General features: G+C 40.2%; 9 protein-coding genes across 18 annotated transcripts; 4 read left to right on the plus strand and 5 right to left on the minus strand.

Moving 5' to 3' along the window:
- Nucleotides 1-1,025: 1,025 nt before the first annotated feature.
- Nucleotides 1,026-8,321, minus strand: slc35b2 (solute carrier family 35 member B2). Its single transcript, XM_074684557.1, has 4 exons — nt 8,051-8,321; nt 4,077-4,264; nt 3,795-3,955; nt 1,026-3,023 (listed from the first exon to the last, which is right to left on the minus strand). Exons 1-4 carry the CDS (start codon nt 8,068-8,070, stop codon nt 2,097-2,099), a joined length of 1,296 nt encoding a protein of 431 aa, XP_074540658.1. The 5' UTR covers nt 8,071-8,321; the 3' UTR covers nt 1,026-2,096.
- Nucleotides 8,322-9,708: 1,387 nt separating this feature from the next.
- Nucleotides 9,709-19,830, minus strand: nfkbie (nuclear factor of kappa light polypeptide gene enhancer in B-cells inhibitor, epsilon). The gene is made up of 6 exons (XM_074684687.1): nt 18,985-19,830; nt 14,222-14,324; nt 13,218-13,428; nt 12,873-12,961; nt 12,016-12,264; nt 9,709-10,662 (listed from the first exon to the last, which is right to left on the minus strand). Exons 1-6 carry the CDS (start codon nt 19,299-19,301, stop codon nt 10,594-10,596), a joined length of 1,038 nt encoding a protein of 345 aa, XP_074540788.1. The 5' UTR covers nt 19,302-19,830; the 3' UTR covers nt 9,709-10,593.
- Nucleotides 19,831-23,431: 3,601 nt separating this feature from the next.
- On the plus strand, nt 23,432-30,637 carry tmem151ba (transmembrane protein 151Ba). 2 transcript variants are annotated; one of them, XM_074684684.1, is made up of 2 exons: nt 23,432-23,990; nt 26,559-30,637. In XM_074684684.1, exons 1-2 carry the CDS (start codon nt 23,904-23,906, stop codon nt 27,996-27,998), a joined length of 1,527 nt encoding a protein of 508 aa, XP_074540785.1. In that variant the 5' UTR covers nt 23,432-23,903; the 3' UTR covers nt 27,999-30,637. The 2 variants fall into 2 exon arrangements, with proteins under 2 accessions (XP_074540785.1, XP_074540784.1); XM_074684683.1 differs by having other exon boundaries at nt 23,433-23,990; nt 26,556-30,637.
- On the minus strand, nt 30,636-39,562 carry drc5 (dynein regulatory complex subunit 5). Of its 2 annotated transcripts, XM_074684686.1 has the most exons (8): nt 39,188-39,562; nt 38,902-38,988; nt 37,476-37,720; nt 35,449-35,580; nt 34,996-35,157; nt 34,355-34,923; nt 33,297-33,746; nt 30,636-32,213 (listed from the first exon to the last, which is right to left on the minus strand). In XM_074684686.1, exons 5-8 carry the CDS (start codon nt 35,090-35,092, stop codon nt 32,043-32,045), a joined length of 1,287 nt encoding a protein of 428 aa, XP_074540787.1. In that variant the 5' UTR covers nt 35,093-35,157; nt 35,449-35,580; nt 37,476-37,720; nt 38,902-38,988; nt 39,188-39,562; the 3' UTR covers nt 30,636-32,042. The 2 variants fall into 2 exon arrangements, with proteins under 2 accessions (XP_074540787.1, XP_074540786.1); XM_074684685.1 differs by lacking the exon at nt 38,902-38,988.
- A 445-nt stretch (nt 39,563-40,007) lies between these two features.
- Nucleotides 40,008-47,172, minus strand: rnf8 (ring finger protein 8, E3 ubiquitin protein ligase). Of its 4 annotated transcripts, none has more exons than XM_074684680.1 (9): nt 46,944-47,172; nt 46,594-46,722; nt 46,038-46,483; nt 45,762-45,969; nt 43,150-43,212; nt 42,971-43,060; nt 42,776-42,883; nt 42,407-42,611; nt 40,008-40,455 (listed from the first exon to the last, which is right to left on the minus strand). In XM_074684680.1, exons 1-9 carry the CDS (start codon nt 47,064-47,066, stop codon nt 40,238-40,240), a joined length of 1,590 nt encoding a protein of 529 aa, XP_074540781.1. In that variant the 5' UTR covers nt 47,067-47,172; the 3' UTR covers nt 40,008-40,237. The 4 variants fall into 4 exon arrangements, with proteins under 4 accessions (XP_074540781.1, XP_074540780.1, XP_074540783.1 ...); XM_074684679.1 differs by having other exon boundaries at nt 40,008-40,458; XM_074684682.1 differs by having other exon boundaries at nt 40,272-40,455; nt 42,400-42,611.
- Nucleotides 47,173-48,204: 1,032 nt separating this feature from the next.
- aida (axin interactor, dorsalization associated) lies at nt 48,205-55,838 on the plus strand. Its single transcript, XM_074685924.1, has 10 exons — nt 48,205-48,519; nt 49,208-49,274; nt 49,370-49,423; nt 49,855-49,909; nt 49,996-50,059; nt 50,248-50,351; nt 51,395-51,517; nt 51,634-51,756; nt 53,485-53,602; nt 53,692-55,838. The coding sequence occupies exons 1-10, from the start codon at nt 48,413-48,415 to the stop codon at nt 53,789-53,791; spliced, it is 915 nt and encodes a 304-aa protein (XP_074542025.1). The 5' UTR covers nt 48,205-48,412; the 3' UTR covers nt 53,792-55,838.
- Nucleotides 55,839-56,306: 468 nt separating this feature from the next.
- On the minus strand, nt 56,307-72,386 carry mia3 (MIA SH3 domain ER export factor 3). 2 transcript variants are annotated; one of them, XM_074685922.1, is made up of 28 exons: nt 72,144-72,386; nt 70,779-70,912; nt 70,600-70,686; nt 67,658-70,490; nt 66,604-66,933; nt 66,248-66,378; nt 62,998-63,129; nt 62,839-62,860; nt 62,669-62,757; nt 62,507-62,584; nt 62,247-62,357; nt 62,104-62,175; nt 61,915-62,019; nt 61,690-61,812; nt 61,505-61,592; nt 61,302-61,354; nt 61,127-61,217; nt 60,884-61,022; nt 60,591-60,753; nt 60,469-60,504; nt 60,295-60,362; nt 60,109-60,194; nt 59,730-59,843; nt 59,098-59,160; nt 58,964-59,010; nt 58,776-58,844; nt 57,903-58,323; nt 56,307-57,796 (listed from the first exon to the last, which is right to left on the minus strand). In XM_074685922.1, the coding sequence occupies exons 1-28, from the start codon at nt 72,262-72,264 to the stop codon at nt 57,537-57,539; spliced, it is 6,066 nt and encodes a 2,021-aa protein (XP_074542023.1). In that variant the 5' UTR covers nt 72,265-72,386; the 3' UTR covers nt 56,307-57,536. The 2 variants fall into 2 exon arrangements, with proteins under 2 accessions (XP_074542023.1, XP_074542024.1); XM_074685923.1 differs by lacking the exon at nt 58,776-58,844.
- Nucleotides 72,387-73,157: 771 nt separating this feature from the next.
- Nucleotides 73,158-78,200, plus strand: taf1a (TATA box binding protein (TBP)-associated factor, RNA polymerase I, A). 3 transcript variants are annotated; one of them, XM_074685263.1, is made up of 11 exons: nt 73,158-73,315; nt 73,961-74,119; nt 74,496-74,659; nt 74,950-75,063; nt 75,170-75,368; nt 75,642-75,763; nt 76,074-76,232; nt 76,371-76,437; nt 76,660-76,783; nt 76,913-77,070; nt 78,025-78,200. In XM_074685263.1, exons 2-11 carry the CDS (start codon nt 73,999-74,001, stop codon nt 78,087-78,089), a joined length of 1,293 nt encoding a protein of 430 aa, XP_074541364.1. In that variant the 5' UTR covers nt 73,158-73,315; nt 73,961-73,998; the 3' UTR covers nt 78,090-78,200. The 3 variants fall into 3 exon arrangements, with proteins under 3 accessions (XP_074541364.1, XP_074541366.1, XP_074541365.1); XM_074685265.1 differs by having other exon boundaries at nt 76,916-77,070; XM_074685264.1 differs by lacking the exon at nt 73,158-73,315 and adding an exon at nt 73,322-73,489.
- Nucleotides 78,201-104,304: 26,104 nt separating this feature from the next.
- Nucleotides 104,305-117,603, plus strand: dusp10 (dual specificity phosphatase 10). 2 transcript variants are annotated; one of them, XM_074685617.1, is made up of 4 exons: nt 104,305-104,564; nt 105,685-106,508; nt 111,895-112,263; nt 114,102-117,603. In XM_074685617.1, exons 2-4 carry the CDS (start codon nt 105,731-105,733, stop codon nt 114,365-114,367), a joined length of 1,413 nt encoding a protein of 470 aa, XP_074541718.1. In that variant the 5' UTR covers nt 104,305-104,564; nt 105,685-105,730; the 3' UTR covers nt 114,368-117,603. The 2 variants fall into 2 exon arrangements, with proteins under 2 accessions (XP_074541718.1, XP_074541717.1); XM_074685616.1 differs by having other exon boundaries at nt 104,307-104,547.
- The last annotated feature ends 24,471 nt before the right edge of the window (nt 117,604-142,074 follow it).

Below are 142,074 nucleotides of genomic sequence, written 5' to 3' on the forward strand. Positions count from 1 at the left end.
AATTAATATTGACTTCAGTAACTCCATATACTAATATTTTGCCTTTAACCTAAAACATTACCAGTCTTATACCACAGTAGAGCATACAGGTTGTTATTAAACACTGGTAGGTATTGGTAGATACCCAAAGCCCATGTATCGCAGTAGTAGTAGTTAATATTGCTTCTTAGAAGAGGCTACAGAAATCTTTGTGATTTTAGATTAATAAAGCTCTGCAATTAGGGACCTGTACATTCAGTCAGGCATTATTACAGTCCAATCAGATCATCCACAGTAAAAAAAAAAAAAAAAAAGGGGTGACCACAGCATCAGACACATGGTTTTCTAATGGTTTGCAGTGTTAAACAGGTAACTGTACAAACTTGATCAGTCCTGAGTTATTTATCACACATTACTTCAGATGAACTCATAAGGGTTGTACGTTTTATACATACCATGGGACTACAGGGTGATGCAGAGGTTAGCGCTTTAGCCTCATGGGAAGCTTTCCTGGTTAATTCTCTTCTTTTATGTCAGTGTACACATCCTAAAACAGAAAGTCAAGAGCTTAAAAAGAAAGTTACACTGCTCTTAAATCACTTGTATTTCCAGCAGAGCCATCTTATACACACAGCCTGAGTTTACCAAACATACATTGTGGTCCAACCTGTCAGGCCTAGATTCTTTAAATGTTTGAATAGGGTAGCACCGTACAATGAATTCATTCTAAAGGTGTGGCTGATCATTTCAATCTGTTATTATAATGTTCCTGCAACAGGTAGGAACTGCTTTGTTTTGAGACAACTCCACCCACACTCCCCACAGATGAAAAACTATGCAGGAAGTTGGAATCAGTGCTCAAGTTCAAAGGAGGAGAATTGTAGTATTTCTACTAGAGCGTGAATGACAAGAAAAACAGGAGTTAGCGAGGAGGTTTGGAAAGGGTGAGTAAGGTGAGGAGCTGCCAGTAGGATGCAGATCATTGGTTGGTGTAAAAGTGTATCCTCACAGCACAAAGAAATATAAACCTCCTCACGCTGTTGTGCTCAGTTAATTTAATATGTTTTATTATTAATCCAGTTACCAGAGGAAATATTAGGATAGCAAAAACAAGATATCAGTAACATTGCATTTCCCTTGATTGCATTCTGTTCTGCAAACCCCCCTTCTCATCCCAGTGACGGTGATAAGTATCATCGTTATCATTATAGTCCATTCAGTATTCTAGCAGACATTCAAATGTAACAGTGAAACACATGGAGCAGTCCTTTTTATAAAAGTACACAACAGACACATTTGTTGAAAATAAACAATGACTTTGAGAGATATTTACAAGACTTTTTCAGCCCCAGTTTAAAACAATTAAAATCTGTTTGGACTTAAAAGAACACGGTGCAAAAAGAACCAACAGCAGCGTCTGCTTCAGTTACATCAGGACAAAATTGTTTCATTTCTAAGTAGTGCTTTCTTGTTCTTACCATCAGTACCCTCTGGCCTTTGGAGCACGTTAACATATCTTAAATTAAAAAGAAAGGTGTGCACTGTGTGGTCCAGGCTATTTATACAGCTTCACAAGATATAAACCCACATTAAGACACATAAAGGCCCCTGATCTCCAACATGGAGGACTGTGAGGTGAGCATGATAGTGGGTGAGAAGTGTTGTCAATACAGACAGTGACAGTCACATATTCTGGGTCATGTTAAGTGAGGGCAATGACGTAAAATAAAAATGTACTTCGTTCAGCTTGCATACACTTTAAAGGTAACAGTACCCTCTGACTGGCTGCACAAGCCACATACGGTGGTCAAAGAAAGAAAATAAATTCAAAGATTAAATTATGTAAGAGGTGAAGAGGCAATTTGCACATTTCATGGTATGAGACCTGTGTCGTGAACAATCCTACAGGCACTCGAAGCTTCTGTGACTGCTTGGACCACTTGGACCCCCTCAGAGGATCTTAGTGTCAGTCAAAACTGCAGATTCCCTTTCTGTACCTTAGCTAACATAACAAAAGGAAAAGAAAGATTAAAAACAAACAAACAGATGGACACAAAAACACAATAAGCACCACAGAAAACGTGGCATCAGTTCCCAGTTTGGTGCAACTTGCAGTACTACACCCTCTGCGATTGCGCAGGCCGTCTGCCTGCCTTCATACGGCTGCGCGCATAAACCCGCAGAAAAAGTGCCAAGAAAACTACAGCGACGCCGAATCCTCCCACTACAGTGACAGCATGACCGTAGAGAAAACACGAGAGAAGGATGGCGATGGCCTGACGCAGCGTCATGATGATGGTGAAGACTGCAGCTCCAAACTGGCTAATGGTGTAGAAGATGAAGAGCTGGCCGCATGCAGAGCACACAGACAGCAACACGGCATGGAAGGCAAACTCAGAGTGGCGCGTCATGAAGGACAGCGAGTCAAAGAAGGCACCCTGCTCCAGCAGCGAGCCGACCGTGAAGAGGCAGGAGAACAGGTTGACCCCGAACATCATCTGAACTGATGACATCTTGTACTTAAACAGGTTGTCCTGCCAGTTGGAGGTGAAGCTGTCAAAGACGATGTAGCCAATGAGGATGATGATCCCACTGAAGGTGGTGACTGTGGACGGGTGCTTGCTGTGTGTACTGGACAGCAGGAACATGCTGACACCCACAGAGATAAGCACAGCAGTGAAGTACTCCCAGTATTCGTAGCTCTTGTGGGAGACGATCTTTCCCATAAGCATGACAGGGATGACTTTGGAGGCCTTGGCCAGGACTTGAGTGGGGAAGCTGATGTACTTGAGGGCCTCATACTGACACCAGCTGCTCATGATGTTGGAGAGTGAGGCAAAAGAGTACTTGTACATGGGTGCTCCGTGGCTGGGCTGCTTAAACATGAAGCACCACAGGCCTGACACAGTCAGAGCCAGGATACGGTTCATAAAGACCAAGAACTGAGAGTCCTTGAATTTCTCTCCCTCGTCCTCTGGAGTCTGGGCTCCATACGATCGCGTCATCACCCGCTCCTGGAGAACTCCCCATGTAAGGTACGAAGCCTGGGAATGAGGAAAACAACCTCAGCTTCAGGATGGTTGATGGCATTACATTTGTGCATCAACACTGAAATGTATTTTCAGTGGTAGCTCAGAACATTTTGGAAGTAAATAAGTAAAATTCTCAGTGAAAAAGAGTTGGTTTATCAGTCATATGAAGCTCTGTTTAAAACTTTTATCTTGCCTTTTATGAATTTTTTTAAAATGCCAGTGCCCACAACCCCTATTTCCAGAGTGCTTTACAGTTTCTTGACTACAAAAATTGTCCTTCAGAACTTCCACTCCCCTTTATGTTGACCGTTTGCATTTATGGAATCATAAAAAAAACAAAAACAACAAATAATAGCATGTCACAGTATTTGCAGCAACTCCAGATCAAAACAATGCAATACTAAAACGCCACTGGTGAGTGTTAATAATGCTGAACTAAATGTTATTTAGTTTTTTTTCCACTGGAGAATAGGTGAAGAGTATATTAATAGACACAGGACCTTGATATGACCGCTAAATGCTGAAACACTTCACAGTGGAAATCAATTTTTAAAAGGTTTGTAACTGAAACATTTAAAACACTCGACATGCACAATGTATTAACTCCAGGACAGCATTAGTGTTTCTGCACATTCACCTCCCTTTGTACACATTTCAAATTGGACAAAAGAGGAACTCAAACAAGACAAACAAAATACAGCTTGTACTAAAGCTACTCAAGCATCGTAAGGTATTATTATTACAACTTAATGTTCCCATAGTGTTCTCTGGAAGGAGCCTCACCTGAAGTCCAGCAGCACAGAAGATTAATTTAAAAACCTGTTTGACTGATGAGCCTGAGTTACCCTCGTTCCTGGGTGCAATTGACACGTCATCCAACAGACCAGATTTGGCCTCACTGCCAAAAACACAGGACTTGATCACAGGGAAGCAAATCCCATTACCTGAGAGGGAAGGGTAAAGGTAAACATGATTAATGACATGAGGCTGGTTATGAAGGAGAAAAGACTTGAACCAGCAACTTTTAACCGCCAAATGAAGCGTCAGCATCTCACAAGCACAAACCTGTGTCTAGGTAATTGGTGCGTTTGAAGTAGCTAATGAGGAGGTAGCCGGGGATGATGATGGTGGAGTATCCCAGCACGTTGACGAGGAAACGAAAGACCCAGACATCGCGCCAGCCTTCCAGCAGCGACGACTCTTGGGCAGCCACAGTGGAAGGAAAGAGAAGCAACACAAGCGCGAGCCAGACCCTACAGTGACATACAATAAAGAAACACAACCGATACCACTCAATATTACAGTTATATCCATTTGACAAAGATGATTGCAGTGAGCTCAGTGTCAGGTTAAATCACTTATATATATATATATAATAACACCAAGACTCTCCCAACAGCCACATTTCACTGTATGACTCTTTTCTCCATTAATGTCATCACAAAAAAACTCCTCTGGCTTCTTTCAGCGTACAGGTGTAAATCAATCAATCAATCAATCAACTTTATTTCAGAATCTAAAAGGTCCATAGTAGCGACAGACAACAAGAAATCACAAGGTAAAAAAAACAGTTAAAAAACATATTAACATTTCCTCCAGTGTGCCCAGAAGCAGGAGGTACAGCGTGTGTCACTCGGAGTGATATCAGTTACGGCCATAACCAGCGCATTGTCCGACTTCATCAGTCTACACATGAATTTATACATGAAGTTCCTTAACACAGCATGAAATGTGGGCACATTATTTGTTACAAACATCTCACTTGCACTGGTCCATCGAGGATGTTTAAGAAAAATGTGAAAAGCATCATTATACGCCACCTGAAGCTTTCTCATTTTTTCCTTGCTGTAATGACACCACAGGTGAGATGTATAAAGGGATGTGCAATAAGCTTTAAAGAGAGCAATTTTAACGTTGTCAGTGCACATGTGGAATTTACGTGCCAGCATATTAGCTTGCCCATAAAGCATACGACACTGGCGTTGAACATCATCATCATCGTCACACAGATCATCCCTTATTATATGACTAGAGGTAGACCGATATATCAGCCGGCCGATATTTGGACATTTGTCTCTATCGGCCATCGGCCGTATTATCTTTTAAAAAGCCGATTTTTGATCCGTTGTATAAAATGGCGCAATTTTTGATCAGGCACAAAAAAGATGAGCAACTCAAACTTGTGGAACCACTTGGATACATTACATACTTTTGTTCAAATTATATTAATAAGTTTAAATTTCTTTTTTGACATTTTAAGAAGAGTGTGAATGTTTACTACTGCTTGTTACATTGTGTGTTTACTCAGACAAAATATTTCATTGTTTTGAAAGCTGAATAAATGTTCAGAGGACTGGACACGACTTGTTGTAATAGATTTCTTTTAGTTGCTCAGAAATTGCTGCGTTTCACAAAAATGTGATAAATATATGTTTATTTAACAATCGGCCTGAATATCAAATTGGAAAAATCAGCTATGCATACCGGCATCAGCTGCCCAAATTTGGAAAGCATCGGCATCGGCATCGGACCCCAAAAAACCCATATCGGTCGACCTCTATATATGATCGAGGTATCTAAACTTATTAATAACAGTTAAGACATCTCCTGCCAAGACGAAGGAGGGAAATATGAGCTTCCGATCATCTTTTGCTCTGGAAATCATGACCACACTCTTTTTAGAGTTAAAATTTATATCAAATGACTTTCCATATTCAGAGCAGACTCTAAGTAACTGCTGAAGGCCAGCGCTGTACGGAGACAGTACCACTAAATCATTTGCATAGATCATGTGATTAATAAGTTTGTCTCCCACCAGGCAGCCAGTTCTAATTTTGTTTAACTGTCTAGACAGATCATCCATGTATAAGTTGAACAATAAAGGCGAGAGAATTCCTCCTTGATGAACTCCATTCGAAACTCGAAAAGGAGTGGACAAACTTGAATCTCACCTTACTTGCATAGTTTGGCGAGAGTACCAGAACTGCAGGATTCTTATTAGAAACAAGGGTACGCCTCTGTCCTTTAACTGAGAAAACAATTTGCCATGACTAATGCGATCAAACGCACGGGACGCATCCAGAAAATTTGATCTTTTGTATTGACTGACAATATCCTTACGTAAATAAATACACAGGTCTGTGCTATGTTTTTTCTTGAAACCAAATTGATTGTCAGTAGTTCGGATGTACTCGCTCAATCTTTCTAGGAGAATGCATTCAAAGACCTTAGACACAATGCTAGCCAAGGCAATTGGTCTATAGTTGTCAATGCTAGATAGCTTTCCTGTTTTATTTTGACTACAGGCACTAAAATAACAGCCATCATGGATTCGGGCAGGATGCCATGCATCAGCAGCCCTGAAAAACAAAATGCAAGTGAAGATCCGACTACAATAACAAAAATCACTTTCTACAGATCACTGCGTCTCCTTGTCCTAATAACTGATGATGTGAAAAAAAAAGCAGCTTTTGGACAGGTGATGGTCACTTGTTGAAAATGAATACTGCAATATCTCATGCGGTCATAACACAGCTGATTTTCTTAGTTTTCACAAGCTCATTAATAATACCCAAATGAATCTCCATGCAGTTAATATGCTGACAGCAATGGTATGGAAGTATGAAGGATGGACTACTGTTGGAAATCACACACACAAATTAGCCACAAAGAAACTGGAAGAGCATTGTTGCCACACCTCTTCAAACAAAGAATATGACAAAAGCAAATATGTAATGAAACCTCAGTTGCACTACAAATGAGAACCTTGCTGTCGTGGCAGTTTCTATCCCTTTTGGAGTGAGGTTGGGCAGTTTCCCAGGGGGGCTGACTCACATAGAGCCTCTTTGTGAGGGACTCTGACTTTGCCTGGTCAGTGTAGCCCACTGCAGAGACCTGGGTTTTGAACAGGCAGTGTATTGCATTCAGGAATGCACTGCACTGGCAATGTAGACGACCCACACTTTGCTTCACCAGGCACTGAGACAGAGCAGCATTTACCTGAGCGTAGAAAGAGTGTTTTATATCCCGTATTTATGATAAAATACACCAAAATCTAGCAGATTATTCTATCTACAGTTCGGGTTATTTGCTCATTTTAGTGTCCGGCAAATCAACTTAATATACATACAAACGCAGCGTAGGCCAAAATTATTACAACATTTGGTGTTTAAGTGGTTTGAGATGTTCTTGTTAAATTAGCTATTAAAATACCCATGAAACAAATGAAATATCTACTAAATCATCGTTACACTCTATGTACCACAGAATACAGCCGCCATAAGGAGATTTAGATCATTTCTGTCATACAAAGGAACATTGATGGACTGACCCCTTCAAGGATTCAGCAAATGTGGGCAAGATGGAAAACAACTGTTGAAATAACTTAGGAAATATTAAAGTTAAAAGTAGTTCGAAGCAGTGGGACTCACTTCATGTGATACTTGTTGTGATCAGAGCCGTCTGCATGATTCACAACCATGTTTTTAGATGTAAAGTAGTAATTTTCTCCAGATATGTCAAGTGTTCTAGTAAATTTGGAGGGATGAGATACGACGGATGTATGGAAATGAATGGCATACCACAACAAAGCATGTCTCCTTCGTGTCACACACGATTAAAGCTCAACAATTATAGAGACGTTAGCGCTATCCTGACACGTAAATCAAATGCAGCCTCTCCATCAGTGTTTGAATTACAAAAACTTATTTTTCCATTCTCTTTCTGTTTTTATAACGAATTACTAATAAATGGGGATAAAACATTCCCTGGAAACCGGAAGCTAACGTACACTTGCTGAAATTTTGAGATTTTTGTTGTCACATCGGTTTAAGTAAACTGTTACTTGAATTAGCAGGTTGTTAGCAGACTTCGAAAAATTAACCAACAGCTACTGTAACTTTAAATAACAGGTATTGACCGTCAGCTTGCAAGAAGGACAGTTTACCTTATAATCGTCAAACTAAGACTGAAAATGTCACTTATTCATATTTTAGTGTTAGTATATTTTACAATTAGCTCCTCTTGGTTGAAAACGTTACCTCCATGAAAAAGATGTCATTTTCCCTCACTCCGTGGCCCGACAACTTGCGCAGCACACACGCCTCAACAATCAAACGTCGTCGCTGTCAGCGAACATAAGGACACGCAGATGTAGGCAGGCAGCGATGTTTTATTTACAAGGGAGTGTCTCCTTTTGTACTAGCCGCCTTTAGCATTGATATCTCCAACTTATCCTCAATGGCCGATGTGTTCACTTGGGCAGGAAAGGCTCCCTCCTCTTTGCTCAGCTCCGAGAGATGCCGGAGACATTACAGCGCCCATCCCGCGGCACTGTCCCCTGTCGGTGTGGAGGAGTAACTACAGCGCACATGCAAGAAATGCAACTCAAATTGTTGCATGTGATGATATCCTAGAATGTAAAATTAACGGCCTTCTAATACTGTTTAGTTAGGTTATTTTTTTTTAAAACGTAACGATTGAATCCATAGAGAATCAAATAAACAGAGAGATTCACTTCCTTATTCTGAACTTACTTACAAAACTAATTAATTGATTAATTGGATAATTTATTAACAAACATATATTTAATAAAAGGAAAATTTATAAATAAATAAATTTGTTAACAAAAGAAACTTATTGCAAACTCTGGCGCTTGACAATCCAGAAGACATTTAAAAAGTATATGAATGAATGAATGAAAGATCTTTATTTCATTCATGTAGATTACAGCTTAAACAGTGAAAAATACAAATGAATGATTACAAGGAAAAAGACTATGATTTTTTAAGGTTCCCAGTTTCCACGTGTAAAAAAGAGCAGGAAGAAGTGTTAACATATCTAATCCTACCCCTTTGAATTTTGCTGTACTAAAATAATAACACTGACTTTGATTTACCAAATTTTTTCAAAGATGTACAGTCAATAATAACGTATCATTTATACAAAAATACAATTATACCCATGCCTTTTTCACAGGTGTCTTTACCATACCCTGTAAATTTAAAGACAACTTTTTAATATCGTACGCACACTCCTGAACTTTAGGGTTGCATTTTCCCTTCAATTATAACCCCCCTCTCTATCGTGAAATATTTTCTGAATGTTTTTTTTTTTTGGCATAAAATAATTCCTTGCTTTATACAGTAGTGGAGCTGTTTTGTGCTCCACCAAGTCAAATTATTGTAGAGCTTTGGATTTAAAAAAAAAAGTTATTTGTGTGTGCCTAAAAAGCAGCGTTATGAATTAATCAAATTGCTCTTTTTTGCAGAATGAAAAGTGATTGTATCACTTGTTGAGGAAAGTAAATGTTTGGTAGAAATTTTTAGTAGTGTACTTCCTGGTCTGTGAAATAGAATATCTGACTGTTTCACAATACCTCGATGTTGTAGGAACACCACTATGACCTACAGTGTATTGATCAATAATCGTCCCTTGCGATGGACCCAGTGGGAGGTCTGCAAGTCTTTTCTGACCGTTGACCATTAAACTTGTATGTCAAGGAGCTTCTAAAACACATGATCATATAATGTGATGACTTGTATCCCCGGTCATAATTCAATCTGTGTCACTGTTGGTATGTGCTTACAAACAAAAAACAACTGAGCGGAATTTCCAGCTGCTTTGTTTTATTGAAGCCACAAGGAAGTAACCACTTACAGGAAATGAAAGATGCCCAAAAGCAGCCAGAACTTACTGTCACACTTGTTGTCATTTATTTCTGTAATAGCTGTCACAGTCGTGTGTCTTTGATGTAACTGCTTGAATGTGATTTCAAATAGGGACAAAAAAGGGGACAAAAAAATGCAAAATACAATGAGTTTTTCTTCATTTTATTACAAAATAAACTGCTTACAATAACTAGAAAGGGCAGAGTAATTTCACACCAAGAATGGTCAGATTTTTCTGCAGATTAATGATGAGATAAATAGAAAAAAATCTTATTTCATTGAGTGGCCAAAAAAATCAAAAAATAAGAAGCTGCATATATTGAACTATATATTACATCTCTATCCAGGAAACACATTTCGATAAATTGTTAGTTTATTTGAAAAGTTGCAGGTCTCTTTGGGACATGATTTGTTAATTATATAATGTAAATTAATCTGTAACTCTGTTTAGCCTTTGGTGCACCCCTAAGAACAGTCTCTGTGGCTACAAAGAAAGGCCATTTACAGAAAATATAAGCATCTTGCAACACAAATGCAATCATTTGCTGATAAAGTTTGAGTAACACAGATTTTGAATGTTTCATTTATAGCCATGAAAACAAGGTTCCTGTATGAAGAGGTAGAATTTTTGATAGACCTTGTTAGAAAGTTTGGCACTCACATTGAGGTGGACTTTCTACAACACCTCCTGAAGCATGAGAAGAAAAAAAACTGACTCAAAGTTCTTTTACAGTTTTAAGCTAAAAGTCTGTTTGTCAGAGGGGCAGAAGATTTTCATTGTGCACATCAAATCAGATCCACTACAAGTTGAGGCACTAACAAAACTTCAGCCCACATAAGCTTTTTGTTAAGATCAGAAGTTCCTGCTGCTGTGAGATCCCAGACTAATTCCAGATGTTTCTCTGAGACTCGGCTCAAAACTTCACACCGATTACAGACCGCCCAGAGATCTGGATGTCATCGAAAGGAAAGAGAGCCAGGATCTAAAAGACAAAGGTGACATTCAGTTAGTTTCCAACCTGAGAAACTCATTTGAGTATTGTGGCAGAAGTTTTCATCAATATAACTCAAACTACTTTAACAGAATATTTTGAAAAACATTTCTAGATGATCAATAATTTCTGGGTCCTCTGTGCTCATTTTTGTTGATCATAATTTTAGTAAAGTATCGACTAAGACTATAGCCTCAAGCAAGAAGAAAAAATGTTGTTCTTTTAACAAAACCCCATAACGACAACACTAAAAAAAGTTTTTCTTTTTTGAGTTTGCAAACGTATTAAAAATAGAAACTATGAGATCTTGTGAACAGAAGTATTTACAGTCTGCTCAAAACTCTGTTGATGCACCTTCGGAAGCAACTTTATCCTTTAATCTTTTTGATCATGATGCCACAAGCTTGGCACACCTGTCTATAGGCAGTTTGACCCTTTCCTCTTTGCAGCACGTCTCTGGCTCCATCAGGTTGGATGGGGAGTGCACAGCCCTTTTCAGCTCTCTCAAGAGATCTTTGATCAGATTTCAGACTGGGCTCTGGCTGGGCCATTCAAGGACACTCACAGAGTTGTCCTGAAGCCACTCCTTTGATGTCTTGACTGTGGGCTTAGAGTTGTTGTCTTGGTAAAAGATGAACTGTTGCCCCCGACTGAGGTCAAAAGTTTTCAGCTGCAGGAAAATCAGCGTGATGCTGCCACCTCCATACTTCCCTGTGGGGCTTGTATTGGTCAGGTAGTGGAGCCTGTTTTCCTCCAAACATGACGCCTGGCATTCAGGCCAAGGAGTTCAACTTTTGTCTCATCAGACCAGAGATTTTTATCCTCATAGCCTGAGAGTCCTTTTGGCAAACTCCAGGCATACTGCCGTGTACCTTTTACTAAGAAGTGGCTTCTGTCTGGCCACTCAACCATACAGGCCTGAATAGTGCATCACTGCAGGGATGGTTGTCCTTCTAGGAGGTTCTCCTCTCTAATTTCTCCAATAGGTTTTCTAATTCCTTTGGCTTCATGCTTGGTTTATGCTCTGACATGCACTGTCACCTGTAAGACCTTATATCGACAGGATAGTCTATACACGGAAAGCTGCATGGCCAAAGCTGTGAATACTTGTGTACATGTGACATCTTAGTTTTTTAATTTTAATAAATTTGCAAAAAAATATATCAAAAAAACTTTTTTCACATTGCCATTATAGGGTGTTAGTAAAATTTTGAGGGAAAAAAACGAATTAATTCCACTTCATAATGAAGCTGTAACATAAAATGTGGAAAGTGAAGCGCTGTGACTACTTTCAGATGCGCTGGTTTTTATTTATGGAATTAAAACTATCTCTGGATAACTTACATCATCATTGCCATCAGCCAGATCCAGCGCCGTTTCATCCTCCATGTTCCTCAGCATCGTGTCAGCACCTGATTGACAGAGGAGGTTGGCGATCGTCGCATCCTGTCTCCCAACAGCAAGATGCAGAGCCGTACATCCGTTGAACATGGCTGCGTCTACGTTGGCTCCCCTGCTGAGAAGCAGCCTTACCGCCGTACTGTCGTGCAGTTCAACTGCGAGATGAAGAGCTGTTTTGCCACTGGTTCCTTCCTGTTGGTGGTGAACATGGACAAATATAAGCAGGAAAGACGGGACAAAAAATATCTGCAGTTGAACTCTATCTGACATCTGCTTTCTTGAGAGAATGTGCACTTTTCTTTGAATCTGGCTCTGCACGAGCTCATAATACTACTAAGGATCAAATGGATATGAGGCAGAGCTGTATGTCTGGCAACTGATTTAAACTAAGAGGAATGTCTGGGGTAGTTTGGGGACTCACTGCAATGTTCTCTTCCATTAGAAAGTTAAGAGCGTCGAGCTCGGCCTAATCATATCTCATATCCAGTTATGTCACCATGCAGGAAGCCTCAAGCTTGGCTCATATCACTATCAGCTTTGCACAGGTGCAGCAGATTTATAGTGAGGAACACAGCATAAGGTCAGGGGCTGTAGATGCAACTTGAAAGGGACAAGTGTGATAATAAACAGAGAAAGAATATGATTGGCCTTTCTTATAAACAGAAGATGTTTTTTTAATCCTCTTCTTTAAAAATAATCTTGGAAGGAAGAGATAATGTTTATTGTGCAGCTTAAATCTGAGCAGCAGCTGGAAGTCAAACATGATGATGCAGAATCAGGGTTTTATTTCAGAGACTGACCTGTATGTTTAGGTCCACTTCCTTTTTCGTCAGGAGCTTCATGATGTGATGCTGCCTGTTGAGTGCAGCCAGGTGAAGACAGGTGAGACCTGCAAGGACACATCTTGAGTGAACTGTGCATAATGTGGCTCGTTTTCAGTACAATTAGAGAAGTATTTTGCAAGAAGGGTTTTTCAAAGTAACATCTCAGAGAAACTAAAATAGGTCTTGCAAAGATGCACAAGAACATGTTTTAACACCTGTAACATGATCACACAGATGATGTAGACATACAGTAATACTCTGTAAAAACAAACAAACATCATGCCTAGAACAGCCTAGCAGCAGTTAGTCTTTCATCCTCACCTCTCCAGTTTTGTGTCTCGAGGACCGGTGCCAGCTTACTCGGGGAAACCTCTTTTATCATCTCGGTGACACACTCCGTCTGCCCGTGCTGGCAGGCCACGTGAAGCGCTGTGTTCCCGTCTTGGTCCTGCAGCTCCAGACTGGCTCCTTTGTCCAGCAAAGCTTTCACAACCTCGGACAAGTTCAGGTATGTGGCAAGATGCAGAGGGCTCTGTGGAGCACCAGAGAAGAAGAAGACTGAGAAATCATCCAGGCCGCATAATACCAAACAGTTTACATCCATTAAACCAGCTCCAAAGACTGTTGCATTTATCTTTTGGTTCCATGTGTGAATTAAAAAGTCTTCACAGAAAACCAGTGCAGAGTGAGTGTGAGTTCCCCCTTGATTCAAAACAAGTGTTGTGGTTGCATTGCATTCTGGTCTATTGAGGCTACTGTGGGTGCAGAATATGATGCTGGTTGTTTAATTTGAGTTTTTTGAACCCACCTACGTATTTTTTTAACCAACCTAAAAGGTTAAAAGAGACATTTTCTTGGCATTTTATCCATACATGAGGTCTCAGAATGACTACTTAGAGGAAACACAGTGAACCTGAGGCTGACTCAATCAGCGCAAGAAGTGCTGAATCTTAACTTTACAGTTTCCTTTTGACAGATGTGTGTCTTTTTTACTCTGGACTTAAATTCTTGGAGCACCAGAAGCTGCCTCCACTTAGATTCACACAAGGATCAGCTCCACACAGCTCCCAGCGGCTCTATTTCTACATGATGTAGAGGAGGGGAGTTTCCATTCAAAGTCCCTTATGAGCTAACACTAGAACCACCCACAGTGACGTCCCTGAGAGAGGACGGACTGCAAATAAAGAGGAACAACACTTCTCTGGAAGTACCAAGATAAAAATAATACAGCCGTTTCCACAATCAAGATAGCGATGAAGAGGAAGTCAGTTAGGATTGAAAAATTCCTGTACAAGCTGCAGTATGTTTGTTTGCATCACACTCACCTGGTATAAGTTGTTTTGGATGTCCAAGACGTCTTTTGGGAAGATCTGTATCAACTGTTGAGCAATGAACTTCTCTTCATGGATGATTGCTAAGTGCAGGATTCTGCAGGAGTGGCAAAGAGGAATAAAAAATGTTATAATTGTGTTGCTTGCAAAAACTTGCAGGCTTGTTTTCTGTCATTGAGCAATCAACACTGCATTAGAAAAAAAACACGTTTCAGTCACAGAAAGAAAATATTGCATCACAGTTTTCCTCTGTATTCATCTCCAGAGAGGTTATTGAGCAATTTGAACATTTCCCGAGAGGCTAGCTTCATGAGCTGCTAGAGTTACGTATAAGCAGCTTTTCACTCGGTGCATCTTGGTAGGCTTCAGTTCAACACCTAACAACGATAAACAAAAACACACCAACCTCAAAGCCTGAGAGGGGGAGATATAACAAACATGTTCAAAAAGCAGGAAATGGAAGCAAGCATTTGTGCTTATTTAGAGAAAGCTCAAGCAACACAGACCAGTCTTTATCCGACAAAAGATATGAACAGATTGAAATACTTAAGCTCCAAATATCTCAGATGTTCTTTTTTTTCCTTAAAGCATACAGTGCTTGGTGAAATGTTTGTTTCCTTGGTCGCTGTGCTCCCCTCAAGGCCGATCTGTTCTTGTTCTTTCAGAGTAAAGGTCATTTAACCATTCAGAGACAGACAGAGTGGGATCAAAAGTTCCCACAAAATCTCCCTGCACAGACGTCTCATTCAGCTTTGTGAATTCAGTGAGTCAACGACCAGTCTCAGACGGGTCAAACACTGTATGCGGGGGCTTTATCTATTCTCAAAAAAACACTCAAAGACTTTATCCATTGTTGTTTTTGTAAACATTCATTCAGGTCTGCAATTAAATTCATCGTATTATTATTATTTTTACATGAATAATGATCAACCTCACTGTTACAGTGCAATGGATGACATATTACTTCAAAGGTTGAGTGATAAATTCTACTGGGAAAAGTTTTCTGGCGTCAAATGGATTTCTTTCATCCGCATTTTTTTTACTATGTGTCATAAGCAAAACATGTCACAAAAAATTATGATACCATCAGGATGATTCAATTCTTGTCTTGTAAGTGTTGAGTGCAGGCTAAAGGAAACATTGCTTTTAAATGGTGTGTGTATGTGTGTGTGTGTGTGTGTGTGTGTGTGTGTATGTGTGTGTGTGTGTGTGTGTGTGTGTGTGTGTGTGTGTGGGGGGGGGGGGGGGGGGGGGGGTTTGTTACTTGGTTTATTATTTGATTTTTATAGACAACCCTAATCTACAGACCATATCAAATAAGCCTGCAAACTCTATGATGTCACCCATTTGTTTCTGATACAGAGTTTTGACTGCTATAGTTGAAATGCTCAATGTTGTGAACATAGAGAAATGAGGTGCTTGGACCAACACTGTTTTTTTCAAGTACACTGTAAACGTGTTTATTTTTGCTGTTAAAAGAAGGAAAGAAAAATAAAAAAAGTTTTTTTGGCTTGGTGTGTAAGTGGTTTCTGGTGTTTCTGGAGCCAGCCTCAAGTGGACTCTCAAAGAACTGCAGTTTTTAGCATTTCCTTATAGGCTTCATATTTTTAGTCCCTTGCTTTAGTCACTATTAACGTCCACATTATTTATGCATCGTATATGAAGGGAGCTGTATGGTACCTTTTTATCCAATGAAAGGCTGTCTTAAATTTTTAAGTGCCCCAAATGCAGAAGAGTGTAAAATGCAGCAATGCAGAAGTGCTGAACTCTGCAGTTCACTTAGTGTCCACTTGAGGCTGGCTCCTGAAGTACCAGAAAGCACAAACACACCACACTAAAAAAGACATTTTCTCAGCGGAGATGAACATGTTTATGACCTGATACAAAAAAAATGGTCTACCTTCAGAATCGCTCATGTCTCTAACGGCACCCACTGTACAGGGGGTGTGCTTTTTTTTTTTTTTTTTAACTCTGCAGTTTAGAGGATATTAAGAACACAAGCCCAACCCCATTCCAATATGACTTCCACTGATGATTTACTTCAGTACTCTGTTTCAGAAACAGACGGGTGACATCAAGGAGACGACTCCCATTTATTATACAGACTATGGTGTAGACAAATGGAGGCAATGAAAAAGTTAAACACACCGCAGTTCCACTTATGACCACTTGGGGGTGGTTCAAAAGAACATCTTTGTCAGTTTCTACGTTGCTCAAAAGTTAATGGAGTCAACAGTTTGTTGACACCGAAGACTTAATTTTGGACGCCATCATGCCTGGCTCGAAAGTGAGTTCGCCACAGACACTGATCCCCTGGTGACTGGCTGCAGTATAGGTCAAAACCCCTGTCTTCTAGTTCATTTGAATGGTGCTGTGGTCAAACTTTAAAAGATAAATTCACCCAGAGAAAAGTTTCTCAAATCTGTATGCTGTGGTGATACGGAGATATTATTGGGCTGCCTTGTGTTTAAGACCTCTTTTCTCTGAAAAGTTTCTTTTTCATTGGTTTTTAGGGGTTAAAAAAACAGGGGTTGATGTCATGTTTTAAAATAATTTACAGCTGCCACTCTTGTGTAGATCTTTCAGGAATAGTAAGATGTGTTGGGAAAGAGAGCCAAATAGAGATTAGACTTTGGAAAAAAAGACAGGAAGAACGAAATTATTATTTTTTTCTTTTTGGTTACCCGGTTCTGCACAGATTCTCGACCGCAAATTTACAAGATGGCGGACGGGGGTATTTTGGCTTCAAAACCATAAGATGGTAAAATTCAGAGCCAAGCTGTCTATTGGATTTACAGTCTAACACCACCAATAGGGACTCATTATGCTTTGTAAGAAACCTCAGGGTTATGTCACTGTTTTGATGCAACTTAGTCTTTTACAGTCTGTTGTCTGACATCAAAGCAGCATAATAATTGATAAATTACAGACAATCATTCAACAATCATGATATCTGATTAAAAAAACTGAAAGGTTAAGGGCATGATTACTGTCAGTGGCAGCACTTTGAAGAGTCATGAAGCAAAGAGGTCGTGAGAAGGATGTGTTTTCAAAGTTAAAGTGTAGATATTTGATAACAGACGGGACTTGCTATGAGCTAGCTAGCAGTTTCAGGTAATCTAGGATGGGCACCTGGAAACCTATTGTGAATCCATGGTGATCAGAGCTGTAATAAGGACATGCACTTTTGTGAAATATTCTGAGATCAAATAAAAGGATTCTTGATCATTAAAAATAGATTTAGAAATCATCCAGTTAACACATTAAAATTAAAAAAGAGATTTACTCGTACCCATAATGCCACCTCTAACTTAACTAAGTGCCTGCTTATTAATAGCTCTGCCCCTGAAACAAGCCAAGCCTTTGAGGGAACACTTCGGTGTGAAAGGGACTTCCTGGTTTTAGTAAGACTTGAATGAATAAGAACCCCAAAAAAAATCCCACAGGGTGGAAAAAGTGTTTGCATGATTCTCTCTCATATTTCAGGTGTTTTTTCTTCCTCCAAGGTATCTATAGTTAGGGTGTGAGAATGAAACCGTGTAGCCCCAACAACCAGCAAGAGGAAATGAAAAGAGGTCAGAGACACAGCAACACCTCCTAAAAGCGTGTGACTAGATCAATGGCAGCAGTCATTAAAAGGCCTTTTTCACGTCAAAACAGTTTTGATGACGGAGCAAGACTTGCTGAGTGGGTCCTGAGAAGGCCTGCATGGGCTGATGGTGATGATAACGTGTGTGGAGGTTTGTGCTGTTTGGTTGTGTGCAAAAAGCAGCAGTTTCATTGAGTCAGACTGAGAGCTGAAGTGCAGCAGAAAAGCTACTGATAAGGCAAGGAAATTGACATTTCTACCGCAGATGTCTGCTAAGAAGGAAAGAGAACAGCAATGCATGAATAAGCGGAATCCATGCACACACACACACACACACACACACACACACACACACATAGACTGTCCCATCCTGATCAACAAGTTTCTTGGATCAAAAGGCATTCACAGTGCCTTACAGCATGTGCTTTGTGTGTGCTTCATGGGGAAGTCCGAGCCTATCTGTTTCACTTCTGTTTTCTGACTGAGACGACGCACAGGAGTCAGTGCACATTCATGGCAAGGACAAAGTTCATTTAAAAAAAGGGCTGCAGTATCATTGCGCTTTGAAATCCCCTTCAAAACCAGCACCATGAGGAAATCTGGACCTGGAAATACAGCACAATTTAAAGACTCCATACACTGCCTTTTATGGATGTTCTGGGTTCAGGATCTCTCTTGGAATTTAAAGTACATTCTTCAGTTTAATGCAGAAGTTTTAGAGCTAAAATAAGTCAATGAATCCATGATTCCTGATACATCAGCAGGATAGAAAAGCAACTACCATTACTGTTTTTATAATTTTCACCACATTTGAAAGCTATTCTGTTGTCATAGGTTGCAAAACACAAGATTAGACTTGGTTTCTCTTTTAACATCTTGTAAGCGTAGCACTTGAGGTTACAAATGCCTGGATGGACAAAAACCACATTTTTGGCGATTGTCTTTTATGTAACAATTGAAGAAGCTACAATATAAGCGTATATGCGTTTGTGATGTAATAAGATCGAAGAATGTTTTTCAGAGCTTACTGTCAAACTTCTTGTTATGAAACTTGCATTTTGGATTGGATAAAAGTGTGAAAACAACTTAATGTACCTTTTTTCCTCAATTCATGCTTGAAATTATGCAAACAAGAAAGGAAAAAAAACAAACAAACAAAAACACATACGTGTCTCCATCTTCAGTGATAGTTGTAAGCAGGTTTTCCTCCTGCTCAGAGAGTTCAGAGATCTGTGCTTGTTCCCCAGTGCTGGAAAGCGTGCAGTCCCCCACTATCTCTGTCAAACTCTCCACCGTGATGGACGAGGAGCCATATGCCGAGTCCAGGCGCTCCTCTCCAACGGAAAACTTGTCCCTCAGTCCGCCAAAGTCGCCGCTCGGCTCCCTGGGCTCCTCTACTTTCGGCAGGGAGCGGCACGATTCTATGCCCGAGTCTATGCGGTTCTCCTCCAGCGTCTCGTCCTTCCGACAGTCGCTGCTCGACATAGTGGTTGCGGTGGTGGTGGACTCGCAGAGCTTCCCCCTTCCGCCTTCCCCAAGGCTTTAACGGCTGCTAACGGTCGTCGCCGCCGTGGTGCTCCGTGATGTGACCGGCTGGCAAACGGACACCTGAGGAAACCACCGCTCCTTTGTGAAACCAGAGGAATGAGCTACCGCGTTTCATGCCACTAACCGACGAAACGTTTCCTCACAGCAAGAGGCTCGGGGTCTAAACTCAACTTTCACAAAACTCTAAAAGGTGGTCTGAGCATTCATAAATTCACCAAGGAGTGAGAGCCGAAGCGTCGTCGTCTACATATCCGGTCACGACATGAGCTCCAGGCACAGAGAATATGAGCAATGAAAGGCGATAAGGCCGGGGGAAGAGCTGAAATATGAAAGACGAAGCTGTTGTTGTCACGAGGGGAATCCCCCATGCGCGTGAACGAACTCACAAACATGCATACACATGTGCGCGCGCACACATACTTAAACTTCAGCTACGGGAAGAACGTTGTCACAGTGACAGCGGAAGTGATGACTGTCAAAATAAAACACAACCTCCTCAGACTGGATGGTTTCTTTTATGACCCGTGTTATGCACCTTTTAGGCTTTCATAAAAACGACGTTTTTTTTACTCTAGCCTATTTTAAAAGTTACACGGCCATACATAAAATCTTTGTGATTACAAATTTTGACCCGCAGAAAGGGTTTTCTGACTGCAATATATGTCCCAGCCATGCTAGTTATATCTGCCGCTCTTGCGAGACATCATACTTTTATTTATTCATCTTAAATAAAAGATTGAAATAAGGACAAACAGATATCAGGTATGAAAACACATCATTATTAATCATTAGAAAATACATTATCCATTAGAAATCTCTGCCAGAATTTACTTGGAGCAAAAAGGCCTTCTTTTAAGAAAGATTCACCAGAAGAAAAAAAATAGTATATTGTAAAGTAGCAGTCCTTCCAAGTTCTTATTTAAGCAACTTAAATTTCGGCTTCATGTACTAAGTCTTCATTGTCTGTATATCCAAATAAAACAAATAGATCCTCTTTAAACTTCCCTCTAGTAAACATTATTGGTGTCAACACACACGCCTTATTTGTTGAAAACACAACAAGAAATCCAAATACTTTGTGATAGGTTTGTCCAACAGGAAATTACTACCACTTCATAATTCAAGGAACTGGGACCTTTCTTTTTAAAGCAGCCAAACCTGAACTAGGTTTACAAGAATTGTGTTTATTTTAATTTGACAGGGACATGGCATAATCATTAGGAAGGGTGCGATGTTTGGAATGTTCTCATATCAAGAACCAGCTGCAGTGTCAGTCAGTATGAGCATTATATAACAAAGTGAATGGGTTTTTTTTTTGCAAACTACTGAGGGAACAATGTTAATTTACCATTCTTGCACTTAAAAAAATGACCAAATTCATCTTTATTGATTGCAGGAGCTTGCTTAGAAGGGTGGCCAAAGGTGGCATGGGCCCTCCAGCAAACTCCTGCACAGTTAAAAAATGTATTTAGACAGAATTTAGACAGAAGATGAAAGACAGAAATGTCAAATAAGTTTCAATGGTGCACACATATTTTGTTCCCCAGCTAAATGATATAGAGCTCCCCCTGCTGACTGGCTGCATTATAGGTCATTATAGGTCATTTGATTCTACCATATGGGAAAAAAAGGCCAAACTAAAACACAGAAATTGATTTCTCTAAATGTGGTTTCTCGTAGAATTAGTTCTCATCATGGTGAGTAATGTGCAAGTTCTTTTTTTTTTTTTTTTTTTTTTGAGAAGTTTGATTTTTGATTAACTGACACAATTTGTTATGAGGGTCTGTAATGTCAAATATCTCTGTAGTTAAATGCAGGATCTTGCAGTGTTTTATATCAAATTGACAACCTAAAGAAAAGTGATGGGCTTAAATGTGACGGGCACTATCACAACACAAGATCCACTGAACTTTTCATACCAATGAGTATCAGCTGAGACCAGCACATGTTGGTTTCAGCAGACACGGTTCCACGGGTTGTATCAACCCAAGGGATCTTTGACATTTTATCAGTAAGTGCAATGCAAGCCAACAGTGAGGGTGGATTGACAGTCCCAGGAAGCACTCTTTTGGCTTTAGATCTTACAGTGGGTGAAAATGAAGACGGGTTGTGGATTTTATTCATAGTTCAGGCAAGCCCCTTGGCTCTGAGAAAAAAAAAAACATAATACAAGTCCACTTTAAATTTTGATGATGATGTTTTAATCCTAAGGATTTTTTGGCTCTTTAGACCTCTCAGAAGAGGACAAAAAAACTTAATATCATTGTTGTTGATGCTTGTCATAGTATAGTCATCAGAGGGCTCGCTGAAACTGCAGCTGTTCTACAAGAAACAGCCAGAGTCACCATGAATGTATTCTTAAATATAAAAGGGGCAGTCAAAGTTAAAAAATTTTTTTTAGAGATGCCAAGAGCCACCATCTGTGTTTTCATGTCATCTTCTGTTATGCTCACTTACACAATTTTAATCCAGCAGTCCAGTCTGATGTCCATACAGTGGGACAGGATGAATAAGGGCCTGAATACCACATGGAAGAGGCTTCTTTCTGATTACAGAGAAACAAATAAAATAACTACATGAAATGCATTCTTCACCATCTTACAATGTAATTCTTGGGTTTTATATGCGAATGCTCTGATTTACTAACCTTAATCATCCTCCTTTTTGCATGGTAATAAAAAGAAAATGTAGTCCATTGTCTGTTAGCAGGTTTCACTACCAAGACCCGGGGCAGCAGACAGCGCTCAGTGAGTTGTCTTATGTGAAAAAAGGTTTGAATCCTTTTGTAAATTCAATATGATTTGGTAAGATCTAACGAACAATTGTAAGATGGAGCCCTACAGATATTAGCTTAGAAAAAAAGAGTCTGGCTAGTAAACTCAAACTATTGTGGGCTTCTTAGTTGAACAGAACTAAGGGCTAAAAAAGTTAAAGTCTATATGAGCTATTTTGTGGCATAGTATCAACCAAAACATGAACGTCACAAAATTATAAAACATAGTTGGTTTAGTGCTTAGAGCAGCTGTGATGAGTATTAAATTTGCTACAGACTGAAATCAGTTTTGATGCCACTATATTATAACCTTGCAGAGCAGACGGACCGGCCTGATTCAGTTTCTGAACTCCTGCAGGTCCATCTTGCCAGGCTCCAATGACCAACAATTTCACTAAATTCTAACCGGCCCAATCAGGGAAGAGAGGCGGGAGCTGTGGGAGCAGACGTGACGTCAGCAGACTTTTGTACTTGTCAGTGTTCCTTTGATTCTTAAGTTAAATTTATAAAAACAGAAGCTGTCGTCTATCGCCTTTTTCACAGCTGTTTCTCGTGATTCAGTAGTCGTTCATCTATTGTTTCTTAGGAGCATCGGCTCACATAAGCTAAGTCATACCGTGGCTTGATGTGGATTGGTCCGTGGTGAGTGTGTTAATCAGAACAGTGCAGATTTTTTTTAAAGTCCCGCCTCTGAAAACAAATCAGAAGAGCTGCTACCCAGATGGACTGGGGAAATAGGGTTAGGGTTAGGGTTAGGGTTAGAAATATTTCTGTGGCGGATATATAAAACTGTCCGTCTGGCGTGTCAGGTTAACTATATTACCCCCCAAAGCAAACAAGGACAAACCTGATTATCTAAATAAGGTAATTTTTAATGAATAAAACCACTGTCAGGGGTAGGTGTCAGATAAAGTGATTAAAACCAAGGGGCCAGAATGTGCCCTTTGCCACATGACACATTTGTTTAAGGAAGGCAGATGAGATTGTTTGTTGAACCCACTGGTACAAAAACAGGAAAAAGCAAGCACAAAATTAGGTAATGCACTGTCCACGGGGGGTGCCAAAGTCAACATGAGCTGGAAGTTCTGTACGGGAGCTTTAAATAACTGAAACTTAAAAAAAAAAAAAAACCTTTTGACACCACATGAGAAAACACGTTTTTATTATCATTATCATAACTGGCCCATGAAGACAAAGTCAATGAGATGCAAAAGGATGGGTCTCTCTCGCACTTCCTCTGTGTCCTGCAGGGATTTATTTGTACAGGAGTGTGTGCGTTGCAAGGTGGGTGTGTGTGGGTGGGTGTGAGTTATTTACTTGGTGGTGTTGGTGCTGGTTGCTCACACGTGCCGCTGCCTGTTGTCTTTGTCCTGATCCACAGCTTCACTGGCTGCCATGAGCGCTGCCCACTGGGAGAGGAGCTGACTGACTGACGCCTTTGCTTTTTACTCATCCATAGCTCCCTTGCAGCCATCATCATCATCATCATCATCATCACTATCATCTATCCGTTGTACCGCAGGAGGAGACTCAGCCTGTTTTGTGCTATTGACCGGATTACCGTAGGCGATCTGCTCAGCGACGTCTGTTCACCTGGGGAAGCCGGGATGAAGCATCTTTTCAGGGCTTCCATTTGGGCTCCGGCCGGGCTGCTTTGTTTTGGATGACGCACAGAGGGTTCCTCGTTGTCTTTATGCTGCACCCTCATTTGGAAAACCCCCATCCCATCCGGAGATCCATGCCCCGGTTCCTGTGCCGTTATCATCATGTCCCCAGCATCGGCTGCCACCGCTAGTGAAAGCAGCACCACCACCGTGCCCGAAGAAGAGGAGCCGGAGAGCCCCAGAGAGGAGGTGAGGACGCATTGTTTGCAGTTTTCTGGCTAATTTCCTGCAGTCACCCTGTAATTGGTGTGCCATATTTCAGTGATATCAATCCCTATAATCTTTTTGTTGCAAACAGATTTCAGAGATTAGAGCGCCACGGGGGCAATGTGCACCAAGAGGTTGGGAATTAAACCTGTTTAGTATGCGATTAAAACTGAATTTATTACAATAATATGCGGAATAAATGTGAAAAAGTGAGCGTTCGAGCGCGCACCCGAGAGTGTGAACGGGCATGAGTCTACTTCTGTTTGTCTCCTCTAAAGACAAGTGGTTTCCAAAATGGGGTTCAGGGACATCTTTTGGGTCCAGAAAAGCAGCCATATACATCTTAAGGGAATGAAAAAGTCTTTTTGGTTATTTTTAATTATTTTCCACTAAATTTTTCAAAAGAAAGTCTGCATTTTTTTTTTTTTTACCTTTCATAAAAATAACCTTTGCTGAAACTGAATTAGTCATCCCTCTGAGTGAAATATGAGAGCTCATCAGAAGGATTTTTGTCCTCTTCTTTACCACTAATATGCCAGACAAGCTGCATATCCATTATACAAGAGGGTTTTTATATAACCTGGTCTTATTATGTCAAGAGAAAGTGTTCATGAGTGTGAGAGGCACTTAGCTCAAGGCGCCTCATGAATTGTGAAGCTTCTCCAGCATTGGGATATCTTACTAAAACCCTTGCTCCCTGTAATACTGTTTTCAACTCACCTGTACTGTATACATCATGAGGAAAAAAACAACAACTATTTATTCATTTTAGCATCAGTCAGACTTTTATAGCCTGCAAATGATTTTTCAACCATGGTTGTTAAATGCAGATAAGAAAGCTTCAGTGAAGAAGCAGCTGGTTGTCGTCATTTGATGACATGATAAAGCAGCAATGAACACTTGGGAAAAAAAGAAGTAAAAAAATAACTATTGTAAAAATCTACATGATGTAAATCAAGTAGAAATCATGTGAGTAGGCAGTTGTATATAAATTGTGTTTGACTTGTTTTTATTTAACTACTTGTACTTCATTTAATACTACTGGAAAAGCTGACACATTTACAGTTTTCCAACTTCTTGTTTATACCTTTTTTAGTTTTCCCAAATGACAAGTAATCTGAATTTACTTCATTACTCAATTCAGGTTCAAATCGATGCGCAAATTAGCATTGTATAAGATATAATGTTGGAGTTTTAGGTGCTGTGTCTTCAATTTCACACAGTTTTTCCTTATATCAAAATGCCCTGCTTCAATTTTCTTTTTCCAATTTAAACTTAGCAGTAAAACCTAACCTGAGCCACAAAAGTATGTCATGCTGTATTGATTATAGTGGTAGAGCATTTACATGATGCAGTTTAGTAAATCTGCACTTGGTTCATTTCAATGAGGGATTTCAATGCTAATCCCTACGCCCTGCAGGGTGTAGCCTTGAGTTGATGAGGGACTTGGGGACCCTGTGACCAAGGTGCTGCAGATAATTATGGAGCGTGAACATCTATTATTTATGCTCATGTGTCAGTCAAACAGCACACATGAGCTGACACACTGAATTTAATACATGTATGCAGGGATCCTGTCGTTTTAATGTTGTGGCCAGTCGTGTGCAGAGCCTGTCGTAAAAAAACAAAAAGGATTGCTTTTTGTCATGAAGGGAGTCTGTGCTGCTATACTACAGTCTCAAATGGTTTATGCATGTGTACTGTAAACCCTACCCTGGTGCAATGTCTCTTATGCTAATTTTCTGAATGAATTTTCTTATAATAAATCCTTTCGGGTGCTTCTGGATATGTGCCAGGTGTATGTGGCAGCTCTCCTAAAAGGCGTGACTAGCTCTTCATGCAGTAGCTCAGGCTCTCTGTGCCCTGCGGTGACAAAGGATGGCACCAGCTTTAAGCTGCCAGAGTCAAATGACTACTTTTTTCTGGCTGGCTTGACATTAAATGTGAAAGAAACCCCTCAGCTTATATCTGTTCTTGTACTGTTCTTATCCTGGTTGTCACATTTATATAAAAACCTGCACTAAAGCCACGTGAACACCTACACACTCAGATAATAATGCTCCTTACTGAAAACAGGTATTATACTTCCTGCACTCTTTGTGCTGATCACAGATTTTATTGAATTTGAGTCATAAGAGTTGAGTCTTTTGATTATAACAAGAACAGACCAGGACATGAGAAATTGGCTCACAGCTCATGCATAAACTACACAGAAGCACTTACAACGTAGAATATTTCCCTCAATATTTTATATGCATGAGCCAGGGCATTTTAAGTTTTTAACTTTAAACCTAACAGAGATTTAGGTCACACTTATGTTTATCAGTAAAACTCAAGCTTTAAATTTGGTCATGTAACAGTTAATATTACAGACTACCTTAGGTTTAGGGCAGTTATCGCGTGAGAACTTTATGCCAGGATACAGTATAGTGTCCTGTCCAAAGATGGAATGTGACATGTATAGTAAATGTTTGAAGACTTTCTTGTAGAAGAACATGCACATCGTGGTTTGGCTGACTTATAACTTTAATCTCATTGTCTTTGCAGCAGCAACCCCAGAAACAATCCTTATCCAAATCCTTGTGTCAGGAGACTCACTGGAAATGCCTGCTGCTGTCCCTGCTGATGTACGGCTGCGTCGGGGTGATGGCCTGGTGCCAGGTAACCAAGGTCACTCGCCTCTCATTCGACAGTGCTTACAAGGGAAAGTCAATGATGTACCACGACAGCCCCTGCTCCAACGGCTACATCTACATCCCCTTGGCCTTCCTGGTCATGCTCTACGTGGTCTACCTGGTGGAGTGTTGGCACTGCTACACAAGGAACGAGCTGCAGTACAAGGTAGACGTGGAAAGTGTGGCAGAGCGCATCCAAAGAATGCAGCAGGCTACACCCTGCATCTGGTGGAAGGCCATCAGCTACCATTATGTCAGGAGGACGCGGCAGGTGACACGGTACCGCAACGGGGATGCTTACACCACCACACAGGTGTACCATGAGCGGGTCAACACCCATGTGGCGGAGGCAGAGTTTGACTACGGGAACTGTGGGGTCAAAGACATCTCGAAGAACCTGCAGGGTCTGGAGGGGTTCCCCATAACTAGGCTGAGGTTCACCAAGTGCTTTAGCTTTGCTAACGTGGAGTCAGAGAACTCCTACCTGACCCAGCGAGCACGCTTCTTCACAGAGAATGAGGGCTTGGATGACTACATGGAGGCTCGAGAGGGGATGCACCTGAAGAATGTAGACTTTAAGGAGTACATGATTGCCTTTTCTGACCCCGATCACCTCCCCTGGTATGCACTGAACTCCACTTTCTGGTCGGCTGCAGCTTTTACCCTCTCCTGGCCTTTGCGGGTACTGGCAGAGTATCGCACAGCCTGTGTACACTACCATGTAGAAAAGCTGTTTGGCTTTGATTATGTGCCAGCAACACCTTCTGAGGAGCGGCCATATTGCAGACACATCCCCAGAGTCAACACGATTGACAGCACAGAGCTGGAGTGGCACATCCGCTCCAACCAGCAGCTGGTGCCCAGTTACTCTGAGGCGGTGCTCATGGACCTGGCCCAGCTCTCTGGGAGCTGCAACAGCTACTCTGTATGTGGAGGCTATGGCAGCTACAGGCAGAACTGTGACCGCTGCCACAGAACCATCAGCAGCTCTTCCATCTTCTCTCGGAGTGCTCTAAGCATCTGCAACACAGGGAGTCCTCGCATCCCCTTCAGTGCCAGCCGCTTCTCGCTGGGTCGGCTGTACGGCTCCAGGCGGAGCTGCATGTGGAGGAGCAGCGGGAGTTTGAATGAGCGGTCCTGCCCCACAGAGAGCACGCGCTGTCTGTCAGGAAATCAGAGCAACGAGGAGAACCCTCCAGCCTACCAAGATGCGCTGTACTTCCCTGTTCTCATTGTACACCGCAATGAAGGCTGTCTAAACCACGACCACCGCGCCCTGCACAGAAACGGCTCCTGTGTGGAGACGTCTCTATGACCCACAGCTGCCAGACTTCACTGAGCAAGGAATACAATGATTGGGTTGGGCTCACACTGACTTCTGCTTTTTCCTTCCACACGCAAGGAGTTGTTAAAGTTTTAAAAGATGCTGTCGCCTCGAACCAACAGGAACAAAGTAAATCTGGGAAATTCCTTACAGTACGATCAGGAAAAAAATGACGCTACTGATAAAACTATTTAAGATCAAATGCAGCCTTCGAAGGACAAATGGTCAAAAATCAATGTACAGTCTGCAAAATTAATGTGGACATGGGTAAAATAACCAAAAGGATCACATCCTACTGTAAATGCCACATTTGTAGATCTTAGTCACAGACCATTTACAAGGATGTGAGCGATGCATAATAGTGTTTGATGCCAGATAAGAGTCTTGACTCAGCGGTAGCCTCAAAGGAGAATGATTCATGGAAATGACTGGGGACAGCCTCCTTTTCGAAGCAGCTAAATGGTTTTATCCGGTCTCATGGTTCTCATAAAGCAAAGTAGATTCCAAAAACTAAAATCTGAAATATCTGCATGGAAAAAGTTTTTGATATCACCTTACTTAAATCTGCTAAAGCTCCTGGAATTCATACAAAAAGAAATACATTTCCATGAAATGGAAATAAATGTCTGCTGCAGCTGCTGAAATATCAAGTTAACAGAAATCAGCTTGGTTGCGGTGACATTATACTTCCTGGCTTACTAAATATAGCAACACAGTCAATGAATAATTTAGTACCTGGTGGGCTAAAGGACACGAGAGCTTCAAACTGGATCAACAACACTTCCTAATCTGTTTCTTAATCACTATAGACCCTTAATACTGTGCAACCAGCAATTAAAAATCATTAACATCTCAATAAATGGCAAATTTATCTGGTTTAAAACTCAAAGACGGATCTAATTTCACATTTGGCAATAGCTGTATTCAGCCTACCTCCTTTTTTAAGTGCCTAGCATTCAGCTCTAACTGACAAGCATAAGCTACTTATAAAGTCATCTCATCCCAACATGTTTCCATTACAGCAATCTTAGTAAACACAGAAGCATATGGTTTACATAGGAGTATCATGCCACATTACCTGTTCTCATCACTGTAAAAAAAAATCATGTTTTAGACTCTGACCTCTTTCTGTTTCTCCCCCATATTATAACACAGCTTATAAGTATAGCCGACTGAAGCTGCTGCTGATGCATATCAGAGAGACAGCCAGAGCTCGCCTTCCTCCATGCTACAAATAGGCAGAGGCCTGGAATAACTACTGATAGTGTCACATTAAATAATATGTTAGGGTTACTTTAAAGAACTAAAAAAAGAAAAAACACTTTCTCTCAAATGAGTGCATGCAGTATCTAAGTCATGGTGAATTTTATATGATTGGAACAAGTGATTGAAATCAGGCATACCAAAAGTTTTTGGAATGATGTAAAAATTAACTTTGAGGATGTCACAATTTAGCTAATTCCAGCTCACTTACATCACATCCTGTCCCTGAATGTGTGTTTCTGAATAGTCCACAATAAATCTCAAAGGGGCAGAGGAGGCACTGATTCAATTTTGGAATATTCAATTAGGCAGAAATTAGTCTTCATCTAATGTGTCCAGCAGCAGAATATCAACCGGCTCTGAATATGAAAACCACTCAAATGTCTGAGAGTAGAAATGTTATATGTTTTTTTGTTGTTAACTTGTCTCCACAATAATGAGCCTGTACAGTAAAATTGGACCAGATAGCCATACTCATACATTCCACATGTGGTGTGAAGTTTGGAGTAATCAGTATAGCAATACAGACAAATGTCAAAGAGAATGACCATGAAAACAACACAGTTTAAGTCAAATTTCATTTTAACTGATTTCACATGTAGCTCAACTATGCAAGCCCCCAGAACTCAGGATGGTATTCAGGAAAGATTCTACCTAAAATAACATCAGAAACATCCGAGTCATCATGTAGACAGTTTATTTCTTAATGCCCCAGTGGTACAAGTTTTACTCATGCATCATTGATTCTTTTTAGATAAAATCAGCTGTCCAACCTAAGTGACACAACATAAATGATCGTCCTAATCCATAGTAGAGAAATAACACAAATAAGAGAGACTGTTTTACTTTACATCTGTTGAAGATGACTAATCCCTACTTGGGGATAGTTTGCACCATGCTACCTATTTCAGTGAAGCAATTTTAAAATCTCTGGGATCTGTTTTGGTCATCGTAATTGTCAAAGAAATGGTTAAGTGATAACACCAAATATAAACTTAAGTGTTAAAAATAATTTAAAGCCGTTCAGCTGTAACTTACTGATTTACTGGCATTATAAGCAACAGCAAGCTAACAGCTGCTGCATATATTAGCCCAGTGTTATTGTAATAGATAAAAGCTTGGCATCAAGCTTCACAACTCTCTTGGGCAAGAACTTTAATGTGTTTTCTGTTAACGTCAAATTAAATGGTTTTACCAGGTAAGTTTTAGTGAAACATGAAGCAGCTCTTTTGTTTTGACTAGACACTGAATAAAACATGGGGAAATGTATTCTTCATTCCAAACTTTTATTAATTTTTTAACAAAGTATGTCTGGTTCTGAATCATGAAGGGCTGGATCATTTCCCAGAATGCAATAGTGGGGGGGGGGGGGGGGGGATCGTGACCTGTTGATGATCCTTGGGCAAACAGCAAAACCATTCTGAATCTTTAAGAAAGAGCCACAAACTGAGGCCTAAAATAGACAATGAAATACACTATCAAGTATACACTTGTTTGATTTTGATCACTTTTTTATGTGAAGTCATCACCATTTCTCATCCATTGTTTGCCAAAAAGCCTCTGAAATGGCCTCACTGTGATATTCATAAATAATCATGTGTAAGAATAGAAAATGTGTTTACCAGTGCCATGTTTACGTAGCAGCAGTGGCAAATTAGGATACAAATGTTGGGTGATCTAAACAGTTCTGAATCTGACTGGAAGAGTCTTAGACATAGAGGACTGTTAGCGTAGAGGCTTTTGTCATACAAAGCACTGAACCCTTTATTATGTGTATGAGGTAGACTAGGCTGTTGTCTTATGTTCTTTTTCACCCATGAATGCTCTGGGCTTTCTCTTTTTCTACTTTGATGATTAACAGACTGTAGGGCAGAAAGGATTTGTACTGTACATAAAAAATAGAGGAAAGGTTAGGATGACTAAAGCAGGGACTTCTTGAACATGAAGATGTTACACAGTGAGTGTGAAAGTTGGAAATGGCAATGCAGTCTGTTTAAAAACGAAGCAAGCAGCAAACGTGCTGCTTTTTATTTACTGCATTGAGTGACTTGCTTCTCTTCAAAGCCATTTTTACATTTTCAAAAAATTTGATACACCCTTTGTTCAACTGAAACCATTTGTGAGATGATGCGACTGATTTAGAATGATGAGCACACACATTCACAACTTGTAAGAAGATTAATGATGAATATTTAAGAGCCTGTGTGTTTTTTAAAAAGCAGATTGCTCTGCATCACACCATCTACACACGAAACTGCTTTGCTGATCTACATATGGCCGATAAGAGCGCTGATCTTGCAAGCTGAATTAATTGAAAATACGACATTGATTACACAAAAATGCTTCTTACCTACTAGTAAAAGTATTACTATATTGTACAACTAAAGTTTTGTGTAAAAGTAAAAAAAAACAAGTCTGTATGTACGCAAACACCAACACAAAGTTGCCTTGATGTAACATGTAGACTGAATACCAAATCTGTGTATGAAAATGGGAAAGGCTCCTCAATAAACTGAAATGCTCACTTAAAAGCTTCTTCATTGTGATTGTTCTTCATTCTTGATTGTTCTTGCTGTAAATAGCCTTATGACTAATATCCTGGGAACTTTTTTATAGTTAAAGTTAAAAAAAAATGTTGCTTTATGACATAACTTACAGTTTGCCAGTTTTTCTCTGAGATCAACTCTACTTATGTCTGAGTGTTAGCACTGCCAAATTAACAAAGGATGCAGGATGAGGATGAGATTTGTTACAAGAAGATGGGGTTGAGGCCTACATGCTTTTACTGGAATTACCACAAAGCTTTTTTTCTGAACTTTTGTTGGTCCAAGCCACCTGGTTGATGAAAGAAATGCTCTGCTCATCCATCTCTGTCAGACGGACATCGCACTCTGTTATGCTGGTGTTGAGAGACATGGCCTCCTGCAGAGCTTTACCCGCATCCTGCAAACACAGGCACACACAAACATGGACACAAGAAGACAAAGAGAGGCAGAGTGAGAGAACAGTCACACACATTCAGCGCTGATGCATACTCCCATATCTAAGACTTCACAGTCATGACAACCTTGAAAAATCAACCCTCTGCAACGACTTCTGCCCACACTTTGCAAAACGCTCTCTCTGAGTTACACCACTATTTCACAGTCGTGTCTGAGTCGAGCATTTTTCCGTTCTGTCTGCACCCGCCAAGGTCGCAGATATTGACTGTACAGCACGGTGCATTTTTCGCTATGTGGGTGAATTTTGATCCTCCACTGTTTATTTCAGTCAGACATACATTGTGCAACAAGAGAGATAAAAACAGATCCTCCTCTCATGGGGGGTGGGGGGCAACAGCCACTTACTCAGCTTTCCATTATTGCATGTTTTCCACACGCATCTATGAATAATTGAAAACATGCATACTTTCAGGCTTTTCTGTCTGCTACTTTCACTGTACCATGTGTTCACAGCGAGCAGCAGCATGCTTTGGGGTAATGAAAGTGCAGTCTTTGACAATGGTCCTTTGGTTTGCTGTGACTTCCTTAATACCACTTTTGACAGAAAACCCCTTGTAGTCTCAAGAATGTTATGAACAACACGTCAGATACGGTGTTGCAATGTTTTTGTTTTTCTGATTTTAAAACAGACGTTATATTCATTGTTGGAGTGTTTTGCTTTGGTTGTTTGGTTTTCATCCTGTTGGGCCTGTCATTCTTCAAGTTTTTGAGTTTGGATCATTTTCTAGGGAGCATATCTTTCATGGCAGTGTTTGATCTGTGACATCAAAGGTGACATGAATTTCAAAATCTGTGTTTTGTCTTCATGAGCTACAAAAGTCAATCAATCAATCGACCATTAATTCTCCAGTTAGTTGCAGCAGATCTGAAATTCACAAACCTTTGATGCTTTTTCTCGCTCTTGAAAGGGTCAGTCTGGATCAGCAGTGTTGATGTTGATGTTGTTTTTATGTTTACCACTACCTCAAGTAAAAGGTGATATTAACAGATCGTCATCATGATTAAAGATAAGCCCTTGACTCACCTGGCCCAGGTTGTTGCAGGACAGATTGATGCAGGTCAGTGTGTTATTTTGAGCTATCACTTTAGCCAGTGCAGTTGCAGTCGGCCCCTCCAACACGTTACCTCCCAGGTGGAGATGGCGAAGGGTGTTGTTGATCAGCAAAGCTTTACCAATAGCCTGACCCCCCTCATCTCCCACACGGTTCAGACGCAGGTTGAGAGATAGAAGAGTAGAGTTCTTGGATAATGCGTGAGCTATAGCTTTAGCTCCGTGGTCTCTGATGTTGTTGACACGCATGTTCAAAGTCTCCAGTTCACTCTGGTTGAGCAGTTTAGCCAATGCCCGGGCTCCTCTGTCCCCGATCTGGTTGTAGGAAAAGTCAAGCTCTCTTAGGGATGGGTGGTTCAAAAGGTGTTTGACCAGGAGGCGGCACTTTTTATCATCAATGTGGCTTTTATGTAGCCTCAGGAGCTGTTAAAGAAGTGTATTGTAAAGATGGGAAAAAGAGAATATGCTGAGAAACACAAATAAAATCTGAATCTATAATACCAAAGAAAAGTAAATAACATTTTTTTACTCTTCATGAACCACTACTTAAATATTTTCTCTGTCTAATATGATACAGTAAACATATTTGGGTTTTATAAGTTGTAAATAGCACTTGGGAAAGCTAACTAAGCATATTTTATTCATTTCAGATGGAATACAAATCTGACCAACTGAAAATTTATTGAGCCTAAATCTAAAACCTCCAAATCTTGCAGAGTTTTCCATATCATGCTGGCACAGACTGGCAGATACATTCTCTGTTCTCATGCAGTGATAAAACAATATGACAAAAATGTTGTGTCATATAGTGACTTATTTAGGCTGCAGCCGAGGGCCCTGTTGTCATTTCTTTGATGTAAATGGAATATGAATGTAATACTTGGATGATGCCTACAAGAGTTTCCTTGTAGTATGACACGGAGGACAGTTAAATAACTGTAAATGATGCTTTATGGAAAGGAAGTCAAACAGGCTGATTTATAGCAAACCAAATTCTTCAGCCACTCAGGCTTCAAAGTGTCAGTATTTACCTTCAGATTCTTGCAGGATGCTAAGGCCTTGGCAAGGGACTCGCAATCTCTGTCAGTCATCTCAAACATCTGCCATTCAAAGTTCATGCCACATTGTTTAACCCTGTATACCAAATGGAGCTCTTCCAGGTTTGTCAGCTTATTAAGTAGGATGTTAAAGTCAAAATGGTCCACAGACAGTCCATCATCCTCGCTTTTGCCCGGGGGGTCTAGAACAAGTTCCTCTTCCTCTGTCTTCGGCTCTCTGATAGGAGGCAAGAGTTGGGAGATGTCGAGCCTCTTGATGTAGTTTTTACACAGTGGTACTACCTGCAAAACTGTATTCTGCTCAGTCATACCAGGGATAAAAAGCTCTATAATATTCTCCAAGTGCCTTTCAAAAAACATTCGCTTCCAGCTGTGGTCGTAACGAGAGATGTCACAAAGGTTCCACCGCTCTTCACAGCATCGTTTCCAGTAGACCCCATCACTGATCAGATTGGCTGTCAGTTCAAGGGGCAGAGCAGTTGACAGACCCTTCTGCACAAAGTCCCTCTGGATGGGTGTCAGCTCTTTGAATATGGGGTTCTCTGTAATAGGTTTAAGTTTTGCATTAAGCTTTAGTTTAAAACAGTGTGCAAATGATGGTTAAAAAAGCATACCTTTAAAGTTTTTTATGATGCTTTGAAGACATAAGTTTGATAAACAAGGCACTATAGCCAGGGTCCAGTCTGGGTCTTCAGCAATGATTCTCCTCATTGTTTTTCTGTCTTCAGCTGGATTGAGCTTTGTCTCGGAAGAAAGGGAAGACGCAGAGGGTATATCTGGAAGATAAATAATAATATTAATTTTTAATGGAGTGTATTAATATGAAAAACGAACGAACAAAAAATCAAACAAACAAACGAACATTTACATAACTCAAAGCTGCGATGTTATCGCCTGTCGACTGTAAAAGTATCAGAAAAAAACTCTCTGCTGGTGTTAGCTTAACTGGCTAAAACTGCTCACAACTTTCTTTGTCATTTTCCTCGGTAACGACGTTGAAAGTTCGTTCGTGTTTCAGCTATATTTAGAGCCCCACTTTCAAAGGTTGATAGTCCATAAATGCCTACCTTCACAGAGCTGGTCTGGCCTTCATTGGTCTCCATGGTAGCAAAAAGCGGCCGCTGAGCTTATACCGAAGCCTGGGAAATCCGAAAACGTAACGCTGCCTCACGGTGTGGCATACTTCCATGATTAAGATGCTGTAGAGAGCCGATATTTCCAGTAGTTATAATTATTACTACTATATTGTGGTTATATCACATAAGTATGTAAGTATGAGTATTTTTGAAAATACAGCTTTAAGAAATCGTAATTTTTGATGTCAAAAAAGTGAGTCGGCAGTACTAAGAGCTAGAATTTCCGACCTTCATGGAATGCAACATAGAACAGGGGAAATTTCCTGACCCAAATTCTTTACATTAGGCAAACGCAGAATTTACCGTACAGTTCAATATTCAAACAGTTTCTGCGTTTTCTAAACAGTAATGAAAATAAATGATTAGAAAATATATTTACACAATACATACATATGCACATGACTATATTTTGACAAATAGCACCGAAACTTATCATGCATATACTTGTTGTATTACCAGGGCAGTTATTCATAAAAATGCACAAGTTTAAAGAAAATGTATAATATAGCAACGTGGATGTTCACATAAACAAAGTTAATCAAAACAAAAAATAGCAATACAATAGAATAAAAGATAAATAAAAAACAAAGATGTAGATCATAAATGGGCTAATAATTAATGGGTATTGCAGCAATAATGAAACCAAAGGAGATAATAAAAGTACATAGATGGGCCTACACATATAAGGAATAAGAAAATACTCCCAATGATATTATTAATTGAAAAGTGACCATTGGTATGAAATTAATAAAGTGATGCTGTTGAAAGAAATATACATAGAACCTTAAGCACCACCACCACAACAAAACAACAATATAACTATAAAAACATATGCAATAAACACATGTGAGTTGAATATCCATTAACTGTTTCCTACTTGTGGAATAAATGAAGTGATAAAACCCACCCAAGAGTGGTGCGGGGAGGCAACAATAGGCCCCAAATTTAGATCTAGACTGGAAACTATTCAATTCCTTAATTATTTTGACAGTTGGACATAAAATGAAACTGCAGCTATGGATACTGAGTATGTTTTTTAGGTCTGTGTGGCATCGGTGTTGCAGCAGGTTGTATGCTGGATCTGCTGCAGAGTTTGGCATGATCATGCTGGGTGCACATATTTGGACTCTAATGCTGACAGATGGACTAGGAATATGGACCATGAGCCTTTTGGATGAAAGCAAGCTGGAGGGAATCCATCCTTCTTGCAAACAACAACACAATGCAGGTACACAGCTATGCAAGCTGTGGGTAGAAATCAGATGGGAAAAATTATGGATGTTGTCAAATAAGATGCCAAAGATGTAAATTCCGGTTATTTTCCCATCCAACAAACAAATCTGCAGAAAATCAAAAGTGAGATCAATTTTGACAACATTTCTTGATTGTTTAGCTTAAACACTGTGCTATTTTTACAAGAATGTTTTGTAATTAATTCACATTATATCTGATTTCTGACCAATCTATATCCTTAGAGCTAAATATAAGCATGTCAGTAGCTGTGCCATCCAAAGAGAGATGCTCTTTTAAAGGGATGGAGATTCAGGCTTTTTCCTGAACTCTTTTTCTCTTTGCATGCAGTGTCACTATACTGCTCTGTGTGGTGAGAGAGTCTCTTAGTCTGACACGGTGAGAGGCGAAACTATCTAAAAAGAATTTATTGTACATGTAAGAGCCGATTAAAGAGGGAGGAGATGACATTTTAATCTGACAATTTAAACTTCTTTGATGTTAGGATCAGAGTAAATTTTCCTTCTACATTTATCTAGCTTACAAACCAAGATTACCAACCCTAAATTGTATGTTTTTGTCCTTTCATCAACTATGAAACATTCTGAACTCTGCAACTTAAGGCAAATATGTAATCATCTAAACAGAAGCATGAACAAACTGTATCAATGTGGAAAACAAAAGAGGGGGAAAGAGCATTAGGGAGACAGAGAGGGTGCTGGGTTTACCGGCATCATAAGGTTGCTCCTAGACTGGAAGAGGGGCAGAGGAATGAGAGGCTCCAACTGTAGCCCTGAGGACAGTCCATCAGTGTCGTCCTCACGTAATATGGCCTGACAGACACACGCTTCCCTCGTACTGCGGCTTTAATGGACTGGCGTGACATTAGCTCAGGAGGCAAACTCGTTGCTGTTCCAGTGCACTCTGGGTAGACTCAGAGTGGGATGAATCACAGGGTTGGGGGTCCCTTAATCTGCAACACACAAGAACTGTTGACATTCGCTGCTCAGCACTGTAAGTCATTGTCTTGTCATGAGGAAGTGTGGCTCAGTTGTCTGAAAGTATTCAGGGCTGATACCTGGATGTGAAGATAAGTTCAGAGGAAGGCTCCGGAAAATACATTCTCCTACAAAAAGCCTTTACTCTCTCGTTTGATTTAAAAAAAAAAATTAATTCAACATGAAACTCAGTGCATAGGTTGACATAAAAAAATCAAACGCTAACTTGGCTTGATTAATTGTAGAATGAGGCTAGAGGTCAAATCTACATTTTGCAAGTTTTAGCAAAAAGTAACTTTCCCAGGCAACCAGAAGCAAATACTCAGTATATGGGCGTTGTATCTTTAAACTGTGCCACTCATTTTGTACAGATAAATATCCCTCAGTTTAAACAGAAATGTAATCAATGTTACAATAACAGCATTTTTTGCAAATATTGCTTCACATACTTTAACATCACTTAAAGAAAATTTCCAATGATAATGTAAAAACTGTTGGTTTACATATCTTAGTTCTTGTAACACATGAAGTTTGAGATGAGATTTAACTTCACAAGAAACTTCAGTGAAACATCACAACATTAACAGTGGCTTAGCCAAATGAGGTGCAACTCTGGTAGCTTACTGCTCAATGAAATTCAGCCATGAAACATCTAACTGTATTTCTGCTGCTACAGGACAAACAGGCAGACTCTTAATACTGGTGATTCTCAGGGTCCCAGGGTGACAGTAAGATGTGAATTAAAGTTGTTTTTCTGTCCTTTTAACATAAAAACATCTCCAATTCTGAAAAATGGCCTATTTTTTTATTTGAAGAAAAAAAATTATAATAGATTTTAGCTGTTTTTGTGTTGCTCTCTAAAGTTTAAGTTGTTTGTCTTAATGAATCTTTTAACTGTGATTCCACCACAGTATCTGTATAGTTATCCAAGGCATTTGAGGAAACTATGAAAGTCTGAATCTTTTAAAGCAACTTCGTTAAACCAGGAATTTAAAGCAGTTTCTCTAAGAACAGGCTAAAACGACTGCAGGATTTAATGTCCGTGCTGCATTACTGAATACCTGCTGGGATTATTATGGTGCATTTGAACTTTCCCTCAGTCCTCGAATGCAGCACAAACAACATCTATTTACAGCAGCAGAACTGTGGACTTCACCTTCTGCCTCAGTGTTGGGGCCACTTCAGTCACTGCTTGAGGAGCTGTTGCATTAGTTGCTAGGTTACACAGTGTGTGTGTTTTCACCTTAAGAAAGGAAACATCAGTTTTACATTTCTGCTGTGAAAATCTAGGTAAGTGAGATTAAATCCAGTAGCTTTCTTTCTTTTGATTCTCTATATAGAATCTTTCCTTGTAGCTTTTCATGACGGTATTTGAAGGGAGACCAAAATGGCATAAGGGACAATAAAGGGTTCAAACCAAAATTACACAAACGGGTTATTACCTAATCATCATGAAGCTGTGTCTTTACATCAGTCAGGAGGACTAAAATGCATTCTTAATTCTGAAGTGTTGCCTGTGGGAGTGATGCTCCTCCTTTTCCTCAGCAGAGCTCCGTGCAGCATGTGTGCAGGGAGAGGCAGCTCCCAGGTGGGCTGGAGGCTGAGGAGAAAACAGGGCATCGCTAAAGGGAACACAAACGGCAACAACATGTTTCAGGAAGAACAGTTTGGTATCATTGTGTTTCAATTTGACTGCTTTGATGAGACTTGATTGGCAGCTTCTAGATTTGTAAATTGAGAGAAATTTACATGAATCAACGATAAAGCATTTTAGGCAAGTCAGCATAATTTTAGTTCCTTAACCACAGCCATCTATCCATCCATCCATCCATCCATCCATCCAGCCATCCATCCATCCATCCATCCATCCATCCATCCATCCATCCATCCATCCATCCATCCATCCATCCATCCATCCATCCATCCATCCGTCCATCCGTCTTTACTGCTTATCCGATTCAAGCTGGAAGGGAACTGGAGCCTATTCCAGCTGTCAATTGGCAGGGCTAGCATGTAGAGGCTGACAACCAACCAAGACATTTCTCTTTTTCAGATTGTGTTTTAACAAAACAATGAGAAAATAAACCTAAAATAAAAAACTTGATCTTGTTTTAAATAAAATTTGATGCATTAGGAGCCAACAGTAGTTTGCAGTTTTACCTCACAGATGAAGTACAGAACTGTTGAAATAAATGTTATTCTCGCTGTCGTTCATGATGACACCACAAGGTGTATTATTATCAACAGTCGTATGTCATTGAGTGTGCAGAGGAAGAAACTTTATTCCTTTCATTGAAAATAATGACAAAAAGACAACTTATATTTTTACAAAAAAAAAAAAAAAAGTACAAACCTCCTCTAAGTCTAGCCACTGGACTCCTGATGAGCCCAAACATTGCTTACCACCTTAAAAGTCCCTGGAATAACAAAAGGAAACCCAAACATTTATGTCTGAAAGTTCCGTTCACATCGCCTCCTCAAGGCCCAAAGAGCTAATCCTCAAACCCGTCGCCGCTTTCATCAGAGTAGCCACTGAACGGCGAACTGGAGCCCAAGGGGAGGCTGTCCAGTGAGACCACTGAGCTGAGGATGCTGTCTATGGACACCAGGCTGCTTTCAGAATCGCTAGTGCTGCTAGTGCTGCTAGTGCTGCTAGTGCTGCTGCTGCTGTCATCATCATGGATCACCTCGATCACCTGAGCCGAGGCAGCTGCTGGAAACACAACACACACACACCCAAAGACAAGGTTAAAAGTGGGTCTTAACACAACACGTTTAGCCTTTAAACATGAAAAGGAAAACGATCTATTCAAGATGTTTTTGAGTGGTCAACAATCCCCAAGATGGGATGAATTACTTGGTTTGTCCTTTGCAAACTTCCTTCATTTGGCAAATGTACGAGTCTTATCTCATCAAGGGTAGGGAATGTTCTTGTCTGTTTAGACAGTAAAGTTCCTGAGGCAAATTTTGGATTTGCAATAATAGGATCTAAATCAATGAAAGTGATTTTACTTGACTTTGTTAAACATGATTGATCTTGCTCTGCTGTGCCTTTTTCCAGGGTTTGCTGTCTCAAAAACAGAAAAACACACAGACTGACATCAGGAAGCTTTTACCAATTTTGAACTTAAGAAAAAACATCATTAAATTATAATTCCCTGCAGATACAAAATCAAGAACATGCACACACACAATGGATCACTGCACAGTGCTTCATACTCTCAGCTGGAAATCATTTTGAAGCAAAGACAAGTCAATGTGTTTCTCCCCCTGAAGTGTCTAAACCTCACAGGTCTCAGAACTCAGAGGGTCACGCTTTTACTGCCTTAGCTACAAAAAACCCTACTGCACTGCAAAAACCGAAATCTAGTCAAAGATTTACGTCTTAATTTTAAAGAAATGATAAAATAAGACTTCATATGAGCCTGATTCACCTGATCTGACTAGAAAAATGTCTTGCATTAATATATCAAAGACAAGTATGACACCTGGATTGCTTGTAAAGAGTAAAAAACACTGCTTATAGGGAAAGAAAGTTTACTTTATTGAATCAAGACATTATTCTTATTTCAAGGAACTTGAAAATAGATTTGTCTTGTCCCACTGGCAGAATTTTTACACATTGTCAGGTGGACTCGTCAGGTGAATGTGGATTATATTAAGTCTTATATGACGATTTTTACTGAAAAAAAAAAGAAAAAGTAGAAGCATAAATTTCAGTTTTTACAGGGTGGACTCACTCTGATGTAGAGGCCACATTTTAAAATCTTCTGTCATGGACGTTGGGATATAGCCAGAGATTTGGGGTTTTCTCCCATTGACAGGCTTGTGCACGAACCTGTCAAGGCTTACATATGGCTTGTATGTTTTTCTCCAACCCCGTGAGCACGTTTTGGATTGTATTTAATGTTTTATGTGGATGTGAAGCTTTCCAGAGTGAGAAAAAAACTCTCTTTTGTGCGAGGCTTGCTCACTCTGTCAGGGCCCTGACCTAATGGAACTCAATGCGCAGGAGTTGTAAATTCAGCTCCACTGTGCTGCCACCTAGTGTTTGAAATGTTCACCGTCTTTCACCAACAGTGTGGTGGTGGAAGCTGTGAGTGTAAAGACTCATGAAAACACCTTTTGAAGAAAGAGTTGTTTCCCTGCCTGAGAGCCTCTGAGCAGCTGCACCACGCCAGCTATCCCAGTCATAAGACAAGCTGTAGTCACCAAGCTCAACCCAACATGTCAGTAATTCCTCTGATCAATGTGAAGTGCATCACTGCTGGTAAGAGCTCTGTCAGACAGATATAAACGCTGTTTGGGTCATCCAAGCTAAATCTTGTGCCTGAGTCTGATCTGAACTGAATCAGCTGTCACATAGTGGAGTTTGATGTGTGGCAATACAGCGTGGAAGGCAGGGAAAGTCCCGAGAGCATAAATCTGGAATAAAACACAGCCATGTGATCTGTCTTTCAAAATTAACAACTCACCACCCCAGATAAATGCTCCTTCTGTTTTCCGATGTTTGTTTTACGTTATTATACTCTACTGATTTTGCCAATTATCTTCATGTCACATTAATGAAGTTTCTCAGGAAAAACAGGAAGTTGTAAATAAAATTCTGCTTTTTTTTGACTGAAGGATTTGACTGACACTTCTGATGACGCACCTCTCACCTTTCCTCTCAGAGATGAGGGTCTGCCGCCTGTTCTTCATGTCCAGGCTCAGGTTTTCTACCATACTGTTGATGCAGTTGTCCAGGGCCAGACAGCGAGTCTGGGACTGGATGGCCTGTCTGCAGATTGGACACTCGTCTTTCTTTTTGCGCCACTGCCTGATGCAGAAGCAACAGAAACTGTGTGCGCAGTTCAGGATGACTGCCTGTGAAAGCAAGAAGAAAGAAGAGTTCTTGTTTGATGCTGAGGCGAATCACCTCAAAGAAAAAAATGTAGAAGAAAAGTGTTGTAATACATATTTGTAACAACAAAAGCAGGTGAAAACTAAAATCACTTTCTGGACCAGCTGAAAGTGACTCACTCCCCTACCTCGATGAAGAGCTCAGAGCAGATGATACACTGAAGCTCGTTCTCCAGAACTTCAGTCACTTGTGTCACCACTTCCTCTTTCTGGGCCCGAGCCTTTTCTTTCTCCTCCTGCAAAATACATGTAAAAAGAGCAAACTTTATCTGGCGCTATGCTAAGCCTTATAACAAACTTCGATGCAGAAAATGTAGTGTTACCTTGGTCACTTCCAGTTCTTTGTTTTTAGCTAAGAGAATCTCCTCAAAGCCTTGCCGAGAAAGTGCAAGTTCATCCATGACCTTCTTTTGCTGAGGATGTTGAAAACAGTGTGATGAATTAATAAAATACACATGAGCCTATCAGCTAAATAAATAAACAACAGCTTTATGCTGCTTACCTCCTGTATGGCCTCGTCCAGCTGCTTTTTCATGGCCTCCTCTTGTTGCTGAGTTTTCTGGGCCTGAGCACATAGAAAAACTAATCCATCATAATGGGCAGTTAAAATGTGTTTATAATGATCATATACACTATGACAGAATGACACAAGGAAAAACTAATATGCAACAAAATTCTTGAATAAGATGCAATTTAAAGCAGTTGTGCATGTGCAATGTGCATTAGGAGAAGATGGGATAGACTAGGGTTTTTATTGGGATAAATGCTGAGGTCCATTTGTACTCAGAAGTCAGAATTTCCGAGTTCCGAGTGGGAACACCCAGCTGGAATGCCCCCCGAGGCCGGACTTGTAAGTCGGAGCACTAGCACCACCCCTGAGTTCCCGGTAGGAAATTCTGAGTTTGGGGGTAAACAATACTTAAGCTCCTGTTATATTCTTTTTATTTTAGAGTTTCTGACGAGTGTTTGTTGCAGTATATCAGTCGTATATATGTATATCGTATATGTAGTATTATTAGGCCTGTCACGATAATCAATAAATCCATCAACTAAAAACGTCCTCGGTAAGTTTTCCAGCCTCGATAAACTGACACATGCATGTTTGTTTTCCTCCTCTCTTTCGACCAAAGAGGCTGAATGAGAAGATGGCTCACTACGTCTATCTTTCCTAACATCGGGGTGCATAGGTTCTATAGCAAATTTAGCAGATTTATAGCGGAGTGAGCATCTGTCAAAAATGCGATCTTTGGGGTGAAGACGGGGCTGCTCGCGCGTTCACACGGAGAGAGCTGAAGCGAGCGTCCTGAGGGGTAAGAAGGAAACACATGCTAATATGAGTGATGGCACGAGAGATACGGTTCTTATAATATTTTGTTTTTTACAAGCTATGTCGCATTTGTTGAAAATAGTGGCGACGAAGAAGAAGAGGGAGGTGCAGCAGAGCCTTGTTCTTTGATAATCCGCTCTTACTGAGGCTTTTGGTCTGCAAAGTACATAGAAATAAAAGCACCAAATGGTGGGCACTCAAAGACAGCTACATTACCAAAGAAATGCAGCCCTTCAATATGGTTGAAAGACAGAAATGTTAAAAATGTTTGACAGACAGTACGGATTGACTGGGAAAAAGTACATGTTACAAACAATTCAGGAACTGTATAAACTCCCTTTTATTTAGGCTATAGATTTTATTGTTGCTTTTTGGGGGGGAGTTTCGTTTCTTCTTTAGAGACAGGGTCTATGTTTTATTGTTTTTGGTTAGTATTAATTATTTTCATTGACATGTATGTTTTTCTAAAAGAGAGTCTGTTCATTTTCATTGTATTTTTTTCTCTTTCTTGTTTGTTAAATGTATTATATTTTTTGTTTAATTTATTTCATTTAAAAGATCCTGACCTTTTTAATTTCAGTTAAATACTCTTAAGAAATTAAAGTTTCTTGCTTTTGATATGGTGTACTCACTTTATTATCTCATTTATCATAATTACATCAATGAAAAAATGGGAAAAAAATCAAAATAATATTGACAATATTATTGTTTATTGGCAATAATATTTTGGAAAATTATCGTTTAGCAAAATTTGTTATCGTGACAGGCCTAAGTATTATTCAATGTTTATATACAGAAATACTACTGTTAAAACAGGTTTTTTCGACTTGGCAACTGGAAAGATGACCTCGGAGATAACATCACTTCCACTCCTGACTTCCCAGTCCCGAGTACAAATGGAACGCAGCAATAGACTGCGTTTCCCATAAGCACTAGCACCCACTGTCACGAGGACGTGACTCTTAACAAGGTGTGCATTTGTTCAGCTCAAGTGTCTGCCATCACCATAAAATAAATCCAAGAAAATTTTTTTCAGAGACAAACACAGATGTTTCTTCTGACTGCTGAACTCTGTCGGCTGGCTTGGTGTTGTCATAGGGACTTTGAGGTGCCATAAATCAATCTCGTCTCCTCTGACTCGAACCAGAACCTATTTTGGCGCTGATAATCTAATTTAAATTTTTAATTATGATCTGGCATGTATATACATTGAAGTGAGACTTCTTTAAGATCATGAAAAAAGTCCTCACAGGGACCTCAACAGCAGATGTTTTTTTTTATTTTTTTCACCCAGGTGATAATTCACTGAAATAAAAATCTTATAGATCAGAAGGGTAAAAGCTTGTTTGGTCTTGATTTTCAGTATGAATACAGACCCTGAATACAGGGCCTCATGATTCTCCTGAGGTGTCAGAAAAGTTACCACAGGGATGGCGCTCAAGCATTCATAATGTCACTTTTGAATCCTTAGATGTCAGCTCTTCCTATCAAGCAGTGGATTGTTTACACACTGATAAAGACTTTGAGCTGGGTTCGGACCATCGTTAGAGAGGTTAGTGTTGGGTTTAAACCCCTACAGTGATTTCACTGTGTGGGAAACACCAAGTGTGTCTTCCTGCTAAGAAAGCCATAGCATAACCTCTTCAAATTGAGCATATTTAAACACTTCTTAATTCTTTGCAATGTTTTGTATTATGAAGGACTTTTATAAACTGGCTTGAAAAGCTAATGCTGGTTGCATTTTTCAAATCAAAATGGGAACCATCCGATGTGAGTAATCCTCTTACCTCCAGCTGTCTCCTCGTCTCACTGAAAGACTTCTCTAATGTCTCCATTCGGTGCATCTTGGCTCGGAGTGTCTCCAGCTGACCCTGCAGCCCCCTCACCTGCTCCTCTCTGAGTGGGTCGGCCTGCTGCGGCTCACAACCAAGAGAAGCCACCTGCCTCTCTGTGTCGTCCACCTGCTCCCTCAGCATCAGGATGTTCTGGCTGTACCTACAGAAAAGAAGACGTCATGGTTTCATGGAATAAGAAGGAGACAAGGAGCACAAACTGCTGCTTACATTTGTAGGTTGTCTTGGTCAAAGACGGAGCAGGAGCTATCTGAAGGCCTGTCTGCGTCCCGGACTTGTGTACTGGTTCCTGTGTCTGGATGGGTGTGGCTGAGCCTCTGCTGGGGCTTCACTGACGACAAGGGACAAGGCTTTGCAAAGGACTTGTCTGAAGAAGAGCAGCGGTACAGCTTTGGCTTTGAGGTAGATGGCTCAACTTCCTCCCCAGTCAGTTTTCTCTTGGACTTCTTGGGAACATGAGCGGCTTTTGCACCCTCTTTTCGTCCCTTTGCCAGGTAGAGTTTAATGTCTCCGAGGGGCCGCTGGACCAGGATGTAGTCAAACTCCACTTTGTTTCCAATTACAGGAACCCCAAGTTGTATTGAGTCCCCCAACTTCAGCTGATGAGTTTCTTCAGCTGGGATGCGGTTTCCATTCACCCAAACTCCATTGAGACTCTGTGGGAAAACCAACAAAGTCTTTGTTGAGTGATGCTGAATACAATAACCAATGTCCTATTCAGTTAAAAACAGATATTCATAATTTGCAACATGAAAAAGCTGGTTACCTTCTTGTCTGTCACTGTCCATTGTCCATCATCCCTTTGTTTGAAGGTACAGTGAAGCCTGGAGATCATCAGGGGACAACTAGGAGACAGCAGCTGGTAGGTAACATCCACACCCCGTCCAATGGTGGTCTGAAGGAACGACAACAAGCACGACAAACTGACGGTTAGCTTGGTAACCGTGCAGCTTCTTCACACATGCATACATTATACAAAGTATGAGAGGTGAATAATAACTTTAGCCCCGGTTGAATGGTGTAATTACGTAGAAACTCTGACTTCATCGTGAACTCTTTAAAGTTAATGGCTTTAAAGGGAAACTTAGCTAGTTAGTTAGCATTAGCAAGCTGCACCTCAGTGTTTTCCAACAAGCGAAGCCAGTCTGCGTGTCTTCCCACTCTCATTAAACAGAAAACCTCTGAGTCTGAACATTCATCCTCCTCAGCTGCAGAAGACTCTATCGTTACGGTTTCCATTTTAGCTCATTCTGGTGAAGGCAGTGCGCCTGGAAGACAGCTCTAGCTGTACTGCTGTTACGTACACAGCCGAAGTTACTGCTAAAAACAGGACAGTGACGCTAGAGTGTGGCAGCACAAAACCGGAAAAACAGGCTCTTCTTTTTTCAAAATAAATGCGCCTTATAACTATAGACAAAGAATGGCCACAGAATAACAATATTAACGATAATTAACCCCTGCCCCAATTTTTTAAAATAAAATATTTTAAAATATATTGACTTTATATGAAGGCCAATAGAAGCACGTTTCCTCTAGGTGAAAAAAAAGTTGCTAAAAAAAAGGGGTAAGGTCTGAATAAATAAATAAATTAATTAATTAATCAATTTATTTATTGGGGGAAGTTTTCCTGTATTTTTTTTTTACTTGCTGCTCATGATTATTTATAGTTTTATCAATAACCATTGCAAGGAAATGCACTGCAATCCACACTCCTTACTGGTCACAAAAAAAGACAAAAAAAGACAAAAAAAAAAAAAAATCAAAAATAATGATACAAATATACCGTGGATAGTAATAAATAATAATAATAATAATAATAATAATAATAATAATAATAATAATAATAATAATAATAATAATATAATCATGACATATCAGCCTTTAAATGATACGATGTCAGACAAAATTACAGGGTCTTTCTTTTGAGATTGTTCAAATGAATGAATAAAAAGGCAGCCAAACAAGAGAGACAAAAAAGCTTTAGCCCAGCATATGGTAAAATTCCAAGTTTCTTTTGTGCTGTTTTTATTTGTTAAAAAAATATATATCCAAAGCAATAATAAAAAAAAAACATCCTAGCCAGAATCAAAGTCAGACAAATTATTGTGTGGGATATGGGTAGAGAGAGGGGGCACATTGACACAACACATTGCACTGCATTAGATAATATAATTTTGAACACGATGTAGGTACGAAAATGTAAGAAAAAATATATTTATATATAAAATGAAATAAAATAAAATAAAAGAGGCTTAAAGGTTTATTTTACCACGAGACAAAATACCACTTGGGTTCTCCAAAAAGTTGACGTCAAGACATCCGGTCTCCGCTCAGTCGCGCTACTCCTCACCTGAAATCGTGCGCACCCCATGCGCTAGGCGGGACTTCCTCTGTTATGCGGATGCAATATTCATGGTGAGCAGGCAGAAAGGGCTTGGTCGGGGTGTCACTGGTGTATGTGTGCGGCTCTGGACAACAGAAAACCGGGCGAACGACGCCGCTGCCGCTGCTGCTAAAGCCCCGTAGATGAATCTCTCCCTCGGCTATGCTGCCCTGAAAGCACCGCGTGTACCCGCCCTGCCAACATGTCCGATGTCAACAAGACTATCCAGAAATGGCACGCCAGTTTTAGGAAAGGCACGGACTTTGACTCGTGGGGACAATTAGTGGAGGCTATAGATGAGTACCAAATGTAAGTTGCGTTCAACATGTGTATCCTGACTCTTTTTTTCCTTTTCACAGCTGCTGGCATGTTTTTAGTCTTTCATGATAACCCTTCTCTCCTGGAAGTCTGCAGGGAGCGTGAAGCACACAGGGGCTGCACGGGTCTTCATGAGAAGTTATAGCCTCCTGAGCTGTCAGTCAGCTCCCACAGCAGTAAACAAACCCTACCCATCCATGACGTGATGTGGCAGTGGTTGCAGAGGGAGCAGAGTCGCCGTTATGTGCATGTTGCATCCCGCCTTCATCCGCAGACACTGTTGAGTTCAGGGAGAGTCTCTACATGTATCACTGAAAATCAGCCGGAAATACGCGCATTTTGTTTCATTATGTGTCATGCAGTGCTGAAATGGGCCAATATTCCTGGGAGTATTGAGAAATAGCCAGCCACACCCTCTTATTGTTATGATTGGGTTTTCATCTGTATAGAGAGGAATGTTTCCGGCTTTCATAAGAAAAAAACAACCTTTAATTTTTTACGATCCGCCTTCCAGGTCATTTAATGCTGATTTTTTCTGATTGTAGTTGTAATGATAAATTAATACCTGGAAACTATGTTTTTGCCGCAAGGGGGCGCATGAATCGAGCCCCCCCACCCCCATGTATTACAAGTTTTACTGCAGAGCTGTAACGCAGTTTGTGTTATTGTTGTTGTTTAGTTTGGCGAGGCAGCTTCAAAAAGAAGTCCAATCAACCAATTCATCAGATTTCTCAGAAGAGCAGAAGGTAATCATTACATCTCCGTTTAACCTCTGGACCTAATATATTTGGATGTTCTGTATTAACCAACAAGTGTTTTTTCCCCTCTTTTTTCGTTACAGAAAACTTTGGGAAAGATTGCATCATGCCTGGAGATGAGGAGTGCCAGTTTGCAGGTTTTTGTGATTCTATTTTCAAACCTGCATGAAATGTGACACAGTATTCACAAACATACATCAAATAGGACTATAGACGATACACACAATGGGCTATTCTCTATTTTTTAATTACTTAAAAGAGTGTTTTCAGTTCCATTTTTCCCCAGGTAGACGCTTTTAACAAATTTGGATTTTTTCCCCTCTCTGCTGGTTTGACTATTTATTTTCAACCTTCTCAACACAGTCTAGTATTAAGTCCTCATACTCTTTTGAGATACTTATATATCTTTTTTGCTTTATAAAAACTAATTTAGTATCAAATATATCACAGTAACCCTAAATAAACCTTGTGGAACACACACTCTTCCTAAGATTATGTGATGCACTGGATATTGGCTATTTTATCATATAAATATTCTTTCACTTAAAAAAAAAATGTGTTTCTGTAGTGCACACAGTCAGCAGAGGACTTCAAGTTAGAAGAACTGAAGAAACTGGAAACCAGTAGGTGCAACGACTGAGAGTGGAGTGCAATTCTGCTATTGTGACTAGATGTTCAAATTGAAACCAGTTCCTTTTTTTGTCACTAGTAATTCAGAATATTCTGACCTACAACAAAGAATTCCCCTTCGATGTCCAGCCAGTGCCATTAAGGTAAATGTTGTATTTAAAATATCCTACATCAGGATTGTTGAAGTCTACCTACCTACCTACGACTCACCTTTGAATTAATTCATGTGTGTGTGACAAAATTATCTCAATTTAAAGTCTTCTTACAAGCTGACTACTGTAGAATTTGTCCTGTTCAAGGAATATTAAAAGTCTGGATTCCTCTCTGTCAGGAAAATCCTTGCCCCAGGTGAAGAGGAGAACCTGGAGCTTGAGGAGGAGGAGGATACAGGAGCAGGAGCAGGTTCTGCAGAAGCTTTCCCCCCACGAGCCCCTGGTAATGTTTTCAATTAAATTCAAGTCACTCAGCATCAATGTTTGAATTGTTGTCTCCTGTTGTCACTCTTGTCGGTTGTCTTGAAGGGCTGTTTGACTGTATGTCATTTTTGTTCTCTCTGTCGGTGCTGTGCATGGCTTCATCGCTCATTACTACCTGCTTCATTTGCAGCTTCGCAAGGTATGGCTTCACCATCCAACTGTATTTCAATGCGTTCTCTTCTCTCCATGTTTTAGCCTTTCAGTAGAAACAAAACTTGTTGCTGAAATACAAAATTAGAAGTTGAGTTTATGATGATTGTTTTTTATCCATATGGTACAAATCTCAAGATTTAAATATCTTTAGCTTTCTGTTTTTTATCTGCAGAGACTTGAGGTCTCTTCTCTTTACTAATTCAGCCCCCACCTTGCAAGTTTTGACCAGGACATATTGCCAAAGCTTTTTTTCTTTGAATTGAAGTGAAATAAATTGATATCTTTTCATATCAAAGTAAGACTTGAATTAAAATATTTGCAGAATTTTTTTTTAAAAAAGCTACTTTTTACAGTTTTGATAGTTTGTAAATATTAAATCAAATTTTAATAGTGACTCTTCAGACAACAACCAATAACTGCAGTGATTTTTTTTACAGCTGTGGTGAGGTTCCTTAGTTCTTAAATCTTAAGCATTTTGTCTTAAGATGTTTACTATCATGACATGTGTAAATGCTTCATCCTGGTAAAGTATTTAGCAAGTGCATTTAATCTAAGACCAAAACAGAGTTAAACTGAGAGTGCATTGGACTTAATTAATCACATGCACAGAGGGCTGTCTCTGGATTAATGCTTATGTCACAACACGTCAGCTAAATGTGTAAACTGTTAGCTAACAACTTTGATGCACTACCCTCAATTCTTTAACTTTAATCCTTTTATCTTTCATTCAAATGATTGAACACCTGTGGTGTGATTGGGAGACACATCCCTACTTCTGGTGGATTTTTGGTCTGAGATGCTGTCGCCGCCCATCGCTATGGTAACCAAAAAAAACTTTGTTCCCTACAGGAACTTTGTTGCCACGGTTGCCCTCAGAGCCTGGGATGACACTGCTTACAATAAAAATAGAAAAGATTGGGTTGAAGGATGCTGGGCAGTGCATCGATCCCTACATGACCATCAGTGTCAAAGGTAACTATCTAATGCTGTACTTCTCACCATGAGGTGTATTCCAGGTTACAGTAACAACATCAAAACAGTGACCCACCCTGCTCAGTGCTCTTTGACTGTCTGTGTTTGACCTGTAGATGTGAACGGTGTAGATTTGAACCCGATGCAGGACACCCCAGTGGCGTCCAGGAAGGAAGATACTTACATTCACTTCTCTGTGGATGTGGAGATCCAGAGACATGTGGAGAAACTACCAAAAGGTAATACTTACAAGCTTAAGCTTTCTGCTATTGTGTCCCATTTTCTGCATCAGGGTAGACAGAACACCGGTCAGTGTTGTGCCTGAGCCTGCTAATATGATACACATTTTGGTGAATGGTAAACTTAGCGCCTAACATAGCAACTCATGAATGAATTACATTAATAAAGCCAGATTTACAGCACCTGGAAGTCATTCAGCATGGTTTGTGTCTCTAGCAACTCAGATGTAGTTAGCGGTATCTGTGAAGCCAGCTGTAGCTTACATTTGATGGAGTTTCATGAACGAATCTGGACAGTTTTTGTTTTTCTTAGTTCCAATGTTTCTTCACGTTTAGCCAATCTATTTTTAGGATGTTTCCCCTCTGTGTTTGGGTGTTAAAGTTGGGACCTTTAGTCAAACATTCAGCCGGCAGGTTGTTGAGTAAGATGCATGCTTTTTAGAATTAAAGGTCCCATATTCTGCTCCTTTTCTGCAGTTTAATATGGATCATTTATGTCTCCATGAAATGGTACTTACATGTTTTGGTTCAAAAAGTCAATACATCAAGCACAGCAGCGTTGTTTCCAGGCTCTCATAGCCCCTCTGTTCAGAACGCTATGATTTAGTGGGCGTGACCTTCATATGTAAATGAGCCACTGCTGATACCGCCCCGCTCTTCTGCATCAATGAGAGCGGTGCAACAAGCTCCAAGTGCACAATGTTTAGAAAACAGCGAAGCTTGTTTACCGTAACATTACAAGCTAAAACAACAGGAAAACTGCAGCTAAAGTTAGCATCCTGAAGCTCACACAGAGTCAGGGGGGACACTGAGGAAAAGCTCTTACATCTGCTCCACAGCACACAGCATTTAAAATACTCACATTTCCAGGGTCCAAGGTTTGTTGGTGGATGGTTGGTAATGCACCTGGATCTGCTCCAGTGGAGCAGTCAGGTCAGACTTGCTCCTGATTGGTCACAAAAGGGAATCGCTGACGTTGGCAAATCCCCAAAATCCAAACAGCTTGTTTTAGGTCAGGATTTTACATTCACAAGAAATACTAAGTACAGGTTTGGTCATTAAATGTCAAATTTTGTGGGCTGGGAGGAAAGCCAAAGACCCACTAATTTCACTTAAAGACTTAATAAAGTGATTTTTGCATAATATGGGACCTATAAAAGCTGCAGATTTCTTCCTTTAGTCAGTTGTGACTTTCTTGGCTTCTAAACAAGCAGCAACCCCCTGGAAGGCGATACAAAACTGCTTAAAACTGCAGTTCTCTAAGAGTTCACTTTAGGATGGCTGCAGAAACACCAGAAACCACATACACGCTCAAGCCGAAACAGCTGATTTTTACATCAAAAATGAACATGTTTCTAGCTTGGTTTAAAAAACAGTTTGGGTCTGAATAGTGTGTCTCTCTCTTGGGGCACACCGTACGGGGGGTGAATCTTTTCATATCTCATTATTTTCAAAGTTATTACACTCCCAAGTTTTGCCCATGTAAGGGCATGGCTGACTTAAATGACAGGAAGCTGAAAAGTTGTGAGAGATGACCTAACACATTTTTGTTGGATTTGTTGAGGGTAAGAAAATATACAACAGTCCTATCTTATCCTTTAAGGCTGCTGGGATTTTAACACCCAGCTGTGCAGATTGCTTTCCCAGCAGTGAAAACAGACTGTAGCTTTAAAATGATAGCACCACTGGTAATATTAACCCTTCTTTTTATGCTATACATTCCTCCAGGAGCAGCTATCTTCTTTGAATTCAAGCACTACAAACCTAAAAAGAGGTTTACCAGCACTAAATGTTTCGCCTTCATGGAAATGGATGAGATCAAACCGGGTCCCATCGTAATTGAACTGTGAGTAAACGGAAATGTCCCTTTTCTTTGAGATGTATCATGAGTTTGTTTCTGTCTTTTGACATACGGGTTTCATTTTTGAATTTTAGGTACAAGAAACCAACAGACTTCAAGAGGAAGAAACTGCAGCTCTTAACAAAGAAACAACTCTATCTTCATCTTCATCAGACATTACTCAAGGACAGCTAAGTCCCAGCATGCCTTGAGGTTTTTTTTACAAACTCTGTTAATCTTTGTCTCACATCCACATGGTGCAAAATGTGGTAACCACCTCATAACATCCAGCAATACTAAGTCAACCTCATGCTCTTTTTTTCCTGAGTGTATGAAGAAAGCAAAGGGAACTGAGCTGAACATTTTCAACTGCTATAGTTTTTTTTTAATGTTTTTTTTTTGGTCATCTTGACACTGTTGCAGGAAACCCTTCAAACAAGCTGGTTTGATACTGTGTTAAAACGATCATCCCACCTCATCTTTAGTCTTCCTGAGCACACATTTTAAGAAATGGGCCAAAACATGAGTTGTTCGCTGGTGCTTAATTTGAGTCTGTATTCAGTTTGGCTCGCCACTGTTTGTTGGTGCTGTTGGACTTTGAGTTTAAAGTTAAATCTCTAAAGTTAAACATTAAAGGAAACAAAGATGCCAAAATGTGTAGGCTTGAAGGGGATTTCCTAGCGGGGTTTATTTTCATGATAAAATCAGCACTGAGAGACCTGTAGACCCTGCTAAACGTGACAAAAATTACAATCTAAGCAATGTCTTATTTCAAACATTAAAAGAGAAAAATGACACGTCAAAAATCTGCCAATGAGATTTTAGACATTATTCTTATTTCAAGAAGCTTGACAAGTAAATTTCACTTACCCTTTAAATACTTTTTTCACTATTCACAAGCAATTTGGGCATCATTTTTGTCTTTTAACATCTTAAAATTGGATATTTTCTGGAAATGCCTGGTGAGTATTCTGGCTTAGAAGTTGGTATTAAAGACTTGTTTTTTTTATTCAAATAATCTGATGACAACAAACTGGTTGATTAAAACTAACCCAAAAATATAAGTTGAAGTAATAGCTTTTGTTGGCAAATTGTAAATTCAGATTTAAAATGACATTCAATGATTTAAATCAACATCATTTAACAAAAAACAGTTGAAAAGTCTTTTAAACTTAATACTGGACTAACCCATCTACCACTGTTAAGTAAAACAAGTTAAAATCTCAGATATCTAGTTTGTGCTTTCTGTCATAAAACTCCAACATTAACTCATTTTTTGACCTCTGTGGGGCAGCAGACGTAAGCTTAAAACAAAGTTGACCCATCACCACGTTAGGATGATACTGAAGGACTTATGTACACGCGCAGTAGACGTAATGTGACGTTCTTCAGTCACTTTTCTGAACAGTTCTCACCATTAAAGCTTTTAAGTTTTGTCTGTACCAATTTTTGAAGATGTCATGTGATATGTTTGCTGCCTCTGTAACATACAGCTGGTCTTAAAAACATTAATTCTAACCATATACAATAATTAAATTGCACATTAATCAAGTCAAAATAGTCCTGTTCAACTGTCACTTGATTATTTCCTATGATTTATAATTTTTTTTGGTTAAATCAAAGACAGTATTTCATCCAATATCAGCATTCTTACTGTCAAACGGTGCAAAGCAATGTTATGTTAGCCACGTTAGCTTTGTTAGCTTACCTGACGGAAAAAAAAAGAAAAATAAAATTCAGGCCAGATTGACACGTTCAGTGAATATTTAGTTCAGTTAAGGTCAGAACTGGAACATTTTTAAAATTTGCCCAAATAATTCTGATTGACCTGATAAAGCTGTGCTTTGTTAAATATTGGATTTATAGTGACTGAGGTCTGTACCAGCTGTCTGTAGATGGTTAAAGAGACTTGGGTGCAGTAAAGCTTGCATGAAGTGGATGTGTATCCTGTTTCCAAGGATGATTTATTTGTAGATTTTTTCTGAATGAGCAGAATTGCATTGATCCAGTTGGATTTTTTTTTGTAAGATGTTTTGTCCTTATCTTAATTAGCAGATGAGTTTTTACACGAGTTACCTTGTGTTTAACTAGCTCGTTTTTACTGGCTTCAAAGGATAGGAAATGGTCTGATGTTTATGAACCATTTTACTCTTAAGTTGCAATTCAGGAAACAGAAAAAAAAGAAAAATCTGGAATCATGTTTATGAAATTTCTCTTCACCCTTTTATAAAGGGCTTTTTTTTTTTCTTTTTTTTTTTTAAAAAAAACCAACCTGCATGTTACTTTCTTTTCCCATTCTGACTTTACTAATGTGCTCTTTCATTTCAGCATCTGCATTGTAATATTTGTTTTTCCAGATTTTATTTTTGTAATGACACACTATTCAGGACTGTAAATCAACTGTAAGATACACTAACTGATGAATATATACAGTAACTTTGTGTTTGTATGAAGTGCTATGACGTGATCGGACTGAGACCTGTGGATGTTGAAGTTTTGTTGACACTGAGGGGAAAAAAAACATTTACAATGCTTTATTTCAAATAAACTACAAACGACGCAGTTTGGGTTCTTCCTTTCATTTAGAAACATAAGAGCCTTTTTAAAAAGACAGCAGTTTGAATAAACGTTGTGTCTTCTAAAAATGAGAGAACAAACATGCTATATACCTGAATCAGATTACAGCAAAACTGGAAAGATCTTGGAAGGTTGGGCGAGTGAAAGTGAGTAAAAGTCTTCATTTTTTAAACTATTTTAGAAAATTTAACGCAAAATTTGGTGAAATTCAAAAGGCATAAAAGGAGGTGTCCTAAACTTCAGAGAGTAATTCAAATAACCAAGAGAGCTGGATTTAATTGAAGGCAATTATGAGTGTTTTGATCAAAGGTATGGGGGCCTAAAGCAGCCAAAATTCACAAATTTATAAATGCACCATTAAATGAGCCAGCTATTTTTTTTAATAAATTGAAGCCTAATTTTAAGTGATAGTTTTTCACTCTCCTTGGAGTCTGTTCACTAACACTTTTTAAAGATTTTTTTTTTTTGCATTAGCAGCACTCACAGCCTTCGTTTTGGAGCGTTTCTCATCGCATGTTAAAAAGTTTTAGAGGTTATTTCACAGAATTACCCTCGATAGTGATGTTTCAGTTTGTCTTAAGATTCCTCGTTTCATATAAACTTCTGTTTCCAATTGTGGGAGGAAAATGTAAAACTCAATAGCAAAGAATCTTTTTGCAGCATCAGCAGAAGTTCCTGACCTGAAAATTGTACCCACACATATAAAGGATCTTCTTGGTTTCTCCTTTATCGTTAACAAATATACCACTAAGATAATGACACAGGCCCTTACCATATGTTGAGAGTGAGGCTTGTATAAAATACATCCATTGTAAGTGAACTGTAACAGCTGATATCATAACACTGACAGCTTTTACATTCTTTATTATTAAAAGTTCTACCAACATAGTAAAATAAGTTATACATCTGGCCATCATATTACACATTTGCTTTAACACTTGGTTCTAAAGCATCAGCTTTGGGAAAATGATGGTATTCCTGAAATGCTAAAAGCTAAACCTTCCTCCTTTCTTTTTTTAAAATAATTTCCACAGGAAATGACATTAAAAAATTTGCCCCTTAAAAATCATTGCTATATATTTTTTAAAGATCAACAAAGATGAAGTTCCTCTGGCGTATAATGAATTATTATTGCACAATAAGCGGTTTAAAAAAGTGGCAACCTTTACGCTTGTGGATTTCAGACACACAGTTATTCATGATGCTTTAATTTAAGGACCATGTTTTTCTCTTCACAAACATCATAGCAGTTTTAATCTTCTGACTGGAGTTTGAAAATAATCATGACCTTTGTTTGGACTGGATCTGGGTTATTAATGAGTTCAGGGTAAGTTCAAGTCCTCTGCCACAGCTGCTGGCATCTTTAAGGCTTGGCCATTGCTGGCCTCCCTGAGTCCTGAGGGGCCTCCTGCTTCACATGTGGGCCCTGTCCAGGGCCACCGTGAGCAACTGCTGAGCTCTGGAGGGCATCGGGGGGCGCTTGACCGTAAGCATCTCCAGGATGTGCAGGGTGGGGAGGGACACCTGGAGGCAGGTTCATCGGTGGGCCATTGGGGTCACGAGGGCCTGGGAAGCGCATGTCTGGAAAGTTGGATGGACGTGGTCCCATGGGGCCCCGAATACCTAAACAGTTAAAAAAAAAACATGAGTGCGTGCATAGAGCAAAGAACATCTGAATCATCAAAAAATCAAAGATGTGTTGAAAACGTGACCTAAGAACTCAACGCACCGTGTGGCGGAGGCATCGGTCCAAAGTGATGAGGCGGAGGAGGACGGAAATGTGGTGGTGGGGGGCCACGAGGATCTACGATATGTCCTGGGCCTGGCCTGGGAAGAAACGTATGTCCATTGGTAGGCCGAGGTCCAAACTCTCCTCCAATTGGCCCAGGCAAAGGCATGCCAGGATGCCCATTGGCTGGTAGTGGGGGTCCATGCAGAGGAGGAGGTACATTTGGAGGAAGAGGACCATGAGGTCCTGGTGGGAGGTGGTATGGCCCTGGTCGTGGAGGTCTATATGGACCGGGAGGAGGCAGACGGCCGTGGGGTCCAAGAGGGAGGCTCTGGTCATGGGGTCCTGGGCCAGGTGGGGCTCCCTGGACAATGGGGCCTGGCGAGTCCCTGATTGGAGATGCAAGGAAGGATCCAGGTCCCTGAAAAACAAACAGCTGCTCATAACAAGTCCTGTGCTGTTTACAATGAGGCGACGGTTTGAGTCCGTCCTGTGAGTGAGCAGAGGAATTCAAATTTTAATCATGCAAAAAAAAAAAAAAAAAATGTACACACAAATTTCACTCCCAACACGAAGTGCATTTAGTGCTCAATCAAGTGACCAGGAACCACACACCATGATTGTTTGGATAAAACAAAATCATCTCTTTCATAACAAACTGGCCCTCGTGACACAACCCATCATTTTCCAAGGCATACTCTGAGTTTAGATTCCACAGCTGCTGCATCCACCGTGCTGTGAGAGGAAGTGAAACCACACACCTGGCCCACACGGTTAAGTCAGCCCCTATGAATCAAAAAGCCTCAACTTTCTCCCCTAATCCTAATGTTGGCACACACCGTCAGACCTGGACTGAGCCACCTCTATACTCACAGGCTCTGGACTGTCTGTGGAGGGCTCAGCCTGAGCCTCTGCTTTTATCTGAGGATCTACTTCTTGTGTCTGTTTCAGAGCAAGAACAGACACAGTGGGAATGAAGGTTGGAGTTTTATACCTTCAGATGAGGGATGGAGGGATGGTAGTTCAAAAAAAATACTTGATTTGATTTGAAAAAGACTTACAGATACATCCATGTTGGCAGGTGAGGAGCTGCGAGGGCCCATCATGTCTGAAAAGAGGAGAAACGGCACAGTGTGAACAAATGTTCCAAAGTAGACAGAAACTCACTGAAAGGTGGAGACTGAAGAAGACGTACCCATCCCAGACATGTGTTTGTTTTCAGCGTAACGGCCATGTGGGTCTGACGGAGGTCGTGGACCTAAGAGAAGATGAAAATTGACACAATGAGGAAGAAGACTTTTAGAGACTCTGCCTTCTGCATAGGAAACAAAGAGGAGTGAACTCACAACGAGGGCAAAGACTGGTCATCTTAGTCCATGAGGACACGAGTAGGAGGAAAGAAAGTTTTCTGGCTCACTTCAAGTCCCCTAAATACTTTAACTAAAGCTGAATTGTTCTCTTCTTTGACTCATGAATTTGTGTGATCATTCATAAAAACAGTTGAATAAACTGATCTGGTTTGATTTGTTGTACAAAACTTAGTGACAAAATGTGCTTTTAGGGACTTGAAGGGACAGATGTAAAGAAAACTCAAGGAACACAACAAATTCTTCACAATAAGGACACATCTTACAATAAAACAAACAAAAAAAACATAAAAAGAGAGATGAAGACAGGGGGACCAAGAATCTACAGGGAAGGAAAGTGAAGGAAAGGAAATAAAAGTGCTGAAAGGAAAAGTGAAGTCAGGAAGAAAATGATTTTAAGAGAAGTAGCGGAGGGATGATGTCCGACTGTAAAAGTGGACAGGAATCCACCAGGACTCACCATACGGGTCAATTCTTCGCCCAACTGGGGCAGAGGGAGGGCGCCTGGGGCCCTCTATCATTATTGGAGGGGAGGGTGCGCCCCCACTCACAGGTGAAGGCCCGTATGAATCACCTGTTATAATCAAACCATCCATTTACCAGAGGAAAAGAAAGAGACGTAAAACCCGACATCTACGCAAAGATAAAGTCCTCTTCCAGGCTTAGAGAGAAAGTCAACATCAACAACGACAAAAAAACAAAACAACTTCCCGTACAGTAACACAACACAACAAATACTTCATGCAAGACTTCATCAGAGAAGAGCCTCCTTTTCTCAAAGCTGTGTCAGGTCAACCCATTGGAGGGAAAACGACAGTCAAGCTGCGAGGCCTGCTTACCTTGGCGAGGACCGGTGGGTTGTCCCGAGTTTGGTCTGAAGAGAGGAGCACGGCGCTCGTTCAGCTGCGAGGTCAGCACAGCCAGTCTGTAAATGGATGAATGGACGTAAACATGTTACTTTCCTGCTGTTATTGAACCAATAAATCTGATCATTCACAAATCACTCTGAAATTTCCAACTCTTACTTTTCTCTGAGCTTTGATGCTTCAAGTTTCTCCTGATTCAGCGCTCGCTCTGCATTACGAGCATTTACCTGCAATCAAATGCATGACAAACTCAATAGATTACCTTCTTATGAATTTTCAACAGGCTTGGATATTTTTTAGAGCAGGTTCTCATGTGGATAAACTGCTACATACCCAGTTGGAGTGAGTTTTGTTTTCCTGTTCTTTTATCTTGAAAAATAAAGAAAGGCAGAGAGGTTACGTCAGGGTTTCATTTTCTCTCTTTTCTGTACTGGCTCATGTCGCTGATCGTCTACCTGTTCCTTATAGACCTCCTCCGTCTTCTTCATCTGCTCCTCCATTTCATTAATGCGTTGTCTTAAGACTTTGACCTGTTCCTCTGCCTCCACAGCTTTCCCTCCCACCTCAGACAGCATGCTCTCTTTGCTGCGACGCTCCAGCTCCTCCTTGGTTAGCCTCCTGGAAACCGCAGAAACACTTTTCTTCCAATAACAGTAACACAACTTTCCCAGTTTGTAAACATGTGAGGTCATTTTTGACTGCATGATGCTGAAAAGAGTTTTTTCCACAGTCATAGAAAGTCACTTACTGCTGCAGAGCGTTCTCTTTCTGCTGATACATCTCCACCATGATTTCATTTTTCTGCTGGAGGACCTGGAACTGGCTTTCCACTTGGCTCTTCTCACTTTTTAGGGCTAAGATTGCATGCTCCAGCTCTCTGTGTTGATCTGTTGGCAAAAATATGTTTGTTTAGAGGAAGACAGGAAAAACTTCAGATCCAAAGTTTGCACTATCACTCCAGTCCAACTTTTTAAACTCATGACCGACATACCTTCCAGAGCCTTCCTAGTTTTTTCTTCATTCAGTAGTTTAGTCATGAAGCGATCGCGCTCTTCTTCGACCACAGCGAGAGTTGTCTGGACCTTGATGGATGAGATTACCTGAATTCAGTATTTGTATTTTTGGCATTAATGTGCCGACCTTTGATTGCTATCCTGACATCTTACCCGAGAAACGTCCATCATCTGTTTGATCCTGTTCTTGATTGCTGTTCTCTTGTCTGAAAAAGTTCATAAACCATTTGTCATGAAGCTATTCACCACATTGTTTTCTCTGTGACTGACTGAGGAAAGTGTAGTAGCACTTAAAGAGCTATAAAATCTATTCATTATGAATTGTGTCTCTACATTAAAGAAAAAGTTGAACACACCAGGTGCGACTTCACCGTTGGCTAAAACTTTAGAGTCGCCTTTCTGTGAATCACAAGCGTCCAGGTCTGCCAGGAGATCAGACAGCACCTGCAGGGAGGAGTTCATATTTTCATGTAAGTCAAGTAGTGATAAGTAAAGCTGCTTGTTGTGAAAGCTCTACAAGCAATGCAGACAAAATCCCGACCTCTACGTTGTGATCTTTCAGCACCACTGAGTCCTCCAGCTCTTTCTGGGACTTCTGATAAACTTTAATCTGCTCGTTCAGCTGCTTGTGTTTGTCCTCCCAGCCCTTTATGTTCGCTTTAAGCTGCGAGAATAGAAGAATGCTTGAAGAACACGGCATCTATTCAGAAACTCAGACATGTGAGTGATTGACAAAATCAACAAACCACAGTGAATGTCTTCTTACCGTTTTGTTTTCCTCTTTCAGTGCTGCAAAGTCTTTCTCCAGAGATTTCTGATGAACACTTCGAGCGTCTTCGCGGATCTTGGCCTCATCTAATAGCACATTGGTCTGTAGAAAAGATGATACAGGAGGGTGATACAACAGGCTTCATGCAATTGTGTGGTTTGTACAGGGTCATGTGAGGACCGGTACCTTAGCGAGAGTATCCTGAATCTTTTTCCTGCTGAGCTGCAGTTTCTCATTCAACTTCTCTAACTTCTCAATCTGTAGGAAAAATAGTTTAGTACCCTGGGACAAATTTTTGATAAGAGAGGGGAAAAGTTTTAACCACTCACCCTTGATTCATTCTGTTGAGAATTGACTTGTTCATCTTGGAGGAGTTGAACATATTTGTTTTTTTCTTCAGCTATTTGTTCATTCCGCGTTTCGGCTTCTGAAACCTTACTCTGCGAACAAAGAAAATGAGAGAAGCTTTAAAAGCAGATCACAGACAAATTCCTCTAACTTTTGAAATTGATGTATAAAAGAGAAATAATGCACCTGATACAGGACAATCAAACAAACATGCAGAAACAAAAGATTCCTTGGTTCTTACCTCCAGATCTTGAAGTTTTCTCACTGTGCTACTAACTTCTTCCTTGGATTGTTTCTGTTTTTCTTTCAGCTGTTCAGTCTTAGAAAGCAAAAAAAAAAAAACATTAGAGAACATTATAAAAGCAGCTTGTCTGTTCCTGTTGATGTTTTATTTGTTGCTGACCTGTTTCTGGAGTTCAGACATTCTAGTGAGGGCATCTTCTTTCTCCTTTTTGAGGGCCTTCATTTGCTCCGACAGACTTTTCTCATCCACTGTGAAGAGGTGTCATGTGATGAGTACAACTTTTCTGTTTCATTCGGCAATCTGCTAGAACTTCATGAATTAACACTCACCAAGGTACTGTTTCTTCTTTACCTGGAAAGTTTAAAAAAGTGAGAGGTGAAGGTCACATTGAGGGATTTAATCTGAGCATTCAAAAGAACTTTTTTTTATCTTCATCACTTGAAAACCTGACTCATAGTTTAAGCTGTGAGGAGAGAAAATGCACTCACAGCCAACACGGTCCGCCAGAAGAAGAGGGTGAAGGTTACCACTCCGACCAAAGCGGTGATGACGACAGCCTGCCAAGGACAGCCGTACAAGGTTTCCCCTGGCTTCCACTCCTCTGGTAGTAGTGAAATCATCTAAAGCCATAAAAACACAGACAGGGAATTACATGATAGAATCAAATCAGCTTAATACATTTCTGTAAGAAACCTTTTTGTCACAAGACACAAAGTGAATAAATAAGGGGGAGAGGCACTGCTGTTATTCGGTAACTGTGAAAAAAACAGTTAAAGAACAGAGTGACCAAACAGAGACAAAAGTCTGGGAGATATTTGTTGAAGCAGGGTGAGACAACAAGGAGATTAGTCCTTGTGGAAACTTCCAAAAACTACATGTGCTCCTGTATTTATTTATAGATAACTTAGAAAGAAGAAGGGTTTATCTGTTACTGTTCACACCACTGAGACATAAGCTTATCAACAAATTACCACATAATAGTAGCCTTTTACCACCAAACACACCGTTTAAACATCCTACGTTTGCAAAACTGATCAGGTCTTTCACATGCTTCCTGCCGTGAACTCATATCCACAGCACAGTGCAGTAGATGCCACCGGAAAAGAAATTACTTAATGCTGCAGGGGTGAGTGAAATCTCTTATCAACATTTAAACTGAACCATAATTCAGCCCCTTCATTATTGTCCAGTCATACCAAGAAAGTAACCTTTGAACTGACCATGAGGCAGGAGCACTCTCACACACTTCGGTCTCTAGATCTCTGAATGAAATGTTAGGGTTTAAAATGATAAACAGACCACTTTGTCTGAGAGGGTTAATGTGCTCTTTCCAGCCAGCAGCTTTCTAAAAGCTGCTTTATCTGACAGCATTACACAAAAGCAGGGTTGTAACCCAGGAAAATAATATCTAATATACAGAAGACATGATACAGATGAACGCTAATGTTTCTAGTCAGCATATTAGAAAACTACATCATTTGTAATTGTTAGTTTTGGGGCGGAAATGAGGAGTTTACGTCGGAGTAGGGGCCATAAGATACGGTTAATAACACGTCAGCAGGCCGTGACAGCATAATATAATACATGACACCGGCAGCATTCAGCGCCGGACAAAATATTTCACTTACATGTTGAAGCTGCTTTAGAAAAAGCACGTAAACATGATCAGGTTCCATTACAGGTCGGGGTAAAGTATCAGTCTCCATACCAGTCTTTGAGGCAAGAGCGGAACTACTCTGTGAAATGCTAGTTTGACAGATATTAGCCTGTTAGCACGTCACCGTTAGCTTCCCTATCAGTTACTGTGCCGCTGTGCTAACGTTAGCCGCACACAGTATTCGCCAATAAAATAAAACTGTAGACTTTCACTGCTACTACTTTATCATAGAGCAGAGACAGGTGCCAAGCTTTGTAACGTTTGGACGTGGCCAAGTCGGTTAACAGTAAGTACAAATAATCCGTCGAGTCGCTTTCACTATTACAGTTGAACGGAGAAGTCGGAGATTTTAGCTGACCTGGAGGTTAAAATGCGGAAAAATATCAGTGAACAGATATTCCAGGCTCAAAGCGTACTTGGCAGAAGACAGTCCATGTTACGTTTAGCGTTATACGATATTTATCCGCCTCTCCATGTCAACATAAGGCCCAGCAGTTAAGCGAGTAGCCAGCCCTACACTGACCGGCTGTGTTGAACTTCAGTCTACACCGCGACAGTCAACAAGGCAGGGGGAGGAGGGCCGCTGCGCGTTCAGGGAACATGGGAAATTTGAAACTTGACCTGATGCAGAGTTCACCTGTAAAAGCTGGCAATTCCTATTCTAGCTGGGCTGCGAACTGAATTAAAAATGTTAAGGAGTACTAACAATCAAAGGTGATGGAATATCATTGTTGGGTGTAAATACTACACTTCAACATCAGACCTAAAGTGCTGATTTTGAGTATTTATCTTAAACCTTGCTAAATTCAACTCCAAAGAAACCGATGACATGAAACTTATCAAAATGTATAGCACTAGGGATGATCTTACAGGATAAGTTCGGTTTATAAAGCTTTTACATTGTTTATAGAATGAAGTAGAACATAATACTCACCCAGAAGGCTTTCCTGATCCAAGCAGTGCTTTGGAAGATATTTAGATCCAAAATCGTGCAGCGGACGTCCGTATAATGGGATCCATCGGGGCATAGACAGCGCCGCTCCTAAAACTGCATTAATCGTCCAAAAACTCATGTCTTCACCCATATTCCATCACGGTCCGCTCCAGGTTAGTCCTCTGCTGCAGTCTGTGTCACTCCAGACAGCGCTGTGTGGCTGTACTGACCTCTGAACTGACGGAGACTTTGTTTACGATTGTCCCTCCGCGCATGCGCAGTACTCTCTGGAGAGCTAACTCCACTTCCTCCTTTCTTTGAGAGGCAAACGTAAACAAAGTCTTCGTGAGTTCAGAGGTCATTACAGCCACACAGCGCTGTCTGGAGTGACACAGACTGCAGCAGAGGACTAACCCGGAGCGAACCATGATGGAATATTGGTGAAAAACATGAGTTTTTGGACAATTAATGCAGTTTTGGGAGCAGAGCTGTCTATGCCCCGAAGGATCCCATTATATTGCAAGATTTTGGATCTAAATATCTCCCGAAGCACTGCTTGGATCAGGAAAGCCTTCTGGGCGAGTATTTTCTTCTACTTCATTCTATAAACAATGCAAAAGCTGTATAAACCGAACTTATCCTTTAAAGGCAATCAAGTCTATCATAACTTGAGCAAATGATGCATTGAATATGTTCAACTCTAGAATACCTGTAGTTTCTCCTGTATAAAATATCTATCTTGTATTCATTAAGTCCAGGGCCTGACAAAAAACCCTAGAGTAAAGCTGGGTTATGAATGGCTGCAATTTGTGCCAAAAAAAACTGAGTTCGATTCATAATATTGCATTTAAGAGGCATGATCTGCAATAAAATTTAATACCTGCTTGAAAATTTAGCCCCCTTTATGCCTTAAATTAAAAAATACAAAATCGAATTTCAGTTCAGGGTGGCACAACCATTTTGTCATCTACGTCTGCAAGGAAGAGTACTTGAGCACAGATTCATCGAAATCCTCTTCAGGTGTGCTTCTAATGTTAACAAATTCAGTTTTTTTTGATATGATTGTTTTCATGTTACAAGACTTCAATACAGGACTTAATAACTGAGAGAATAACTGTGTATGGTAGCTCTGAATCTGTAGACTTACCACTGTTGTCCACTCTGTCAATTTTGTCTCCATCATTGAAAGAATGCAACCCATGTAAATAATTCCAGTTGAGACGAGTCCCACTTCTTCTTCGTGCACTTTAGAAACTGGATCCATAGTGTCTAAAGATCCTGGTAGAACAAAAAAGAAACAGTTATTTTGTTTTGGTGTCAGATGCACTTAGCTAAGACAGAAGGAAACAACTTGTCTTTGACTCTACATGCAGGGGACTGCAGACTGTTCAAAAGAAATGTTACATTTAGGGCTTTGTAAAAATGAGTATATGATGCAGTTTAATATGGGTACTAATCATCAATCTACACAATAGAAAAATATTTGTTGAATAGGTAAACTACCTGAGGAGCCAGAGGCTGAATGCTCAACCTCGACACCAAGGCCCATGTCGAGAGGATTTTCCAGGGTGTCTTGAGGGACTCTCTGCATGTCTTCCGATCCACTGAAGCTTGGCTGGTTGTCTTTGTTTTTATTAAAGTGTCCACTGTCTTCTTGCATGTTGACATCTGGTCCACCATGCATCTCATCCCAAACTGCCTGGCGGTCCGTTGACTCCAGAGGCGCTTTTGATTCGTCTGTTGCGGTGAGGTTGTCCTTGCTCTCAGCCACTGAAATGCTGCTCTTGCTGTCCTCTTCAGTAGTGTGGGGTGTGTCGTGTTTTGTAAGTTCAGCTACAACCAAAAAACAGAAATCAAATAAGCTCATTCTTAAGATCAATGTTTAAATCTTCCCATTGAAAGATTCAATGCCTTACATACAATGCTATTTGCCCAGTGAAATGTGTGGTCCAAGATGGAAAAGCCAAAAATTTTTCCTCAAAGCAAATGTTTGGTTCTCGTTGTTTTACTGCATAATGACACATGGTCTGCATGATATATTTACCTTATTGTGAAACAATGTGTCAGCTGCTACATGGCAAGACTAAGCTAACTTTCTGAAGTCAAAGCAACACATGCACTTACACAAGGATTGTGCTTCACTCTGAGTTAGTTCACACGAGCTAAATTACATGATAGAGCTGACCTGTCTGCAGCAGTAGACAGACTAGTTTCCATTTGAGTTTTCTAGTTAGTTGCTGAACAAAGGGGCAGAGCTGACCGACATCCCCTAAACATCCCACTAAAATATTTTTACGACTAAAAGTACCTTATTCAACCCCACTTAAAATAATATTTCATTTAATCCCTGGCAGGAGTCTCAATCTGTATCAAAATGATTTTCATTGGATCCTCCCCGATGCCAGGTGTAAAGCAGCACAATCAAATCAAATTTGAACATCAAAATCAAATTCTGCATCAGTTGACATGGCCAAGTCTCAGTGGATAAACTCAGATAAGAAATTGGGCCCACCAATGCTTCAACTTTTATCAAAGAGGTCATAAAATGAGAACCCACCTTGGTCCTTATCTGGCACTTTTTCCTCTGCCAACGGTGTGCTATCACTGGCTGTTGAATACTTTTGTCGTAAACTGAATGCAAGCTCCTGGAAGTCATCCAATATTTCCGTCTCTTCATCTGAACTACTTGGGTCCATATTTTCATAGTTGTATTTTGAGTACCGGCTATCCAGCATTTTCTCGATCTCATCCAGGATCGTGTTTTCAGAGGCTTCCAGGATGCCCTCAAGTGAACTCTCTATGTCTTGCATAGTACCACGGTATGAAAGACGAGTAGCCCTCATTTCTGTGTCCAAGTCGGAGAACATAGCCTCCACTTTGAAGAGATTCTTCAGACCCAGAAGCTTCAGGACCTTCTCCATTTTCTCCTCTGTGAAATGATCCCTGAGAAGAGTTAGTCTCATGATGCTATCGCTGTACTGTGGCTCTGGAGTTGACACATTGGGATCAACTTCTTCTGTTGCAGGTTTGTCTGTGTTTGATTCTGAGAAAGAAAGTGCATTTTCATCTTCAAGTAGTTCCTCTGCTACCTCTAAATCTTTCTCTGCTACCTCTAAATCTTTCTCTTCTTCAAATTCTTCTGTCAAAGTTTCCTCCTGAATCTCTGGTTTCTCTGCTGATAATTCTGGTTGGATGTTATCCTCAGGATCTGTCATCACTTGTTTATACGTCTGATTGGATAGGCTTTCAAATATGGTCTTTCCATCATCTTCAACTTCTGAATTCTTCGATTGCTTTTCTTGATTGGACGAGTGCTGATTTCTTTCAGTTTCGGGGCCGGCAAATCCTTGATTGACATTTTTGACACTAAGTTTGTCTTCTTCTTTTTCTACAGGTTCATCTTCTGTTTCTATGTTCAATTTCTGAGCCTCAGGGATAGCAGAACTGTCATCTTCAGGCACCAGATCCTCTGATGTTAAGTCATTTGTTTGATGTTTAATCTCCTCCTCTGTTGGTTCAAGGGCTTTCTCCCAGGCTTTTCCAGGCCGGACCACTTCTCCATCATCATCATCATCATCTGTTGGTTTATCACTGGTATTTGACTCATGAGAAACTTCATCTATGTCATTGTCTTTTGAGGATTCAACTGGTATGGGTTGTTCAACATTTTCTGTTACAGTTTCCAAACTGTGGGGAGTTGCTGAAGCAGCTTCTTCTCTCTCTTCATCATCATCATCATCATCATCATCATCATCATCTTCATCGTCTTCCTCTGAAGCGAAATCTTGTGCCGTCCTCTCGCCTCCAGTGACAACAGAAAACACAGCATCTCCAAAAGTTGTCCAAATTCCCTTCTCTGACCCTGGTTTATCACCATGAATGGCTAAAGGACTTTCCCGTTGCTGGTGGGAATCTGATGAGGACTCATCAGAGAAGGACAAAAGTGGAGTCCCATCTTCAGCATCTGTCTTTTCTGAAACAGGACGAGCTACATTTTCACTGTCTTCCACCTCATTTGGGGTAGTTTTCTTGGTTATTTCCCCATCAGACACAACAGCATCAAATGTTGAACCTAGGTCTGTTTTTAATTTGGGGATCTGCGTCCCTGCAGAGATTTTGTCTGAGTAAGATCCTGAGATGTCTTCTGTACCTTCAGAAGACGACAGCAAAGGAGTTTCATTTTTAACCCTTAAGTCCTCTTCAGGAGGACTCTGAGTATCTTCCTTATCCTCCTCTTCATATGGGGTTACTTTTGTGGTGATTTCCTCATTGGAGACAACAGCATCAAAAGTCGCTCCATGGGTAGTTCTTAACTTTGGGATCTGCACCCCTTCAGATATTTTGTCAGAATAAGTGTCTTCTTGAGAGACTGAAAGCAGTGGAGTTTCTTCTTTCACATGGATGTCATTACCAGGGGCATTCTCTATCGTTTGGAGTTCATCTTCTTCATGTGGGGTAACTTTCTGAGTGTTTTCTCCTTCAGACACAACGGCATCAAATGTTGTTCCAAATGTAGTGTCCAGTTTAGGTATTTGAACCACTTCAGATGTTTTTGCTGACTCATCAGTTGGAGTGTTTTTATCGTCTTTGGAGAAAGACAACAGCGGAGTTTCTCCTTTACGATCACCATCACCATCATTAGGCGGACTTTCCATATGTTCACTTTCTTCCTCATCATATGTAGTAACTTTTTTGGTGACTTGGGCATCAGTGACAACAGCATCAAAAGTTGTACCAAGACTAGTTTTTAGTTTTGGGATCTGCTGCCCTTCAGATGCTTTCTCTGTATCATCTACCTGAGTGTCTATCATCTCTTCAGAGTAAGACAGCAGAGGAGTTTCTTCTTTAGTAACAGCACTGTCATCCCCCAAGGGAGTTTCTAACTCTTTGCTTTCCTCCTCTTCATGTGGAGTCACTTTTTTGGTGACATCTTCGTTAGAGATGACAGCATCAAAAGTTGTTCCAAATGTGGTTTTTAACTCAGGGATCTGCACTCCCTCAGAAACGGAGACTGATTCTTCTCGGGATGTAGAATCTACTGCAGTTTCTGTGGATGTGTCTTTGGTTTCAGTCATCCCTGACACTTCAGTTTCAAGAGCTGTGCGATCTTTTGTGTGATCTTCACCTCTTTCTGAAGCATTTAGTGTATCTGGATCTGACTGTTTTGCTTCTGTAGGTGATTCATTTGTTACGTCAAGAGAGGCACTTTGATCATCTGGTGCTTCATGGAGGTCCTCAGAGTAAACAGGATGATCTGTTTCTTTTTCGGTTTGTTTTGGTGTTTCCTCATTTTTACCATCATCCTCCTCCAAAGAAGATCCTAAAAGTAAACCTACGTCGTAATTGTCAAACTTATCAAATCCAGTTTCAAAACAGACAAAATCTGTTTCCTGAAATAAAATGAAGAGACAATTTGTAAAGGGTTAACATTTAAGTAGCTCCTTTAAAATATGCATTTTAATTCAAATTACATTTTGACTCAATCTCATATTTGCTTACCTCTGTGGAAACTTCAATTTCTTTGTCAGTATAAATGTGGTTTATTTCAAGAACATCCCTTGGGAAATAGCCAAAACTACTTCCAACCTTTTAACAAATAAAAAGAGGGAAAGGGGTGAAAATTGCAAATAAAATTTCAAATTTAGCTTGGGAAATCATCTCGTTTACTGTACACTTACACTTCCTGCCCATATATCAGGTCTTCTTCCTGACAGTTTATAGTATACATAGATAGTTTCCGACTTCTTTACTGTTAGGAAACGACAGTCTGGTCCAGAGAAGTCCCTCAAAGCTTTCCCCCGAACCAGAAGCACTGCAAAAGGAAAATATGGGGAGAGCTGTTACAAAAATACAAGGATAGGAAATATCTTGGTTTTATCAAAAATGCCATTTTGACTTCATGTTAAATACATAATGTCAAAGACTTGGATAATTATCAACAGAAGGCTAAAAGTTGAATAATCCTGTAAATATTACGATTTGTCCATGGTTTGGTGAGATACTTAAGAAAATGAGCTTGTATTTTTTTTAAAATAGTATTGGTAAATTATTAGGCATTAAACATTCACCAACCCAAAACAGTATCTGCATTCTGAATCTCAGCTTCACATTCACAGTGTGTCCTTTTTTTTAAACAAAATATGCAAAACAAATTGAAACAGTGAAATAAAATTAAGCATTAGCTTTCGGGGTATTGTCAGGGGTTTGGTCTTATCTCCACTTTGAAACTTAAGTTCATATATCTTTCCTCTTGAGATAATGGGGGACAAAGCCTCTCAAAATACAGTTTTGTTGCATCATCTTAAATGTTTTATAACTATGTTTGACTTTCCTAATTTATATGAGGCCAATAAAACCATTTCCTCTCAGATAGAGTTGACTTTTAGGTATGTTTAAAGGTTAATACACTAACAACAACTGTGACAGTTACCTCAGACTTTAGCTTTGTTAGCTTATATTTAGCAATGTATTTATGTAAACTTGTAGTGTAAACAACTTTACCTTGAATCCTCCACTACATTACCTGAAGCTAAGGTTAAAGCGTATAGGGTTTGCTTGAGAAGCTAGCCAAACTGCAACAATGTTGCTCTATGTTACGTAGCATTAGCAACATGGTGAAAAATACACTCAAAGCTATTGTTGTCGGACAACAGAGCTAGCGAGGCTTCTTCTATGCTTATAGGTAACAACTGTTTGTTGAGGTTAGTGACAATAGCCGACCGGTGGCTAATTAGCTGCTAACATTAGCTCCAGCTGTCCAAGCAGGCCGGAGATGCCAGGCAACCGGCCAACACACACTGCGTCTGAACAAATAACCTCCTCAAGCCCACGACTGCTGTAAACATTAGCCCAGGAAGGTCTGAATAAGCTGAACGCCGTTGCACAGCATCACAGCAACTGCCTGAGGTTATTCAGGTCGCTCAATATCGACTGGCAACAGGTCGAGAGATAAGGCACAGTTTATGGCTAGCTGTGGTATCGGGATGCAGAGAGGTGCATCCTTGGAGTGGAGATGAGCTAGTAAAACAAACAAGAAAACTTACTGCTGCACTCCTCATCGGCGCATCTTTTTAAGTCGGAAAACCTTTTCTCCAAGGCTGAGGTGGAAATAAAATTAAATAAAAGTAATAAAAAGCCCTGTCGGTAAAAGTATTTTGCTGCCATGCTGGCAGTTTTGTTGACTGGCTTGATTCTGCAGCTTGAGCATGAGCACAGGGCAGAAGGAGCCGACACGTCAGCACATCAGATCCGGCTGGGTGTAGGCTCGGATAGATTTTCACAGGATATAAGACTTGGATCTGGCTGCTACATGTGACTTTGGGAAACAGGTTCAAACAGAGTCAGTAATGAAGACATTTTTATTATTATTTTAGCTGAGTCGTATAGTTTGCACATGTTCTCATAAAAACGGGATTGATAAAAAAAAAAAACCGTAAAAATGATAATACAAAAAAAACTTTATCAATAAGAAAAACAAGATCCTTAGAAATTCCCAATTGATCCTGCTTTACTCCATTATACCCATTTTAAATATAGAGTAAGAGATAATTACCAATATTTTTTATTTTTATTGCATTCACGTGCTTTTGAAAACAAATCTGGAAATTGAAAACACATTGCCATAAGTAACCTGAAACTGAATTTCCACCAGTAAAGAAAAAAGAAGACTAAAGAAAAAAAAGGTAAGTCTTAATAATGAGATACTTAGTCATAGTGTTTTGTTATATTATCCCACGGATATATTATGTCGTTATAATTTCCTAGTATCTTATATTTATTAAATAGTATCTCATCACCATAACTGTTTTTTTTTTACTGGTGGTGATATGATTCCATACCTGAGCACACTGGATTACACAAGCTAAAGCTTTTATTTCCTAGCTTCCCTTGTTATCTTACTGTCAAATATAGATTTATTTTTGAATTTTAGTTACTTTTTATATTTGAGCTATTCATGCAAAGCTCAACATGCCTCATGTTGAGGAGAAAATGCAACGAACGCAGTAGAAACTATTTATTCCGCCTCTTCCGGTCGCACCAGCCAATGATCGTTCGACTTTTGGTCCTCACTTTTATTTTGTGCTGCAGCACAGGAAGCAACACGCTAAATTGACAATAACCTCGCCAGAAACGCGTGTAGGTCACATGAGGTAGCTGCAGAAAAAAATAAATATTGGAAATATAACGAAACTGCTAAAGGGAGCTAGGCCTGAACGTAAGTTACCCTGTTGATCTTCCAACAAAGGCTAACATTGCTATTTTGCGTTAGCATTGGCAATTTGTTTACCATTAGCAAGGATTGATTTTTGGTTGCAGCCCAGCAGATAAAAACTGAGAGAACTTTTTTCTAGAGAATAAGTTTATACTGAAGAGATCTTTGCTCCAAAAGGTAAATATAACATCCAGCACGAGAATTTACCTTCAATTGCCTACTGGGCAGTTCAATATGCAGTACAAGATGGCACGATACTGCGTTTTAGCTTGAGTCAGTCTGTCGTGACTTATTGTTACACCTGTTTATTCACAAAAGATGACAGTTTCTTGTTAAAGCAGTGAATTGCTAGTTGGTGAACATTAAAAAAGTTATTTTTCCCCCATCACACACATTTTGTTGCTTTCTTCATGTACTGCCTAAAATTCTTGTGATGTCGCTTCATTTCAAATGTAAAGAAATTATTTTTCCTGGGCTTTAAATGTTGTTGTCTGTATTTCTTGAGACTTTGGTTGCTGATCTGACCAAAAATGCATTTCAAAGACATCGAATTGTTGTTTGATGATCAGCATTACTGTGATTGAGTAGGTAGAATCATCATTCCAAAATGTGAAACTGCCTGTGAAACTCAAATATTTCTCCCTGCAGGTGTAAATCACCCACCTAACATCTGCACAAATTAAACAATGAATGACCTGGAAGTAGAGTTGGGTCCTCAGGAATTATCAGAGGATGACAGTGACTCCTTAAACTACTCCAAAACAGGGAGAGGACAAAAAATCCCCGTGGTCAGTCCTGTGTGTGAAGGTGAGTAGATGCATTTACTTACAATCACATCATATTGCAGAACTCATCAAAATTGGTAGTTAATTCATCTTACTGATACTGACAGCACTAGCACAATGTAAGTTTATCAATAGTTTAGCATTGTGTGTCATGATAAATACACCAGGATAATCACAACAGAAAATGTATACCCCTGTGCAGTTAAACAACTGAAAAATGTTCATCTGAATACAACAAATCATATTGTATTTACTGTCCGACATTGATGCAGATTTAAAAAAAAAAAAACTCAAAAAATGTTAAAGTCAAGCTATATAACCTATTGTAGCTTCACATGTTTATGACAAATGCATTTATATCATGTGGCCGATGAAATCATTTTGTTTTTTACCTGAAGCGACACCCAATGAAAGTGGATTTCATCAGAGTACCAGAATGTGTCTGAAGCAGATTAGAGAAGCACTGCTGCATCATAGATGGCAAGAGGCAGCTGAATATATAGCGTGTTACCCACAGAAGTTAGAAGACACGTTGTGTGGCACCGCTCGGCTGGATAAGGAGGTATGTTTGATTTGGTCTTTGTTAGTGTACATTGCAACCAGGCAGAAGGGATTTTCAAGCTAACCATCTTTGTACTTAAGATTGTGAGACAAAATTTCTTAATTAGACAACGAGTGACTTCTTTTTATTCTTTGGTATGGAATGATCAGACATGACTTTTACTGCTCTACCATAAAAACTTTGATTCTGAAATTAATTTTTATGCATGTTTTAAGTTAGTAAACTATTAGCTTCTAACATCAGTCCCAATGTCCTTGTATCAATAATCATTTTTTTATTTTCCATCACAGATAATGTGGAGAATTGGCACTGAGCTCCTTCATCATCACTCAAAATCAACGATGGATGACTACAACAACATCTATGAACAAATAAAGCACACAAGTGTTCGACACTTTCTGATGGTACATATTTGTGGCCAGTTCACCCAGCTACACCCATGTCTTCTTGATTATATTTATTATTATTATTATTAAAATTGAAGACATGTTCCTCTGGTTTGCTCTCTAGATCAGTCTGGAACATTCGTTCCACCTGCTGCTTAATGGTCACTTTGAAGATGCGAAACGTCAGCTTTCTGTTGCTGAAAGCTGGAGGCATGGAAAAGAGTCTACCACGCAGATTGACAGGACTAAATTCATTCAAGCCTACAAAAGCTTTATGGATTACATGATCTGGTGTGACAAGAGACATACCCAGTCCAACAGTGGTAAGGTGATATACAGCTTAACACTTAGAGCATCTATTATTCACTTTGTTAGATTTGCAGTCATGCAGATAGCTGTTGTGTGATGCCACACTGCCACCTTCAGGTAAAATCCAGTAACATTAAAAGGACCCTAAATCTATACCAAAGCATAAAAATGTATTTGTGTGCAAACTTTGGGCAAGATGCTGGGGAGAGGTTTTTAATTGATGATTCTAAATTTTAAGTTCTTCTTTTTTGTCATCAAATGCTACAGAAACTTATCTTTTGTTTCAGGCTATATCAACTCTGGTGACAACAAAGAGATGCATAACTACTTCAGACAGGCTTCTGTGATTCTGAGGGAAATCCTGAGACATCCTGGAGTCTGGGATCCCTTCATACTGAGTTATGTTGAGGTCTGAACTGATTTCCAACTTCTTCAATTTAAAAGACATTTCCATTTAAACTATATGATAAAAGGGCTAAGGCCAAGCTCATTTAGTCATTCAAGTGTCAACAAACTACTGTGTTAACTTATTGCTTCAATTTTTGGGCACCTAGAAAAAGAAAAGTTAGAGCCATAAGAGAAACTCCCTTCACCTTTAGGAAGGAAACCTTTTGCTTATGGTGTGTTTTAATTATCAAATTACTTTTGTTTTAGAATTTAAGGCCAAATTAAAGTGAAGTGTTGCTACCTGTTTCATAGCTGCTGTTGTGTTTTTACAGATGTTGGAGTTCTACGAGGATTACGAGGAAGCTTTGCAAGTCCTGACGACCTATGCTAATGACAGCAAATTTCCACCCAATCCCAACGCACATGTTTATCTGTACCAGTACTTAAAGAGGCATGAGTTTTCAAACAAGGAACAACAGAAAGTTTTAAAGGTATAACCATACAGTAGAAGGTCTAAAATTAAAATCTATCACTCAATGCATAAATACTCATTTGTAATAATGTAAAACTAACTCTTGTTACCTGTTGGGTCAAATTCTTCCTAAAAACGTAACTACCTTATACTGTAGGGGCTCCACGTGTTAGTCCCGAGCCATGAGTTGATGTTGGAGTACAGCTTTCTTCTGCTTCATTCAGGTAAGGGAGGAAAAATTAGATTCGACTTCTTGGCAAAAGTTTAAGTCTCAAAGAGTAAAACTTGATAAATTGTGTAAAGAAAGTAGAAATTTAGTCTTTTTCATCCAGTGACAGCTAAGTAGAAACTTAAGTTTATATCTTTCTAATGTAACATGTTTTTTTAAAGGATATCTTGATTTTGTTAGCCTTATTGAAGAATAAATTGTTCTGCTGTCTTTTCAGAGAAAACCGATAACATCCAGAAAGCTTTGGGAGTTGTTCTTGAAATGCTTGACTTTGCCTGCTGGAGAAGCAGCCTGGATGTTTGGAAGCGTCTGAAAGAAATCATTCAAAAACTACAGTTACAGTATGTTGCAGTGATTAGAACGTCTAATGTGTAACGTTTAGTGATATTGAAAAAACAGCACCTTGATTTATCCTGGAAGCTATCAAATGTCAAACTGGGGGCTGTTGTTCTTTTCATGTGTCCATCCAGCAGAAAAAACTGGAAGGAGATTGTCTCTAAAAATATGGCTGCAAGAAAAGACTGGTGGCCTGCACTGCACTTTACAAGCTTCCATGCTGGAAAAGACTCTGAGGAGAATCCAGAGCTCATGGAGGTGAAGGCATCACTGACAGAAATCCTGTGCCCATGTAAGTAAAGCTGCAGAAGGACATAATATAATGTTATAATTCACCTCAGAAACACAGGTTTCCACCTAGAGGGGGCAAAATGCTTCATTGTCCATAACCTTAGACTGCTGTTTTAAATCTTTATTTTACATCTTACCACCACCAACTGAACTTCAATGAACGTCTGACCTGATGCTTTTTTCCCCTCATGTCACTCCCCACTGACTCACCCTGTTTCCTGCACTATCCACTGTCCTGTCTTTTCTGATTCATGGTATAAACATCTCCAAAACACTTAAAAAAAAAAAAAACAAACAAACTGGAACCTTTTCAATGAAAAGTTAAATATTTTACCAATGACACATTGTTTGTTGTCTTTGAGGAGCTTGTATTTCTGGAACTTTAAGTGTTTGTTTTAGCATATGTGTACAGTATTTTTTGCCTTTGCAGTGCCATCATAAGCAGTCTGTGAAATAGATCAAGGTACAATAAATAATAGGGATAGACCGATTATTGATTATTGGGGCCAATATATGGCATTTGAGGCATATCAGCATCAGACGGCCGATAAGAAACAAATTTAAAACTGCGTTGTTGCGGCTCTGATGCAGCAGCTCTGTTGTCTGCAGTCACTGCTCAGTCCCCAGCACTGTCCCACCCACAGTATCATCTGATTGGTTACAAGTAAAGCCATGGCTTAGGTAAAAGCCAATCAGCAGTGCAGTTATTACAGTTATTGCAGTTACATTAAAATTTTGGAAAACTTTATTTACTGTAGAAAACTTTAGCTATTTATTTTTGAAGTTTTAATTTAACTTTATAAAACGTGCTGCTGAGCCTGGGAGCTGTTTAATAAACATATGCTTGAAGGCATTTGAATGCAGCGAAGTGTTGGAGTTTGTTTTATTTATTCAAAATTTTGACACAAATAGTTTCACTGCAAATTAATAAAGGCTATGTATTTTTTTCCTACAGACATGAACCTCAAGTACAGAGTACAGACCAGAGGAGAGCAAACAGAAGAAAGAAATCAAGTGTAACATCAAGCTGTTGAGTTATGAGTTCACAACCAAGAACAGTGCTGAGAATGTTTGTGTGTTTGTTTTTCTACAATAAAACAGTTTATTTTGCAAATAAAAATATTTAGTTTCACACAGAAACAGTTATGTGATCCTGTTTCTCTTTTCTTGTTAACCACATAAAGAGCACCAGTCAGGTTGTCCACCATGTGGAGCTCTTGTTCTGTATGTAGTGTTTCAGTGAATGGCTGCAGGTTATGACCAACACAGTGTGACAGAGTGTTGCTCTAAATGTCAGCTTTCATGTCAGTTTCTTAGTTTCTGTAAACATTTTAATGGGAACAGTCTCATTCTGCCCTCAGCTGACCTCAGCTGACCTCAGACCTTGAAATGAGGGTTTTGAAAGTCTCATGAACACATCACAGAGCCTGAAGGATTTTCTCCTTTGTCATGTTTGAAAAATCTGAACAGACACAGCAACAGGATCAGACCAGTGTCGGACCATGGACGTGGTCACTGCTGCTTTAAAAATCTTTGCTCTGGTCAGTTTTAGGAGAAGTGATACCCTGATTTATTTTTCCGTTACCGTCTTGCCTTGTTTGGAAGAGGTGTTACATTTGTAACTATTAGTTTCCACTTTTGTCCTAAAGTGTTTCCAATGGCATGACAGGACTCAGGCCTCCACATGCTCTTCTTACTGTCCTTTGTATCAAACCATGAATCTTGAATCCAGCAGCATGCCAATTTAATAAGTGAGAGTGTTTGTAATGATTCTGTTTTGGCTCGCCACAACGTTGGCCATGCAGCAACTCAGTCAGCCGTATGGTCGGTGTGTGTGTGTTTGTGTGCGTGTGCGTGCACTTTGCAGTCATTATATAAACCAAAGCCTAAAGCACTTGCCTGACCAGAGGAGCAGCTGCAGAGGCGATCTGGGAATACAGAACACATGTCGTTTGAAAATTCAGAATTTGGGGCGCAGTGAAGAGGATGGAGTTGGGAGCTGGTCAGCGCGATGGACGTGTCCTGAATGTGACCTTTTAAAATCCTTTTTTTCTAAGGCTTTGAGTTGTTTAATCATCAACACAGATGTTTTGTCATTGCACTGTTCCTTCTCTCTTAAAGTGGCTCTGTTGGGACTTGTGTTTTCCCCTCAGGTCACCTTGACAGTGTACCTTGAAGATTATAACAGAGCTGATGCCCTCTTGTCCTCTTTGACCCACTTCATAGTCACTCCACAAAAGAGCCTCTTGGGTAACTGTAGTTCACTTACCCTCATAGTTATTCTGCTATTGTGTTCTCTTATCTCTCCAGCTCTGTCCACAAGGACCAGGTTTGTCGGGGGTTTAATTTCTCTCTTGTTGTGGTAGTCACACAAACTGGAGGAGCAGTCCGACCTTTGCTGTACCTCTCAAGGTTGGACGAGGACTCACCCAAGCAACAAAGTGTCTCTTATGTGACCATCAACACATTGTTGCTTTCTGTTGCAGCAGCAGGAGACTGGGGCAGGTTGTCCTTAATATTAACAAGGCTGTAACTAAAGAAGTGCAGCTTTGTTCCCTGCAGTGTACATTTAAAGTAGAAGAGGGCATAAAGTACAAACTTGGTCTTTAGACTGAAAACTCTGAATTCTGTGTCACAATATAATGACAAGAATAAAGATAAAGGACATTGCTGGACCAGAATCAGGTTTATGGTCAAGTAGGTTTACAAATTCAACAACAACAACAACAACAAAAAAAGAGTCTCACTTTATTACATTGTGAAAAAGAGACAATGAGTCTTTTCAATAAGTATCAAGCCATGTTAAATGCAACATTTAACGTTTTCGCCCGACACAGCCCTCGAACACCCCTGGTTCATTTAACCCTCCTGTTATCTTTGGGGTCAATTTGACCCCATTCGATGTTTATCCTTCAAAAAAATAACAGTTAACTTTTTTATTTTGGCTTCATATTTCATGACTTTTCCTAATTTGATGGGAACTATTGATTTAGCATAAAATTATGATGATGATATTTTTTCATTTTGCTGTACACATATTGCACGCATCGGTGTTCCTCTGGGGTCAATTTGACCCCAAGCTGTTTTTGCTGTGTAAAACTTGTCCGTTTGTGTGTGACACATGTGTGACCTTAGATTCCCACACCTGCAGGTGCAGAGTTGATTCTTTTGAGTTGATACATGTCATGGGGGGGGTTAGGGAGGAATGAATGTATGTGTGTGTGACCTACTACTCACACCTGCCAAACAGAACTGATATTTCCTGCGCTGTGGAAGGTGGGATATTCCCGCAAGGACATTGGTAGTTCATGTAAAATAAGGGAGGAGCAAACATAAAAGCTTGCCTTGCAGCTCTCTGTCCAAATCATTAGGGCCCGAGCCCGACAACCACGGGTTGGGCGAGAGCCCTATTGAAACCCTTGTGATTATTATTCTACGCCTTTTTTCTTCTTTATTATTTGTTTCTGCCAAAACATCCCCAAATTGCGTGCCCTTCGCTTGGAAAAACGTGAGCACGCCTAGCCCCAAAATTTGCATGCCCGAAAAAATGTATCAATTTGCAACTTACACAAAAATGAACGCGCCCCCAGGGGATTAAAACTGCGACCCCTTGGGTGACTTTGAGCCACAGCCCTAAAATTTGGTGTGTATAATAAGCATGCCCAGCCCTACAAAAATAGTCCCTTAAGATTTTTGTGCTTTACGAACACGGACTTCGCTATTTGGGCCTAAACATTGTAATCTAGCGATTTTGGCAAACGTATTTGAACAAACTGGGTTTTTTCGCTTATCAACTCAAAACTTGGCTTGACTATACCACTCCCATTGAAGATCAATAATCATAATTGAATTTTTATATTTTTTGCGGTGTGGATATGACATGGGCTCAAACTCTGCCACTGCCAGTCCCAAGCCCGGATAACAAAAGAGGAGGGGTGAGTGAGACGTTATAGTGACCACAAATATGTTACAAAAAATAGATAAAATAAGTAAATAAAAATGTTTATGAGAGTAAAGGGGGGGTTACCAACATCAATCAATATGGTTCATTCTGTGAGAGTCATGAATGTGCACGCCAATCAGAAATGATTTGGATTAAAGATTTGAAAGATACACAAACTCTAAAACTATAAGTTTGACCTGATGGTGGCGCTGCAGGGAAAGGTCATATCGTCACCAAAACCTATAGGGGTCATACTCTTGTGGTCATTAATGTTTTCAGTAAATTTGAGAAGATTTGGATAAAAACTTTTCAAGATACATTATTTCTGATTGAAAGTTTGGCCTGATGGTGGCGCTAAGGGACAGGTCAAGGTGTCATTATCAAGGGGTGATTTAAGTATTCAACAAATAAACAAAGTTCCTTGACCAAAAAACTTGGTCAACTATTTCTGTAAATCATTTTCTGGGGGCAAATATCCCTGGGGTCAAATTGACCCCAAGGGTAAAATATGTGAGTAATATTTGAGGACGATAGGAGGGTTAAGATGATTGTGAGAGGTGCCCTCGCGGTGATCATACGTCAAGGCTCACACGCGCTGTCCGCGTGCCTGTGCTCGTGCATGAAGTAAACCGTCGCTTGTGGTCACACTGGCCATTCGAAACGTGCTTTAGGGCAGAAGTGTGCTTAAGCACGGCACTGTTTGCCTGTAGGGAACAAAACCTTTGACAGACTTGGTATGGTATGTGTATTGAAATGGACGCTGTATCGTCACCTTCTTTAAATACATTGAGTTGGAAAATGAAAGTGATACATATTTAGGGTGACCAAGCGTCCTCTTTTGCCCGGACATGTCCACTTTTCACGTCCTGTCCGGGGTGTCCGGGCGGGTTTAATAAATTCACGAAAATGTCCGGTGTTCACTGATTTTCATAGGACCATTACGCGCGTCCGTAAATTGACCGGCGCTTGCAAACAATACCATCATGCGCATCACTTACCGAGAGGCTGCCTTGTGGGCAGGTCTGCTCTGCGCGTGCACACACACGCATAGAGAGTGAGAAGATCAGAGAGAAGGCGAGAGAGAGAGACATAGACGGAGAGCGGAGAAGACAGGGCTGTTTAGACAGCGGAGCTGTATTGCACGGAAGATGCCTAAGCGTAAGTGCAGCTTCACAGATGAACTGCAAAAAAAAAATTCCGACATACCGTCCCGAACGGGACAAGTGGGAGGCGGAGTGAACCGTGTGCAAAGCTGGCACATATGTCTCAGTGTCCAACAAAGGTGCTGGAGATCTCAAAGCTCACATGGACACCGAAAAACATGACATGACAATGGCATTTCATACTGTAAAACACCACAACAGCTACAGGTCCATGGATTGTACCAGTGCCTTGCTAAAAAAAGACATTTCCTGACTCTGACGTTGCTAAAAAGTTTAGGAGTGCTGGCACCAATGCCCGGTACCTGGGAATCGGTACCAGTGCTCAAAGGTACAAATTTTCGGTACTCTTTTGTAGTTATGTGGTAAAAAATATCAATTTCTTTAACAATATTATATATATATATATATATATATATATATATATATATATATATATATATATATATATATATATATATATATTTTCAATTTAACATATATATCCTTCAGTATATACCCTTGCAATGCTGTGTTCATGTCCATCATGGAAAATCGACTATTCTTTCACTTCCTCACAGTCACAAGGATGTGTTCAGGTACCCAAACGTGGTACCTTTTGATTTTACATGAATCGGTACTCTGTACTTTTGACAGAATTTGGTCGGTACCTTTAGAAGTACCTGATTCGGTACCCATCTCTAGGTGTTATAGCCCCCCATTCTGTTGAAGTCACTCATGAAGCACTCAAAAAAATTCAATACTGTGGTGTTTCCACAGACAGGAGTAACCACGGGGCAGTAAAAATATTAAGAATATAAGAAGCCTGTCTGAATTTGTGCCTCGAGGCCGGTGCCGTTGTCCTCGTTTTTGGAAATCAAAATATGGTCACCCTATACATATTTCAACCCAACACCTTTAGCTTCAGTTTGATGTAGGAATGACTACTGAATGATGCTTGGAAGACACTTAAGTAAAAAGTGTGATAACCGACCGTGTTCCCCCCTATGTTCATTTTTGTGTCCGAAGTAAAGAATGTCTGCACAATGAATATAAAGTCACTGGTTGTTGGCTTAGCATATAGGCTAAGCTAAAACAAAACAGAGGAACTACTCATATAGCAATTAACACAGACTGTGGTACAGTTTCAGGGGAAAAGAATAATGTATGTTCACCTGGGGATGCTCCAAAGACAGCTGAGACAAACTGTTCTGTAAAATCTATCATGTTAAAAAATCCTATCTGTGGACTCTGATGACTCTAACAGGCCTATCATACCTCCTCTAGCTCAGGGACTGATTTCTAACATCTACAGACTAACCCCTCTGTGAACTGACGACCATGATAACCGTGGTACAACTAATCATTAGCACAGAGTGCAGACTCTGTCTAAAAACAAACATACAGCAGGGAAAGTGTTTTATGTTCTGCCTGGTTTAGAAAGGTGCTGGGTGTTGTTTTGTGTATGTGAGGCATTAATTGAGTTTTCCCCTCTCATACTGTCATACTCTCTACTCACACACACACTTAAACACTAACACACACACACAGGGGTTGGTGACTCAGGGTCTCGCTTGGTTACTCTGCAGGGCTCTGAGGATTTGTAACCTAAAAATCCAAACTTGCACAGTGACAGCGTAACATCTCAGTAACTCTGCAAAACATTTGAAGTCTGGTGTGGTTTGGAGGAGGAAGGAGGGAGAAAGTGTGATAATTCAGCTGTGCAACTTTGGACGTAAGATACTGAGGTCTCAGCATGTGCTGCATACTAACAGCAGGGAGGACATAGAAAAGGGAAAAACAAGCTAGGGTCTGATGGAATTTGAAAATACGTCAAACTAAAAGAATCAAATGGGAAAAAACGCTCATGAATGAAATTCTTACCATAAAGATATTTCCTTTGTTGAGAAATGCCCTGTGAGCAGGATCATTGGTGTATTCCAAACCTATGACGGCGCTTTTGAACAACAGATAACAAAAAGCTCTTGACACACATATGATTGTGGAGACTAAACTTGCTTAAGGGGAGAAAAGTCTTGGAGAATTTCAGTGCCAGCAAGAAAGAATAAAGAAAAAGATTCCCAAAATATCCTTCCTGTTCTGTCTGTGAAGTTGAAAGTGACAAGCGCAGTACCTTTGTTCTTGGAGTGCAGCTGCAAAAATAGCTTTCAATAATGTATTAGGAGAATAAAGACTGTGAGCTGATTTCTGGGGAGCGACTCAGGCTGCTGAACACAAACTGATCCTCTTCACTTTTTTTTTTTTTTTTTAAACGATTGCTCCACTTATCAGGTCTGGAATAAAATGGAAGTAAACAGCTAATCCCTCTACAAATATTAACATTTGGGGACTGGGCAGTCTGAAACATGATAATTACTCAAGACCTGTTACTGAAATGATGCACACAGTTACAGAGGACAAGCAGTGCAGAACAGCAATGTAATGACTCTGAAATGCAAAGTGGCCTGGCCAGCAGAGCATTCACCAGAGGCTATGGGGATTTAATTTCTTGTGTGCCTCTGTGATAAGTGTGTTACCAAAATGTTGTGACTTTGCTTCATGCTCTGTAGAGACCAACTAACTGAGTGCATTAAAATAAATCTTGAACGATCTGAAAATTGGAGGAAAGGCAGAATTCCAGGGAGGCATCAATTATTAAGAAAAGAAAGACAGCTAAGATGAAATCTGCCTTTGAAGGCTGATTCTTTTTTTTTATATTGAATGTCTTCACTCAGAATAAAATAGTTTACCAAAGAGGGAATATTTTAACTAAGGCAAGGGAGAACTATACTTTATTTTCAGATTGGAAGTGGATGTTCTTCTGTAAATCAGTTAACTTCAGGACCTACCACATATACCTTTATGAAACTGCAACTCAGACTTCTAAAATAACTGAATGGCCGTTGACAACTTGGGTCACACTTTTACATCCTGACCCACCAGATGAGAGCCACTTCTGGTGAAATTGCTCATAAAAGTGTCTCGGTTTGAGTGTCATGTGTCATATTGCTAATTGAAGCAATGGCTCACCCTGCCTCACTTGTATTTGACTTATAGTGTGTTTCTCTCAACTTCTGTCATATGCAATGATTACTTTTTGTTTTGTTAAAATTGGAGGGTGCTTTTTTGCTGTTAAATGTCAAGAGATGATTTCATTTCATGTCACATGAATTTTCTTCTGTTTCTTTTGCGTTACATATTCTAGTGACTTCACATCTGGACCTTTTACTTCAATTATTTAAGTTTCTCAAGGAGGCTTTCTGTAAGTTGCTGAAGTTCAAATCCCATTTAGAACATAATAGACTAGACTAGAATAGAATAGAATAGAATAGAATAGAATAGAATAGAATAGAATAGAATAGAATAGAATAGAACTTTATTGTCATTATAAAAAGTACAACGAAATTGGAGTCACAGCAGCAATCAAGAAAGAAAAAGTACGACAGTGCATAGAAAGTGCAAAAAGGTCCATAAGAAAATAGATGATGACAGCTTGTCCATCATTCTCCCGTTCAGCCAGCCTCCACCTCCACAGGGTCCAGGACTGAGCTTCTTCAGTTATGCTCCATCTCTGTCTCCTGGATCCTGTCTGCTCACAGCAGGTGAAGCTCTTCCATTGTGGCGTTGGTGTCTGATGTTAGCTCCGTTAGCCATGCATGTGGATAGCATGATGCTACTCTGCCCTCTGGTATTCCCTCTGTTGCTGGGTTAGCACAGCTAGCTCGTCCATCTTACTGGAGATAGATCTTGCGTTCCCAATAACGATGGGTGGAAGGACAGGTCCATGTCGTCACTTCTTAGCTCACACTTGAGAACCAGCACATCGTTCTCACCTCCTTCTCCTCATCTTGTGGGAAGACATCAGGCCTTACACCAGTTAGCATTGACATGCTACAGGCTGCTAACAGCTGAGTTCACATGTAAACAATGCAGCCATGGTTACATGTAGGATCTCCAGACAAACACAGGAGAAAAAGTAGTAAAAATATCGCTGAGGCCACAAAAAGTTTGGTGTCCATGACCAACAAATGAGCCATACAAAGTAATGATCCACTCCAAATACAAAGACTACGAAACAGAGACGAAAAAAATTACAAGAAACGGACAAAGAAAAGAGAGCTGCTGCAAAAAACAGCCAAAGCCAACAGGGCGGCGCCTAGCAAACTATTAATGGCCTAATGATGGCTGTGGTATACTTCTTCAGACATGTTCCAGTGTTTTCTATTCACAAGATTAGGAGACATTGAAGCATCTTCTTTGTTCGCCAACACAAACATCTACCATATATACCAGTCCACCTCTGGTAGTCCCTCTTTTACCCCCTAAAAGCTTTAATAAAACACTGAATACACATTAACAATCTATAGGACCTGATATTTGGTTTAAAGTCAATGGGAAACCCTAAAACAATCATTGGTACTGTACAACAAGCTGACCAGAACAACCAAAGAAATCCATATTTTTGAGTCCTCCTCTACCTCCTCAAACTGTCTTTACCTCTTATCTTTAACCTGAATACTTTGAGCAGTTTAGTTTATATTCAAATTTTATTTTAACCAAACCTTTGCCTGTTAAATAGTTTTTATGTGAAATTTCATTTGAGTTATTATAGCCCTTTCCAGCAGGGGGCACTCCAGCCACCTGCAGCAAACCAAGTGTTCCTAGTAATGACTTCATCTCAGCCCTGACAGGTTTTTATTTAAGACTCTGAATAGGTGGATGGATCTTCACAAATTTCTTTCGTGCAACATGTTGTCATCTTTAGTGTGGACTCACATGATATCATCTTTAATTTGAGTTCTTTTCTTGTGCTTGTGTTGAGTGTTTTGATGGAAAAGAACAGGATAATGGCTTTAGTTTTCAGTAAACAGGTAATCTTGAGTTTCATATATACAGGCAGCGTAATGGGTATTTATGCTTTTTTCAGAGGTGATATCATCCACTAACACTCTCTCTCACTCAACTTTTGTTAATGTGATATTTTCACACTCAGAAGCCTTTGTAACTCTACAGGTGTAACACCAGGAAGTAGAGACTGAAGCGGTTTTCCTGAAACCAACCTCTTCAACTGTTGAATACCACAGTGACTCATTTAAGTGTATATGTGCCCACTGACTCATAATGTTCCTACTCGTCTGCAATTCTGACTCATTACAGCGAGTGATGAACAAACATGGAACTCAACTGACCTTAAAGAAGCTGTTTTTAGTGCAAAGGGTGTCCAGTATGAGGGTGTTGCTGGAAGATTAAAGAAAGCCTGCTGCATTATGAATGAATATGGGAGCTGTCTGTCCTTGTTTACTCATCCTTTATTCTTTAACAAAATTTCCCTTCACCCTTTGTGTGTCTGTCCAGGTAATGTGGCAGATTTTATGCACATCTTTTTTATGTAACCTTTGACCAACAGGTAAAATGCAATTTTGGATATTTGAAGCCTAAATAGTTAAAGAATACAAGACTTATTATCACAAGGAGCTTTTAACAATCCATAGATTTAAAGTAAAAACATCCCTGCTCCAATTGGCTGGTAAGATAATCAGTATTGTATGAACAGAAAGAAGCTGTTGTGTACCCTAACCCACAACCAATTAGCTAAAGGTCATAGGTGGTATGATATATGGACATAGAGTACATGATGTCACCCATTTGTTTCTGAAACAAAGTTGTGAAGCCTATCTTTGATGAGTGCCATACTGGAAATGCTCAAATGGCTTCATTTGAGTTTGGATAAGGTGTGAAGTGACTTGCCTTTTAAATCAGCCGTGCCCTCACCTACACAGGCAAAACCTGCAACAACTTCAAAACTAACAACTCATAAAAAATAGTGCCCCGGATAATATGTGTCAACCAGGCTGTTAACATGTTTATTTTTGCTGTAAATTTGGCTTTTTTTTGGCTCTGTGTGTGTTTTAGTTATGGTGTTTCAGAAGTTAGCCACTGGCTGACTCTCCAAGAATGGACGTTTTTATTACCAGAGGTTGCCACTTGGTAAGGACAACAAAAAAGTAAAAGCATCCTGAGCATAGACAATATAAAGAGATGGGCATCAGGAGAGCCCCCCAAAAGTGAAGCAAGAAGACTTAAAGCTCCCCCTACTGACCATCTGCAGTAAATTTCACAAAGCTTACCTCCTTCATGTCAACAGATGAGACACTGGTAAAAAATAAAAATCAATATAATATAAACATATAGTGTGCTTTTCTCATTCATGGTTTCTGTATCAAAGGTTATTTCTTAGAGAGCTGACTCATGTCCACCCCACGTTTTTTGGAGGATTTCTGTCTGATTAGTTATTTGATGTCACTAATATGGTTAAATCATAGTTGACAACAACACCATTGGTTTCTGAGTTTGAGCCTCTTGGAAAACAAGCTACAACTTGGTAAACTCAAAACAACTTGAAATGTGGACCATTAAGTCTGTACAGTGTAAGCAAACAAAACATGAGCTATATAGTCAAAAAAACTCATAAACAAACCTGTTTGAAGGTTTCTTTGGGCATTTTGACATAGGAGCAAATGGGGAACTAATTTGTAGGAGAAGGTTGAAGCTGCTGCCCTGCTTTATTTACAGTTATACAGAAAAAGACAACAGGAAGTGGGGATGAGCCATAAGATGTGATGGAGTTACAGGGAAAGAGGAGACACTGCAGGATGCTGACTCTTAATTTGATCAGAGAAACTGACCAGGATGCATCTAGTGTTAGTAAAACATGAGCTGACTGAATCCAAAGAGAACTTCCTCTCAGTTCTGGTTTGTAACACATATAAGCCTCATTAAGTATGGTTCGTGAAAGTCATACTTTGAGTTAAGGTCTGTGACTATATTGAGTCAAATAAATGATTAGTAACCCAGCATGAAAGATTGCTATGCTTTTGACATTTACATTTTTCTTTTTTTTTAAAGAATACAGCTTTAATTGTTCGATAATAAGAGATATCGGGCAATCTAAAAAATAAGAATGTATCTTTTGTTAGCTTTGATGTTTTGTGTTAGATAAATATCAAACAGACAACAGACTGATCCTCTGTGCTGTGTAATTTGAGTCCTCGTCTACATAACAGCCACCTCTTTTGAATCTGTCTGCTGGTAAATGTTCACACCCTGACCTCACACAAACTGTGCTGTTCTTCTTTTCTATTCAAAAAGCTGTGATGCTGTGTTACAGGCTGCCGGCCTTAAAAGTTTGCTGTTTGTGTGTCTTTGTGCTGTGTAAAAAACTGTGTGTTAGGTCAGATTAACAAATAGTAGGGCCGGTTGTGGGCTGAATGACAGCATTAAGCAGGGAACAATGGGAGTGTGGCACTAAGCCCTTTCACAACCTGTCTGACAGCTCGTAGCGTTGATGTCATCCTCTGACTCAGGCCGTTACCACCGCCGCTGTCACCCTGGAAGTTTGGATGCATGACATCACCAAATGACATGTATCACTCTGCTTTCATTTCTCTTCTTTTTTGTCTTGTTCTTTTTTTGTGTCATTTGCATACTCATCAGCTTTCCTGCTTTGTCGGCTTCTTCTGTCAGTGGGTGAACGAGCAGAGCATGAAAGGACATCATTAGTTTTCCAAGGAGACTCAGATAAAGAGAGAGAACAAAGATGGTCGAGCCTTGCAATGTGCCCTTGAGGAGACTATCTTAAAAGAGTGCAAGGTTTTTTAAACCAGTGATGTAAGCTGTAGATAAATATGTTACAATAGAATAGAATAGAATATACTTTATCTATCCCTGAGGGGAAATTCAGGAGTCACAGCAGCAATACAAGAAAACAAAAGTAAGAAAGTGTATAGTACAAAAAGGTCCATAAGAAAACAGATGATGACAGCTTGTCCATCATTGTCCAGTTCAGCCAGCCTCCACCTCCACAGGGTCCTGAGCTTCTTCAGCAGTTTGTTCAGTCTCTGTCTCCTGGATTCTGTCTGCTCACAGCAGGTGAAGCTCTTCCAACATGGCGTTAGTGTCTGATGTTAGCTCCATTAGCCATGTCTGTGAATAGCATGGTGCCACTCTGCCTTCTGGTATCCCCTCTGTTGCTGGGTTAGCACAGCTAGCTCGTCCATCTTATTTGAGATAGATCTTACGTTCCCAATAACGATGGATGGAAGGACAGGTCCATGTCGTCACTTCTTAGCTCACACCTCAGTACCTACATGTCATCCTCACCTCCTTCCCCTCATCTTGTGGGGAAACATCAGGCTTTACACCAGTTAGCACTGACATGCTACAGGCTGCTAACAGCTGATCTCATATGTAAACAATGCAGCCATGGCTACATGTAGGATCTCCAGACAAACATGGGTGCAAAAATAGTAAAAGCATTACTGAAGGCACAACCAGTGTGGTGTTGATGACTAACAAAGGAACCATACAAAGTAATGGCCCACTCCAAATACAAAGATGATGAAAAGAGATGAAAAAAAAAAAACAGACAAAGAAGAGAGACTTGGCAATTAGCATCAAGATGTTCCATGAGAGCCTCTCTAAATCTTGAGTTCTGACCTTATCAAAAAATATAGTACTAAAAAAATCCTCAAAAGGTGAAGACATTACACCTATGAGACATGTTTAAAATGCAGAAACAGTTAACAAAAAACAGCAATGGGAGACATCGAGCAATTTGTCTTTTTTGTGATGTCCATGTGGCTCTTTGTTACAAACTGCAATCAAGCTTTGTTTCAGAGGAGGCTGTTTGTCGCGAAGAGAAACGAGGTGAAGAGATCTATCCCGGGATTGGTCAGTGAAAATGCCACAAAATGCGTGCAGTACTAAAACGAACTGAACAGAACCCCTTGTTGGAAACAGGCTTTAGATACAGCAATAATCAATTGTACCTATTATCTTCAGAATCTGTGCTTAAGCTCAGTTCATATATTACATTTACTGTTCTGTACACACCAAGACACAAAGGCACACTTGAATAGCATTAAAAAAACACACAATTACAACCTGGTTTAACTCAGCAGTTTAAAAGATCTGAACTTTGTTCAATCAGAGGCTCGACTCACGTGACCAACAGGTCTGGCACCCTGTAGCTGTTAGTGAGGAGGCTCAAAATCTGCTTCTTCATTCATTCATTTTCTGAACCTCTTTTCCTGTTCAGGGTCGAGGGTGGCTGGAGCCTATCCCAGCTGTCATTGGGCAAGAGGCAGGGCACACCCTGGACTGGTCGCTGGTCAATCACAGGGCAAAATCTGCTTCTTGAGTCAGCAATTCCAATATGGCCCCTTTTGATTAAAGGCTTCATTACGCTGTTCAGGAACATATAAGTGACAACACAGAGACTATGTCTATTTACTATACAGTCCATGGTTCTGTCACAGTTTTTTTTTCATGTTTACATCCAAGTAGGAGATATATAAGTCTGAAAAATTAACTTTATTTCTAAATTTGATCCTTGAAAAAACTTAGCTTAGCTTTCATGGGTATTCAACCCTCTTGAAACATTTGCTCAGTTGCTGTCACATAAAAACATCATAGGAAAGCAGCTGGTCTTATCCTACAAGTAAACACCATGTGCAACAGTATACTACATTTGTGTTTCAAGGCTACATGCAGTTACAAGTTTGGGATATAGAAGACACTTTGAGATGTTTTTGTCACAACAGGAAGAACCTATGCCACTTTTAAATCATTAAGCAATAAATCGGCATGTTTGGACATTTTCAGACGTTTGTGTCTTATTGATGTGAGAATATGCTTCCCAAAGTTTGGATTTTCATTCACTTACTGCATGTGAATCAAACACTAATTCACAAAAAGGCATTGTAGCTATTATTCTAAACAACTGGTGTCTGTTTTTTTTTTTTTCTACCAAAAATCAGCCCTTGTCAAACAGGAAGTGAAGCGTTGCACATTCCTGACAGCCCAGCTGCCTGTGTAGAATAATGGAGGGGGAAAAAAGTTAGCATTACCAGTATTAGCATGAGGCAAGGATTTGAACAGTAGCTATAAAACAAAATTCTTTCTAGAGAAGACACAAAGTCACAGTGTCTTATCTGTAAGCAGAGCCAGATAACTGTAACAGTTTCCTGATGTCGTAAACGGTATTTTGTCCCTCGCTAATTCACAGCTGTAGCCCAGAGCAGCTGCTAACAGAGGCTAAACATTAACCCCCTTTGGGAGCAGCTAAAAGGCCCTCTGGCTTGCTCACAGCCACGCAGCAGGTGACCCCCTGTCCTAGAAACAGTTTCTATTTAGACATGATTAACAGCAGGGGCAAAAAGAGTCATTGTTATTTATATTGTGCTTGTTTCAGAGGTTGAATGCGGCGAATATTTCTAATAAGTTGCTACAGTTGAGGGTCAAATGGCTGAAATTGTTTGTGTTATAACCTGTAGGAAGACTTTCAATAAACAGACCCTCACAGTGGGTATAAATATCAAGGGACATCATGTAATACCCCCAGTCGTGTAAATCCATCCATGTGTGTGATATGCTTCCATTCTGAGAGAAGGTCAGGATTAAATTGGGCTCTACACCGCAGGGGGAATGACAGTATTTGCTATTTTTGTGGTCATTATCTCAGATTTCATCAAAGCATGAGCTTAAAGCACACAAACTCTATACATACAAATCACTAGAGTGTTCTCCTGTAAGTACACTTTGCTTCTGACTTTAATCACTATATGTGTGAATGTTAACCCCAATAAGCGAGAACTAATGTTTACATTTTCTGATCATTAACGAGACAATATTTGGTTGTTGCTAAGTGACCGTGAGGATGATTCACCCCTCCTCAGGCGGAGGGACATGCCAACCTGAATGAATAATACTGAGCAGACGAGTCCACCTAAGAGGAAACAGGGTTGTTATGAGTTCACTGATGTAGCTGTTATTGTTCGCTGTAAACTATACTGCTCCCGGTGATCCGTCACAGCCACAGGCCCTTCATACAGGACGAGCACTTGAGAGACACATTTGTCTTTTTAGTAGATGATAATTTTTTAGTTTGTTATTGTTTCGATATTGATTAAATCATTCACGGTCACTATGCTTAAAACTTATAGGCACTTGACAAAAATTGCATAAAAAAAACATATTATTACAGGAAGACACAAAACCAGACTTATTGATTCACACAGAAACTCTGTTCATCTTGTCTGAATGCTATTTAAGTTCCCTATTGCAGTTTTAAGGATGCTAACACAAATAAAATGAAGGAATGGAAGAAAGATTGATCAGCAGTTGTTCAAAAATAAACAAACTAACAAAACAAAAAAAAAAACAGTATGAAGCAGGAGCACTAAAATATGACTATATCTTAAGTACTAACATTTTAATAGTCATGGTAAGACAGACACTAACATTCGCATTTAGCTATTTACTGTAGTAACTAGCTAACGCTACCATAAGTTGGGACTTTGCTAAAACCTAGCATAACTGTTTGGTGATGTGACATACTACAATGAAAGTTTCTAGACAACTAATAATTTCAATTGGCTTCCCACAAGTAATGAAAGCTAGCATATGCTAATGTTAGCTTTTTTCAAGAGAAGACAACAGCTCAATACATTTCTAGTTTTACTTCAAAATCCTGCTTCATATACCTCCATATTTTCAGTATTGATGTGTATGATTGTGAAAAGAACTAGTTAGAAGAGTTGAATGTCCAGTTTGTTTGGTTCAGAGGGACCTGAAAGTTTGAAGTGACAAGGCTGAAATATTAGTTGACTTTTAACACAATTGTACTGCTTAAAAAGTGGAAATGGACAAAATGGCTAAACAGCTTAAGTAGAAGTCGATCACAACTAGGTCAGAACTGAATCACAAAAACTGAAAGAAGAGGAAATGGTAATAAGTCAGCAGCTTAAAAAAGGAGAATGAGTTGAATAAAGAGCAGTTTATAAACAGAGGAAGATATTTAATGTCAAGAGGAAGAGGCAAAAGAAAACATAAACTATAGGAGGATGTCAGCTTTATAAAAACACTGAGTTTAGATGAGTGAATTGTGACTAAATAGTACATTTTAGAGGAGATGAAGGTGTATTGTTGCTCTTTAGAGGTGAAGATGTGAGAAGTGGGAGGGTTTGAAGTGTCAGTCAAAGTGTTAATTGCTAAAATTGAAGGTTGAAGAGTCAAAAGTAAAGCCTGAGGGTTTTTTAATATCAATGAAGTGTTCCTTATTAAAGAAAAAAGTTCAAAAATGCTCTCTCAGCCCTCCAGCTGTTGTATATTATTGTCAAGTCAATTTAATTTCACTGTTTCATCACTGTTGTGTAGTCCTGCACCTTAACCTGAAACACTGCTTGAACAGTAAGCTCAGATATACTCAGAAAAATAAGTTTAACAAGACCTATTCAATTCATTTTTGTATTTTGCAAGATCTAAAAGTGACTTTTTTTAACCTGAGTTTAGTTTTTGGTGTTGTGCTGAATAATACTGTCTGGAGATAAGATTGAAGATGTGTCTGCTTCGTCCATGTGTAATAAAGTCTGTATATCTCATCTCATCAGATCTTTAGATTTTCATTTTGCACACACCATGCAGTCTCAGAAATCTACATCTTGAACTCCTCTCACAAGCTGTCACTGCTTACAAGAGTTTAGACAGGAAATCGACTTCCCATCTAACAAATCGCAGAATAAACAAAGACATACAGTCATGGTGTGACAGTTTTTCAGAGGGAGGCTCCATAATGCAGTGACAGACTGGGCTGACAGTTTTTTTTTCTTCCTGTCCTTTGCTGGGCTCTCTTCGCTTAGACAGTTTTCAGAGTGATTGTTACACAGCCCTGAACATTAATTATGAGCAGAATGATATAACAGAAAACTGTGTCAGTCATAATCAGGCTTGTTCAATCATACTATCCACAAATATGAACAACTTTCCTTTCAGTTAAAGGTTTGGTTTTACAGCGTTCAGTTTAATGGTTGGATACATTCATAAATACAATCACACTAACAAACCCAATTTCTAAGACCACATGATAGGTGAAAATGAAAATTTATGATCTGCTGAATTGCAGGAAGACAAGCAGGCACATCTTAGCTCTAGACTTAGAAATCATTGATAGTCAGCAAAACACTTAAAATGAACTCGGGTTGACAAATCATCTGAAAGGATCAGGTTTAGATTCAGGGAAGGAGTACCCCAGGGATGCATTCTTGGACCACTTTGCCTCCATTGTATATTAATTACATAAGAAAGAAAACAGCAATTCTAAAATTAGTCCTTCCAGTTCTAAACTATTAATTTCTGTGTTTTTAAAGATATTAAGTGACCTGCGTAAACATAAACAGAACACTTGCTTTCTATGATGGCCCAACAAGTACCAGCTTCTAGAGTGAGCAGATGCATTTGAAATCTGTGATGAAGCGAAGAGCTCTGTGATAAATGCCATCCAATGGCTTTAACACAACTGTATTTGGATAGGGTGTGTCAACATTATCCAAAAGCTGGCAGAATTGTAGCTAGCTTAGTGTTTTTTATTTCTGTCACTCACTGTAAGGCAGGACCTATTCCCATGAAGAAAAAACAAGTTGAGGCCTTGGCTTTCAGTCAAAGTTTGAAATATGTGACCTAAAAGAAAAGTCCTGTTGTAAGTATTTGAGATGTTGAACACATTCAGTGCTTTGTGTGGACAAGGTAGATGAGTTTTGGTGTTTGTGTCAAGAAAAACAAAGAGGGGTTTGGAGGAGTTCAGCATCAGTCAGAGATCAACCAAAGCTTGTTGGAGTAAGTAACAGTCTGTAACTGTAAAAAGGACTTCCCTGATGGAGGGAGCTGATAAATGTAACATGGTATCATTGGCATTGGTGGGGAACAACAAAAACACAAAATGAAAGTGGGCCAAGAATAAATCTTTGGGGCACTCCTTTGCTGACCACTATATAGGGCAAGTTTAGTTTGTCTGCAGCTATTCAGTTCTGTTAGTTAAATAGTTGTGGAACCAATGTCGTAAAATGCAACTAAAGACTACTGAGTTCATGAAATAGAGCAGCTGACTGTTTCATTGACAAGAGTGACACATTTTTTACCCTAGTCATTTGAATTTGCAACATCATTTATGACAAGGGTTGTTGCCATGATGAAACAACAGCTTGGTTTGAATCCTGATTAATTGGGGGGTAAGAATGTAATTGAAGGATAAGAAATTGTGTGATTTCTGTTTCACCATGAATTCTTGTACTTTTGCCTGGTAGGATAGTTAGTAAATAAGTTGTTAGATAATGACATCCTCCAGGCGTCCCTTGCTGAATAGCAGCAGGCATGTGCAGGTTTCCAGACTAAAGGACTTGGATCTATTGATCCTGCCCCATGGACTTCTTATGTTATGTACATTGAGTTAAATACTTAATCAAATTACCAGAGGGAAAAGTGAGCAGCCATGGTCATTAAAACTAAGACAGTAAAGTTTAGGCCTTTGAATCAAACATGACATCTGTAAGCTAATGAGTTGAATGCTTTATTGGTCAATACTCTGTGGCAAAAGTCTGTTATTTCTTAACATCACATGATTGATGTGGAAACATAGGTTTAGAGCTTTGTTGTTTTATTTTGCAGCCAGCAAAAATGGATGCTGATAAATTTACAGAGAAGAAAGGGTTAAAGGTTGAAAAGGCAGCTGAATCTTTGGCAGTATCTCTCCTCGCTATCTCTGGACATGTTGCTTATCAAGCTGTTCAGCCTGCAGTCGTCCCATCTGTGCCGTTCTCTCTTACAGACCATCAGCAGCAACATTTTCCCATCTCACAAGTCTCAGTGTTGAAAAGGAGTAAAGTTAACAGCCAGATGGGAGCGGCAGGGCAGTCTTTTGCATATTAAAGACTAAAAACATCAATTAGTAAACTGGCTGATTTGTAATTCAAACTTTGTCTCCAGGGACTTCACTAAATGAATGCATGTACGACGCCTCCTTTCTGAGGTTACATAAGGTTGAGCTCTTCCTGTGCTGCTCTTGAGGTGAGGTGTAGCATGCACCTAGCTGAAGACAGGAAGTGGTTATGCTCTTTAATCAGGGCCAGTGAACACCACACCATGTTCACTCATGTTTTCCATGCTGAGGGACTCGAAAAGTAAACCACACAGACTGTGTTCAACATCAGTGTGACATTATCTCATTTCATGTGTGATCTTTACACAGATACTCCAAACCACACTTCGTCATGTTTTCCACCAGCTGACATTTGTAGAGTCAGATAGTCAGGTCGATCTGGTTTGAGATCTCGCTAAATGGAGAAAAGAGGTTTTCAAATGAGGTTTTCCATCCTGTTAGGTATTCGTTTTTGAAATATTCAAAGCTTGTTACATCTGTTCACTTTTTCATTAACAAAAATCTTCGTTGCTATATCCTGATCCAAGCATTCTGAATTACAGCTATCATTGTTAATTTGGTGGCCAAAAAATTGGAATGATAAAACAAATAAACTAACAACAAAATTATCATTAATATATTTTTTGTGCAAATGAAATATCTTTCTATGCAGACTGATTTTCTTTTGAGTGTGTCTTCCTCTAAATACTTCAACACAACTCTTTAGGTCATGATGTAATTTTCAATTCTTTGGGCCCTAATTTTGTAGAACAGGCGCAAGCGCAGGCGCACCTTCCCTGCACCGGCCTTTGCCACGCGGACAGGGCGTGACGGGCGCACTTTGCAAGTTTCCTGCAGTACCAAGAGAGGCGCAGTCAAGGCACAAAGTTGCGCAGAGGTGCGCGTCCACGCCTCCCTCCGCGCAAATGGCAGAGAGGGAGGAGAAAAGCCAAGAGTGGGTTTAACACAGCCGAGCGCTGTTTTCACCAATCAAATGAGCACCTCTCCTCGCCTTTAAATGCCCTGCGACTGAGGCGCAGCGTCTGATTGGTCTGAGTGATCCCCAGCACCGTGGAAACAGTGTGCTCGAAAGACCCGATAGTGGAGACGGTCAGAGCCGCTGTCCCTGCAGCAGGAGAATGGACAGCGGGGCACATCAGAGGACACAAAGCGCGTCACCTTGTGGGCCAGCTCCCGGGACAGATGTAATCTGTTCCTTTGTCATTAATAGGAGTACAAAATGAAGAGACAGTTACACAGCTGGCTTATCCATTCAGAATACTTTTGATCCACCTGCACTCCTGGTTTGTCATTGCCAAATAGCAGAACCTTTGGTGATATACTGTATACTCTCCCGGTGTCTCCACCTCATCCTCCTTACAATAATGTACTCCATCTTTTTAGATCACATTAAAAATAAAGACTAAAACAGAGAAATATGGGAGATCACGGGTAAATCCTGAGTGACATACATTTATTTTGTCTCTTTTTTCTTCGTCTTTTCTCTCCCTCTTTTCTTTGAATTAAATAAAATGAGAGAAGCCAGCTATATACTCAGTATCAGATGTTTAGGCTGTTTATTGTTTAATTGTAAGATGTGCATCAAACTTCCAGCTGCCATCAGGTTAACTTTCCATTATGACAAACGGCTTTAATCTGACATCAGATGTGACGGGACAGTTAATATAGATATAAATGTAAATGCTGGTTCAGACAATAACATCAAATAGTGATTGCTGTGATTGTTTATTGTATTAAAATGTGCCTGACACTCTGGAAACCTGCCTCTGAGGCTTTGTTGACAGGTGCGCACATGTGCACCTGTCACCAAATTACAGCTGCGGAGGGTGCGCTCTGCTTTGCGCCTAGGATAGACCAGGTTGGAGCTGGCGAGCTTTCAGCGCACTTTCTGCACTGTTTTAGGCACGAAATTGTCACTGTGCCAACATGAATCTGCTGACACCTCCCCCCTGGTGAGCCATCAACTCCCCCTGGTGTGCCGTCACACCCATCTCTGTGCAGACGGTCTACCAAATTGTCAAATTGGCAGCGCACGACGGTGCCCCCCACGAAATTAACACTGCGCAGGGTGTTCCAGGCTTGCGCCCCTTGCCCTGCACCACAAAATTAGAGCCCTTTATGTCAATTTGACAGCTTACATTGATTTAAAAAAAAAAAGAAGATAAAATAAGAGTAGGAGATCTTGTTTTGCGTCAGTGTGCTGCCTACCCTGTCAGGATTCTAATTTGCATAATTTAGCTCAATAACCCAAAACAAACTAAAGGCATAAAAAAGTTGACATTAAGTACTGATCTGACAGCTGGAGGTGACAATGGACTTTTTGCCACAGTGTCAACAGGCAGAGGTGAAATGCGTTGGACTTGTTTGTGTGGATTGATTTCGTATGTGTTGGAATAGGTTTTACCTGGCATCCCCTCTGCAGGTCAGAATCAAGGTGTTAGGAGGTATTGACCAATCAGAATTAAGTTTTTGATTGTTAATAAACCACTGTGTTTCCATAAGAACAAGGATCACTGGTTCTCAGGGCTGCTTAATCTAAATTAGTACCTTATTTACAACCTGCAACATTAACACCCCTAGCACAAGAATGTATCCGTAATAAAACTCAAATGTTGTGATCTGTATTGCACTTGATATGTGTTACATTTTCGTTGGATTAAAAACACAATTTGATTCTTATAATGCTTCTATTCTTTGTAACATTTCAGTGCAGGTAAGTGCAGAGTGTTCATATGGTGATGTTTCATTACTTAACTCAAAAATGAGAGTTCCTCTTTAAAAACTGACCTTACCAAAATGTTTATATGGCCTAAACCTTACCACACATTTTTAACACCCACAATCACCTGGACCTTGTCCAAAAACTTACAGGACTACGAATATAGCACTTCCTACATTGATCAGCAATGTATCCACAAGGCTGGTGAACATATTCTGGGCAGCAGTTTCAACTCAAAAATGACCGATAGTTACATTTTCTGAGGGTTCCCAGAAACCAGCTTTAAGGTAATGTGTTAGCATCTGAATCTGTCATCACCATCATGTCATCGTCATAACCACACACTTTTAATCAAACAACACCATCTCTTATGTTCTTTACATAGTCGAACTTCTTGTGACAAAGCCAGAGCCCCCAAACTAGTCCCTAAACTCTGTCACCAGTAAGAGAGGTTACTGTGGTGTCAGCTTGGCAAACATTCACTCGAATGGAACCAGACACACAGGCAAAACTGGTTGAATTTACATAACTGATCAGGTCACGCTGTATCTGCTGTTTGAACTGCCAACAGAGCTGTAGATGATCATCCAAACAACTGAATAGCATTTCAAAACACACATTAATCTTCCTGTTTCTACAGCCAAACGTCATCTTGAGCATTACTGAAGTGATAATTGGGTTTTTCCTCTTATGTATCCTTTCTGTCTTCCTGTCAATCTGTCCTTCTTATGTCATTGCGACTTCTGAGAAATAACATCATTTACATAATATGATGTTCACTGTTGGCAAATTTTTATAGCCTACATGTAACTACTGTTCTGTGAAATTAATCTTTGACAGAATTTTAACTATTATGTAAAAAAAAGCACAAGATCCATCTGTGACAGTATCAGTAGAATGTTCTTCTCTTGGGAAAATAACTTTTATAGATTACTTTAGTTACAGTTCTTGTTCCATTCTGTTGTATGTTTCCACTTATTTATGATTATTTGTGAAGCTTCTATCATGTTGTTTATGTTTTAATTTAAAGTAGGACAGTGGACAGAAAAGAGAACTGGTAGAGTTGATTATGACATGTAGAAGAGCCTCAGGTTGGAATGGAACCTGTGTTGCCCACTTTAAGGACTTAAAAGTCCCATATTCTGCCCCTTTTCTGCAGTTTAATATGGATCATTGATGTCTTCATGAAATGGTAGTAACATGTTTTGGTCCAAAAAGCCAATAAATCAAGCACAGCAGCATTGTTTCCAGGCTCTCATAACTGCTGATACCGCCCTGCTCTTCCACGTCACTGAGAGCGGCGCCACGAGCTCCAAGTGCACAATGTTTAGAAAACAGCAAAGCTTGTATACTGTCACATAAGAGGCTTAAACAACAGGCTAACTACAGCTAAAGTTAGCATCCTGAAGCTAACACAGAGACAGGGGGGACACTGAGAAAAAGTTCTTACATCTGCTCCACAGCACACAGCATTTAAAATACTCACATTTCCACGGTCTAAGGTTTGTTGGCGGATGGTTGGTAATGCGCCTGGATTCAGGACCAGTCTATTCGCTAGCCCTCTTTAGAAGTTAGAAAAGCAGCCGGCTGTGAAGTGACTAGCACACACATGCACAGTTTTACTGAGTGTAGCTGGCACATTTCCTTGATAAATAAACTCTAGCCACTTAGTCTTGTCTTCTTACAAGATGGAAAGTTTGTGCATGGAACTATGTGGCTGTTTACAGCCAAAAACAAAGAAGTGATCTCTCCAGTGGCGGGGAGAGGAGTGGGTTGGGAGGGGGTTTAGGGGTATCTGCTCCGGTGGACCAATCGGGTCAGACTTGCTCCTGATTGGTCAAAAAAAAGGGAATTGCTGATGTCGGCAAATCCCCAAAATCCAAACAGCTCGTTTCAGGTCAGGATTTTAGCACTACTAAGTACAGGTTCTGTCATTAAATGTCACATTTTGTGGGCTGGGAGGAAAGCCAAAGACCCACAGATTTCACTAAAAAACTTAATAAAAAAAAGGGATTTTTGCATAATATGGGACATTGAAGCTTCTGTACACTCATGAGTATTTTAACCACTTGACCAAACTGGTACCTCTTCCTATGTTAATTTTATGTCATAAGATAAGGCCGGTTATGGCTCATTGGTAGAGTCACCGTCTCTCGCTTGGAAAGAGATTTAATCCCAGCTCCTGCAGTCACATGCTGTATGAATGAGATTAGCTGATGTGACTAGCAGTGTAAAAACAATCTGAGTGATCAGAAAGACTACGGAATCATTATAAAAGCACAAATCTGCTGATCATTTATTGTGAAATAATCAGGGAAAGGGGAACAAAAAGTGTATTACAGGCAAATATGTTGGTTTTGACTTCATTTTTAAAGATATAAGTAATATCTTTTTCCTTTAACAACACAACAAAATGAATTATGTTCAACATGTTCGTATTTTTTCACTGCAACACTGATGGTGTGTTTTACAAGACAGAAGATTTTTCTTTTTGGCTCTCTGAGAAAATCCATTTTGAGTTCAAAGTCCATAGCATTTAGTTCTTCATATGATAGCAGCTTAAGATGACCTGGCCAAATGTTATCCACTTGACCTCAGCTAAGGCCAATACAATGGTATCAAATGATGATCAGTATCACTGTATGTTGGTCACTGCCTGCTTCTGATGCTCTGCAAACAAACAGCACCAAAAATAACCTCATCTGCAAAGGTAATTAGGCTGTAACAAAACACAGAAGAGCAGTACATTAAAATGATTCACATTTTGCGTATCTGAATATCAAACCAAACAAATTTTGTGTGTGTCCTGAAAGCACAGGGTTGTTGTTCACCTTCATCACAAAGTGAAACAGGAGTCACTAAGAATCTGATCTGAATAAGCTTTGATCATCTGTGCCCATTTATAAATAACTGTACAGGCTAATAATAGAAGCAATAATACATGCCCTGCATTGTTCCAGCCCACCAATGTGGATAAATAGAGAGCTCAGATTATATTTGGGGTTTAAAGCCAGTGAGACCTTTTCACTGCAACATGGCTGCTGTCATATGGGAGCAAGCAGCCAGCCAAGTTGGCACTGGCTTAATGGCAACTCCTGCCAAAGACACCCACTTATTACCACCAATGATGTTACCTTTCTGTCTCACACCCAGGTCAATGCTGTTGTCTGACACAAAAAAGACACCATGCTTATTTCTATGCTTATTTCCCCTCTGTTACAGTTACAGAAGTTTAAGATGAGTCACTTGTTGTACTTTAATACAGAACAGGAAGTTCATTTAATATTTTTATATCAAGATGAGTAAGTGAGGAAATTGGGCAACATACTAAAAATGTTTGTCGGGGTAGTACGTTTCCCATAAAGTGATTTTAGATTGGTAGGGTATATCCTACATATCCTACATAAACAGACAAAGTTGCCTATTTGAACATTATAATTTGTTTTTCCAACAGCAAAGTTATTCCAATGTTATTCAGAGAAGAATTACATGTTAAGGCTGTACTTCTTGTTTTTGTCACATAGGTTTTGAATAACATTTTGAGCTGGAAATAATCATATCAGAGGCAATCCTCACTGAAACTGCTTTCAGGTACAGTGGGAAATATCAACTTTTAAATGTAGCAGACTGACTACCAACAAACTAAACAAATTGGGGGCATACTAGACATAAAATTTCTATGAATAGATCTTGTTTAAAATGTTTGCTCCTTTGTTTGTTCATGATGGTGATGATATGTGCTCACCAGCCTAAAAAAGCCATTTAAAATACATTGTTTTGGGACAAAAATATATAGAGGAAACTGTAACATAGGTGATTAATTTAATAAAGATAACAAAGAAGATGAGGATAACTTATATCATCAATATTTCGACATCAGCTCAGATTTTTGACTGCAGGTCAAAGTTTTGGCCCTCACTATTTGCCGGTGTTTTAACTAGTGCTGAGTATAGAGTGCTGGGTGATAATGTTTCCTCAAAATGGATCCTTTTTATTATGTTAGGTTGAAAATTATGGAGGATCCCCAAGGATCCCAAAATTAATTTCTATTTAAGTGTCCTTAACTTGTGCTTTCAGTTTCAGTCCTAGAGTTAAAAATGAAAAAGGTCCCTAGAAAGAGCTAATGTTTACTCTCCACATTCAGAAGTCAGTTTATTTCAATTGATATATTTTTTCTACTGTTGACCCAATTAATTTTCCCTTTAAATCTTGAACTTAAACTGGCCAAGAAGCATTTTTATTTCTCTATTTAAACAAAATCACAAGTAGGCCTATGTAAAATCGGGAACCCAAAGAACTGTCTGAGAAAAGAGGCAAAAGCAAAAATAAAATTACAGGTCAACACAGAAGCCGCTTCCTTATCCCCATTATTCTCTGCTTTGTTGCCACTGTGGCACAAAGCAGCCCGATTACACGTTAATGTTCTTGTTGGCGGCTCTGCTGGCGGCTACTGTACATTACGAGTAGCACGTGAAGGCACCGTGTCTTCTTCCTCGAGCCTCCTTGGGAGACTTTTGATTGGCTGCCAGTGACATCATCTCTGCTCATTCGTGGGACTGAAGGCAGTTCAAGCGACAGCCTCCCCCCTCCGCCAAAAACCTCCCTCCTCGCGAGCCACAGGGGCAGACAGCTCAGCCAAACCCCTCCCACCTGCAGGGCCGGACCTCACTGTACAAAAAGGAGCACATTTAATATTTATGAGGTCGCGTATTGGCTCGCGCTCGCGTCAATCCCGCTGCGCAACTTCTGTAGGCTGGCAGACTTCCTTCAATATTATTTCTGGGGGAGCAGGGTAAAAGTACTAAAAAATGTTGCTGCTCCACAACACTGGGACGGACTGAATGGAGGCGACGTTGTCCGCGAGCGGAGATTAATAAACCCCTCTACGGTGCACGCGACACACATCGGTAAGCAGAAATAAAAGGCAAGTTTGGGAATTAGTGTCCTAAGCATGAGTTGTTTAAATGCACTGTCAGGAAGCTATCATGCCTTTTCATAATATATTACGAGAAATATGTAATAACTGCAACAATTTGAAGCTGAAGAGACGTTATTTCTGCTATAATTATTTCTTTATAGTGCAAATTTGTTGTTTTATTGCAGCTATAATATTTATAATAATCCTCATTTGCGACAAAGTTAAAACCATACATGAAATGGCAACTACTGCCTGTTAACTCTTCATTTTCAAATCTAACGCGTGTTGTAAAATTGACATTTTCAGCTCATCTGATCAGTTCGTCTCGTCCTTAAAGCCATATCACATTCACGGCACGTTCTCATGCCGGTTTCTTCAATGAATTTGGCCATGAATGATTCCTGCTGAACCTGCACCGTGCTCAGAGGATGGCAATGGCCGGGACAGGCGATGCTCGGCGGGTGTCTTTACATAACATGCCAGCATGACATGCTTTTAAATGCTCAGACTGCTGATCAAAAAAGAATTGCCACCCTTCTGTTGATTTAACGTTTATTTATTTATTTATTTATTGGACCCCGACTTTCCATCTGGGGGAGAGACCAAACTGCGGCGCTGATGCAGTGTTTTATCTTTTTTTCTCCTCTCTCTCCCTTGTTATAAAAGCTTTGGATCAGAGAGACCACAGTTGGGATGAAAAATTCAACAGCACACACACACATACACAAACCCAAATACACACATAGCCTTGACACACATACACTCAGACATACAAGTGTACAGTACATGAAGGATGATTCATATTGATTACACTCAAAGTGATTCAGTTACACCAGGCTGTGATGATTTCACTGTTTATTATTAGTGGCCGGTCTGTCACGCCTATATTTTCTCACCATGTTGGGTGTAGCCCTGCAGGTGTTGACACTACTAATATTTGGCTTCAGCAGCCGTTTTCTAGTTTGCATGTTGATCAAACAGACAGGAGGTCGTCCTTTGTGCTCTCTGCTTTCTCAGTCACAGCCTTGATCTGAATCACTGGAATCTAAACTCACTGAACCAGGCTGTTTTTTTTCATCAGGCATTTTTTCTTCACCTCCTGTTTTTCTTGTCTCTGTCCCCACAGAGCGGCTTGTTGAGTTCTCCGTAAACGTCCAGCCCTCGGCCTCCCCATGCCTCCATCTCCTCTTGACGACAGAATTGTGGTGGCGCTGCCAAGGCCGATCCGACCTCAGGAACTCCAACTGCGCCTGGACACCAGCTACCTGGACTCCATCTCCAGCGGCAGCAGCAGCGACACAGTCATCAGCACCACCGTGGTGAAGATCCGGGCGACGGCCAATCTTGTGACGTATATGCCCTCATCCAAGGGCTCCACGCGCTCGTTGTCGTGTGGATGCAGCAGTGCCAGCTGCTGCTCTGTGACCACCTATGAGAAGGACAGCCCGAGCCTCAGCCACAGCCAGGTGAGCGCCAGCAGCCCCAACCTCAGCTATGCCGGGCCTCCTACCCCAATGGTAAGCAACCATGAGGCTTTGAGCGCGCCCAGTCTCACCCCTGGCACTCCTAAGGCAGCCCTGAGGGTCATCCACCCCAATGAGCTGGCCAAACGGATGACCTGCTGCCCCATGGGACACCCAATAGGACCCATTCCGGTTATCATTGACTGCCGGCCCTTCATGGAGTACAACAAAAGCCACATCAGGGGGGCCGTGCACATCAACTGCTCCGACAAGATCAGCCGGCGGCGGCTTCAGCAGGGCAAGATCACTGTGCTGGACCTCATCTCCTGCCGCCAGGGCAAGGACTCTTACAAGGGCATCTTCTCCAAAGAGATTGTGGTTTATGACGAGAGCACCATGGACCCAAACCGCCTCACGTTCTCTCAGCCGCTGCATGTGGTCCTGGATTCTCTGAGGAGGGAGGGCAAGGACCCCATTGTCCTTAAAGGTAACGTTTAAGTGGGTTCGTCAGGGCTTAGGAGAGAGATACATCAGGAAATCAGTCCCACATTCTTGGCCCAGTCTTGATGTTCAAAACGTGTAACAAAGAAGAAAGCCAAGAGCTTCTCTTTCTGTTTTATGAGAAACTTTTTTTTTAACTTTCAAACATTCGTTAGCTTCTGATGGAGACACTAACATCAGTTGATTCAGAGAAAGCTGTGTTTGATTCTGAAAACGAGGAGGTTTGTGAAGAGATTTGTGCCTTGTGTGTTTGACGCCTGTTAAAGTTTCACCCTTATTGTTTTGCTCTGCTGATTTTGCTTGTGAACACACCAGGTGTAATTTCACTCCTTGAGTTTTGCATTGAGAGATTACCTCATTCAGCAGTTCATTCTTATAGATTCAAGCCGTCACACACAGAAATACACAGATACATTAATTTAAAAAGTGCAAATTTACAGCATAAAAGGCTAGTGACTGTTCGAAACAAGAGCAGGACTTGATCATTTTCTAATAGTATCAACAGAGTGCCAAGATTAATCCTGTAAATGTTGATGGAAGTACTTCTCTTTCATGAGGCAGATACCTCAAGAAGAACCAGACAGAGCAGAAATGTTCCACCTGGATGAATGTACAAAGAAAGTAGGACAGAGACAGAGAATGGAATGAACAAAGATGGATAAAGACAAAGAGAAAACACTTCTCTCCAGCCTTCTTTGACATATTTCAAGCATTTTCTGAAGAGTAAGAAGCAGTTGTTAGTAAATAATGCAGTCCTCTGAGATAGCAGTCCTTTGGTCGCTGCCATGTTTGCTATCTTTGCTGTGTGAGTGTTTGTATATGTGTGTTTGTGTGTGTCTGTGTGTGTTTGAAGCTGGAGCAGCATGTCGTGTGGGGGGCTGGGCTGCGAGTGTTTCATGAATGCCTGCGAGTCGCTGTCTCACGCTCAGATCACAGCTCCTTGATCTCCTCTCTGCTCTCCGTCCTCTGGTCCTCCTGGGTACTTTGATGGACGAGGCTGCTCTTCAGTCTCTCATCCTGCACCGGTTTATGTGCGATTGAGTGTGTGTGTGTGTGTGTGTGTGTGTGTGTGTGTGTGTGTGTCTGCAGCTTGCCTCTTTGGGAGAAACACACACTCTGTCTCGCTCATTCTTCCACTGGCTAAATTCGTGCAAAATGCAAGACATGCACTCTGCTGAGACGGGTCCATGATCACATCAAGAAGGGCCTGTGTCCCATGCGTCTCTGTCGACATGTTTGATTGCAGCCTATATTCCTTCTTACATAATCCAATTCTTTGAATGATTCAATAAAACATGACCAGAAGCAGCCTTTAGCACAAACTGGAGGGGTCTGAATCATAACTTACATACTTCTTATTCACTCTTTATCTGAGGGGAATTTAACACTGATTAAATCTTCATTTGTTCTAACACCAAGAACTTTCTAAGGAAAGGAAGAAGATTGAGATCATTACATAAGAAGCGCCATGTTTCGATCATGCTCATTTGAACTCTGTTTAATATTTACTGACATATCATATTCTTGATTTATTGGCTTTAGCTTCAGTGGAAACACAAAATGTTCTGTCCCTGCCCCGCTGCAGCTCAGAGGAGTAACATGTTAGACTGAAAATGTCAGATCTGCCGTAAACAACGTGTCAGTGGCGATGGAAACAGCAGGTCTGTGGTGTGGAGACAGAGAGGCCTTCGCTGAGGCAGAAGCTTCAGTCTCAGAGCAGGAACTCGGCCTGTGGCTTACAGAAGCGATCAACAGTTTTCCTCTGTGAGTTCAGTTTAAAGATAACAACAGACGGTCACACTCCACAGATTTCATCCCACAGCAATGTGTTTCCTCTTCTGGAGAGTCTGTGATTCTCAGTTTACCATCCAGAGTGTTATTTAACAGCAATCTGATTTGAAGAGAAAGACTTTGGTTCAGTGTGAGCCAAAACAGAAAGCAGCTTTCATACATCAGCCTGAGCTGAGCAATGTGGCTGAATGTAGCCAAAAAAAGACAGCTTACAATTTTAGATGTGTAGATAAAGAATTCAAGGGTTTGTGCTTGCTTACTTTTTACTTATTACACAGCTTATTGCTGCATATATCGTGAGCACAGAAGCTTTCATGCCTAACCTATCTGATAACAACCTGTACTCCATGTTCAGTGTAAACTATGTAAGTTTAACCAAGTACGGTGAGGGCTACACTAGTGGAATACAACCAGACCTGTCGCTCTTGTAAACTTGTTACTTCGAGCACTCTGAACTTGTGGAACAAGTTTTTTACCTCAGGGTTGAGGAGACCAAAACAAAGCTAGAAGGGGGGTTGAACTCTTTGGTTTGACAGGAAAACCACAAGAAATAAACACTACTGTTACCTTTTACAGAAAATGTTTACAAAACAACATTAAAATGTGGAAAGAAAAAACAAGTTTAAAGTTGGGTTGACTGTCCCAAAGTGCTAAAAATGACAAATGATTTCAATAAAGGGAAGATAGTTTTGTGGTCTGTTGACAAAAGGTTTAATTACATAAATCAATATTTTCCCTCCTGGTAAAGTGACAGTAGAGATCTAAACTAAGCATGTGATGTTGGACCAAGCAGCAACCTCTGGTCTTAGTTTCTTAGATCCTAGATTTTCTTTATTTTATTTGATAAATTTAGACCCAAAATAACAGTTATGTGATGTGTCTAAGCCAGGAGTCGCCAACCAGTCAGAGACCAAGAGCCACAAAAATCGCTGTGGTACTACAAAGAGCCACATCACACACGTGATCTTACAAACACACTGCCTCTCACACATAAACAAAATGACATAAAATGAAAATCAATACATTTCTGATTCTCAAACCAAGATTTATTACCTTGTCATCTATCTATCTATCTATCTATCTATCTATCTATCTATCTATCTATCTATCTATCTATCTATCTATCTATCTATCTATCTATCTATCTATCTAGATAGGTAGGTAGCTATGAGCACATGAACGATTGAGAGGAGCACATGTAGAGAAGAGAAAATGAAACTTAAGTATCAATCTTATCCCCTGAATATTGATCAATACTGATCCCAGTGTTGGATGAATGGATCGAAGAGCCACACACCGAAAGGCAAAGAGCCACATGAGGCTCGCGAGCCACAGGTTGGCCACCCCTGGTCTAAGCTGTAGCACAGCTACCTGCCACCATCTGAGGCCATAGCTCTAGTTAATGGAAACTGCCACCATGCCATAATATGCAAACCAGCACAGATTACAGATGGCGCCTTTTGGTGCGGTGTGTTATATCACTGTTTGGATGTAGATAATTAGATAAAGCTTGACTGTAGCAGTGTGTAACTGGCTCTGGTGAGTGTATTTTAGTCTGAAAGCTGAAAGTCTGTGATTGTCTGAGTAGATGTGTTTGACAAATTGGGCTTCACTTTTCTGAGTGGTAGTGAGAATTTTAAAAAAGGAAATTCATAAACATTAATAAAACATTTCAGGTTGGGATTACTTTACCAAATTTTTAAAAATGTTCTCAAACCCTGATGGTGAAGAGGCAGTATAAGTATAATAACCTTAGGCTGAACAAAGGTGTGTGTGTGTGTGCTAAAGATTTTATATCAAACACAGAAAGTATTCAGAGTATTACTTGGTGTTTAAACTAGATTATCTCTTTCCAATGTGTAAAAAAGTCTGTGTTGACACAGCTTTCTGTTATGAGCTCAGAATACAGAGCATTTTGAGTTAAAAAAATACCACCGGAGTTCCCCTGACATTTCACCAACGCTTGTGTCAAAGACTTTCCTTTCTCTTCCTCGCTGGGGTGTAATTATAACCATGAAAACCCACTACAGTGAAGGGTGGTGTCTTCATCACTGGGTTAATGCTTCTGTTCACTTAAAAAATAAATAAATGTCCAACAGTTGGGCAGGAGATCCCCACCTGTCTGCTCACAAAGAGGGAAGTTGAGCGATGACCTCATATGGCATGATGTCAACTGCTGCAATGTGAACAATACATGAACTGATACTGTGTGTGTGTGTGTGTGTGTGTGTGTGTGTGTGTGTGTGTGTGTGTGTGTGTGTGTGTGTGTGTGTGTGTGTGTGTGTGTGTGTGTTTGTGTGTGTCACTTTCCACCCCTCTCCATCCCTCTGCCAAAGGGAAACTCTGGCATCACAAGCAACAGGTGCAAACTGGTTTATTTGGGGAAGTGCAGATGTCCAGTGAGAAGTATATTAAGTATGTAGTATATATATATTTATCTGCACTTTGACGAGGGGGATTTCTCAAACAGTCCAGCCAGTGGAAACTTTCTTTGTTCCTGTTTTTGTCTTTTATCACTGACTAAAAATAGATATCGCTGTCAGTTGTTTGAATGGAAAGACCTCCAATCTCTTAACGTTTATCCTATATTCAAACTAAAAGATTCAAATTACAACCAAATTAAACTGTGAAGTCCAGCCATTGTGAATTTCTGTTATGTTTATTACTTTATGGCTCATCGTAAGAAGTCTTTATTAAGTCTATTGAAGGTAAATGCAAACCAAACTTGTCTTAGTAAGCGAGACAGTGAGAAATAAGGGTTGGTATCAAAGTCAAGTGTTTTATATGAAATTTACAGATAAAATGTTTGTTTTTTTTGCCATGATATATCATCTCAAAATATACTTAAAATGTTTTCTTAACTCAATAATATAAGTTTTGTTGAACAGGGAGAGTCAGTACGTTGTGGGCATAAGTGTTTTCTCTCTATTTCTGGGTCTATTGGTTTAAAGTCATTTTAAATTTCATTTCTACAGTGCAGTACACTGCTACCTAGTATTCATAGTAACTTTTTTGTGCAACTCAGGGTTTTTATGAGAAACTGTGTTTAAATCAATTGATTTTTATCAATTCACATATATTACCCAAGCTCAAAAGAGAGCACTTTTAACAACATTAGCATTGCACTATTTTAAAGGAGGTCCCAAAGGCTCAAATTGGGAACATTAAAGGAAAGAGTCAAAGGCATGGGTCTTCAACATTTTTCAGACTAAAGACCCCCTAACTGATAACTGATAAGTGAAGGAGAGATTGGCAGAGCAGCGATAGAGGCGGGTCTTCATCCGTCTTGAGGAGCAAGAAGTGAATGCTGAGTGAACCTGTGTGCAGTTTGAGAAAGCTGCTGTGATTCTAAATGTGTTCATTTCTGACTGAAAAAAAAAAAAATTTAGCCTCTTTCCATATCCATTGATGTGTGTTATAAGACAATAAAATGAGTAAAGATGGAAATATTTGGGAATAACAACTTGAAATTACCAAAAAAAGGTCTCATTAAACAAATTTTGAAAACCTCTAGTCTAAAGAAATATCAAGTGAGCTCTCATGAAGCTGTAGCCTCAACGTTTCTGTCTCTGTGTCCACAGGAGGCCTTAGCTGCTTCAGGCAGAGCCACGAGGACCTGTGTGAGCACTCGCTGCACCTCCACGAAGGCTTGGACTCCAGTGCAGCTGCTGGCATGACGGGGCCGCTACCTCACTCCCTACCCTCCACCCCGGACATCGAGAACGCAGAGCTGACGCCCATCCTGCCCTTCCTCTACCTGGGTAACGAGCAAGACGCTCAGGACATCAACTTGCTGCAGCGCTACAACATCGGCTACATCCTCAACGTGACCACCCACCTGCCGCTCTACCACTATGACACGGGCCTCTTTGTCTACAAACGCCTCCCAGCCACAGACAGCAACAAGCAAAATCTGCGCCAGTACTTTGAGGAGGCATTTGAGTTCATTGGTATGAGAGCTTTCCTTTCGTCATGTTTTTTTTAGGTGATGTGAGGTATAACAATCTGAAAACTCTTCTCGGGAGCTCTAAAGATAAAAGCTTAAATTCTGAAGAGTTAGCTTACGCTACACAAGACTTCTACTTGCCTCTGCCCTTGACACCAGCTGAACGTGATCCGTGTGGGAACAAAGTGCATTTTTTCAATGATGCATTTTTGAGTGCTACTCACCATTTGGGATCAGTACGACCTAATATTTGTAAAATCTGAACGCTGTCCTTAAACATGAAGTAGTTTTCAAGAAAAAAAAAATGACGTCATCATATGGTTCAGTCAGTTTTAGTTACTGTCTAACACAACAGAGTATGATGCCACAGGAAAGCCATCATGTTACTGTATGTCCCCATATGAGGTCCCTGTAGGTTAAGCACATTTACTTAAAAAGAAAATTGAGACGAACTTAAGAAAAATTACAAAAAAAACATAATTTTCAGCATTTTTCAAACCATTCAGGCCAGAAAACAGAACCAGAGGATCACATGAAGAAAATATGATGAGGGACAGCACGGTCCCGTCTTAAAATCTGATTGGTCACCACTAGTGCCATTCAAAGTCCTAGACTATGAGAGTTAGGAGTTGTGTTGAAATGTTTTAGCTGCTTGAAGCTTTCTTTGTGTTTCTCTTTGTTAGTTTGCTTGGTTACATTGGAAAAGCACCTTCTTTAAAACCTTCAAAGAGTTAAGCTTAAAAAGATTCAAATACTGCCCCAGTTGGGCCTCCCCAGTCAAATCGAAGTGGACACACCACTGATTTTTAAGAAGTGGTGATGAGAAATCTGTTTTCTCCTGTTCCTTCATTTCTCATTTCTCCTGGCCAGGGCCGTAACCAGGGTTTCAAAATTGGTGAGGTCCACCCACACCCTAACCCACGCACACAAACTCGTGTTATAAAATCAATTTGACCAGTAGTAGCTAGAAGTTCCTTTATATTAGACTGCATATAATCATCTACAGTTCTACAGTTTCATTTAGCAGACGCTTTTGTCCAAAGCGACGTACAACACAAGCAAGAATTTAGACAGAAGGAAAACCTAGTTAGTGCTAGTGCTAATCATACAGTGTGAAATGATGGAAGTTTACTTTGGGTTGTTAGCGTAACAGTAATGGACATTTGAGCAAATGAGGAGAGGGAGATTTTCTGTTGTTAAGACTTTAGAAACCTATTCTCATTGAGACATTGAGAATCTATCTATCTATCTATCTATCTATCTATCTATCTATCTATCTATCTATCTATCTATCTATCATCTATCTATCTATCTATCTATCTATCTATCTATCTATCTATCTATCTATCTATCTATCTATCTATCTATCTATCCATCCATCCATCCATCCATCCATCCATCCATCCATCCATCCTTCCATCCATCCATCCATCCATCCATCCATCCATCCATCCATCCATCCATCCATCCATCCATCCATCTATCTATCTATCTATCTATCTATCTATCTATCTATCTATCTATCTATCTATCCATCCATCCATCCATCCATCCATCCATCCATCCATCCATCCATCCATCCATCCATCCATCCATCCATCCATCCATCTATCTATCTATCTATCTATCTATCTATCTATCTATCTATCTATCTGCATAGATACATATTATACATACTTAGTAAAGGCCCACATTACTTTACTGTGATATGATCTGTAAATGTAATCGATGCAAATTTAACCCATGAAAGTAATTATATAAATTAACTATACATTTTTTAGATATACTTAGCATTCACTGAACCTGTTCTGTTTTTTTTGTACTTTTTTTCCTTCTCTGTAGAGGAAGCACATCAAGCAGGTATGGGCCTTCTGATCCACTGCCAGGCAGGCGTGTCCCGATCAGCCACCATCGTGATTGCCTATCTGATGAAGCACACCTGGATGACCATGACAGATGCCTACAAGTTTGTCAAAACCAGGAGGCCCATCATCTCTCCAAACCTTAACTTCATGGGTCAGCTGCTGGAGTTTGAGGAGGACCTCAACAACGGAATAACGCCACGAATCCTCACACCAAAGCTGGTTGGTGTGGAAACAGTCGTCTAAAGATGAACGCTTTGAATTGATGTTTTTACTTCCTCTCATTTCTTTTTAAAGAGAGAAGTTCGACTGCTCTACGAGCTGGTTCAGAGCTGAGGGAGAGTATTCTTCTTGAGTCTCCTCATGCTCATCTTGGGCTCCCTGGAGTAGCAAAGCTCTGGGTCAGTGGTGATAAGAAATGCCAAAAATCTCTACTCTTTGGACCTGGCCGCAGTCCCGGAGGAGGAGGAGGAGGAGGAGGAGGAGTCGAGTCGGAGCAAGAGAGCAAGGGAAGCGGTCGGTTGGAAGCTTTCCATTTGTGACCGCAGAGGGAAAGAAAATTCTGTTTGGAAAAGATACTCTTAGTGCTTGGAGGCAATTATTGAGAGAAGAAACTCTTAAAGCTCACACTGTGGCACATAGTTTCTGTTTGCAGACTCAGGCGGGGTCGGCCGCGGCAGTGCCTGTCAAGAAAAAAAAAAAAAAAAAAGATGAAGACATGTTTGGTGTGTTAATGTTGTTGTTCTATTTTTATACGGGGGTTTATGGGGTTGACCATGACGAGCCGCAGCGGCTTACTGTGCAATAATTTCAGAGTGGAATGCAACTGAGATCCTGATTTTATGTGTATATATCGGTAATGATTACAAAACATTTCCAGCTCTTTGCTGAGATGCCATTCTGTCGTTAATGTAATCTGTCCATATGTCCATGTCATGCTGTAATATCCAGTACCGGAGTGTACAAGACAGAAAAATAACAGGCTTTTATTTTTGGAGTGCAGCTTGTTGGTCCTGAACCATATGTTGATATTTTGTGTGTTTGCTTCAGCATCTTTGTTTTGCCATTCCTGCTTCCATGTATACTGACATTTTAGCAATATGTTTATGTTACTGAATAGCCATGACAGCTTTCTGTTTGATGCATGGCTGCTGGCAGAGGACAGAACATTTTAGAGTGATCACTGAGTATTGTAAACAGGGCTACTGTGTAAGTTTAATCATTCATAAAAGAGCTTCACTGTAATGTTTTTTTTTTCCTGCGTTCCTATGTAGCAACATGCCCCTTGTTTTCAGCTATGGTTTAATCCATCAAAAGGTAGCAGAGAGGAGGCTCAGACTTCAAACATTCATCTGTTCCCGTACGTCACAGTGTAGTGTGACACAGGGCGGTACAGTAGAGCAGCGTGACCCCTTGTCTAATCTTTTGCCAGTCCCTGTTGCTGACACTAAGCTACAGTTAAGTGAGCTCCTCTGCCTCGGCAAAGGCAAGCGCTGCCGTCACGTGCTGTTCCAGTGCCTCTATCAATGCCTTAATTCATGTGTCACCACTGGGCCTGCGCGTTCAACAACATCACATGTGGACGGGGATGCAGAACGAGGTCAGATTTTTAACTCTCAGACAGAAGCAACCTGCTCTTTTATTCTTTTTTTTTTTGACGGTAACAAACACATTTCACTTTTCAAAGACTATTTCAGCTGTTTCTGATTCACATGCTGAATTTCAGAAGATTGCAAAGAAAAGCCCTGAGGTTAAAAAGTGCTCATTATGTAACTGTGATCTCTAGTGGCACAGGAAGGAGACTCTGAGCACTACCATGAATTGTAAAATCAAGCTGCACTAAATAGTAGTGTAAAGAAAGAATAAAGATGATATGCTTGCACACATGAAGTATTTCCCTCTCATATTAACCCCCTCGAGGCTCAGATTACAAAAAGGAGCCCAGCTTGCTTGTGCTGCTCAGTTACGCCTTCATGCTGCTGAAGATTCTTCAATTCACAGAGCTGAGTCTAAATTGAAGCATTTTGGCTTCGTCAGTTCTAACATTTTACTCGTTCGGAAAATCAGCATCTGTAATTTGTAACAACTACTAATGGAATTGGTAATCACATGTTACGCATGTGTTTAGACCAGGGGTCTTTGAACCTTTTTAACTATGATAGCTACTTAAAAAAAATAAAAATACAAGTTGCGAGGTACTTCTAGTCCTCTTATTTATTATTATTATTTTTATTATTATTATTTGCCAGGTTAATATTTAACACCTTATTACTGGCTTACCTTTGGTATAATGTTTGGCACTGCATGCTGTCGACCAGGGCCTTTTAATTCATCTGTTTGTCTGGTTTCTCTTTTTGATTCGACCTGCTTCACTCAGTTTATTTCTAAACAGTAGACTAGCTTCAGTAACAATAATTATGTTCATTTTTGGTTCAAAAACAACTGGCAGTAGCTAGTGCTGATGCTAGCTACTGCTGGATAGAGTTTGTGTTGATTCTTTGTATTTTCTTCTTGAGAGCCTGTTGAAGACCCCTGGTTTAGAGACACACCAAAATTTACAGACTTTTTTATTTTGCTGTGTGTCATTATTTGAAGGTAAATTTTACACAGCATTGTGAAACTCGAAAAGCCATAGATCCCGTCGTTATGAACTGTCCTTATCAAGATATTGGAATTATCTTATTGCACCTTTTACACTCACCTCTTATAGACCTGTCTCTGAATCAGAAAAGACGCTTTTAAGATTTTGCTTTTCTTAAGCTGCAGCTAAAACATGGAAAACTTTTCCACTTCAACCAGTGATTAAAATCCACTGGGACAAAACAAAAACATGCGTTTGAAAATGTATTATAATAGATTTCTCATTATCAAACCAACTTTTACTTTCATTTCAACAACTTGCAATTATTCTACCAAAGTTTTCAGCGGCTTTAGGAGTTTATTTACGACTTGAAAGTGTGTTTGGGTGAATTTAAAATACATTTCACGTCTATTTGGTTTCTCCATTAATGTAGAGTTATTCTTGATATTTAAGTTTGATAACTCAAAGGACTGCATAGCAAACAGTCCTTTAAAGTTTCAGCATGAAATCCAGACCAAAAAAGCAAGTAGTAACCAACTTCATTGAGTGTTTTATAGTTCTTAAGATAATGTAGCTTCCTCAAAAAGGATGGTTCCTGTGTTCATCACATCTGGTGTTCTCGTATCTGTTCATTTTCTCCATTATTTGCATGAAAGTAAAAGCGTAAAATGAAGCACAGGGCTAACATAAATGTCAATGCACCAAAAAAAAGTAAAAAAAAAACGAAACAAAAAATAACCAAACATTTCCCGACACCACATGTGAACTGTTATAACCTCTCAAGACGAAAGAGAAAGTGACAAGCTTTCATGAAACAGTGGACACAAGGAAGGCTTTACAACACCAACATTCACAACAATAAGCTCTGAAAATCCTTCATGTGAAGATTCATGCTATGCAATTAAACGCAAAACAGGTTGAAACACATGATGGAGAAACTCTTCTGTGAAGTCTTTAGAGCATGAGGAGCAGATTTTAAGAGATTTTTTAGAGGGTGAAAAGGAAAATGTTCAATGTGGAGACATGTTCTCATTTGTACTTCAGTTGCCGTCATCATTGGTGTCCTCTGGTGCTCCACAATACATTTGATTACTATAAAAAGGGTATATAATAACATTTACCACACGTTTGTAGCTTGTGCATTATCTTCAGTGATTTGCAAAAAGAAAATAGGAGTGCTAACCATCTGAGCCGATGTTCTTATGAATAATGTACCTTTTTCATCCCATCTGCTGGTTTCTACGACATCAGCATCGTCACATGGCTCTTGTATGTATCTTAACAATGTAACCGTGGTACTGTACATTACTCTCTCTGGTTGGAAGACGAAGCATGCTGTGTGCTCCTGGCCTGCAAGGGACACTCTCAGTCATTATGGTGCTGTCCGTCTTTCCCACACTGCTCTTTCTGTAGAGGTCACAGCCTGACTGACAGCTCCGAGAGGCATCCGCTGCGTATTCGAACAATATCAGGCTGTCATGTTTGATGTGCACTCTTTACGACTAGACTTGTTTAAGAGTCTCTGCTCGGAGGCTCTGGTGGAAATGGGCTTCACTTTACAAGTCTCTGTATCTTTGTGTATGTGGTCAAAGTCAAGTATATACAGTATATAAATATATATATCTATTTTCTTTGTATGCATATATTCATTACTATTTTTGCACTGACCTAAGGACAGATGGATTTATTTTTTTCCACAAAGGGTGCTATAATAACGGAGGCCTTCTCCCACACCTTTTTGCATGACTTGCTTAGAAAAAAAAACTCCTCAACTGGTCTATCATCTCTCCTACTCTTCTCCTACTACTCCTCAAACTGTTGCAAATTGAAGCACTGTAATTTTGTAATCCCTACTTGTGAGCTTTGAAATAAACAGGGAAGCTTCAAGTTTACTTTGGTTTCTTGGAAGTTTATTTTCATACAGTTTCTTTTTCACAGACAAACTTACTTATTTAACCACTGAGAAAAAAAAGAGTCTGTGATGTTTTTAGTCGTTCTGCAAATCACGCCTTACTTGGAAGAAAAACTTTTTTGTTGTTTTTGTCCTCAATATTCAAAAGCTGATTTATTCACTTCATTTAAATGCACAATAAGTACACAGAATAGTCCACTTGTAAGGATGTCAACACAGACAGTCTAAATCTGTCATTTTCAGTCAATTATTTAGTTCTTAGGGCACAAACTTTATCTTCTGCCTCACTCTCAGTGTTAATCCACTTCCCAACTGTTTGAAAACAGGGAATAATAGATATGATCATACCAACAGATGACCTAAGGAGCCACCAGTCTACCAAATGAATTTTCCTGGGCCACAGACTAAATTAAAAATTGATGTCCTGCAGCTCTCAAAAAGTGAAGCTTACATATTTTGAGCTTTTCCTGCTGATGAACTGAAGTTAAGGTCACAAACCCTGTCTCCTCTGTCATATCATATAGGACATGGCTTAAACTAGAGAATTCAAATACACTGCACAAAACATACTTTTAGTCATAGGTAGTTCAAGTTAGTTGATATCATGCAGATTTATGTCAAAGTGTTTATTTCTTTTGGACAGTTTAGTTTTATAAAAAAAAACTCAGTGATAAAAAGCATCAATGTGACATCACAGTTGACAGCCCTGTTGACAAAAGCAGCTCCAGCAGAATTTTTACATGATTAGCAAAGTAAAGAAAGAACAAAGAGAGACACAGACAGTAAAGGCTGGTTTATAGTTTCTGCACAGGAGAAGGCGTGTGGTTTTTATACTTTTTAACACTCCATGATGTATTTGTTGGTGTTCGTTCCCAAACTGCAGGGGGTGGTGTTTTAAAAACACACGGCTACAACAGTACTAAACTAGAGTAGAAGAAGTTTATGTTTGTTCAAACCATCTACAACTTTTTTCCCGCCAATAGCTCTTTTCTGCCAAGTGCGGCTGCACACCAGGAATTGTTCATCACACGGCTATCACGCTGTGATGCCTGTGTGATAAATCCAATAAATAACCAAACTACCTCCTACATACTACATACTACATGTGAATGCAGTATGTAGTAGGCACTACATACTGCCTACTGCTTTTGCATGTAGTATGATGGTTCTGTTGGGTCTGTTTTGTACTTTGCTACTCTGGTTTTAAGTTTAGGAAGGCAGAGCTACAACTGCTTAATTCTTTTTTTTTTTTTTTTTTTTTTTTTTTTTTTTTTTACCTTTAATAAAAATGTACAAAACAAACTATGGGTAGATATCAGCATACTTATTATTTTTAATCTTACATCAAAAGTTATATCATTTATTTTTTTCAGCTGATGGAAAAACCACTTCCATATAATCGACGTATAATTAAAAAAAAAAAAAGAGGTAATTATTGGTTTTACTGGTGTTTTTTTTCCTCATCAATTCATTTCTATGTAACAGATTGTCTAACGTTAAATTGTTGTTGTGTTGTAGTTATACTGCCGACACATTCCAGTAGATGGCGGTAATTCACCAAAACCTGCCACCTGCATGGACAAACAGCGTCAGCGCTGTGCATTGTGGGAAACATTATGCCAGGTAGCCTGGTCTGTTGCATACTGAGAAATTTTCCTGGATCAGTAGGACATCGGGGATTTTTAGTATACTGCAGATTTTGCACGTTTCGGCATGCAACCTACTACATACTGAATTTTGGCCAAAGTAGTAGGCACTACTAGTGTAGTAGGTGGTTTGGAAAACAGCCATTTTGCCTGCGCGTCGCTGTTAGACAGTTAACATCTTGCTCGATGTGCATGGCGTAGAAACTTTCCACTTGAAAAAGACCGTGCGAGGGGTTGAGGCTACGAGGATGCTAACATGATGTCATTAGTCTGCACGGAGCCACGCCAACCTCGTTGTCGTGTCAATCATAAATCAAGCTTAACAAAAACAGTCACCGGACTTACCCAAGTCAGGAGTGTCAGCTTCAAATCAACAGAATAATCTGTCCTGCTGTTTACATAATGCCAAATTTACACAGGAAATGAGTGTACCATGTTCTTTCTGCGCTACCTTAATGCTCTGTCTGATGGAGACAAGCGTCACAACCAAGACTCTCATCCCAGTCTTACTTAAAAACAGTAGCAAAGGTTTAATTAGAAATGCACCGACTGTGAAAATCAGGGAGGACTCCTGTGCTGATGTTAACAAGAACAACTCAGGTGGTTTAAATACTGATGTTTTCAGCATTACTGGTTCATTTGTTTAATTTACGCTGTAGCCACACTGAAGGCGCTGTTTGCATCGTGTGCACTATTTACTTATGCATTTGGGTGCTCTGCATTACAGGGTCCTGCTTTTAGATTTTAACAGGAAACTTATGCCGTTCCAAGTGATAATCTGAGTGTTTATATTGAAGTTGGAGCTGAAGAGCATACTGCTTGTGAAAAAAAGAGATATCAGAGTAATTGTTATGAGAAGATGTAGGCTTCTGAGTAGGCTCAGGGCTACGCACACATATGCTTAGGGTCAACGCAGAAGTCTATACCAGGCTAAATTCTTTTTATATCTGTTCTGTGATATTTGACGTTTTGTGGTAGTTCCTTAAAAAAAATCTCTATTAGGATCAATAACAACCAAACAAGCCTAGCAGCAACATTTGAACAGACAGCCGTTCCCAGCCTCTTGACATTTGAGCATCCAGTGGAGCACACTGCCTGAGTTGTGAGTTATCTCCATTGAACCATGTGTCACATAGCTGCAGGAGTTATGGGCCTATATTTACTCCGACTTCGTAGGCGTCTCCCGCCTTGTGGCTGGCAGTGAAGGGGTGTGTGGGGGTCAAGATCTCTCCTTAGGAACAGGCACCAAAATAGTTTTTAGCGTTGTTTCTAATTACGAGTGATGAGTGCCCCGCCTCATTAATCCTTTCCTATCAGCACCGGGCCGGCTGGCAGCACCAGAATAGCCCTGATCTTTGTGCTGCAGAACGCCGCTGTGCTACTCGCCCTGCATGGACGTATTAGGCAAAGCAGAAGAGGAGGAGGATCTACCTCTGACACACACACACACAAAATCAAGTGTGTGTTTACTTCCCAGTCAGAGGAGTAAGTTAAATAAAGCAGAGGGGATGTAAGGGCCTGAGGACGGCTGCACTGGTTACCATGAAAGCTGCTGTCTTTGTCACAGGAGGACGCACTCGCACGTCATCCCACCATGGCTTCACTCACGGACAATACAGCATCACTGTGCAGCTCATGCATAAAATAATGCCTCTCATATGGAGTGAGCACCAAAACAAGAGACGCCCAAGGACATACAGGTCTAAATTTTTTTGAAACAAAAATACATTTTACAAATTGAATTACAGAATAATGTAGGGCATAATTTCATGAAGTTATGGATTTAGGTTAAATCCTGTTGTTTCACATTTCAGTTGTTTTGTAATTGGGTGTCAACAAATTTACCTATGGGTGCAAATTAAGCAGCTTAAATCTGAACCTGATCATGTGCTGGTGAAAGAAAAGAGGACGCTATGGTTGGAATAAAGCTGGAATAAAGTTAAAGAGGAGACATTCTGTTTTCACATGTTTTCAGCAAAGTAACAATAATGGATGTCCAGACTTAGCATGTGAAGCTCAAACTGCCACGGATTCACATATTGTACAAATCCATGAATCTGTCCGTGAACTGCTCAAACAGTCTGTTCTAAAATCTACATGAGACATGCTGCAGGGATCTCCTCATTGGTCTATGACTCGGAGTGGTGGGCCTCAACATCAAGGTCTTACCAACACCACCCAGACTGGGTGCTATGGGGCTGGCCAATCCTAGGGAATGGGGTTTGTGGAGCAGGTAGCCTTAAAGTGACTAAAGTTAAACAAACTGAACCAGAAAGAGTCAAACTAAGAGTTTTCTAAAACACCAGTGTAAACAAATGGATTTGTTTAGACTGCCTCCACACAGGTATCAGAGGAACAATATGGAGCCTGAAAAAGACACAATACCCCCTCTTTACATATCAGTCTTGTCAGCTAATTGTGCCAAGTCTTGGATTTAGGACCCCAAAAGTGTCAAAATAGTGAGATATGTAAGTATTCATTCATTCATTTTCCATATAGCCAATCGTGTTCAGGGTTGCAGGTGACTGGAGCCTATCCCAGCTGTCTTAGGGCGAGAGGTTGGATACACTCTGGACTGGTCGCCAGTCAGTCACAGGGCTCACACATAGACAGACAACCTTTCACGCACACACTTACACCTATGAGCAATTCAGAGTGACATTTAACCTGATGGGCATGTTTTTGGACTGTGGGAGGAAGCTGGAGTACCCGGAGAGAACCCACACATGTATGGGGAGAACATGCAAACTGTCACTTATAGCCAGATATTTAAGTATATAACATTTAATTATAAATGGTGGGAAAAAAATTAACAAGTTGGGTTTCTTGTATTACTTGTATTTTTTTTTGTCATATCTTGGATCAAAATCTTATCGCTTTTGTTCAAAGTCTGGCAATTTCTTGGGATGGCCAGCATTTAAAAGGTTAATAACCTTCAGCAGCACCATTAAAAAACTGTCACAGCCTCCAAATTACAGAAGTACGGGTCATCTGGCCAGACTCATTGAATACTTTATGTAAATTATAAATAATTATTGTAATTATATATAATTACTGTAATTATTGTAAATTACAAATAACCCAGTTTCCACAGATGCACTAAACATAACTGAAACTCATAGACTGTATAAAACATGGATGTAGTCTCCCCTGACGTCACCCATCTGTTTCTGATATGGAAAATGAAGCACCTTGGCTATAACAGCCATATTGGTAGTGGCAAGGGCTTCGCATACAGCTATATGTTAGGGGTCAGTCAGTTTGTATAGTTGCATTTGACCTTTGTTTATTTGTTTATCAGAAACCCCACTACTAAGCCGTTATTTTGTCAGTGTTCAATTTTGTCATTGTTAATTACATACATGCCTGCAGTCTTATATTTTTTTGTTTAAGTGTAGACGTGGTTGCATTATTACACCAGCAGGTGGCGCCTGCGCTCAGGTTAAACAGAAACAATAGAAAAAGCTGCAGAAGAAGACTGTTGTTGTGTTTTGGAGTTGATGCTTGACGGTAACGGAGAGAGCATGAGCACCGTAGCATATACTCAGCAGCTAAATGAAGACACTGCAGGGAGGATACAAGGGAAAAACTGTTCTGTGAAAGTGCTGAAATAAAGTTGCACGAGTAAAGCATCTAGAAGTGTCCTCCTGTGTCCGTGGCTGCAACATATCTGGCGAGCCAGCCAGGAGAGAAGTTCGAAAGGAGCAGCGGCCGCCATTACCCGACGCCGTTGAGGTAAAGAACTTTTCTCCTACAACGAACCTAGAACCAACGAAATAAAAGGACAATCAAGAAAAAAAACGGAGTAAACAACATTTAAAGTGAAAATGGATGATCTAGAGATTCTTCTTGACCGCACCAGTACAACGCTTTGTCAACTAAGCGGAGACCGGATTTTGGAAGTATGTAAATACCTGAAGTGCATTAAAGAGGATGGAGCTGCCGCCAATAAAAGTAGGAGAGCACTCATAAAGACGGTGGAAAGTTTTTTGGATGATGTTGAACGTAAAGCAGAACCTGAAGAAGCACTGCGCACCGTAAAAGGACTGTTAACTTTTATGGAAGGCACAATGGCAGAAAGCAGCGCCAGGACAGAGCGGGAAGTTGACGACGCGGCTGAGATGAAAGGGAAATACTTGGAGCTTCAGCAGTCCCGTAAAGCCCTAGATGAAGAGATAAGGTGCATTGGGGAAAAGTTGAACATTCTAGGTATGCCTGCAGTCAGTCCTGTCTCAGAACCGCTCCCTGCTAAGCTTCCAGAAGTGACCATTCGTCGAGAGTTCAGGATCTGTGGTCAGATCGGCGAGGGAGGGCAGCGTGACAAGCTGTCTTTCACCAACCTCATGCACCAGATAGAGAATGGACTTCGCAAGGGTCATGGTGAGTCTGAGGTCATAGAAGCAGTGATAAAAGCCATAAGCCCAGGCTTGAAGCTGCGTGATATGCTTGAAATAAAGACTGATTTGACTCTGTCTCAGCTAAAAATAATATTAAAGGGACATTACAAAGAAGATGACACATCAGATCTGTACCAGAAGCTTATCAGCATCTCACAAGAACCAAAAGAGTCAGCCCAAGACTTTCTGTTCAGAGCTATTGAGCTAAAAGACAGACTCATTTTTGCATCCAAGGACAGAGAGTCAGAGGAATACTACAGTCCTGACCTGGTTAAGAAGAAGTTTCTTAGATCAGTTGGAACAGGACTACTCAGTGACAACATAAAATACCAGATAAAGCCACTACTAGACAACCCAGAGGTGACTGATGAAACTCTGATTAAAAAAATAACCGAAGCAGCTAACCTCGAGGCAGAGAGACTCAACAAGTTGAAGAGGAGCAGCACAAAAACTCCAAGAGTGAGTGAGCTACAGACAGTCAACAGCACTTGGGACACCCCACCAGGCCCCATGTCATGTAAAAGCTCAAAACCTGAAAAGAATAACACCGAACTTCTCACAGAGAAAAATAAGGCAGCTCATCTCCCCCCAGAGCCTGAAGTGCACTCCTTAGTGAAAGAGCTCCAGTCAGAGGTGGCTGAAATGAAACGGTTGATGCTTGCTTCTTTAACCACAGGAAAGTTACAACACACCAAGCGGACAACAGAGACCAAGGACAATCGTAAGAGAGGCTGCAGAACCTGTCAGGAAAAAGGAGAAGGAGAAAACTGCAGTCACTGCTTCAAGTGTGGTCAGGTGGGTCACGTCTCCAGAGGGTGCAGAGCTCCAGGGCTGTCGCAGGGAAACTTCAGAGGGCCACTGCCAAGGGACCGGCAGTGACCCAGTCTCCATCACCAGAGTCCCGCTACTGTCACTACTGTCTGCAGGGGGAGTGCACAGAAAGGAAACTCCACACATGTGCTGGTTGCTCAGCTACAACATACTGCTCCAAGACATGTCAGAAGCGCCAGTGGAAAGAACACAAACCCCTGTGCAAAGCAGTCAGCCAAGTTGAGCAACACCTTATTGAGAAGGAGAAACAAAAGCACACGCAGCCACAGACATCCAAATTTGACCATCTCTCAACAAAACAAGGTAAAAGACTGATCAAGCTAATAGGTAAAAGGAAAATGGTGAAATGCACATTTAATGAGGTGCCAGTTACAGCACTCTGGGACACAGGTGCTCAAGCAACAGTAATAAATGACAAGTGGCGAGCAGAGCACTTACCTGACAGCTCCATAAGACCCATAGAAGAACTGTTAGGGCCAGAGCCATTACATGGACTTGCAGCCAATCAGACTAATATACCATTTATGGGATGGGTACCTGTAGAGTTTAAACTCAGTGGAACAGAAGCTTCGAGTGTGGACCTGCTAGTCCCAGTGCTGGTTTCCAGTGATCCTAATGTGGCAAAAGACCCTATCATTGGCTTTAATATCATAGAGGAAGTGATCAATGAACAACTTAAACAGCAGAAGGGTGCTTCAAGTGATATTGCCATAGAGATGATCAGTGGGGCTTTTGATATTGACTGTTGTGCTGCCAAGACTTTTGTACAGCTGATCCACACCAGCAGATCAAGAAGTGAGGACACAATTGTAAGGACAGGCAAAAAGAAAGTCATCATACACCCAGGTGAGGTCACCACAGTCAAATGTCGAGCACTCACACAGACAGAAGAGGATATGATTATGCTGTTTTGCCCCAATACAAACACAGACTTCCCAGAGGGTTTGCATATCCAAGAAGTACTGTTTACAATGAAAAGAGGTAACTCAGCCACCATCCCAGTCTCTGTGATTAACACCTCAAGACATAATATCACACTGAGCCCACGTGTTACCTTAGGACACATAGAAAGTGTCAAAGCTGTGTACCCAGCTCCTGTCCAGCCTGTAACAAAAGCAGAGAAACCCCCAAGTCCACAAGCATGCCCAAAAAGAGATCCTGACTGCTTCAGTACAACAGAGCCTGCCACCAACTGCTGTGAGGTGTGGGACCCACCTGTAGCAGTAGACCACTTAACCAGTGAGCAACAGACACTGGTAAGGGGGATGCTGAGAGAAGAATGTAAAGCTTTTGCTCGAGATGCAGATGATGTTGGCTGCATACCTTCGCTCCGCATGCACATCACCTTGAAAGACCAAACTCCGGTCCAAAAGACTTATATCAGCGTCCCAAAGCCACTACAGCAGGAGGTCAAAGAGTATCTGCAAGATTTAATCAACAGGGGCTGGATTACTAAGTCAAAATCACCCTACTCATCACCTATCGTGTGTGTGAGAAAAAAATCAGGAGAACTGAGACTGTGTGTGGACTATCGTGAACTGAACCGGAGATCAGTACCTGACAGACACCCCATTCCCAGAATCCAAGACATGTTGGACAGTCTCACTGGGAGTGCATGGTTTTCTGTTTTAGACCAAGGCAAAGCATACCATCAAGGCTTTGTAGATGAAGAAAGTCAGCCTCTCACTGCCTTTATCACTCCATGGGGCCTCTATCAATGGGTTAGGATCCCCTTTGGCTTAAGTTCAGCACCTGCTGAATTTCAGAGAAGTATGGAGGAGTGTCTGTGGGGTCTACGTGATGACATCTGTTTACCTTACCTTGATGACAACTTAGTTCACAGTAAGTCCTTTGAAGACCATGTGCAACATGTCAGAACAGTGTTGAGACGATATCAGCAACATGGAGTCAAACTTACACCAAAAAAATGTGAACTGTTTAAGTCACAGGTGAAATTTCTGGGCAGGATTGTGTCAAAGGCAGGTCATTGCATGGATCCAGCAGAAGTTGCCCCTGTACAAGCACTGAAGGAGAGACACCCTAGCACTGTGGGAGAAGTTAGACAGATTCTGGGCTTTTTGTCATATTACAGATCATACATTCAGAACTTTTCCACCATAGCAAAACCCTTGTATGAACTGCTAGCAGCCCCACCTACTACTGACAACCCTTCTCAAAGGAGGTCGACAACATCTAAGGGAGGAAAACTGAAGAGGAAGAAACAAGTGCACATGTCTTCAGCCACACCTGTAATATGGACTGACAACCATCATGAGGTTCTGTGTTTTCTTGTAGATAAGCTCTCCAGTCCTCCAATCCTCAGCTACCCTGATCTGAATGCTCCATTTATACTCCACACCGACGCCTCGCAAGCAGGACTTGGAGCAGTGCTGTACCAGCGGCAGGATGGCAAGCTTCGGGTGGTAGCCTATGGGTCAAGAACTCTCACCCCTCCAGAGAAAAATTATCATCTCCACTCTGGTAAGCTGGAGTTTCTAGCACTTAAATGGGCCATCTGTGAGCGCTTTAGGCATTATCTGTTTCATGCCCCTTTCTTTACAGTATATACAGACAATAACCCACTCACATATGTGTTAACAACCGCAAAGCTAAATGCAGTGGGGCAGAGATGGGTCGCTGAGTTGGCAGATTTTAATTTCACGATTAAGTACAGGCCAGGCAAATCAAATGCCGATGCAGACATTTTGTCAAGACTACCAGTTGAGTTTGAAGACTACATGAGCCAGTGCACCCAGTCATTCTGTCAGGAAGCTGTAAGGGCCACAGAGCAGGGCATCCACATGCAGCGGGAGGACAGAAGCCCATTGCTGAGTTCAGTGTTGTTCAGCACCCTCCAAGAACACATAGAGACAGAACACCTGCTTGACACAGTTCAGCCAATAGTGAGAGATGAGATCAAAACAGCTCAACAACAAGACCCTGTGATAGGCAAAATCTATGATTTAAAAATGAAAAACAAAAGACCAGTGGTGAGGGAGCTGAAAGATGAGATCCCTGAAGTAAAATCTCTGGCTAGAGAGTGGAGCAAGCTTGAGATTAAGCCAGATGGAACAATGTACAGGAAAACTCAAACAAGAAGTCAACTCGTGCTTCCAGAGGTGTATCACCCCCTTGTATATGAAGAACTGCATCAGAAAATGGGCCACATGGGCACAGAAAGGACATTGAATCTGATAAGAGATCGTTTCTTCTGGCCAAAAATGCAAAGAGATGTAGAGCATTTTGTGACCAATGTGTGTGAGTGCCTAAAGAAAAGAAAACCCAACAGACAGACACGCGCTCCTATGATGAGTATCGTAACCACCCATCCATTCCAACTTGTCTCAGTTGACTTCTTGCACCTGGAGGAATGCAGAGGGGGCTATGAGTACATCCTTGTGGTGATGGATCATTACACGCGTTTTGCCCAAGCTTATGCAACAACAAACAAATCAGCTAAAACAGTGGCAGACAAACTGTTCAATGATTTCTGTCTAAAGTTTGGTTTTCCAGAAAAACTACACCACGATCTGGGAGGAGAGTTTGAGAACAGACTGCTGCATCATTTAAAAGCGTTGTCAGGTGTCAGTGGCTCTCATACAACTCCATTCCATCCTCAAGGAAATGGGCAGACAGAAAGATTCAACAAGACACTTCTCTCCATGTTAAGAACTCTCACAGAAGAGCAGAAAAGCGACTGGAAAAGTCACCTTCCCAAGGTCATTCATGCTTATAACAGCACTGTGAGTGAGGCAACAGGCTACTCGCCTTTCTTTCTTCTTTTTGGCAGACCACCCAGACTGTCAGTGGACCTTCTGTTCGGTGTGGAGAACAAGGACTGTTCGGGCCCTCATCAGGACTATGTTAAACAGTGGGGACAGAGGATGTCTGAAGCCTACAACATCGCATCCAAACATGCCTCTAACTCAGCTCAGAGAGGAAAAAGACAGTATGACAAAAAAATGTGGGGTCCTGTGCTGGAGGTGGGCAGTCGTGTCCTTGTGAAAAATGTTGAAAAAGGGGGACCAGGAAAAATTCGCTCCCACTGGGAAGACAACATTTATGTAATCAAAAGTCAAAAAGGAGAGAACAGTCCAGTGTTTGAGTTGGAGCCCGAAAACGGCCAAGGTAGAAGAAGGATACTGCACAGAAATATGTTGTTTCCTTGTGAGTTCCTACCAGCAACAGCTGAGAGCAGTCAGGCCCCAACAATAACCAGAGCAAAGAAAAAAAGCAAAACAAAGAGAAACCTTGAAACCAAATGCATGCAAGAGGATGTGGGGGATGACTCGGATGAAGATTTTCCTGCTGTAACCTTCACATGGTCTTCAACCAAGTCACCAAGATCATCTGCACTAGACCCTACAGCTCAGGAGTTCTACCCACAGGATGAGGGTGCTGTTCTGGATCTACAGGAGTCGCTCCAGTCTGCAGAGGAGGAGCAAGAGGACCAGGTCCCTTCCCCAGCATCAGAGGAGAGCGCAGAGGTTGGAGCCGCAGCAGACTCTGGCAGTTCAGGAGATGAGGTTGACGAGGCAGAGCAGAGAGCTCGGTATCCATGGAGACAGAAGAAGCAACCCAGAATGCTGACGTATGATACTCTTGGTCAGCCAAGTTTTGCAGAAAGAACTGTAGCTGACTGTGAGGTAGCTGTTAAAGGTTACTGGCGGCCTTGGTGAAGGGAAACTAGACTAGTATGTAAGACTGTTATACCTTAATGCCTTTTGTGGATTTTGTACATGTAGACCACAAAGGACTGATGGCTGAATGTGTGGTTGATGGAGATGTGTCTATGAAATTCTAAAGGAAAAAAAAATGACTCATCGAAAGGTACAAACTCATGGTTGTTGTAATATTAGTATATTATGCTAATTTGAGGGCACATGGACTGATAATATCAGGAGTATACTTAGCTGCAGTGCACGGTAGTCTAAGTTCTAAGTTCAAAGTGTAGACTTTGATAAGCCCTATCATTTGGTTTGATTACAATTGTCCATGATTTAACTGTTTAAGGTAAAGAAAGGTACAATTAAAATGTCGGGACGACAATTTTAAAGTGGGGGAGAGTGTTAGGGGTCAGTCAGTTTGTATAGTTGCATTTGACCTTTGTTTATTTGTTTATCAGAAACCCCACTACTAAGCCGTTATTTTGTCAGTGTTCAATTTTGTCATTGTTAATTACATACATGCCTGCAGTCTTATATTTTTTTGTTTAAGTGTAGACGTGGTTGCATTATTACACCAGCAGGTGGCGCCTGCGCTCAGGTTAAACAGAAACAATAGAAAAAGCTGCAGAAGAAGACTGTTGTTGTGTTTTGGAGTTGATGCTTGACGGTAACGGAGAGAGCATGAGCACCGTAGCATATACTCAGCAGCTAAATGAAGACACTGCAGGGAGGATACAAGGGAAAAACTGTTCTGTGAAAGTGCTGAAATAAAGTTGCACGAGTAAAGCATCTAGAAGTGTCCTCCTGTGTCCGTGGCTGCAACATATAGGGCACCTGTCGGTCACATGACCCTCAGCTGTGCCTCTTATTAGGGAACTCGGGATCTTAATATCCTCTGTGTGGCCAAGTTAGAGAAAAAATTCACCCCACGCACAGTGGGTGCCATTAGTGAAATTAGCGACTTAGACAGGAGACGATTTTTGAACTAGGCTGTAAATAGGTTAGTTCCTGCTTTGAAAATGGCTTTTTTTGGCTTGGTGTGTATGTGACTTTCGTAGTACTTCCGGAGCCAACCTCAAGTGAACACTGGTCAAACAGCAGATTTTAGCACTTCCACATTGTCTCATATTCTTAGACCGGAGGTTGCCGCTTGCTGAAACCCTGACTTTTTCAGAAAAACAAGTGTGGGTTTTGGGCTATATATATATATACATATATATATATATATATATATATATATATATATATATATATATATATATATATATATATATATATATATATATATATATATATATATATATATATAGTTTTGACAAAACAACATTAAAAATATTGAGCTTTAGGGGTCAGACAGATTCTCATACATGAATAAATAAAGAAGACTGATTTGTTTTTCAATATACCACATTCACAGCATGATATTTTTCTCGAAACAGCTTAGGGTGGTTAGCTTAACAAGTAATCCTGTGTTTGAGGTTTGCAAGCTAACCTTCGGTTAACAGTCTAAATATCATGCCTTTGCTGTTTAAATGTTCCGCATTTTTTCCTGAGTAGCAACCAAGCGACAACCACTGGTCAAAAAAAATGTGACAATGGGGAAGTGCTAAAATCTTTTGTTTCTCCAGTGTCTGCTTGAGGCTGGCTCTGGAAGCTTGGTGTGTCACATACACACCAAGCCCCCAAGCTCCCACAAAGCTGTTTTCACAGCAGAAACAGATAAATTTACAGACTGTTACATAAACGACTCCTGTCTGAATGCTTAATCTACCTATCGGCACACACTGTACAGGGGGTGATTTATTTTCAAATTCGGCAGTTTATTAGATATTAAGATCAAGCTAACAGTTTTAGCTGTAAGCACAGTACTAAAATGGGATTCTCACCCTTAGCAGTGTATTTTGTTACGCTAAAAAAAAAAGAAAAGAAAGAAAGAAAAAGAAAAAAAAAAGAAAGAAAGGAAAAAACCTGCATGCTAATGTTAGCAAATGCTGTCCAACAGTAGCTCGTAAAGAATACAGCAGTTGCTGATCAAATGGGGAGTTGTTGTAGAGTAACAATTTGTAAGATTTACCGTCATATCCTGAGGAATTTTCAACTGAGTGTGCAGTATGCTATGTGTATATGTAAGTATATGTAGTTTAAGACACAGACAAGTATTTAACCTTGTTTTTCTAAAATGTTGGATTACTCATTTGATATTCTCGATTTCCTGTAGCACATTTCAGTGTTCACCAGTGATGTAGACGGCTTGGGTACACTGTAGCTCACATTTACACTCTCCTCCTCATACTTATGGTAACTCTTTGCCTGGAGCAGTCTAATCCTAATCCTGGAGGTAAATTCAGAAAATATTTTGGTTTCCTCCTGCATCTTGTATCCTCATATATCCTGTGATACAGATTGTTCACAATGAGCTGTGTCTACTGTCCTGCTCACTGTAATGTATCCTTGCTGTAAATGAGTTCTGGCCTGTGATTCTCTGCAGTCAGCTCTTAGATGTTGAGCATGAATTATCTTCCTGCATCACAGACTCAAAGAGGAAGACAGGAAGTGCAGGACGGGGGACAAACAGAGGAATGAAAGGATGGAGGGAGACAGACAGGATGAGACAAAAAGAGGTTATGGCCTATTTCACACAGCAGACAAAGGAGATTAAAGGAGGTCTCATCGCATGACACAGGCCGTCTCTGCAAATCAGCTGATGCAAATATGCCACCTGCCGAAGAGCCGAGGACAGGGAAGGACGAGGAGCTCGGGGAGAGGGGACGCAAATGAAGAAATGTTTTTATTCCGCAAGATCAAAATGATAGCAGACGACAACGCCGCCTCAGCGAGGAGGGAAGATAAAAACGCTGTCATGTAGAGCTGCTGAGTCTGCGAGCCTGCAGAGTGAGCGCTGCGGCAGTTTGTTATCGCTTGTGGCACATGTTGGACTTTTGAAGTGTCAAGGCTTGTTACATGTTAGCCACACGCTGACTGCTGCACAAGAGGCAGGACAGAGCCCAGTGTGGTGACGCCACACCATATGTTACACAGTCGATTTTGGAGCTACAGAGGCTATGTTTGGGATTTAGTGACGAGTGGTTCGGCTTTTGCATCACCAGAAAGACACTTTTCAGAATCAACACGTCACTTTAATTCATTATTTATCAAAGACATAACATTGTGAGGATTTCGACAAGTCTTTTTGTTTTTCTGGGTTAAATATACCCCTGTGGTTTTGTTTTGTATATTTTACAATTCTACAATTTCATTCACTGACACTTTTGTCCAAAGCAAGGTACAACACAAGCAAGTGCTTTTTGCTGTTACTATTTTTTTAATTGTCATTTTGGAACCAAAAATTACAGAATTAGTGTATTTGTACTGCTATTGGTAGATTGGATGCCATTTTCCCCACACCTCCAAACACATCAGTCATTTAATCAGCTCCAAGATTTTGGACCTTGAACTCGCTGACTTCTTTATGCAAACAGTGCAGTCGCCCCCTGTTGGCCGTAACTAAGAATGCAGGTTTAAGGCATTTTTACATTTCTTCATTTTGAATAAGCCTAATGCTACTTGTTTCTTTCTTTTTAATTATTTTATGGTTCTTTTTTTGCTTTCAATCTGATAGAGCAGGACAGTGAATAGAGTAGGAAACACAGCGAGAGTGGGGAGTGACATGTGGGAAAGAAGTCACAGGCTGGATTCAAACCCAGGCCACCGGCATGATGGTGAACTTCATGGAGTGCAACCTAGACCACTAGGCTATATGCACTCCAATGCTACTCGTTTCTGACAACACTTAAATTATGATTTCATAAGCAAACCACTGTATTTATTTATACAGCCAAAAGAGGATATGAAACCTTGATTTTCTCATGAGGATGTTTTGGAGCCAGAAATGAGCTTATTAGGAATAGGAGTGGATACCTGCTGCCATGTCTTTATCCCTGATATCATTGTCTAGTCAACTACAGCAATCTACACCCTGAAGGAAGCCCTGATTTATAATCCATTTTACTCACTTTCTCATCAACCAAACCCCATGCTGCATTCAAGACAACAAAGCACTTTCATGTAAGGACACAAAATCATCAAGACAGTATTTACAGTTCTACAGTTTCATTTAGCAGATGCTTTTGTCCAAAGCAATGTAAACACAAGCATGAATTTAGACAGAAGCAAAAACGTAGTAAGTGCAACAAAAGTGCTACAAGTTATTTGGCTGCAGGTGCTGCAAATTTTGACTTCCCAGTTTTGGTCAAAATTCCATGAAATATGTGTCTCCATCGAAGGCCAAGCCATTCGGGGTGACAAAAACACATCCTGAATCAAGTCCGAGGGCTAAAACCTCTGTTTTGGGGTTTTGGGAAATTTGGCCCAAAATGGAAGGGCTGGCCCTTAGGTTTTGGGCAAAATTTTGACTTGCTCTTTTTTTTTTAATGATGTAGAATAATCCAACCACAATTAGACCTTCTAACTCATTCTACACCTGAGGACAAATAGGAGAAGGGTCAGATTAAGTGCCTAAGTGTTCCCTGAACAGACAAGTCTTCAGACATCTCTTAAAGTAGAAAGGGACTCTGCAAATTGTACAGTTAGGTAATGCATTCCACCATGTCGGCACAACTCAGGAGAAGAGTCTGGCTAGAGATTTAGAGCCGCACTGGGCTGGGAGCACCAGGCATCTTTCACAAGCTGAGCATAGTGGGCACGAAGGAGTGTAGACCTGGATGAGGGGCCCCAGGTAGGCAGGGTCCAGCCATAATCCCTCTGGTAGAGAATCTGATGGAGTCTCCCCCTGCTGGTGGTTGGAGAAAATTCAGGTTGGGTAATGGCTCTGATCTGTCTTATGATTCATATACTGTGATGCCACTCAGTACACATGGACACTTGTGTCAGCAGGGGAAATATAAGGACAGCTTTGATTTAAATAACAGATTACCCATGCGCATAGCTGCATAATTCCATCAGCTCCGCTTAAATCCAATCATGACCGAAAGAAATTCAGGTCTGACTAATGCACAGGAAATTCTAAATACAGTTCATGTCAGGTCAGCATGACATGATGCCAGATATTTCTGTCAGCCCAATGACCGATTAGGTTTCTGCCACTTCCTTTTTTCTGCCCTTAACAAGTTAAAACGCTGACTTGGTGTAGTGTCTCTATATAAAAAAAGCACCGATTGAAATAATACTGTTGACCATAGCTCAGGTATATCATCGGCAGTGGGACTACATAGAGAAAGGACAGCCCTGTATTAGCATACAGCCAGCTTAAATGTGCTTTTTCTGGTGTACTATAATGACAAAACCCAAAGTGTGAATTTGGAAAAATACTTTGATTAAATTTAAACATGTATTAATGTTTATTCTAGACTCCGAAATAGGAGCAGAACTACGAGGTAAAGCAGTGATTTTAGTTGGTGTGGACTGTCTTTTATGTCCTCACTGCCTCCTCTGTCTCTTTTTTTTCTGCTCCAGATAAATTCTTTTAATTAATGTCCTCGTTTCATACAACCCCCAAAATCTCACATAAAGAATGATGGCTCAGCAGGTCACACCACCACCCGAGGGGGAATCATTGAAGTTTTTTGGGTTGGATCATCTCACCAAATGACAAAAAAAGACAGAAAGGCTCCTATCTTAAACCAAGCAAGAGACACTTTCATTTAAAAAAAAAAAAATCTGTTTTAGGGATGAACTTCCTGTGTAAAATAGATGCCTTGTTGGGAACTGCAACAGAAGCATTCATTGGCGATGCATCATTTTATTTATTTAATCTCACAAAAATGAGCTGATTTTTTAAATCATCAGTAGGGATCTAGTTTGTATTTTTCATTATCTTGGAATAACATTGCTGTTTTTTCTATCATAGCAGTTTCATTATTTAAAATCTTTAGAAAATGATCACAGTGTTTAATAAAACAAAATTTGTCAGGACATAAAGTGTTGGTTGAATTTACTGTAAAATTTGGCACATCCTTTTTGTTTGTTTGTTTTTTTGTTTGTTTTAAAAAGATGTGTCCCATAAACTGGTACAACCAATATACCAGTATCAAAACCTGAGTGGCATTTTATTGCATTGAGACATTATACCATAGAGATGGCACTCAAAAAAGAAAGTCACCACTTAAGTGTGAAAGCAAAAAAAAAAACTACAGTTTTTTTTTCTTCTTTTTAATAAATCATGTGGCATGCTGGTTTCATGGAAAAGACTCTTAAATTTAAGACCAAAAGTGACCAACAGATGGTGTGAGTCTAGGCAAGTTGGCAGCGGGCAGTTGGTACATACTCGCTATAAACTTGACCTATACTGAGGAAAAGCAAAAAACAAAACCAAAAATCAAAAACAAAAAAAATAGATAAAAACAAAAAAAACAAAAGACAAAATATTAGGTATTTTAAAGTTAAGTTTTACTAAAACTTAACATTGTGGACCAAGTTTAAAGCAGTGGATGTGGGGGTTGAATAACGATTTTCCTTTATTGCAGTGAATCACTCTTTACAAAAGGAAAACTAGCATTTCTTTTTAAAGATAATTAAATAAATAAGTTGATGTCTTGGGGAATCAACCAAGAACAAGCTGTTATCACAGAAAACAGAGTAAATAAAATGCAGATGCAATTAGATGCACATTGGAGCTTATGACACCAATGAAACATTTTCAACTGGCATGTTAAAAACTGAAATTCAATAAACAGGTACTGCCACTTCCACATTGCCATATTGCAACTCTAAATAGAAAAAAATATATAAATAAACACTTGAATCTTCCTTTGTAGACTATACTGCCATCTCCCTCTCCCCCACCTTTCCTTGACTAATGGCTCCTGACCTACATATGTGTTTGGATCTGTTAGAAACTTCTGCCTGGGATGCTTGATTGGGTTTTGCACCCTTTGACCAGGTGGAACCGTCACTGTCTGAAGGTATTCTAAACACTGTCTAGTCTGCTTGGCTACCCCCCTTATCATCTCCCCTTACCCCCACAGACAGCGAGCAGCCCCCCTTGCTCCTTCCTCCTCATCTTTCCATCTACTTTTTTACCCTGGGAAACCCCCCGCCATTCTACATGACACACTCAACCCACCTATTATATATCACTGTGGGGGATCAGGCGAGCCAAAACAATAATTTAGACCCCATTTTACTGAAGCACTTATCTGCTAAGAGCTCACACAAGACGTCAAAACCACACAGTGTTGATATGTTGAAAGAGTTTCATATTCAGTTTGAGATAATTTTCACTTAAACATGACGAAACAGATGTTGCTGAAATAAATCAGTGGGATGTAACACAACCTTGTGGCATGAAGAGACCCATAACTGTTCATCGCTGTTTTTTTTTTCCAAAGCCAGAGAGAAGGCTCCTACTTGAACTGACTGCATCGAAAGAATAATAGCTCTAACCTTGTCAACGCCCTACCCTTCAGTCAAAAACTGACATTTATATCTATTGTGTTGAGTAACCATCATTCAAATTTAAGTATCAGATGATAAAGTGAGAATTCTGTCTGGATTTTTAATGACTCAAATTTGGATGTTTTAATCAAAACTGTTTTTTTTTTAATTAACCTTTATTTAACCAGGAGATAAAACCTCATTAAGATTAAAATCTCTTTCCAAGAGTGCCCTGGCCAAGACAGCAGCAGTAAGGAGTTATAACACAATACAATACAAACAGTAAACATGTTGGCTTTCCCCCAGTTTTGTTTTATTTTCAGAAATACAATAAAAACAAACAACAACAAATAAACAATGTAAGGTATGCTTTCAAACATAACAGTATTGCTAAAAAACTGCAGTTCTCTGAGTGACCACTTGAGGCTGGCTCCAGAAGAAACCATATACACTACAGACTATATAACAAATGGACATGATCCCAGTGATGTCACTCATCCATTTCAGAAACATAGTCTTGAAGCAAATTGTTGTCAGGAGCCACAACTACAATGTTGAAAAAAACAATCAGCTCTTATAGTTTGTGTCATTGAAGAAATCAACGATTAAGATTTAAGACATTTTTTGTTCCAGGCTGTAAACATTTACATTTCTGCTGTGGAAATGACTGTTTTTGGCTGGGTGTTGACTTGGTTTCAGTACTCCTGAAGCCAGCCTCAAGTGGACACTTGATGAACTGCAGATTTTAGCACTTCTGCAATGTCTCATGTTTTTAGAATGGAGGATGCTTCTTGATGCATGCTCATTCAAACCAGTGGATTTCTACAGCGAAACAATCATGGTTAAAGCCTGGTACAAAAAAGTGATTTCTGTTCTGAAGAGCCCCCTTTTTTAATCAGAACACTGCACAGTGGTGAATTCTTCTATAAGTCAGTGATTTAAAAGATTATAACATTATGACACTTGCATCACAGGGGCCACTGCTGCACAGTACAGCACAACATTTACTGCAAAATTTTAAGGACAAAGTTGAGTTCAGCATTTCCAATATGACACCTGATGACAAGCAGCCCTCTCTTCTTTGTCCATTTCTTGAAATGTTTTCGTCTCTTTTTCGTAATCTTTGTATTTGGAGTGGATCTTTACTTTGTATGGCTTCTTTGTTGGTCATGGCCACCAAACTTTTTGTGGCTTCAGCAACATTTTTACTACTTTTTCTCCTGTGTCTGTCTGGAGATCCTACATGTAACCATGGCTGCATTGTTTACATGTGAACTCAGCTGTTAGCAGCCTGTAGCATGTCAATGCTAACTGGTGTAAGGCCTGATGTCTTCCCACAAGGTGAGGAGAAGGAGGTTTTTAGAAGACAACGTGCTGGTTCTCAGGTGTGAGCTAAGAAGTGACGACATCGACCTGTCCTTCTATCCATCGTTATTGGGAACGTAAGACCTATCTCAAATAACGATGGACGAGCTAGCTGTGCTAACCCAGCAACAGAGGGAATACCAGAAGGCAGAGTAGCATCATGCTATTCACAGACATGGCTAACGAAGTTAACATCAGACACCAACGCCACAATTAAAGAGCTTCACCTGCTGTGAGCAGACAGGATCCAGGAGACAGAGATGGAGCATGACTGAAGAAGCTCAGTCCTGGACCCCGTGGAGGTGGAGGCTGGCTGAACTGGACAATGATGGACAAGCTGTCATCGTCTATTTTCTTATGGACCTTTTTGCACTTTCTATACACTTTCTTACTTTTGTTTTCTTGATTGGTGCTGTGACTTCAATTCCATCGTACTTGTTACAATGACAATAAAGTTCTACTCTATATACTACTATACTATTTTATAGTCTATGATTAACACAAAGTAATTTCTGGATGCTTAAATTGCTGCTTCAAGACAGAGGAAATCAGCTTTCTGCCAACTAACTCCTCAGTGGCTGCATCCATTTTGCTTTGGACAAAAATATACTTGTTTGGGTAAAGAAAAGCATAGTTTGGTCAGATACTGTGTACTTACCTTCAGCTTACTTCCTCTATGGTTTAGCTGGACATGGGCCACCAAAACCTGTCTCCTTGGTGAAAGGCTTCTGCTTGTTCTCACTTCTAGCACAAACTTTCTTGCTCATATAAACTTCACTTCCTCTTTTTTTGCATCGCTGTTATTGCAGCCACAAAAGATCGCTGCCTAAATATAGATGTAAATATGGGTGGTGTTTAGCTGCTAGCACAGACCTGTGATCTCTTTTTCAAGAGCAGTTTGTCTGATTAATCACGAGGCCTAAACTAGAAGTTTCCTTTTGTTATGTGCTAATGAACCTTAGTGTTATTTTCTCCCACTTTGGTGTTATCTTCAACACATTCTTTTAGTGTCAAAGAGTTCCTGTGAATTCAATTTTACCTGGAAGGCAGTTAAATCTTTTGTGCTTATTTGAGACTGCAGCTGCAGAACGCTCTATTTCTAAAAGAGCAACTGAAGATAGTAGACTCTCAACCTGAGTATTAATAGAGTCTGACCTTTAACTGTGGCATGCACGAGAGAACATGTGTGCATGTATGTACAGTAGACACATGCGATAAGTCACAGCAGCTCGTAGTAACTCAGCATGACACTAACTGTTTTGTGTGTACACAGCAAGCTGAGGTGCAAAGTTGAGCTCATATCAGTATCCTTGACTTTCTCAGACGCGGAGGTTTCATATGCAGCGAGTGTAACTCAATAGGCCCATCAATTACCTCTGTTTCCTAGGTGCATTCATAAACAACAGCTGCAGAGTTTAATAAACTAGCCATGCAACTCAATCACACGGCTGAAATATCATGAAGCCTGAAAACTGTCAGGATGATGAAAGTGAGCTCCTTTTGTTGTCATCTATCAATCTCCCTGGAACAACGACCCTTTGGAGGAGGTGTTCACTGCTGGGATATCTATCACTGCTCTTTGTTGGTTATAATTTTACTAGAGCTTAACCCTGTTTTCTGAATGACACACTCCAGCATGGCATGCTGCTCAACACCGAGGCATGCTGTCGCTGTATTAAGTTGCTGCAGGCTTCATTTTTGGTTGTGGGACAGAGGTAAATTTTTTCCATGGTAACTGGAACCTCATTCAAAACCCTGTCCTTGAATAGATATGAGAGTGACTCTCTTCTTTTAGACTGAATTTGAGTTGCTAGTGCAACCACACATGTGCCAGATCAGGTCTTTATTTACTTTATTTATCTGCATGGAAAAAGGTACAAAAATAAAAACCAGACAGCTGTTGTAGGTCAGGACAGACGTCCAAATGGGTCAGGCCATTAAATGTGGAGTTATAAACAGGAAAGGCAACCAGAGAAGCAGAAATGTGAATCATAAATAAATAGATTAAAATGGAAAATAATTATGAGGAGTGATGACGATGTATATCTCAGTGTGTGGTTGGGAGGCAAATAAAGGTAAGGAGAGGGCGGTGAAGACAGTTTATGACTAAAGGGTCAGTAAACAGAGGGTGTTTCCAAAACCGAACTCATCTAAACTTAGACACAATGTAGGAGATTAGAGTCATATTATGTTTCTCACTGAGCTCGTTGGTACACAACCGATGGGCACCAGACTGGACAGATTTAAAGTGGCAGAGTGGGAGATTGGAAAAAATTGGTTGTCTAGATATTTTGTCCATCTTCTTCATGTCAGTTTCTCTACATAGTGGACACTGTCCAGAACAGACAGCCTCATAGAGCTTCAAATTTCACTTTTTTAACAGCCTCAACCTTTTTTGTTCAATTTGTGTTGATGACAAAATTTTAATTTTGTTTCAAAAGGCCGCTCAAGGTTGGATTGTTCAAAACCAAAGTAGCGGAAGTAAACAAAAACAGCTATAAGATCTTCAGCTGGAAAATGTGTTGGATGTGTTAGAGTCCTGAAGGGAGATATTTTCCTAGCCAGAAGCAACACATGTGGGGCTGCACTGCTAGAGGACGTTAGCAGCTTTGCATTTTATTGTATACCTTTAGTTGGTACTGTGACTTAAGCATCTTTTTTGTTTGGTCTTTATAGATTTAAACTGGGGAGATTTGTATGTTGCTGCTCTTTCAAAAACATCCATGTCAATAGTTGAAGTATTAAAAGTGGGGTAAAAATGCTATTCATCATGTGTGTACACATATGCAAAACCACCTCTGCAAAAGGTTTTAGCCAGTGCACTGATGCCCTAACACAACCCTGAAACATACACTAGCAGCAGAGAATGTCAGAAACAGTCCGAGCAGATTCTGTACAATAGATGAAACTCTCTTACAGACAAAATAAAGAAAAATGATGGCTACATCAAAGACAGATAGATGTGTATGCTGTTGTGATTCCTTTTTTGACTCACCGATTTGAATCATTTTTTAATGTATATTTATGTTCAACCTTCTCACAATTTACCATAAGCTACATCCTCACTTCCTACTGTGACTTAAGCCATTCTGGATATCACAAAAAGTCAGACAACAAAGTCAGCTGATAGTAAACAGTCTTGAACCATTTGTTAATAATGAT

Source organism: Halichoeres trimaculatus, unplaced genomic scaffold (assembly GCF_033239565.1).
Source record: "Halichoeres trimaculatus isolate MK-OKI-2021-1 unplaced genomic scaffold, fHalTri1.1 fHalTri1_scaffold_13, whole genome shotgun sequence".
In the NCBI taxonomy this organism is placed as follows: Eukaryota; Metazoa; Chordata; class Actinopteri; order Labriformes; family Labridae; genus Halichoeres; species Halichoeres trimaculatus.

Coding starts and splice junctions, on each gene's coding strand:
- slc35b2 (XM_074684557.1), bottom strand. CDS start 8,070: ATGACATCTTTTTCATGGAG. Junction 4,265..8,050: donor ATGACATCTTTTTCATGGAG/GTAACGTTTTCA, acceptor ATGTCACTGTAG/GGTCTGGCTCGCGCTTGTGT. Junction 3,956..4,076: donor CACCAATTACCTAGACACAG/GTTTGTGCTTGT, acceptor CTTCCCTCTCAG/GTAATGGGATTTGCTTCCCT.
- nfkbie (XM_074684687.1), bottom strand. CDS start 19,301: ATGTCGAGCAGCGACTGTCGGAAGGACGAGACGCTGGAGGAGAACCGC. Junction 13,429..14,221: donor TCCAAAACAACTTATACCAG/GTGAGTGTGATG, acceptor GGTGCTCCACAG/AGCCCTCTGCATCTTGCCAC. Junction 10,663..12,015: donor TGGCTGATGGCAATGATGAT/GTAAGTTATCCA, acceptor TTTGTCTTTTAG/ATCCTGGCTCTCTTTCCTTT.
- tmem151ba (XM_074684683.1), top strand. CDS start 23,904: ATGTCCCCAGCATCGGCTGCCACCGCTAGTGAAAGCAGCACCACCACC. Junction 23,991..26,555: donor CGGAGAGCCCCAGAGAGGAG/GTGAGGACGCAT, acceptor TTGTCTTTGCAG/CAGCAACCCCAGAAACAATC.
- drc5 (XM_074684685.1), bottom strand. CDS start 35,092: ATGAGGAGAATCATTGCTGAAGACCCAGACTGGACCCTGGCTATAGTG. Junction 34,924..34,995: donor CATCATAAAAAACTTTAAAG/GTATGCTTTTTT, acceptor AACCTATTACAG/AGAACCCCATATTCAAAGAG. Junction 33,747..34,354: donor CATCCTGCAAGAATCTGAAG/GTAAATACTGAC, acceptor CTTCTTTAACAG/CTCCTGAGGCTACATAAAAG.
- rnf8 (XM_074684679.1), bottom strand. CDS start 47,066: ATGGAAACCGTAACGATAGAGTCTTCTGCAGCTGAGGAGGATGAATGT. Junction 46,723..46,943: donor GCTTGTTGGAAAACACTGAG/GTGCAGCTTGCT, acceptor TCGTTCCTTCAG/ACCACCATTGGACGGGGTGT. Junction 46,484..46,593: donor GGACAGTGACAGACAAGAAG/GTAACCAGCTTT, acceptor GTTTTCCCACAG/AGTCTCAATGGAGTTTGGGT.
- aida (XM_074685924.1), top strand. CDS start 48,413: ATGTCCGATGTCAACAAGACTATCCAGAAATGGCACGCCAGTTTTAGG. Junction 48,520..49,207: donor GCTATAGATGAGTACCAAAT/GTAAGTTGCGTT, acceptor GTTGTTGTTTAG/TTTGGCGAGGCAGCTTCAAA. Junction 51,518..51,633: donor CATGACCATCAGTGTCAAAG/GTAACTATCTAA, acceptor TTTGACCTGTAG/ATGTGAACGGTGTAGATTTG.
- mia3 (XM_074685922.1), bottom strand. CDS start 72,264: ATGGCAGCAAAATACTTTTACCGACAGGGCTTTTTATTACTTTTATTT. Junction 62,358..62,506: donor GAAAACTTCAAGATCTGGAG/GTAAGAACCAAG, acceptor CTTTGTTCGCAG/AGTAAGGTTTCAGAAGCCGA. Junction 58,845..58,963: donor CTGCCAACATGGATGTATCT/GTAAGTCTTTTT, acceptor GCTCTGAAACAG/ACACAAGAAGTAGATCCTCA.
- taf1a (XM_074685263.1), top strand. CDS start 73,999: ATGAATGACCTGGAAGTAGAGTTGGGTCCTCAGGAATTATCAGAGGAT. Junction 75,064..75,169: donor GTGTTCGACACTTTCTGATG/GTACATATTTGT, acceptor TTTGCTCTCTAG/ATCAGTCTGGAACATTCGTT. Junction 76,784..76,912: donor ATTCAAAAACTACAGTTACA/GTATGTTGCAGT, acceptor GTGTCCATCCAG/CAGAAAAAACTGGAAGGAGA.
- dusp10 (XM_074685617.1), top strand. CDS start 105,731: ATGCCTCCATCTCCTCTTGACGACAGAATTGTGGTGGCGCTGCCAAGG. Junction 106,509..111,894: donor GGACCCCATTGTCCTTAAAG/GTAACGTTTAAG, acceptor CTGTGTCCACAG/GAGGCCTTAGCTGCTTCAGG. Junction 112,264..114,101: donor GGAGGCATTTGAGTTCATTG/GTATGAGAGCTT, acceptor CCTTCTCTGTAG/AGGAAGCACATCAAGCAGGT.